The following is a 143316-nucleotide window of genomic DNA, read 5'->3' on the forward strand; positions in this document are numbered from 1 at the left end:
TTCTTTCTGACCTCTGTCTGTTTGTGGTGTGCAGGTCGTTATAGCTCGGATCCTATTTGGTGATTTATCACTTGGCGCCGTCTGTGGGAATCCGTTTTGTATTCCCCTGTTCTACTCTGGTTCTCTTGACGTTGCTGATCAGAACTTGACAAGAAACAATGGCTGATGATCCTGTTTTGGACAGGGTAGATCCTCTGGGAACTACGGTTACCGATACTAACTTGGTTGGTGGAGTCTCTGCTAGTGGTCGGACCTCTGTGATCACTGGCTTAACTCCTCCGGCGAATGCTCAGGTGGGAGGATCCAGGGCCTCCGGCAGTGGAGCTGGATTTGTGCCTTTATATGGGTTGGAAAACTATCCAAGGGCGAACCCTTTTGCTTCAGATGCAAGTCACACCCACTTATCAACCCCAGGAACCACCGTGCCTCAGAGTTTCCTCCACAATACCTTGTCTCCCACTCAACTCAACTTCCCGGTAGACGCTACGCTGGTGGCTACGGGAACAGGAACAACTTCTGGGCAAGATATACCTCCGGCGGTCTTACAAGCTCAAGAATATTTAGAATACATGGCTCGCCAGCTGCACCAGGCCCAGCAGATGCACTTTGCAGTCATGTCCCAGTATTACCCAAGTTACAATCCCTCGGCCACCCCCGTGGCCCCCCCACCCCAAGCTGCTGAGTTTCAGGATGGTCGTCCTCCGAGAGAGGAAGGTCGGAGCGATCACCCACGACCCAGACCTAGAGGTCCCACAGAGCATCAAGCACCCAGAGGCGAAGATCATCGTGACACTAATTTGCCGAGAGACGAAGGTCGGCATGATCGCCCTCTGCCGAGAGACGAAGGTCGGCATGATCGCCCTTTTCCGAGAGACGAAGGTCGGAATGATCCTCCTCCTCCTCGAAGGGAGGGGGTGCAAGACGAGAATCTACCACCGGGGACACAGCGCGGTGACGCTGGTTTGGGGAGGGGAGACCCAGACCCGGAGGCAGATCCTCTGCGGACCGCGAGGGCAGGAGTCCCACCGGTCAGGAGAAACGGGGCAGAGAGTGTTCACAGCTCGGGTGCAGCATCTCAGCATCAGAAAACTTTGCATGACGAGGTTACTCGTCTGGTCCAGGCCGAGCTGGATAGGCACAAAGGGCACAAGGCAGAGTCTCGACCTTTTACTACCTGTGGCATTGCTAGCCCTTTGTCAAAGGCTATATGGGATGACCCATTTCCAGATAAGTTTAAATATCCGCCCATTGACAGATATAACGGTAAATCCGACCCGATGACTCATTTAAGTTGCTTTCAGGTTGCCATGGGAGTTCAAAGTGTCTCGGACGCCACAGTGTGCAAAGTGTTCCCCTCGACGTTGAGTGATGCGGCGCAAAAGTGGTACCAGAACCTCAAGGAGGGCTCTATAACTAGTTTCAGGGAGCTTGCTATGGCTTTCAAAACTCATTTTGCCCCGAGCATCGAACGAAAGAAAAGATCCAGTGATTTGAAGAAGTGCTTTCAAAAACCGGGAGAAAGTTTAAAAGCTTACATTGCTCGGTTCAATGCCGAGGCGATCATGATAGAAGATTTGAATGATGATACCGCCATCGATGCTATGAAAGATAACACCAGCATGCAAGTCTTCCGAGACAGCCTGATCACCAACCCGGTTGATACTTACACCGAGTTGATGGACAGGGCTTGGAATTATATCAATCTTGACGAGGAAAGGCAGAGGAAGTCTTATGGGACGGCTAGCCCGGTTCCCAGTAAAACACAGAACACTCAGGGATCTAACCGTAACCAAGATCGGTACCGACCTCTGAACGAGACTTCGGGGTACAGAGGTAACAAGCCATTCAATGCTCAGACCAGTCCGCCAAGCACGGGGCCTGGACCTAAGCCAAGTTTCAGTATTGGAGGAGGAACGGAAGGATATGTGGATCGAGCAGGAGTACCAAGACAATACGTGCCACTTAACACGCCAAGGGAGCAGATTCTATCCTGGATCAAGCACAACAACGAAGAGATTCGTTATCCACCAAGGCTAGTGAAAGATGGAGACCGATCCAAGTTCTGTGATTTTCATGATGGTTATGGCCACGAAACGGAGGAATGTGGACGTTTGCGAAGCGAGATAGACAAATTAGTCTGCCAGGGGCGATTACAACATTTTGTTGTGGCCAAGGAGGGCCAAGACCGAGGAAATACGAGGGTCAACTCGGTCAGGTCGGAGCCCGGGGGGAGTAGGGAAGCCCAATCCCCATCAAAGAAAACACAAGTCACGGGAGTAATCAACACTATCTCAGGAGGAACCTCAGAATCCGAGTATGGTCGCAAACGCAGAAAGAAAAAGCAAAAGATGGTCATGTCGGTATCTACCGGGTCGCCATGGCCTAACATTGTTTTCGGGCCAGAGGATGCGAAAGGAGTAGATTTTCCTCATGAAGACGCTTTGATTGTATCGGCCATCATTGGTTCAAAATGGGTAAAACGATTGCTGGTGGACGATGGAAGCTCGGTTAACTTGTTGACTCTATCAGTCTTTTTGACAATGGGAGGATCCAAGACTGACCTCAAGCCTGTGAACATTCCTCTCCTGGGGCTGGGGGGAGCTCCGGTCACCCCAGAGGGCATGGTCGAGCTAGACTTAGAGCTCGGCATCGAAATACCTCAGGAGGACGGAACAGAGGGAATCCTGGCGGAACCAACACGGAAGGTACGTTCACTGTTCATGATAGTTGACATGCCTCTTGCTTATAATGGTATTCTTGGTAGACCCATGTTGTATAGCACAGGTGCAGTGACTAGTATTCGTTACTTGATGATGAAAATCCCAGTAAAAAACGAGGTCATAACTATCAGGGGAAACCAAACCCTATCTAGGCAATGTTACATGGCCACTATGGGCAGCACGGTGGAAACGATGAACATCGATACACCCGAGCTGCTCATCAGAGAGAAAAAAGCTCAGAAACCCCGAGAAAACTTAGAAACGATTGAACTTACAGAGGGATCCGAGATGTATGTAAAGCTGGGCGTAGACTGGCCAGACGAGCACCGGGAAGCTATCATAGCTCGGATAAAACAGTATGTGGAAGAGTTTACCAACAAGCCAGAGGATATTGGGGGGGTAGACCCTAAGATCATCTCGCACAAGTTAAACGTGGATGCAAAATGCAAGCCTGTCAAGCAAAAGAAAAGAACTTTCTCTCTAGAGAAACAGATTGCTATCCGAGACGAAGTGGAGAAGCTCTTGAAAGCCGGGTTCATCAGGAAAGTAGACTACCCTGAATGGCTGGCCAATGTAGTCTTGATCAAAAAGTCCAACGGTAGATGGAGGCTTTGTATAGATTTCACTGATCTAAACAATGCCTGCCCAAAGGACAGTTTTCCTCTGCCAAACATTGACCAACTGGTGGACGCGACGTGCGGATTTGCGGTCTATGCCTTCTTAGATGCTTCGCAGGGATATCACCAGATCCCGATGAGTAAAGATGACGAAGAAAAAACAGCTTTCACAACGGATCTGGGGACCTATTGCTACAAGAAGATGCCTTTTGGTTTGAAAAATGCTGGAGCAACCTATCAAAGACTCATGAATCATGTTTTTAAAGATCAACTGGGCAAAAATGTCGAGGTTTATGTGGATGACATAGTAGTAAAATCTAAGGGGATCGAGGATCACGCACAGGATTTGGCAGAAACTTTTGAAAAGCTGAAGGGTTTTAACCTCAAGCTGAATCCAGAAAAGTGTGTTTTCGCAGTCCGCTCGGGGAAATTTCTAGGGCACCTCATCTCGGAGAAAGGCATTGAGGCCAACCCGGAGAAAATCGAGGCAGTGATGAGCATGAAAGCACCCAGCTCGGTGAAGGAGGTACAAAAGTTGAACGGGAGAGTAACGGCGTTGGGCAGATTCATGAGTTGCTCGGCCAAACGATGTTTGCCATTTTTCAAAATCCTGAAGAATACAAAGAATTTCAAGTGGACAGAGGAGTGTAACGCAGCTTTTGAAGAGCTGAAGGTTTACCTCAGCACACCCCCGGTGCTAGGTAGACCTGAGCCCGGAGAAATCTTATACTTATATCTCTCGGTGAATGACGAGACAGCAGCAGCAGTCCTTGTGAAGGAGGATAAGGGTCTGCAAACCCCAGTCTACTATCTCAGTAGAGTCTTGAAAGGCCCGGAGGTCAGATACCCAAAAATTGAGAAATTTGCTTTGGCATTGAAGGTGGCGGCGGAAAAACTAAGGAGATATTTCGAGGCTCACATCATAGTAGTACGTACGAACCAACCTTTGAGAAAGGCGCTGCAGAGGCCAGAGATGTCGGGACGGCTGGTCAGCTGGTCGGTCCAGCTGGGAGGATATGACATCCGGTATGAACCAAGACCGGCTCTGAAAGCACAAGTATTGGCAGATTTTATAGCTGAGACCACAGCAAGCGACCAACCTGAGGAACCCGACGAACAACTTCTACGGTGGGTATTAGAAGTCGACGGGGCATCAAATCTGGATGGATCTGGAGCGGGCGTAGTCTTGAAAGGCCCTCACGGAGTCACACTCCGAAGCTCGGTAAAATTCGATTTCCCGGCATCCAACAATGCCGCGGAGTATGAGGCTCTGTTGATCGGATTGAGAATGGTAAACGTGGTCAAGGCCGAGCACGTAACGATAAGGAGTGATTCTCAGTTAGTCGTTTGCCAAATCTTGGGTACTTTTGAAGCTCGGGATTCGGAAATGAGGAGATACGTGGACAGAGTCAAGTTCTTCTTGAACAAGATTCAGGAGCTCGGAGGAAAATGGGTGATAGAGCAAGTTCCTCGCTTGGAAAACCAAGAGGCCGATGTATTAGCCAAAGCAGCAACAGTGAACGAAAAAATACCGGGGGCTCATTTCTCTGTTCAAAAGCATTCCAGTATCGACAACCATGAAACCATTTTTCTAACTCAGCCGTTGGAAAATTGGATGCAAGGTATAGCCCACTACCTGATGGATGGAACTCTGCCAGAAAATAGAGATAAAGCCTACAAAATCTTGCGACAAGCTCCGTACTACGCGTTCCTCGACGGAGTCTTGTACAGAAAGTCATTCACCCACCCGTGGTCGAGATGCTTGACGGCAGAAGAAGGGGAGTATGTGTTGAGAGAAATACATGAAGGTATTTGTGGGGCACACATAGCTCCTCGCATGTTAGCAAAGAAAGCAGTGTTGCAGGGCTACTACTGGCCCTTGATGGTCAGACAGGCAGAGGAGATAGTAAAGAAGTGTGAAAACTGTCAGAGGCACCAGAACATCCGACACGCTCCTACTACAGAGCAGTGCCCTATTACTAGTCCTTGGCCATTTGCAACGTGGGGAATTGACATCCTGGGGCCTTTCACGCCAACCACGGGGCAGAAAAAGTTCTTGATAGTGGCAGTAGATCACTTTACTAAGTGGCTCGAGGTAGAGGCAGTGAGCACCATCACAGAAGCTCGGATCCGGGATTTCTTCTGGAGGCAAATCGTGTGTCGTTTCGGTATACCCAGAGCGTTGGTAACTGATAACGGAAAGCAGTTCAACTGCCGAGCCTTCAAGGAATTTTGCAACGACTTGCACATTGACCTGCGCTTCACGTCAGTAGTTCACCCGCAGAGCAATGGGATGACTGAAGTAACCAACCGGACGATCCTAAAAGGGCTCAAGGCCAGGCTAGGGGAGTTCGACAGACAGTGGCTGGAAGAGCTACCGAAGGTCATTTGGGCTTACAGAACCACGCCAAGGGCAGGCACAGGAGACACCCCGTTTTCTCTAACATATGGGTGCGAGGCAATGATACCGGTGGAAATCGGGATGCCAACTCTAAGGGTCCAATTCTTCGATGAGGCTAAGAACGAGGAAGAACAGAAATTATGCTTAGACCTGCTGGAAGAGCGAAGAGAACAGGCAGCGCTAAGAATCGAAGCATACAAGCAAAGAATGGCTAAGTATCATAACAAGAGAGTTAAACCCTTGAGTTTCCAAGTCGGCGATCTGGTCCTACGACGGGCAGACATTGCTAAGGGAAATGCTGGAGTGGGAAAGCTCGAACCTAACTGGGAAGGCCCCTATCGAGTCACTGAGGTCGGACGAGCAGGAGCTTATAAAATAGCACACATGTCGGGCAGGGAGCTCCCGAGAACTTGGAACTCCCAGGTTCTTCGGAAATACTATCAGTAGTTACTTGTTTTCATTTTCGAGGTACCTAGGGGTTTTTTCACTTATGTTTGAGTTAGGCTTTTGTAAAACTCAAACATAAGTTTTTCCCCTCAATGAATAAAAAAGATTAAAAAGAATTCATGTCTTTCCCAAAACCCGAGCACTCTACTCGGTAAAAATTCACGGGCTATGTGCCATCTACGGGCTATGTGCCATCCACGGGCTATGTGCCACCAGCGGGCTATGTGCCACCAGCGGGCTATGTGCCATCCACGGGCTATGTGCCATCCACGGGCTATGTGCCACCAGCGGGCTATGTGCCATCCACGGGCTATGTGCCATCCACGGGCTATGTGCCACCAGCGGGCTATGTGCCATCCACGGGCTATGTGCCACCAGCGGGCTATGTGCCATCCACGGGCTATGTGCCATCCACGGGCTATGTGCCACCAGCGGGCTATGTGCCACCAGCGGGCTATGTGCCATCCACGGGCTATGTGCCATCCACGGGCTATGTGCCATCTACGGGCTATGTGCCATCCGCGGGCTATGTGCCATCCGCGGGCTATGTGCCATCCGCGGGCTATGTGCCATCCACGGGCTATGTGCCATCCACGGGCTTTGTGCCATCTACGGGCTATGTGCCATCCACGCCGAGCAACTTGCTTGAACTTGGTCTATGAACAACTAAGAACCTATCCTAGTATTTTAATCCCACGCCTAAGTCAAGAACCAACATATGAAAACAAGGGGCTAGAAAAGAGTCCACACTACTGGAGCAAGCTCGGAAACTAGTCTGAGTTAAGTATGCAAACGTGTTGTCACATACTTAACCAAAATTTTCAAAGATAGAAAACAAAAACATCATTCAAAGAAATAACACGAGTATAACAAAGAGAACGTAGGCACTCAGACAAGCAAAGGTCATGGTATATATACAAAAGAAAAGTTCATCCAAGAAAAACAAGTGTATACGAAAGACAAATATTCAAACTTACAAAAAAGAGCTCGAGGCTCAATATTCCAAAAATACAAAAAGAAAATATTGTTTAAAATTTACAAGATAGAACTATCCAAGATAAAACTATCTAGGGGGGTCGGAGCTCGGACCCTGGTCTTGATCATCAGCAAGATAATCTTCGATATCTGCTGGCATGTCGTAATCTTCAGGCAGCTCCTTGGCACGGCGGTGCAACTCAAGCACGTCCAGCTTGAAATCTGAGACGTCGACATTAGCCCCGAACCGACCTCTCACGAACTCGCCCACCTGGACCTCGCCAACATACAGCATCTTCCGGAAGTCCTCATATAAGTTCTCTTCTCGGACCGTGCCTTCCGCGGCTTGGGCCTCAGCTTTCTCGGCTCGCTTCTCGGCCTCAGCCAGTTTCTGCTTCAGGTCCTTCACCGATTCCCGGAGTCCCTTGGAGGCCAGCTCATTCCGACGAGTGACATCAGCGAGCTGCTTGGAGAAATCTTCTTTCACAGCAGCCTTCTCAGTCTCTAGACGACTGATGTCACCCCTCAGCTTCTCCAGCATCTCCAGGTCTTCCGACCGTCGATCCTCGGAGTTCTTCAGCTTGCCCTCCAACTGAGCTACCAGCGAAGCCCCATCCGAAGCCTTTTGTCCGGCCTCCAAGGCCCTTTGCTCGGCTTCGCTAGCCCTCTTCTCTGCATCCCGGGCTTTGGCCGCCTCCGATAACATTAGCTTCTTGGCCAGGAGCAGGTCATCCTCGTTCTGACTAGCACGCCGGTCAGCCCGGTAAGACATTTGAGCCGCCTAAAGAACAAACAGCAAGTTATTTAAAACAACAAGGGAAATAAAGCAAGTAAAACAAAATAAAAAGTCGAAGAGATTACCTGGATACAGAGAGCGGAGACCGTTGCCAGCAAGTTCTCGGGCTTGTAGGTCTTATAGTAGGCCTCGTCCTCGGGTAGCGTGGTTACCCGAGCAATATCCCCAGCGATGGGCAGCTCGTGAATCGACACTCGGACACCCGGGTTGTGCTGCCCAACCCACTCGGCAAACCTTGCCCGAGTTATCCCCTGAGGGCAGGAAGCGGTCGTGCTAGAATCCGAGGACACGTCTGGCAGATCCGGCATCCGAGATCCCTCAGCCCGGGCGCTAGGACCCCCAGCTTCTGGAGCAGCCCGTCGAGGAACATCCTCGGATTGTCGAGGTCCCACCACGGTCTCCGCCGAGCCCAGATCCACAAAGGGAATGTCCCTTCTCGGCTCGGCAGCAGGGGGAAACTCCGCCTCCCCAGGCCTTTGAACTCGGAGTGGAACGGCATCCAGCCCCGTCACTTGAACGCCTTCCGGAACCTCCGGAGACTTAGGATCAGCAGCAGCCTCATTCGCAGGGGAAGACCGGGGAACAGCCGAACCCACAGCAGGTCCAGTCTGTCGAACTGTAGGGGCCGCAGCCCGGACAGCGGGCCTTTTTCTTTTCTTCCCGATCAGTTTGGCGGGGTCCAAACTATTCACTGCAATCACATCAAAACATAAACAAAGTTAAAATATAACACAAACAGTAGCAACCACTTCACACAATAGATAAAAACAAAAAGAGAAAAGAAAACAACAAACAGACCAGCGCTAGCCGCAGCTGTGCCCTTCCAGTAATCAAACAGGAGTTTAGGGCACAGGTCGTCGGCCCGTGCTTTCTCCCCAGCAGGAGCAGCATCCCGGAGCTTGTACATAGCATCTCGCTCCAACGGGCCAGGGGTATGAAACCACTTGTCCGGCTTATAACACTTAGCGACCCAGGTGGTCACCATTCCCTGGAAGGCAGTAGGGTGAGACACTTGAAAAAAATCCTCCTTGAAGTCCCTCAAGGAGTCAGTTATCCCAGACACCAGCCCTCCGGCCAAATCTTTCCTCTCACCCCGGAATCGCAGATAGGCGAAATGACTCTGATCCTTCAGCGACATCAGGTACACGCAGCAGAAGAGCCGCATACTGTCGGTCACCCCAGTCTGTCGGCACAGCTCCAAGAAACAAGAGTAGTGCCGAACTCCATTAGGATGAACCTGGGATAACGGCACCTCAAAGTAGTTGCTCAGCCTCTTGAACTGCTCGGATATAGGAAACCGGATGCCGGACTGGAGATGCTCCAGGGTGAGCATAATCGTGTTCTCGGGAGGAGCGTCATTCAATCTCTTCCCCTCGGGAATCAGTGACAGCTCGTACTCCTGCGGGATGTCGAAAGCTTTTCGCACGGCCCTCAAAAAACCCAGGGTGCACCGCGACGCCTTGAGGTCCCGATCGTCAGGTTTATCACCAACAGTTTTCCTCTTTTCTTTCCCTTTCCGGGAAGGACCAGCAGGTACCGAGGTCCCCACCTCTCCCACCTCGGCAGATTCATCAGGTCGAGGACGAACCACATAAAACTCAGCAGACGGCTCGTCCGTACCCACATTATCATCATCATAACCCACCCCTTCCTCGCGATCTGATGGGTCACCCGACATACCTAAGGACAGGGAAACAAGCTCGGATGAGACGAGTTCCACTAGACAAACAGGACAAATTTACTAAAACTTGAAATTACAAATCAAAACAGATTTCCTAGGGGTGAAACCATCAGAACACGAAGAACACCGTAAAGAATTTCCAGATTTCTGGAAATTCTTTTCCCAAACGAAGAACACAAACAACAAAACAAAATCATGGAATTCAATTAAACAGTTCATAACATATACATTGAAAATAAACAACGATCAAACATTTTTTGAAACAAAACTCTCCGAAGCAACGTTGCACAAAAACAGAAGCCAAGCATATCAAACACACATGAAAAGCTTGAAAAATAAAACAAAATCATTGAAAACAGAAGACACTTACTTGTAGAGAAATGCAGAAAGATTCCTGGAAAGATGTAGAAGAAGACTTGACACACGCAGCGAACACAGTAACCAAACTCTGAGACACAGAAACCTCAGGGAAACGAAGAAATCTGGAGAAGACGAAGAACAGAGAGCTTTTCCTTTTCTGGTGAAGACGAAGAACAGAGAGCTTTTCCTTTCCTTTTCTTTTCTTACAATTCAGAGAGAAATGAAAAGAGAGAAAGCAAACGAAGAGTTTTGTAAGGTTTGAAAAATGAAACTTACAACTGAAAAGAGAGGGAAAATGAAAAGCCACGCTTTTAATTTTCTCTCTCATCCCACTCAAAACGTCCCCTGGGAAAGCGCTCACGCTTTAACTGCTAGACACGTGGACATAGAGTAGACAACAAGCAACCGCCACATAAGACAACGGCTACAATAGCTGTCAGACAGGACATCTCGACAGTCACGTCCTTTCACATACCATTTTAGCCCACCATCCCTCCTGACAAACGGCTCGGTGTCAGAGACCACCCAAAAACAAGACAAACACACCAAGGCTCACGCGATAGATTACTTCGGCGAACCCCACCACCTCGGACATAAATATCCGATAAACTAGGGGGGGACTAGTGATAACGTAGCACAACTAGTAGGGGCGAAGCAACCTCGCCAGGAACGAACATCGCTAAGTCAAGCATTTCACCGACCTGGTAACAATGTCCGACCTTCTTGAAACCATAGAACGCATGACTTGGGGGGTCACCGGATCGATGGGAATTCAAACATCATCCGAGACAATCATGCCTGATAAGGTCGGACCAAGAATCTAACCTGAGCTCTGAAGTATGTCCAATTCAGACCTAAGCCGAGCTCCGAGCTCCTGAGCCCGACAGACTGGAACATCTGGTCGGAGCTCTGAGCTGCTCTCAGATACAGGAATCATGATAACTTGACTCCCAAGTTATCCGGGCTCCGAAGTCCTGCCCGAGAGCGCTCACTCGTGTACCAGATCCTGGGACCACAGAAGATCTTCTGACAGGTACGTGAGGAATGTTCCCTCTGACACACCTAACAACCCGTGCCACCCGCAAGGATATTCTACCACGTCAGCATAACTGATTCTTGGGACCACTGGGCTCACAGCCTGCCAGCAAGGCAGGTTTGTCCTTAAACCCTAACTATAAATAGAGGGTTTAAGGACAAACCCTAGGTAATTTCTTTTTCTCTACTCTAAGCACTCTCTTTTCTCTTCTTCTTCTTCCTTTACCTCAAATCTTACTTGAGCGTCGGAGTGAACGTCCGGTGACCCCCACCGGAGTTCTTTCTGACCTCTGTCTGTTTGTGGTGTGCAGGTCGTTATAGCTCGGATCCTATTTGGTGATTTATCACATACTATTACTACAAATAAAGCTACAAATCTACAAAACTACAAACAAAGCTATATATATACATACTACCCGTTTTACAAATATGTGCAAATTCGCCATTCACGCCATCCACATCGTTTACGTTGAATGCATCACCGAGCTCGCCAATATGACGGAATGATGCCGCAGCCGCTGCTTCTGACGCTTCTGACGTGTGAGCCTTCTCTGAATGTCTTCTCCATAAATCTTCATCTTTTTCTTCCTTTTTGTCAACAAGGGGGTTCGAACCCAAGACCCTTGGGACGTATGCCTCACTCCTTAGCCATCTGAGCTAGAGATCATTGGCTTGGAGGAATGTATATTGCACATGTAATTGGTATTCTATAACATAGATATTTCTCATTTAATTTTTAAACCAAAGCAAAAAATACAAAATCCGTATGGAATATATATTTTAGTTCTAGTGTATTTCATTCAAATCAAATTTATGAACCAAACATGATCTAAATAGTAGAATAAGATTTATCCGTAAATTCATTGAGAAGAGAAATATACACGACTTAAGTAGCAATTTATCTTCCAACTTGTAAACAATAGCAATTACCACACAAATTAACAAAGTGGGCAAATCTGTCATGAATTTAATGATTATGATCACTTAGTCCCATTTTAGCAAAGTAGCTTACAATTTAAAAGGGCAAATTGCCAATTAAGAGGCCAGTTAGCTTAAAAGTTGAGGGAGTAATTTGCAAAATTGGGATTAAATTACCATAATCACTAAATCCATGATTGATTTGCCTGCGAAATTAATATATGCATTAATTGTCCATTACTTACAATTTGAGGGGACAAATTACTATATAAGTCACTATTATACTATACCAACTCTATAAACAATTATTCAGAAATAATTTAACTCTTATAAAGAGTTAATTTAAAAGGTTACGAGCAACTATGATACTCATGATATATTAACCTTTTTTCGAACTCTAGAGCATAATAAAAATTTATTTTATTTTCTTAATCTATTGTTATAATAAATTAATTTATAATTGGAGAAAAGCTGACAAAAGATTTAGAAGTTATCAAATCTAATTTTATTAAAACAGTTGTGTTTCAATTTTTTTGTTATTATCGATTATCTTTTAAAGAATCTCTAAATACAAACTAATTTGTCATTTATATAATTTAAGATATTGAATTATATATTTTTATATCAATGAAATTCTTCACTTTTGTTTTTTTTTTTAATATAATTGACTTAAAAATAAAAAAATTGGACCTTATCAATCTTTTTAGGTAATGAACCTATCCACTCAAAATTTAATATTTTTGCTAAATATAGCACATTTTAAAATTTTGTCAGTTTGATCCATTATTTTTTCGATCTTTGTCAAATATACAGATAACTCGATTTGACTGATGTGGTGCAATGTTGTTCTTCTATATGTAAAAAATTAATCATACATAGTATATACAACCTCAAGTCATATCAGTTTCAAATGCGGCGTGTGTATTTGATAAGGATTAAAAAGATGATGGATCAAAGTAGAAAGATATAAAAATCATAATATATTTAACAAGAACGATAAACTTGTGGGTTGGTAAATTCATTTTGCTATGTTTTTATTTAGACTATATTTAACAATTGTATCATACTCGTTGATATAATAATTCATTCACCAATAAAAACAACTCCAAAGTTGACATAATGAAAGAAAAAGTTACCAGTTTAGCTTGATTCTTCATTTTGTTATAGAAAAAACTTACACTTGTTGTTCGGTTACCTCAAATTACTATAAAATGAAAATCAAAATTAAAAAAAAAATCTTGCTATGGATTGCCTTACACTTATTGCTTACTGGTCTTCTCTAACTTTAAACTTAAAGCTCATTGTCTTAACCTCATGAGGATTCTATTGCTTTATAAAAGGGGCTGTGTTTGGACATGAAATTAAGTAAAGATGAGGAGAGGTAGGGCAGCCATGGATTTGAACAAGTCAATTGAGTTCAACCCTACATCTCCACAAGTCCACAATTTCATGTCAATTCCTTCTTCTTTCATGATTCCTTCCCATCACCCATACAAAAAGGTTTAGTGTCATTTATTCTATATGGATCTGTCCGGATTGGTGGGTTTGAAACCCGTAGCTCCTTCCTTGACAGGACGGTGCTCAGAGCGATTGAACTATAATTCTAGAATTTAACGTTCACTTTAAGATGATTTAGTTTTTTTTTTTATTATTATTTGAACTATTTAATCTCAATGTCCTTTAATTAAGAGAGACACAAATGAAATACTATATTAGAGGGAGATATATTTTTGATTTTATATTTAATTTTATAATCAATCCTTTGTTTCAAATATAAATTATGTGTTTATGCTCTCAATATCCTGTGTAGGTCTGTCAGGAAGCGTGTGATCAATCTCTTTTTTTGCAACTACAGAGGCAGAATTTGGATGCTTTTTGGAATCAACAATTGATTGATATTCAAAACATTTTAGGTGAGATTCTTTAATTTTGGCTAAATGGACTTGAAGATTGTCATTATTTGATTGCAAAATACAAACATTAGCTGAAAAATCTAATTCTTTTGTATCTATTTACTAACTCCTTATCATGATTTTATGTAAAAGCTTTTAAGAGTCAGCATCAATTGCCCCTTGCAAGGATCAAAAAGATCATGAAGTCTAAAGGAGAAGTTAAGGTTTGATTTGACTTTTTTCTTTTAGTAACAATGTTTTTCTACTAGTTTTGGAAGAAAGTTAATACAGCTAAATTATGCGGATTATACAGTTTTATTTTGTATAACACAATAAACACTCAAGAATCAACTCAATCTATAATTTAGCGATTGCAAATCCTTCTTGTTTAAATAGAATTAAAGTTTAGTTATCAGAATGAATTAAATCAAAGTTCAATGTCCAAAATAAAACTCGAAAGCTTAGTAATCACAAGATCAATTATCATCATTTTCCAATTATTAATCCAAAGAATAAGATTAAGTATGAAAATATTGCTATAAGTTGAACATCCATTTCCCATCAAACAGAATAAAATCAAGTTTAGGTTGTTCTTATTATATTTGGTGATTTTGCTAATTGCAATCAAATACGATATGATCAGATGATAAGCGCAGACACACCAATATTATTCTCAAAGGCATGCGAACTCTTTATACTGGAGCTGACTCTACGCTCATGGCTTCAAACCGACCAATGTAAGCGTCGAATATTGCAGCGCTGCGACATTGCTCGAGCCATAAGGCATGATCACACTCTTGATTTCTTGCTTCATGCTGTTCCTTATGATGACTACCAGGTTTTTTTCTTATAATGCCAATAGTTTTTGCATGCTTTTTCCATAACCAATTAATTTGAATTATGTTACTTACAGATTAATTATTTTCTGAAAATAATAAACCAAAAAACGAAAATTTAAGCACTTAATAAATCAAAAAATAAAAATTTAGAGATCCGAAGAAGTCAAATAAAAATTGAGGGATCTGATGAACCAAAAAACAAAAGTTTAAGAACCGAAAAAAGCCAAATAAAAGTTGAAGGAACTGATGAACCAAAACCATATAGTTTGAGGATCCCAAAATAGGTTCAGCCTTTTTTTTGTTTTTGTATAATGTTAGTGTTGAGTTTGAATCGGGCCAGTCAGGTTGAAATCTAAAAATCTTAGGCCCGAGGCCCAATGTAAAAATCTTAGGCCTAATCATATGCACGTGCATCGTAATTGGGAATTAATATTTGAAACTGGCACGAATGTAAAATCAGGTCGAGGAGACGGAGAATTGTGGTCAATATCTTCCTCATAATCAAGTGCCGTTTCTCATAGACATTAATGAGGTAACTTCGATTTAGTGGTCAATATCTTAAATTACTGACATTGACATTATTTTAAGGGTATTCAAAGTTATGTTGCATAAAAATTTATCGAGTCCTATATAATTTCAAATTTTGTTCACTTCTAATTTTTTTTCTAAATTCTTTAAATTTTACATTTATAATAAAATTTTATAAATTTATTTTTCGGTATTTTTATTTCCATACACATAGATTCAAAGTTAGATTTTATAAGTGATTTATTTGTCTGTGTCAGGATTTTATAATGACTGATGATGAAATTTCTCAACAATACATGATCAGGCCATAAATGCCTTCTACAGAAATCAATTATGAATCTAATTTTAAGGTAAGACCTGAGAGGCGTCCCATGATTTCTTAGTTTAAATTATGGCATAATTAATATAAGCTTGATATTTGTTGACAATTTTGCAGTGAACTTGTAGAAACTGATGATGGAAGAGAATATATTGGTGGATGCATGAGAACAAGCTGGTCGCAACCATCTAATCTTTTAATTGATTAAATAAAGAGCTTCGTGTCTTTGATTATGAATGTTATTTAAGTATCATTTTTATTTTTCAAGTAAGAATTTTTCATAAGCTTGCTAACTATGTTGAGAATAAAAATATATGATGGGAGTTGTTTCAGAAAAATAGTTACAGTGGACCATCTAATAATTAATACTCAATAAATTAATTATTCAATAATTAATAAAATTTTAGGAACCAATTTGAATATTACGTTTTATAAAATATTCAATAAATTAATAATTCTAATAATAATAAATTTTTAGTCCATCATATATATTAATTATCAGAGGGTTGATAAAATTATTTTTCGTGGGTCAATCTCATTCACAATTAAATCTATGCATGGACTGGGCTCAGGCCTCTATTGGGTTTTTATATTTTATGCAAGCCCAATTTCGATGAGAGCCTGGTTCTGACTTTATGTTTGCTATTCAAATCAGGCCCTTACACTTTATATATGTAGGTTTAGGCTAGATTTGTTTAGAATTACATGAGAAAATGCATAAAAAAACAGAAGTTCGAATTCGCCCATTAAATAGCTGGCTTTGTTCGGGCTTGAACTCAAACCGGGCTTGAAACATATAATCAATATGCAAATATATCCCATACTGATGGATTTGGACGGATCAGGCATATATCTACATCTATGAATGTGTCTATCCACAATTAGGAGTGTAAATGAACCGAGCCGAGCCGAAATTTGGAGTGTTCATGTTCGGCTCGTTTAGTGAACAATGTGTTCATTTTCGGTTTATATTCATTCGAGCTTTAAACGAGGTGTTCAGTTCGTTTAGATTTTATAGTGTTCATGTTCAGCTCGCGTTCAGCTTGTATTTGTTCATTTAGCCGCTAAACGAACAAACTCACGAACTAGCTCGCGAACGAGTTCGGTAAGTACTAAACGAACTTGCTCACGAATAAACTCGCGAACGAGCTCAATAAGATCTAAACGAGCCCGTTCGTTTAGAGACTAAACGAACGAACACGCGCTCGGCTCGTATAGCCATTAAACAAACAGAAATATGAGCTAAATAAATTATAAAAAATAATACCTAATATTGATTTTTTTCAAACACATTATCAAAGTACAATCGATAAATCCAACAAAAGATTATCCAAACATAAATAACAAAAGTATAAGCAACATGAAATTCTAAAGACAAATAAAATAACTAATTTTCCAAAGATATTAGATTACAAGTTTCTCATTTCAAAACTACGTAACTTTGATACATTATATCAAAACTGCACAGTTTTGTTAAACCACATAATTTTAAAATTATAAAAGATATTTATGTAAATTAATTTAAATATGATTTACTTTGCGAACACCTAATCGAGTTACTAAACGAGTTTGTTCATGAACTCTTATTCGAGCTTGTTCAAGTACTTGTTCACAAAATCTTATTCGAGCTCGTTCACGAGCCTGTTCACGAACTCTTATTCGAGCTCGTTCACGAGCCTGTTCACAAACAATTAATCGAGTTGTTCGTTAAAGTAAACGAGTCAAACAACACTATCTTTATATTCGGCTCGTTTAGAATAACGAACATATAATCAAGCTCGAACTCGATTCGTTGGGAATATGAATACGAGCCGAGCTTTTATCGAGCCGAACACCGAGATGCTCGGTTCGTTTACACCCCTATCCACAGTAGAACGTTTTGATGGTTCCTTAACTTCCTTTCACTTGTAATTAGAGCATATTTTATAAGTAAAATATATTCCAACTCTAGATCTACCAATCAAATATTACATCTGATAAAAACATATAAACATTAATGTTCTTTTGCCTAGGATTCTCATATATGGACTCTTTTCTATGTTGAACTAGGATTTTCCGATCTAGATCATTCTCCTTCGATTTGTATTTTGAAATTACATTTTTTTATGTTTATTGTAGTAAAAATAGTAACGTATCTTCTAAATTTTGCAAACTGTTGACCTCCCATATCATAATTAGTGAAGCTCCCCTAATGTTGATAGTGTAGTATATGGAGGATGAGGTAGAGTGATATGGAGTGAAGCTCCCTCCACCCAGATAGCTATATCTCAATTTATGTTTGATATCAATAGCATGCATCAAGAAATTAAATAAGTCAAAAGAAAAAGGATCAACTTATAAAAACGTCTATAAATTTTTGTTTTTTGATCTCTTTTTAAAGTTTGCCATTGTATAAATTTTTGTATCATGTGTTTTCTATTTAATTGATCTTTTTATGAACGGAAATTATAAATAGTTCAGTCGCATTAAATAATTAATAATTTTTATTCATCATAAATGACGCAAAACCCCTATGCTTTTATTTTTATTTTGTTTTTATGATCGCTTCTTCAAGTTTTTTCAATATACTCATATATTTATAAAATTTTATTTATCTGACCCTCTTAAGTTTGATGATATATCTTATGTTGCTAGCATGTCAAATTAAATAGACATTTTTTTTGGTAAGTCCAAACGGTTTCCAAGACATCGCCCTGACTAATCCGGATCTGACCCGCGTCGCGCACCTCGTATGGTGGGTGAGTCTACCAGTGGGAATTTTCTGCATTCACAAGGACTCGAACCTGAGACCTTGTTTAAGCGATACCAAGCCGCTTGCCACTTGGACTAACCCCCATTGATAAATTAAATAGACATTTGAATTCTGTTTCATGTGCTTTTCATAATGGGGGCAATGCAAGTTTTTTTCGGTCCGAAAAAGACTTAAAAACAAAATAAAGACAAATAAAAAAACAAATAACTAGTTTTAAAAATATAGGAGCCTAGATAGATTTGGCCAAAGAAATAAGAGAATATGATCATGTTCTTTTATGGCTACGCCATGAAAAGAAGTGGAATAAAGTGATCAATTCAAAGTCCCAAAAGAATAAACTCCTAACAGATCTTGAGAGATTATAAATAGTGTAAAAACTTATATTTTGTGATAACTTAAGAATATATAAAATAAAACCGTGATGCATGCATATTGCACATGTTTTAGTTATTAGTTCAACTTTATTTATGTGTTTGCAATTGATATTTTAAATTTCTAAGTAAAGTGTGCTTATTTCTTGATATCCTCTCTTAAATGTAAGTAACTAGATTATTCCATAATAATAAAAAAACATTAGATTATGATACATTTCTATATCCATAAAAAAATCAGCACCCCTTTGTATAAAGGAATAACCCATTTTCCGGTCCCTTAACTATATCTATCTGATCCTTAAACTATTTTTTGTCCTTATCTGGTCTTTCAACTAAGCGAAAACGTAATTTTAAGTCCCTGAATGATATAAACGACGTTGTTTTGTTATTTTTGAAAATGCAAACTGATACACTAAATGACGTCATTTTTGGCAGTTAGGGACTGGAAAGTGGTTTTTCGCTAAGTTGAACGACCAGATAAAAAGAAAATATAATTTAAGGACCAGATAAATAAAACAGTTACTATAATTTAAGGACCTGTAAATAAATTTCTCCTTGTATAAATAAGTGATTCACGTAGCTAACATGCTTTCCTAATTACACTCTGCCTAAAAATAAGTCATCACAATAAGTTAATTTTGTAGGATACGTACATTTCTTATTGAATAGGTAGCTCCAATTAAAGTTAATAATATATAGAATTCTGTAATTTATAACTCCACATAACTTGATCTATTCGGATGAGAATTTACTATATCTGTGGTATATATAAACAAATAAATTACTTTTCAAAATAAAAATTTATTATGTAATTCAAGAACCATTGAATTTGTAATAATTTACAAAATAGACCCTATATTCTGATGATCTAATAGTCACATAAAAAAAATCTTCTCTAATTTTTATTTTTTTTGAAAATCTATCCAAATTAAAAGATGGTAATTTTCTGAAATACATGTTTTGATAATTTATTTGCACTTTTACCTGTCAAGTTTTGACTTTTCTTTTCTAATTTTTTTTATTTACGAAAAATATCTTTTTTTTAATTTCACAAATACCTTTTTCGGTTTCCTATTTCCTATTTCGTTTTTGGTTTTTTCAGTTTGAACTGACCGAACCGACCGATTGCACAACCTTATTTTTTAGTTTTTAATATTTTTTTTATAGATTTTTTTCCTGAAATATTTATTTTTATTTTTTTATAGTGTAACAATAATGTATATATAGTGTTTTTATGGTGTTTTTATAGTGTAAAATTAATGTATATATAGTGTATATATAATGTATTTATAGTGTTTTATGGCATTTTGTAGTGTTTTTATGGTCTATACCATGAAAACACTGCAAATACACCGTAAACACTGCAAATGCACCATAAACACTATAAATGCACCATAGATATATTAAAAAACGGCAGAAATACACCAAAAAAACATAAATATACCAAAAAACACCAGAAATACACTATAAATACACTATAAATACACTAAAACGTGAATATACTATAAAATTACTACAAATGCACCATAAATCAATTTGTTATTTACAAAATCAGCAGCAATAAACAAATCTATGAATAAGAGAAAGACAAAATAAATAATTACATGAATAATGGAACAATTTTATAAATAAAAAATTATGGATCTATAATAATTTATTTATAAAATATTTAAATATTACAAAAAACCTAAAAAATTATACAAAATTAAAAACGAGTCGAGATATCCATAGCGCGAACGGAAGAGACGAACAGACTAGCGTGAATGGAAAAGACGAATGGAAAAACGACCGGAAACGACGAGAAATCTATCAGAAGTAGACGAACGGAAGTGCGAACTGAAAAAGCGAACGGAAAAAACGAACAGAAAAGTAATCGTAGGAGACAAATTGAAAATCAAACGAAAAAGAAGAAGAAAAGAAGAGAGAATTTTAAGAGAAAAAAAGTGGCTACATAAAAATTTAACCTAAAATGAGATGAGACTTCTATATATAGTGGTACTTTTGTAAATAAGTTAGAAAAATAGGTAGCATAGGAAATAAGGGAAAGATGGGTCAAAATGCTATAAATACTTTGTCAAAAACAGGTTTAGGAAAATAATCCCAATTAAAAAGTGTAAATATATTTTTATTTGAAAAGATATTAAATAAATTTACAAAATAGACCTTATATTCTGATGATCTAATGGTCCCAAAAAAAAACAAATCTTTTTTTTTTTTTAAATCTATCCAAATTAAAAGGTATAAATATATTTCAATTTGACCAAATCTTTTTAAATTGATTTAATCGTGCTTACGTGACAATTGAACGTGTAAATTCTTAAAAAAATAGAAAGAAGAAAAAATATCGATTAGCTTAGATAAATTAATTTTGAGAAATATTAAAAAAAATTAGATAGAGTTTTAATAAATTAATCAAATTGAAATAGGTTTAGGACGTATTCATTTTTTAAGTTTAGCTAAGAGATGATATTGTTAGACATTCCTACCCAAATAGGAAAAGCATAAAAAATTGAGTGCTAGGAAAAGAAAGGTTCCCCAAAGGGGCAAGTCTAGAATCGGCTCATGCAATCTTGAAGTTGAATGTGTGGGCAGAGGAGGGACAGAGAGTTTGATACTCTCTAGATCATCCCATTTGACGGGACAAAATGGAATTTAGCATATCTTTATTCTTTAGTGATCACCATTCTATTCTTTTAGGATTTTTTTGAAATTTAATATAGTTGATGAATTGTAAATTTATGAATGTAAAAGTTCTATTGTTTGAATTGGAGATAAATAAATATTTTTGAAATAATTAAGGATTTATAATAATACATTATGTAAAATAAAATGACAGATTTCAATATTCTCACCATCAAACTTGATCAACTATTCATGAATAATTCAAATATAAGTGAATTTAGTCACGGGGATTCAAAATTACAACTTCAAGGACCATAATGCGTCCGCAGCCTTTTATTCTTTTTTTTCTTGGATATATTATTTTGACATAAATATTTTTAGCTCTTGCGGGATAAATTATAAATATTAGAAGATGGTAGATTTTTAAAACTTATGAGTTTTTATTAATTTTTGTCATAACACACGATTTGTTCATGTATATGGATTTTATAACTTTATGGATTTTGTTCATTTAAATTATCCGATTCAAACAGAGTTTTGAGATAAATTAATTTAGCCGACTCATATTATATTTCAAATCTTTGTTTCATGGAGGATGTTGCAAATCTTTATCATAGAATAAAGATAAAAGGTGTAAAAAAAATCATCTTTATCTCTTTTTTTAATTATATTCTGACTTTATACAATCGTCAATTTTGTTTAAATATACAACTTTCATTTTCAGTTGTATCTAAAAATACTAAATTGACCTTTTTTATTTAGACAAAGTATAAATAAGTCATACATTATCAATTTTTCGAATGAAAAAGAGTTCAAATAAGTTATTCATAAGAGTAATTTTTTGATTTTCTCTTAAGTGAAAAAATGTCCAATTTATAAAATTGGGTACAATTGAAAATGAAAGGTGAAAATTTGGATAAAATTGACGATTTTACAAAACCAAGATATAATTGAAAAAAAAAGACTAAAATGTGGGTCTTTTATATATAAGACATTTCGCCAAAAATAAAATTATTGTTTTTTTTTGTTTTTTTGAGGAATGTGTTTTATTTTAAATGAATGATATTTATGTTATTGAATTGTCACAAATGTTGGCGGGAATCTGTTCTTGCCTAGTTCCGAGAATCCGAGGATCTATCAAATAACTTGGACGATGAGTGACCCATATCATATGCATATATGCATATGTATAGTTTAGTCCAAAATATATATTTTACCCTGAAACTTCAGGCCTTTGGTCGCTATCACAATTATACTTAGGTGATAATCAATTTAATACTTAAATTTGATATACATTTTTTGTATCCATGCATGTACTTTCAGTAAGGGTGAGACCTTCACTTCTCTGGATAAAATGTTGATTAAACCCATAAAATTAAAAAAATTAATAAAAGTGAGCCAGTTGTTTTGATAAATTAATTCGATTATTTTATATTATTAACTTTTTGAAAAATATAAATTTATTATTTGTTAATCTTAACCACATCCCATATTTAATTTTTATAACAAATTAACTATTTTGTGCTGTATTTACAAATTAATAAATTCATTTTTTATTTTAGAGATAAAATTAAAATTTATTAATAATATAAAATTAAAAGTAGCTTTGAAACTAATAATTATTTATGTTAACTAATTATAAGTTACATAGTATTTACTAATAAAGTATAAAAAATAGAATATTAGATTTGACAAAGACAAAATTCCATAAGTTGAGTATTATAGTTTTTAAAATAAGAGTATTATTGTTGAAAAATGTATTTATTATTTAATTAACAAGTCTTAGTTGTCGTATCTTTATAGTTTAAATTTTTTAAATACATCCAAATATAATTTAACAATATAATTTTTTAATTTACGTAATATATAAAAAAGCTATGCGTGATGCGTGTTTTGACGTTTTTATTTTTTATAACATAAAAAAATTACTAAGTTCAGGTATTATTAATTTATCAACATGTATAATTAAAAAAAAGTATTTGTGAGAAAAATTGAACCTACCCTATAACTGTTGCTTAATGTTTATATTTTTTTTAAAATTATCAATGATTTTTATTAGAGCGGTGATGATTTTGATTTTGGGAGGGAGGTATGGGGCAAGGACATATTAATTGGCTGGAAAATGAGACTAATTCTAGCGCATATTAATTGGCCCCGTCATATCATTCATATAATAATAAAATAATAAAATGTGTCCAAATTCATTTTTTTCATATTCAGATTTTGTATATTTTATTACTTTATTTATAAAATAATGTGGAACAACAAATATATATAAAAGAATTATTGAAATAAAAAAGAGATTTTCCAACTTTATCTTTTCATCTCCTTTGGCAAGTTGCATGCCTGCCTAATCCCTGACGCCACCAAGATATTCACCCATCACTTGCTCTAATTAATAGATGCCAATCTATATTGTAAATATTAGCATCTCTACACTCTAATTCTTTTGGTTACAACTTTACAGCATAATCAAGGATATTAATTCATTTCATTAAAAAAAAGGATATTAATTTTTTTTTATGAGAGATAGACCTATTTTTTAGGGTTAGTTGTTAGTGGAGGTTAGCAGGAGTTAGTATGTCTTTTTTATTTACTAGTACTAATATTTCAGATTTATTCATTTCTGAATCCTATGAGGCTATGATTGAAATTACTGTTGTCGCATGAGTAAAACTAGATTAAAACAGGATATAATCAATCATGAGTTCAATAGCCGCATTTTATAACTAAATTGGATAAATTTATAAAAGTGAAAAAACTCTTTTAACTTTATTTTTTAACTTTATAAAAAAGAAATTTTAAAATTTTACTTTTAGAGAAACCAATTCATCCACTTTGATTAAAAAAGTAATATAAATATGTATGTCTTGATTTATAACCGAATCAATCTTGCTCGCAAGATACTCGAAATTCGGCTCGATTAAATTGACTCAAGATTGATTTTTTTAAAAATTATATAAAAAAAAAGATTGATTTTTTAAGCTAATTTAGTAAATGGGTTCGTCACAATTTTAGCGATACACGACTTGAAAGCTCGCGAATAACCTCGATCATATATTTCTATGTTAATTTGATATATTATTATTTTAATTTTAAACTTTAAATATTTAATTGATATATTTTTTCTAAAAAAAGAATATATATTATAGGTAATTAATATTTATTTATATATTTATAAATTAAAGTATTTAAATTTTCATTAATTTGTTGAATAACTTACTTTTGATTTAAATTTATTAATTAAAAACGAGATTCGATTAAACTTGTTGAGCTCGTGAGCTTTTGATGGACTCAAGAAATACTCGATATAAAAATTCAAAACTCAACTCGAAAATAAACAAGATTATCTCAATTTTCTCTCAACTTCACTCGACTCATTTAAACCCCTAAGTTCCTAACTATAATTGACTTAAACAGCTAAGTGCAAGTCTACAAAAAGAAAATTGTGTAAACAACTAAGTGCAAGTCTACAAAAAGAAAAATGTGGATTTTCAAAGAAAGATAGGGTGGCACACAAAAAGAAAAAACTGTTGCTGCTGATAAGGTGGGTTGAGAGATAAATGACTTCAGGTTCTGAATAATGCTAGCTTTCGACAATATATTTAAAATAAGGTGAAATGTACAATTTAGTCCATTTATTTGACAGTAGCTAAGATTTTTATACAAACCTTATTTTTCCCACTTTTACTAAATATACTCACAACTCGTTTGGAGTAGGCGTGGCGTGGCGTGGCGCGGTGCTATTTAATTTTTAACTTTTGTTTTTGTTGATTACACTCTTCATTCTGTTATTTACTTGTTGAATAGTACATGTAATTATCCGAATTTGTAAACTTATTTTTTAAAAACATTTTTGTCAGTTTTGCCTTCTATAAATAAGCAATGTGTAGTAACAAATCTAATACGGACTTGTAACGCTATATATATTCATTTAAGAATATCATATAAAAAGTGAGAACAAGTGGTGAAACTAAAATGATGTAGAAATTTCTACTTTTTGTTGGCTATAAATAGAGGTGAAGAAGACACAATATTTTCACAGCAAACCTGAAACAACATATATACATCTCCTCCCTCTAAATTTCCTCACACCATAGATTAGTAGCCAAATCAAAAGATCTTTGTCTCTGTCTGTGTGTGGATGATATCTATTAAGATGGAAGCTTAAAAATGGGTTTAATGAGTAGTATATGATATATGTGAGGAGGCAGTACTGGTGATGTTGTTGACAGAAGATAGAGAGCACAGATGATGAAATGCATGGACTCTGCTGCATCTCACTCCTTTGTGCTCTCTATTCTTCTGTCATCACCTTCAGCCCCTCTAATTCCATTTTTAATTTCTTTTTCTTTCTGTTGCACTTTTTATTTGTGTATTTTCCAACTTTTTATGTGCAGTGTCATCAACCTGCTCAACTACAGCCTAATATAATATCTATGTTACACGGAAATAAAACGGCGAAACGAGAAGCAGTAAAACGATATTCATGCAAAACTAGGTTATAAACTGTAGGGTACGGACATAACACTCCTGTATAATATAGCATAAAAGTTTATCAGGTGGATTTTGATTTTTTGATAAAATAATTTTATATATTTATAATTTTGGCCGTTTTTAAAGATAAAATTAAAAAGAATGAACACTCGTTCGCACATCAAAATTATGGATATTTAAAATAATTTTGCTTCATTTTTTTTATCTTTTCTGATCCACAAAATTTGTTTTTGTTTTTACAAGTTGATTATCACATCTGTTCATAACTAAACCTAGGGGGATTCTGATTACACCCATCATGTCCCTCTCGATCACCAAAACAATTTTCTCAAAAAACCCTAATTCGCAAACCATTAAATGCATAAATATACAAGTTTATTGTTACAAAATACCTAAATCAATTGATGATCAGCTGTTCTAGTTTAACCCGAGATTTCAAGTTTGAGTACATACACAGATGCGAAAAAATTTGATTGGGAGAGTTTTGGCGACCATATATAGGAGTACTGCCTGACCCGAATCCAGGTTAAAACTGAACTAATTACAAAAAAAATGTATGGAATTGATGTATATAGCAAGATGAGTGAAGAATTCCTGAGATAATAATCCACAGGATATCCTTCTTCGTCATTCTTCAGAATCTAATACTGCACTCTATGACTTTAATTTCCATTCAGCTGCTTATTCTGCAACTGATCGCCAGAATTTTCAGGTAAAGTACTACATTAAGAATATTTTAGCACTTTTAAGTATTTAAATAATTTTTGGGTTACTTAATTTGGGTTAGTTTTTAAAACTCTAACTATAAATAATTACCATATTTTATTAATTTAGTTTAATTATTTGAGCTTATTTAAAAGCAAAAGATAAATAAGTTGTAGTTCAATAATTTACTACTATAATCTATTTTAAAGTTTTTTGAAAGAAAAAAAAAACTCTTCTATCTAATAAAATTGTTCAGTTTATCATTTACAAAGACTTTAAGAAAATACTATTAATGTTTTAAATTTTTTACAAAACTATTTTTATTTTTTCTTTGATACCCTTATTTGATATGATAACTAATTCATTTTTTTTTTTGGAATAATGACAATATATCGTGTACTTCAAATAAGGGCAACTTAAAATGAATTTTAAAGATAGTGATTACTGAAAAGGGATAAATATTTGAAAATTTCTTTTAGAACACCATCTTTTTTTTTTCTGTCAAATATAGAAATCGGCTTTTTGCACACCCTATCGGATTTTTGTACATTTTTTTCTCTTATCTTTTGTATTTATCAAAATGACCTTGTATAGTTTTTTAATTTTAAAAATATCCTTTTGACTTTTTATTTTTAATGTGTTTCTTTTATTCAATTTTTTAATATTTTTGGTGGTGTTTTTATAGCATTTTTATGGTGTTTTTCTATGATGTTATTATAGTGTATTTATGATATATTTTATATAAATGCACCATATAAAAAAATCATAAAAACGTAAATCAATTTGTTGCGTACGTCGAAATCAGTAGAAAAAACACCATGAAAACTCAAAAATACACTATCAAATACAAGTTATAATGATAATAAACACAAATCACGATAAATATTTCATTTTTCTCCTATCACTACAATAATTTTCTTATTTGGCAATAATAATTTTTACATCTAAATTTTTTTTTGCTAGTAAAAGATATTTTGCAGTAATAATTTTATAATTTTTTTATAAAATCATGTATTCTAAATTTTAATTTTGGAAATTTAGTACTTATTTCACGTCACTGTGGTTTTGGAAAATCAATTCAATTTAAAACTTGATCTGCGGAATGCATTCTACTCTCAAAAGAAAAAGTAACACACTAAAGTAAACCCAAGATTTATGTTTGTAGTATATTTTTAAATGGGTTAAGTTTTAAATTATTTACGAGTTTAAATCTTAATTACTTTTTTGTCCATAAATATTAAAAGAAAAATAATTTTATCCTCACGTTTTAATCCTTCAACTAAAATCCTTTTATAAAAATATTTTAATTATTTAAAATATAAAAATTAAGCAGATAATAGTAGTTTTTGTCAAATTGAGAGGAAAAATATTAATTCGGAGTTAATTTATCAAGGTAATTAGTAATTAACTCCTTTTAAATATTATACATCTTTTTCTCACCAGACATTCTTTTAGAACACGTTCATCTATAAAGATTATTCTCACATAAATAAAATTAATTACTTTAATATCAATTTGAAAATAATAATTTTTTTATTATTATTGGCTGATCAATTGGTTATATATATAAAAAGTATAAAAAAAAAATTAACAGTTTAATTAAAAACAATAATATTTTTATTTGGATTTTTTTAGTAGATCATTTGTTACGAACCACACTCGTATAATTTATTTATAATTCAAATTTATTGAATTATATGAATATAGTCTTTGAAATTTCCGCCTTAAAAATAATTTTATTTATTGTAAGAAAGGTTCAAAACTTATTCTAGAAAATAAAATCCCCATCAGAATATGGAAAATCTAATTTCATGCATTTGAATAATAAATTTGGTCACATTTTTATTTTTCTTTTTTATAATTGGAATGGAGGAAATGTATGTGGAAAGAATTTAATTAACGATCCTAACATTTTATGTCTAACACTTATACTATTTGAGATACAGCTCGTTGGTGTCACGATTTATTTTGGCAGGGTTGTTAGTTGTCTTAACTTTTATTATCTACCAGTCTAATTTACAACTACTTGTCTAAAAACGTTTCTACAACATTCTATCAGTATTTACTATTTCCTTTTTACAAAGATGATCAACTTCTTCGCACTATAAATACAAATCACGTCAATGAATACAATACAAATTTTCAAGAGAATGAAACATCACAAGGATCCTCATCCGCCTCCACCATGGCGGCCTCCAGTGCCGCCGCCGCCACCTTTTGCACAGCCACCACCACTTGACCCTCGTGCTCCACCACCATCAAGTTCACGTCCCCCACCTCCTCCTGTAGTTGTTCATCCTCCTCCTCCGCAACCACATCCACCAACTGATCATTGTCCAGTACCATCCCCTCCTGAAGTACTTGTTTATCCACCACTACCTCCTCCAGACCAGTGTTATTAAAAGCGCTCGCCTGAGCGCGAGGCGCCACAGACTGATGGCGCCTCCAGACATTCCAGTCGAGGCGCCTTCAGTAAGGCGAGCGCTTTATTTGCTTAAGCGCTCGCCTTGGCTCGCCTTGGAAGATGGAAAAAGCACGCTTTATTGAATTTTTGTTTTTTTACGTTTTTTAGGTGACTTTTACTCTAATCTAGACATTCCTATTTGATAGCCTTAATTAATGCCTTAATTAATGCTTTAAATGGATTTAACTTAGGAAATTTAAAAGTCTTTTAGGAAGTCTAAAAGTCTATTCAAGTCTCTATTTAAGTGTTTAGGTTTAAGTAAAACACAATAACTTCAAATTAAAATATACATTCAGTAGAAAAAAAAGAGCAGAGCCTTTTATTCTTTTTTCTCACGCCATGGATAGCCAACCTCAACCATGCACTGATGGTTCAACACCCACTGAAAAGAAGAAGGATCCAGGATGGAAATACAACTACTTGCAAATGATGGAAATCCATATGATCCAGGATGGAAATCCATATGATCAACAATGAAATTGATTCAGATGTGGATGAAATTGAAGGATATGAGAGTGGTGGTGGAGCTGAATTTGATGAAAATGTTGATGGATATTTTAGTGATTGACTTTAATTCCTTATTCTGATTAGTTGTAAGATCGTCTTTTGTTGAAAGTTGAAACTCGTTTTGATTTTGGTATTGGATGATAAGTATTTAGGGTTAGGACTACTATTATAGATCTATTAGCTTTATGATTATGGTTTAAATTTAGAAATTTAAGAGTTTTATATTTATGATTTATGATTTTTAATTAAATATATATATAAATATATATATTTAATATTTTTAGGTATTGGCGCCTTACTTCGATAAGGCGATCGCTTTTTTAGCGCTTCTCGCCTCGGGCGATATATGGCTATCTCGCCTTGAGAGCGCCTTGCGCCTTAAACAACACTGCTCCAGACCACCACCAGGTCCACCACCATCCCTGATGCCTTATCACCATCACACAAGCTTATGAGCTTAAAGGAACAAGTATAATATTGTTCCGGCTATATATTTGCTACTTAATTTGGCAATCTACTTAATTGTCATATTTTAAGTGTTGTAAAATATTGCTTCCTTTATTTAGTAACTATGTACTTCTCTTTTATGAAGTGAATAATACCAGGTTGATTAGTGTAATTGCTTCTAACCTGTTTTGTTTGAGCAAATTATTATTGAAGAGTAGCCCTCCATTAATTCAAAAAATTATAAATTTTCAAAATAGAATTAGATGATTAAATTTTGAAATAGAAAAATATATTCATATAGACTCTAGGATAGCAAAATTTAAAAATACTATTAATTGTTAGTAATTATGTGCTTTTTGTAATATAAAAATCAATTATACACATCCTCCAAGTGTTTTAATATTTTTATACTAATTTAATAAAATTAGTGAATTAATAAGTAACATCTAAAACATAAAAAAAAAAATTAAAAAAGTGAAATTGGAGTATTAAACTACTACTGACATTACTAAAGATACATGTTATATTCGTCAAAGAAAAGATACATGTTATTATTGCGTAGTTGTATTTTTTTATTACATTTTGATTAATAATGTTATATATTTTTTTCAGTGCAGTTTTTCGACTTGAATTATTCCATGTCACAACCATATTTCATGTGGCAACCCTTTTTTTCATCAAACTCAATCCGTCATATCAGTTCGTAGAAATTATTCAAAAATATAATATCTCCCTTTTTTTTTCTTCATTTCTCAACTTCTATCATTCTATTCAAAAAAATGAATTTTCGTCATCATTCCTGTTCATTTGAACCATTATCAATATTTAAAAAATTAATATAATTGATAATCGGTGTTAATTTTAATAATATTGAATGAATTTTTTAAAAAATGGACTAAATGATATATTATTGGACTTAAAAGTTAAAACAATGAAAATAGAAAGTTGTCGTTTGGCTTAAAAAGTTAGAAAAATTAACCAAACAAGAAGTTATTAGACAAGCAAAGTTTACATCTGAGTAAAATCTCTCTAGTCCACCATTATATACACACGCACACAGTATTGCATAAATACAGATCAGATAAATGATTATGGTCTGAATTCTATACAAATTCTAGTCATGGACATTTGCTTAGTTAACATCTCCATTTCTTTCATAGACTTCATATGAAATAAATCAGAAGCTCTTTTTATGAATTGTTAAGAACCTATGGCACTTCAATTGAGCTAAAATATCCTTCTTTAAAGTTCTATCTCACTATCCACTATTTGCTGAGATGGCCCCTTGAATATTCTTTCCTTTGCCATATGTGCCTGAAATTTTACAAAAACATCAAAATCTGTTATCTAAAACTTGCTTAAACATCTTCATTCATCACGTCAAGAATTAAACCTGTTTTTGCCAATTTGTTGAAGCAGTTATGGCTGCAAGCAATACTACTTGTACAATTGAGCCTGTAAGCACTCCAGCCCAAAGCCCTTTGCCTTTAAGATGAAAAACAAAGCATAATACAACAGATATTGTAAGTCCAACTATGTAATATGAGCCTAAGTTCACAATTGCTCCTATCTTCTGCCACCCACATCCTCTAGCAATCCCTGCCATCAAATACCATCCAACCAATAATCTTTAACGGACCAAAAGACTACCGACAGATTTTCCGACGGAACTTTTCGTGTCGGTATGCACATCACGCATTAAAGATAATAGCAATATATTGAATGTTTATATAGATACCTGAAAGAACTGCTTGTAAGCTATCCATTATAATAGAGAGACAAAGCAGAGGAGCTATTTTAGTTACATAGCTTACAACTTCCTTGTCATTGCTGAAGGCATATCCGAAAATCCTGCGACATCCTAAGAGTACTGTGCTTACTGTAACTGCTTCTGTAATCGAAACTGCTAGCACCACGCGGACAACTGATCGAGCAGCCTGCGGATTTCCTGATCCTAGCTCGTTCGAAACTCGAGTACTATGCCATGAAATGGAAGCATTAAATCAAAATGGATGTAACCCAATGTTTAGCAAAGAAAATGTATGAACTTTACCTAGCTGCAGCGCCAAGACCATATTGTACAAAGTAGTGTAGTGATGTAGTTGTTATGCTGATTATAATGAGCAAATATCAGAAATTAAATTCATGTTCGTGTTCTTGAACAAAAAAGAAGAGAGAAAAAGGCCTACCAAATAGATAGAACTGATGTTTCAAGCTTTGAATCTGGTAGACGCCCAGCAAGCAATGTAATTATCTCAAAAGTCCACCATTCAAGACTACAAAACATCGGCGGAAACAGAAAGAAATATCTATTAAGAAATCGCTTATACGGAAGTTCAAATTACTATGTTGCACGAAAACTTATCAGACTTCTACGTTTTAGTGTTGCATTTCCACTTCTGTAACTCCAAAACTCGTAAAAAAATGAGATTTCTTTTTTTCTTTATTGTTTCATGTGTATGTCAAATTACATATTGCACGAAAATTTATCAGACTCCTAATTATAGTGTTGCATTTCAACTCATGAAACTCCGGAACTCATAAAAATGACATTTCTTGATTTTTATTGTTTCCAGTTTTTATATCCGTGCAGCATATATAAAATCAAAAATGATAAAATAAGTACATAAAATTTACCAAACCATTACGGCAGAAGGCAGGGCGAATCGCCATAACTCACTAATACTCGAGAAAACACATTTCCATGAGAGAGTTCTCGTCTTCTCACAAGAAGAAGAATATCTCATATAAGCAGCAAGAAACATGACATTTAACCAATGACATGCACCAATGGACACTGCTCCTCCAATTTCTCCGAATTTCCATCTATAAATCAAAGCCCAACAAAGCGGAATATGGACAGAAAGAGCTGCTAAAGAGCCGATGAGGATCGGAAGAAGCAAGCATTGGGATTGGAAGTACCGGATTAGAGATTGAAGAATAGCATAGGCAAATAAAGCTGGTATAAGTACAATTGAGTATTTGCAAGCTACTTTTGAGATTTCAGGGTTTAAACCTATTGATATTAGTATTTTGTCCATGAAAATCCATAGGATAGATACAGGAAAACAGATTAAAATCAGTAATATTATTGCACAGTAGATGTAGCTTCCGAATTTTTTGTATTGGCCTGCTCCATATGCTTGCCCGCATAGAGTTTCTAGCGCTCCGGATAATCCTAACTGCTTGCCATAGTAATTAAATTGTTAGTAAACGGTCATTCCGTTCCTTAAATTTTTCATAAGTTAAATTCGGCATGTTTTGATAATTTAATCCATAATCCTCCAAATAGAATAAAAATGTTAAAGAGTATTTTTGCTAGATTGTTTTGCTTATTAGAAAATAGATGTAAGTAGACCTTAGAACATAAGTTACACAAACATGATCTAATGCTTTGACTTAGGTTAACTGTGTCACCAGTTCAATTTCTTTCTTTACTTCGATAAACATTAATTTTTGCCATCTGCATATAGAAATAAAGTGAACAAATTTAATCAAATGTCCGGCTCAAATTCGGATTAATTGCCTCCCAATTTAGACAATAAATAAAGTGACATCGAATATGGGGCAGTTATACAAACAAAGTGGGCAAAATTGATACTCCTCCATTCTGAAATAGTTGTCGCTTTAGCTATTTTCACACAAATTAAGGAATCAATAAATATGTCTAAAATTATAAGTATTTTTATTAAATTAGCGATTTTTGAAATTTGTTAACATTAATTAGTATGACTCTTTATTTGTATTTTTGTATTCTTTCAATAAATTAATGAGGGATATATGTGGAAAAATAGTAATAAATGCTTTCTTGGTATTCTAAAGTGAGAAATATTATGGAACAAAAAAATATCCCTAAAGCGACAATTATTTCAGAATGGAGGGAGTACCAGCTTGGGTGGCAAAGTCAATTTTAGTACTGTGTGGTTCAATTCTAGTGAATTCAATTCTTTGAGTGATACTACCTAGACATTGTTTCGATCGATGGAATTTGAGTGATCAATTCTATACAATCCATAAATTTAAACAAAATTCATCGGTTGACAAGAGTAAAATCAAATGTTGTGACAATCTATGGATTTTTAGATTTCATTGTCTTTCAAAATTCATCATTTGAATTCCCACCTCCTAAGTGGAAAAGTTGAAATCCATCATTTTCAAAGAATGATGGATTGTTTTAAAATTTTATTAATTCAAAAACATCCCTACAAATTCATGAAATTTATATTCATTCGAAACAATAAAATTTATAAAAGTATAGATTTTACATTCCATAAATTTAAAATTCATAGATTTAGAAAATTGCATTAATTTCAAAATCTTTCAATCTATACAGTATGAATTTCATTTGAAATTCATATTGTTGCATTTAGTATCACGAAAATTAATTATGCAAGCAATATTTAAAAAATTAATTGAATTTTATGCTTGGTGTAATATTAAATTTAATTAGATTTTCACGTAACTTTTTAAAAAATATTATCACTTAAACTTTTAATTGTTTCACATAATGTTAAATTTATAAATTTTCACGTAAATATTTTTTTTTCAAAAAAGTTCCCTCATTAAAATTTTCACTCTGAATTTTCTTCTAAAGTATTTGATTTTTTTCGAGATATCGTTTTTAAAACACCGCTATAAAGTTCATTGATGTGTCTTTCTAAGATTTATGAATTTTTCTCTTTGCTAATTTTTTTTAAAAAAAAATTATGTATCTAAAATTTATGAATTTTTTCTGTTTAAAATTTATAGTTGCTTTTTTAAAAAAATAAAATTATCCCACTAAAATTGAATTTCTCTCTTTAAAAATTTTTCTCTATTAAATTTTTGTTTAAATTTTATCTCTATTAAATTTTTGTTTAAATTTTATCTCTCTAAAATTTATGAATCTTCCCTCTTTAAAATTTATGCATTTCGATCCTCTCTAAGATTTTTTGGATTTACGAGAGAATATATAAATCTAAACTATACTTAAATTTGATAGTATGTTTTAAAATTGTTTAAGATATTTTCATTTATCGTAATAAAATAGTATGTTTTACCTCAAGAAATTCATTCATAAATTCTTGATTTAGTCAGTATACGAAATAAGGATAACCTATAATTTTATGAAATTAGGATATAGAATTCCAAAGGTTTAGTAACAAACCAAACACATATCGTGTGTGGAATTTCAAAATGAATTATTTAAAAGGTATATGTATGTAGGGCTGGCAATTTCCTACACGACCGTTAACACGACACGACATAAAATTAAATGGGTTCGGGTTGAGCTTACATGGGTTTGGTCATAAACGGGTCAACCCGTTTATGACACCGTTAAATAGCGGGTTAAACAGGTTAAACCCGCCTAACCCGTCTAAAACACGTTGAAACACATTTAAATCTATTTATTAATTATAATAATTAACTAAGTTATTATATGTGACCAAATATACTCATATAATGCATATTATTTATTAATTATTATTTTTTGTATTGAGATTTATGGTTATTTTGGAGTTTTGTTGTTTAATTATATTCATTTAATTAAAAAATATGTTAAACTAGTCATTAATAAATGTGTTAAACAGGATAAACATGTGATCTGTTATGACCTGTTTTGATAAACGGGTTAAACAGTTCAACACGTGTTAACCCGTTTAATAAACGGATCTGGTTCGGGTTTGATATTTTGACAGGATTAGTTAAACGGGTCGGGTTCGATTGAGACAAAACTGTCCATTTTTAAATGAGTACACGACACAATTATGACACGATAACACGAATTGCCAGCCCTATACATATGGCTTATTTGTTCAACTATTATTTCCAACTACTTTCAAACTCACTACTAAAAAGTTACAATCTCTTCGCTTTGTGTCATGTTTTGGAACTATAGACCAGGCTCCTTTTGCCTCTCGAAAGCGAGAAAATCATTTGAATCTAACAGCCCCTCAATTTTAAAAGTAGAAGCATTGAATTCAGAGAAATTTTTAGGTAGACTCGATCCACCACGTAATCTGTAGACTAAATCTATTACTTTGGATACAATATTTTTACTCCTTTTTAGGCGAGATTTAACATTTTCACAAAGTTTCATGCGAAAGTAATCTTTACATATTATGTGTTAATAAATAAAAAAATAAGTTTTAAGTTTATATCAACGTAATTGTTTTTTTGTTTCACTCTAAGTGAAAAACATTATTTTTTATTAAATTTTTATTTTATCTGATAATGTTTATATGTTATATTTTTAATCTAATTTTTTTATTCTTTTAATTAATATGTTTTGAAAATTAATTAATATCTTTCGAGAAAAGTTGATTAAATATGAAATAATAAAAAATATAAATACTTTATTTTATTTTATTTATTAAACTATTTTAAGTGTTGTATAAAGAAATTTTTGTCAACTTATTTGAAATAGCATTAAAAAAATTGTCAAATCGTGTATGTAACCGTTTAAAATTTGGTGGTCAGAGTTTTGCCTTCTGTAAGGGACCTACCCGGCTCAAATGGGATTTAGTTTGAATGTAAAAAAATTAATTGTGTCGTTTCATAGTTAGAACCCGTTCAGGACATCTCACGGTCAAACAAAAAAAATATTTGAAGATCTGAGTTTTGATATTATACTAACGAAATGTAACCGATATGTATAAATAAGGTGGTGGTAGACAGTGCGAAACGAAAGGCTTACAAGGACATCGAAGCCAGTAGCATTGGTGAAGCAAGTGGCGATCGACACACCAGAAAGCGCCGGTAAGTTTCCAAGATGACCGGCCATCATCAGTGAAACGGCCGGCAATAAGTACTGCGACACTGATACGACCACCATTGGAGCCGCCATCAAGCTCACCTTCTTTAGCTCTTGTATTCCACATGCCTTATTCACTTCAGTTTCCATATCTCTGTTAATTTTGGAGTGTCATGTAAATTGTAAATGTTTGCCATTTATATTTGTATGCACTAAAAGAGAATGACGTACATCTGTCTTCTTTCTCATTCTAAACGTGGGTTGGGGATAAATTAGTTTTTTTATATAAAAGGGATGAAGCCAAAAATAATTTAAAGATGAAAAATCTAATAATTTAATATAAAATAATAAATAATAAATAATAAAAAACGGTCAATTTATATTAAAATGAATTTTATGTACTATACAAGCTAATTACTATACTAAATTAATATAATTTTTTTGATTGACCACCTTCATTTATTTCTCGTTGTTGATTATTTAATGAGAAAAGATCAATTCACCTGCTCAACTTTCGTATAAAAGATTAAAAATGTTATTTTCAAAACGAACGGATCAAAACAATTTAGAAATAAGCAAAATTGGATCAAAAAGCCATTCTCATGGTCTCATCTCCGCGTGAAACACACGATCCATTAGGAAATGGAAAAGAGTTTAAAAAAACCTTTAATATTTAGTTCATTTCTTAGATGGATACTTAATAATTTTTAAATTGCAACTATATTACTAACGAGCTATGATTCAAACGGCAATCATTTATCTTTAAATGGAAACTGCATGCCACTAGAGATAAAAATGGCGACGCTGCTAAAGACAAATGATGTGGAGAATGAGGCGGCGACAAACTGCTCGAATGGAGGTGGGCTAGATTTAGGCTTAATTAGGTTCAATTAGGTTAGTTAGGTTTAATTGGATATAATTAGGTTTAATTAGATTTAATTAGAATTTTAATTTTAATTTTTTTATAGTTATAATTAACAGTGTTTTACTGGACCGGCTAGTCGAATCGGTTAAACTGAAAACCGACCATTGATCTAGTCTAAAAACTGCTAAAAAACAAATTTGCACTTGGACCTGATCAAACCGAAAGAACTATATTGAATTAGCTATTAAATAGGTGAACCGGTCGTTGAACCGGAAACTAGAATAAGCGACATAAAAATTTATCGCTAAAGATGTAAAATACCATTGTTAATCCCATATTTTTTATTTTTAGATTTTGTTATCAAACCGATTGAACTGCTTGTTGAACCGGTGGCTTCACCAGTTTGGCCACCTGTTTAATTTTTAACACACTGATGAGCCATTTCTTTGTTAATTATGGGTTTTTTTGGCTACCGAATTTAGAGTTCTAGATCGATAATAGGATTTCAATGTATTTTTACTTTTTTATAATTTTGATTTACGATGTACTTTGACAGTTAGATTGTATTTTGGGTTTAATTTCTTAATATCATAATCTGTTGTTAAAAAAAATTAGATCTCATTTTTATATTCCTTACTAAACAATCATTTGATGGTTGTGTTATTTAATATAATTTTTTTAATATGATATATGTACTTAATTTTAGATCAATTTTCGTTTTCATTTCCTGCTTACTGTGTTGCAATTGAATATATGAAAATGAAAATAAAATTGTTATAATAGTTTAATTATATATTTTCATTCTTTAATTTGTATTTATAAATTAAATTATTTTAATAAATCATTAATTGTATAATAAATTGATGCGAGGGATAATTTTTTTTTAAACCAAAAATATATTATTTTATTAGTTGACTTAAAAATATTAAATAATATATGGTTTAGCCTAAATAAATTATAAAAAAAGGCGGATGAATAGATAGTTTGACCCCTGAACTTATACCCTTTTACCCATCTAACCTACAAATTAATGTCTCACCTATCGAACCCCTGAACTTGTTAAATAATCCGATTTAACCCCCGAACTTGATAAATACGTAAACATTGAACCCCTCCGTACACAATTTTTTCTTGAATGTTTCAAGTGACAGGTGGACCTGAAGGGTTCAATATTTATATGTTTATTAAGTTTAGGGGTCAAATCGGATTATTTAACAAATTTAGAGGTTCGATAGGTGAGATGTTAAGTTTAGGGATTAGATAAATAAAAGGGTACAAATTCAGGGATCAAATTATGTATTAAACCAAAAAAAAAGGCTAACAACATATCATCTTATAAAAGATAATACCCCCTTGAATTAGGGGTGTGCATTCGGTCGGTTCGGTCGGTCGGTTCGGTCACCGAACCGACCGAAACCGAATTAACCGAACCCGAAATATTAGAAATTTTCAAAACCGAACGGAACTATATTAAAATCGAACCGAAACCAAACCAAAATAATATTTTGGTTCGGTCGGTTATTTCGGTTAACCGAAATAACCAAATTTTATTAAAATTAATTAATAAAAAATAAAATAAAAAACAATAATTTTAATACTAATTTATAATTTAAGTACAATTTTAGGGGTTTTAGTAACTAAATTCTAAAAAAATTATAAAATTACCTTAACTATTTTTAAAAAATTACAAAAATAACACAATTAATATATATAATTCGGTTATTTCGGTCGGTTCGGTTAATTCGAAAATTCCATAGCCAAAACCAAACCGAACCAAATTAACCAAACTTTTTGAAAATGAAAACCGAAACCGAACTGAATTAACCAAAAACTGAACCAAATTAAAATTTCGGTTTGATTCGGTCGGTTAATTCGGTTTTAACAGAATACTGTACACCCCTACCTTGAATATAATTTTCGATTGCGCCACTATTGGGGACTGATGAGTCTGAATTGGATGACACAAGGCAAAATATTGAAAGACTCATTACTTCAACGTAGGACTATTTAGAGGGAGGAATTTCTCACTGAACTAAAAAATAATGAAGAAAAGATCAATGCGCTTCCTAAACTTGTGATACGGGATCGTTTAACTCAATTTTTACTTTTTTCAGCAATTAATTCCAAAACTCTTCATTTTTGGGGCAAATAATCTAATAATTTATATTTTTATTATAAAAAAGTGAATTTAGGATAATTATATCATAATAATTAGAGAAGTATCTAATTAATTTTTTACATTATTCACCTCCGATTTTTATTTTACACGTTTTAAAAATACAATTATGGGGTTATTTGATCCAAAAATGAAGAATTTTGGGATTAATTGTTCAAAAAAAGTATAAATTGGGTTAGATGACTCCGTGTCACAAGTTTAAATAGCGCGTTGAACCTTTGTTCAAAAAATAATACTCCCTCCGTCCCAAATTAATAGGCAGTTTATGAAAAATATAAATATTAAAAAATTTAACAAATTTATATAGCGGACTGTCGTTAAACTAAAATAAACTGTAATTATTAAACTATAATAATAAAAATTCTAAATAATTCCACGAAATAAAATATGGCGTCATATATCTCTCTCATTTTTTCTTCATTTCTCAACTTCTATTATCTTATTCAAATAAAATGAATTCCGCTCATTCCAACCATCATCTATGTTGAAAAAGTTGATATAATTGATAATTGTATTTAGCCTAAAAAACCGAAAAAGGTCAAACCTTTTTTACAAAAATCCAAACCTTTCAATTTTATCCAGTTTGTCCTAAAAAGCATGATTTTATTTCAATTTTTTCCAACTATACAATTTTACTTATGTGACACTGATGTGTGGCATGCCACATCACACCACATAGCCGCCACATGAAGAAAATTACATAATTGGACAAGTTGAAACGAAATCATGTGTTTCAGAACAAATTGGATGAAATTGAAAAATTTAGACTTTTACAGAACTTTTATGAAAGATTTGCCCTTTTTTTGTCATTTAGCCTTATTTTTAATTTTACTAGAATTGAATGACTTCCAAAAAAAATTTGGACCAAATGAAATAATATTTGGCCTAAAACATTTAAAATCTCCTAATAAAATCCTGTATTCCACCATTATATACACACAATTGCATAAAACTAGAGCTCTAGGTAATACATAACTAATAAAGGATTATGGTTTGAATTCTATACAAAACCTAGTCATGGACATTTGCTTAACTAACATCCCCATTTCTTTCATACGTTTTGCATTGAAAAAAATGCATAATCTTGAAGCTCCTTTTATGAATTGTTAAGAACCTATGGCACTTCAATTGAGCTAGAATATCCTTCTTTAAAGTTCTATCTCACTATCCACTATTTGCTGAGATGGCCCCTTGAATATTCTTTCCTTTGCCATATTTGCCTGAAATTTTACAAAAACATCAAAATCTGTTATCTAAAACTTGCTTAAACATCTTCATTCATCACAGCAAAAAGTAAACCTGTTTTTGCCAATTTGTTGAAGCAGTTATGGTTGCAAGCAATAGTACTTGTACAATTGAGCCTGTAAGCACTCCAGCCCAAAGCCCTTTGCCTTTAAGATGAAAAACAAAGCATAATACAACAGATATTGTAAGTCCAACTATGTAATATGAGCTTAAGTTCACAATTGCTCCTATCTTCTGCCACCCGCATCCTCTAGCAATCCCTGCCATCCAAAATCATCCATCCAATAATCTTTAACGGACCAAAAGACTACCGTCAGATTTCCCGACGGATCTGTTCGTGTCGGTATGCATCACGCATTAAAGATAATAGCAATATATTGAATATTTATATAGATACCTGAAAGAACTGCTTGTAAGCTATCCATTATAATAGAGAGACAAAGCAGAGGAGCTATTTTAGTTACATAGCTTACAACTTCCTTGTCATTGCTGAAGGCATATCCAAAAATCCTGCGACATCCGAAGAGTACTGTGCTTACTGTAACTGCTTCTGTAATCGAAACTGCTAGCACCACGCGGACAACTGATTGAGCTGCCTGCGGATTTCCTGATCCTAGTTCGTTCGAAACTCGAGTACTATGCCATAGAATGGAAGCATTAAATCAAATGGATGTAGCCGAAGGTTTATCAGATTCTTAATGATAGAAAATGTGTGAAGTTTACCTGGCAGCAGCGCCAAGACCATATTGTACAAAGTAGTGTAGTGATGTAGTTGTTATGCTGATTATAATGAGCAAATATATCAGAAACTTAATTCATGTTCAAGTTATTGAACTGAAAATAGCAGAGAAAAACGCGTACCAAATAGAAAGAACTGATGTTTCAAGCTTTGCATCTGGTAGACGCCCAGCAAGCAATGTAATTAGCTCGAATGTCCACCATTCAAGACTACAGAAGATCAGCCGAAACAGAAAGAAATAGCTATTAAGCAATCGCATATACAGAAATTCAAATTACTATGTTGCACGAAAACTTATCATTGCATTTCCACTTCTGCAACTCCAAGTAAAACATGACATTTCTTTATTTTTTATTGTTACATGTTTATATGTCAACTTAATTACACATTGCACGGAAACTTATCAGACGTCTACGTTTTAGTGCTGCATTTCTACTTTATGAAACTCCAAAACTCGTAAAAAGTGGCATTTCTTGCTTTTTATTGTTTCATATCTCTATTTTTGTGCAACATAAACTCAAAAAAGATCAAATAAATATATAAAAATTACCAAACCATTACGGCAGAAGGCAGGGCGAAGCGCCAAAACTCACTAATACTCGAGAAAACACAATTCCACGAGAAAATTCTGGTCTTCTCACAATAAGAAGAATATCTCATATAAGCAGCAAGAAACATGACATTTAGGCAATGACACACACCAATAGACACTGCTCCTCCAATCTCTCCGAATTCCCATCTGTAAATCAAAGCCCAACAAAGCGGAATATGGACAGAAAGAGCTGCGAAAGAGCCGATGAGGATCGGAAGAAGCAAGCATTGAGACTGGAAATAACGAATTAGAGATTGAAGAATAGCATAGGCAAATAAAGCTGGTATGAGTGCAATTGAATATTTGCAAGCTACTTTTGAGATTTCAGGGCTTAAACCTATCGATATTAAAATTTTGTCCATGAAAATCCATAAGATAGATACAGGAAAACAGATTGGAATTAGAGATATTATTGCACAGTAGATATAGCTTCCGAACTTTTTGTATTGGCCTGCTCCGTATGCTTGCCCGCATAGAGTTTCCAGTGCTCCAGATAGTCCTAACTGCTTTGCCATAATAATTAAAATATTTAGATAACATTAACTATCCAATCATATTCCTTGTAAACTAATATTTATTCTTATGTAAATTAAATTCGCCACATAAACAAAATAAAATTGGAAATACCTTTATGAATGTAACAAAATAGCTAATGCATTGATTTAGGTTAATTGTGTCACTACAATTAACTCAGTTTAATTTCTTTCTCTACTTAGATGAACAACATTAATATTTGCCATCTGCACATAGAACTAAAGACAATTTAATTTTGAAAGCAGAAGCATAGGATTTAATATTTCTAGTCTATTTTAGGTGGGATTAACATTTTTACAAAGTTTCATGTAAAGATAATAATTTTACATTTGATGTTTTAGTAAGGCTTAACCATTTGAAAGTACACTACCTTTTAGTAAGGCTTAACCATTTGAAAGTACACTACCTTTGCGACTCTTTTCGCCCAAACTTTTAAAAAAAATTGATTTTAATCAATTTTTAAATTTTCAGATTTAATTGTATTATAGAAGCGAAAAAATATTTAAAGAAACTCTCTATTTTACTTTATGTTTGGAAACTTGATGGTAAAGAAAAATTGAAAAGTAGTATGAAACAGTATAAAGATATATTTAAACTATTCTCCATTTTAATTTAAAGGCCAAACTCATCATCAGGTCCCTCTACTCTTTACTTTTTTTTCAATAGGTCCTTCTACTTTAATTTTCCGTTTACGTGTCCTTTTACTTTCAATTTCCTAGTCATTTTGCCCCTCGATGGATGAAATGCGGAGAGTGTGCCACACTCTCCGTTAACTAATAAAATTTTCGTTAAATAATAAAATTTCCATTAACCAATGACATGTTACCATTATTTTTAAAAATAAAAGACAATTTAAGGGACCCAAAATGTTATTTAACCACATAATAAATCCACATGTATAATCCACGTCGTATCATCTTCTCCAAATAAACCCTATCCCAAATTCTTCAAATTTAATTGTGGCTCTTCACTTATTTGGTTTATCAATTTTGTTTTTAATTTTACATGCTCATGTTATAGAGTAAACAAGATCACTTACAGTTCTTACTAATGGTAACAGATGCATCCAATAATGCTTTTGGGCATCAAATGATAAGGAATTTGGAGGTTTGAATTTTTTCTTCATTATTTTACCAGTTGAATCAATTCTTTTTAGTTAATTTATCGGTTTTTCCTTTCGATTGAGAACTTGGGTCATGTTTACATTGCTGCGAAGGAGAAGAAGTCTTGATGTCCGAAAAATTAAAATGGGTGGCAGTGGTTGTGATTTTTTAGGTATAAAGTTAGGTCTTATGGTTTTCATTTTTTTATTGAAATGATGTTTGATTAGGAAAGTTAGAAAGTAATTCTTATTAATTTGTTGTGTAATTCTGGTTTTGAACTGCAAATCTGTTAAAAAAAATAAGGCCATGTATGGTTGGAAAGTTAAACAATAGAAAGAGGAAGAAGATGGTGGCAAATTTATTGTTTTGCCATCAATGTTATTTAAAATTACAATTTATCTTTTAAGTTAAGATTTTAAATGATATAAGTCCTTAATTTATGCCACCTAGACTTTATTTAATGTCATCATTTTTTTCACTCTCAATAATGGAGAGTGAGAACCACTCTCTCCATTCCATCCATCCGGACATGCTGACTAGAAATATCTAAGTAAAAGGACACGTAAACGACAAATTAAAGTAGAAGAGTATTGAAAAAAAAGTAAAGAGTAGAGGGACCTGATAATAGATTTGGCCTAATTTAAACAAATGAATAAAAGTGAAACTAGAACCCAAAATCGACTAAAACGATATTAAAAATATGAGTAAAAATTTGAATTATTTATTGGAATTGATAATCTTTATATATTATATTTTTGAGTTTAATTATTTTTTAAGTAATTTATATCTTTATAAAAACTAATAAATATCTTTCAGGGAAGTTTACTTGAATATGAAATATCTAATAAAAAATGAAAAATAAATTTTTTATTTTATTTAAATTATTTGAATAATATATAAAGAAACTGTTGTCAACTTATTTTGAATAATTTTAAAAAATTGTCAAATATCTGATGACGTATTACGATTTGAAAAACCGAGTTCTGATTTTATACTAACGAAATGTAACCATATGCTAAAAATAAGGTGGTGGTAGAGAGTAAATAAGTGAGAAACGAAAGGCTTACGAGGACAGCGAAGCCAGTAGCATTGGTGAAGCAAGTAGCGATGGCCACACCAGAAAGCGCCGGTAAGCTACGAAGATGACCGGCCATCATCAGTGAAATAGCCGGCAGTAAACACTGCGACACTGATACGACCACCATTGGAGCTGCCATCAAGCTCACCTTCTTGAGCTCTTCTACCATTTCCATATATATTTTTATAAATTGTGGTGTGTCATGTAAATGTTTGCCATTTTATATCTGTATGCCCTAAAAGCGAGTGACATACATGTGTCTACGTTCTTATTATAAGAAACGTGGCTCGGGAATAAATTACTATCTTGTGTAGGGTTTTACACGTATATATAGTCTTGGAATAGAATTACTTGTTGAATATTTAATGCTCTAATTTTATTGAATTAGAATGTCAAAACTTGAAGCACACTCTCCAACTAGTGGTATCATACGTCAACAAAGATCAACAAGCAAATAACGAACCTAAAAATTTGGGTTTAGATATTTTTGATAAAATATAAATATTTTTGAAAATGTATAATCTTTAAAATATTTTTGAATTGTTAGTAATTACATCATTTGGTTGTTAGTACTACTATTTTTAAAATGTATAATCTTTAAAATATTTTTGAATTTAAAAAAGATAAAATGAGAAAAGAAAACAAGACGAAAATATTTATAAATTGTTGCAGAAAGGAAATGGAATAAGACATCTGTTAAATATGTGTCGATCTAACCTAACGACCAAATGATGTGAGGACTGAGGTGGTTGCTTATTATCGAGGTTGTTGAAAGAATTAAAACTCAGATATTATCTTTCTTTTTTTCTTTTTTCAAGTAATACAACTAGTGATGGGTAGGAGTTTAGTCGTCTCAAATACAAATATATACCATATATATGTGCTAATTTACTATGTTGCTTAGATTGACATTAAATCGAATCTATATATTCTTTTCATCCGAGTAATTAAAAATTTATAGAAAGTTATTGAACTTATATTTGTATTTTCAGTTTTGATTTTTTTTAGGTCTAATTGTACAATAAAACCGAAACTTTACGATTTGTTGCAATTTCAACTAAACCTTTTAATTTTTTCAATAATAGTCAATTTGTATTTTTTTTGTTATAATAATAGCCAAATTGGTGGTCTAACTTGTTGTTTTCAATTAAAATATTAGACTATTATTATGTTTTGATGTATAATAATATATTAAAAGTCATAAAAAGTGGTAAAAAAAATTCAAAAAAATTCACATAAAAAGTACAATTTGGCTATTGTTGCAATAAAAAAATGCAATTTGACTATTATTGCTAAAATTAAAAAGTTTAGATTAAATTGCAACAAGTCGTAAAAGGTTTGAATTTTTTTTTCATTAAACCTTTTTTTATTGATAACCATGAACCATCACAAGTGATTGAAATTAAAAAAAAATTAATTTTATTTTAAAGTGAATTTTAAATTTTAAATGAGGTGGGATTTGATTGTTATATTGGAAATATTCTTATAATATTAATTAATAAATTAATGCTTATAGTCATATTTTGTTTTTCGGATATGTTTGATTGATGCTTTAAGGCATCCAATTCGATCTCTACTAGGAATTCATGAAGATGCATGAAAACATGATGGAAAAAGAGGTAAGAAGTGTTTTAAGTCCTATACGCATATGATACTAAACAAAAGAAATTTCAGCTAAAGTTCTCTTTCTATGGTTTTTTCTTAGATTTAGAACTATTTTTAAAAGTAAACCAGAGCCCTCTAATAGGTCAATAAATAAACTAAATTATTTGTGAGTTATTTAAAACTCAGATTTAAAAAAAACATTCGAATTCATTTAATAAAATAAAAACCAGTCTTAATTTTAATTTAAAGTTCATTTATAAACGGACTAAATTAATTTTTATAATATTTAATTTGATTAAATTTGCATATTGTTTTTTCAATTGAAAGTGAAATAACGAAAATAAATTTTACGATTTTATTCTCGCTACGGTTTAATTTTTAATATATATATTTTTTAACGTTAGTTGCTTTATTTAAAGCAAGTGATGTTAATAATGGGGATATCAAGGTAATACATTATTGATTGTATTTTATTATTAAGTTTGGATTTTGTAGTTTTTAATTATACGTAAAATATATATATTGTATAATTATTTCACTAGCAATTGTAAAATTATTGACCCAAACTTGAAATCTTTTCGACTGTTTTCTATTTATAGACTAAAAAATTAAAAATCTTCAATTTTAGTTAATTTTTTAATTTTCAATTTTAATTGTAGATATTAGCTTAAATTGAAGTGGAAAAAAATTCAATATATTCTTCATATTATTTTATATTTGGAAATCTTGATGGTAAAAAGAGAAATTAAAATAATATGATGTATATAAAAGATTTTTTTAAATATTTTTCCACTTTAATCTGAACAAATCGCTATAATTAAAATTATAAATTTAAAAATAAGTTAAAATTGACTATTTTAAAAGTTTAGACTTTAAATAAAAAAAGCCAACAAAATAAGATTTTAAATGACTGCACTTGTAAAAAAATTGGAATCTCCTCGCTTCCAAAAACTAGAAAAACTGGTTGTTAGATATATATAAAGATCTTCTTATGGCTTAAAAGAACAAACTGCGAGGGCAAATTTATTACTCTTATTGACTAAAAGTGCTATGGATCCGTCAAGAATTTCGCTCCGTCCATTCAGGCTGTCCGATGTCGACGATTTCTTCAAATGGTTCACCGATGTTAAGGTGGCGAAGAATTTAAGATGGAATCCAATTACCTCAACGGAAGAAGCATTATCACATCTTGAAAACATAGCCATACCCAATCCAACTCATTATTCCATATGTTTGCATGATCGTTCAATCGGATTCATCGCCTTCTGGCCAGGAACACTTGCCGACGACAAACACAAAGCAAGCATCGGATATGCGGTGAGTGCAGATTACTGGGGACAAGGAATAGCAACAATCGCATTGAAGATTGGTCTGTGTAGAGTTTTTGAAGACTTGGCTAACTTGGTGAGGGTGGAAGCTTATACGTTGGCAGATAATGGAAGATCTCATAGGTTGCTTGAGAAAGTTGGATTTGTAAAAGAAGGTTTGCTCAGGAAATGGTATAATTATCGAGGTGAAGTTAGAGATTCCATTCTCTACAGTTTCCTCTCAACCGACAAAATTTTGTAATTCATATGCCTTGTTTAGTTGCTCTAATCAGTTTTCGGTTTTTTTTCCTCGGTCGGAATCGGATTGTTCCTCTTGCCCGCTTCTTGTGGTTTTTATAAAATCTCCTATTCAAGATACTATGACGTCTTATAATTTTTTATAAGGTGGATAAAATTATAGTATAATAGGAAAAAATGATAAAAAAATAACATAAATTTTATTCATTTATTTTCTATATAAGTCATTACAACACTAAAAAAAACAACATTTTGGAATCAAGATTGCAATGCTAGTCTTCCGCATTAACAACCAGCAGGAACTGCTCCGGTAATTATAGGCTTGACATTTGAACATTGAGATTTTGTGGTACCACCGCCGAGCAATTGAAGATCAATGTTACCAAGTTTCACATTTTCACAAGGAATGCCTTTACTACAAATTAATTGAACTGCAACAGGTGTTGTAGAAGTTCCTCTTATATTTTTAAAGCTCACGTCACTGATCTTAACCTTTGATTGACCCTGCAAATATAACACAAATGAAAGTATACTATTATTCACTAGAAAAAAATGGTTTTAAAATATTTTACTTCAAATAATCATATAAAAGATTTCAATATTAAACGAGATAGATTCATAATGAAATTATAATTCCAGATTTTATAGTTTTAAAACGATTCCGCTAGGAATTGAGTTTGTTAGATCCAGGTATTAATTTAATTAGTAATATTTAAAACTTACATTTTTATCGCACCGGTTCCATGGGCAGTACATTTGATCAATGAGAATAGGATTGGAGACATTACTCATGATAATATCTTCAAACCGCAAATTAGAAGCCAAACCATTATGCAAAGCTGGCCAAGATTTGATCCTAAGACCATTATCAGTATTAGAAAGGGTGCAGTTTGAAATAAAAACAGCCGACACAGGTCCTTCATTTGGATATTTTCCTAGACTTCCGATGCTGATGCCATGTCCAGGTCCACATGTCACTCCTTTCACTGTTATTTGTTGGCTAGCATCGCCGATGGAGATACAATCGTCACCGGTACCTATGTTGCTGTCAAGAATCTTGACTCCGTTACAACGTCCGATATGAATTCCGTCTGTATTTAGACTATGCCCCGGTGCAACGACTGAAAATCGTTGGAAGGTAATGTTTTTACAACCCATGACATTGACGTGAAAATTCTTGCTATCCAAAGAAGTTATGTCTTCCACTATAGCATTATCGATGAAATTGAACCTCAAACTCTGAAACATGAAAAACCACGTTGGATTAAAAAATCTAAATAGTACCAAATTAACATCTTGTGTTTTAATTTGATAACATAACTTACCTAAGTTTTAATGTTTTAAAATCAAAATAAGCTAATATAGCAGTTAATTCAACATATTTATATTTTAGCCGATAGATAAGACTTCACGTTAGATGTAGCCTCCTCATATAACATAACATTTTAAAAGGGAAGTTTCATCCGGCCGTCATATCATATCAAAAAGTAACACAATATTATCGTTTGGAATAAAAACAAAAATTTTGGTACCATTTTACAAGAATTGAATTTTTTCTGTGTACAAGTATACTTACAATAGGAAGGGCCTTGCAACCTTTTTTCTCCATACAATTATACTTCTTCCATGTCATTTCTCCTTGTCCGTCAAAAGTGCCACCGCCGGTGACCGTAAAATGATCAATGTGACTAAAAGCAATCCAAAAATCTCCATTGAGTTCATTAGGATCGACCGGCGCCTCTACTGTTCCTTCGACACGAAGCACCATTGAGCCCTTACAAGGACCGGAGATATCCACCTGCCGTAATGCATATTTGCCTTTTGGGATCAAAACTGTGCTTACACCCACAGAATTACATGCAGCTTCCCAGGCACATAATAAAGCCTTGCTTATATCTTCTTCCCCATTAGCTTTGGCTCCATATTTTGTAACATCAAACGTACCAGTTGCTTGCAAAATTTGAAGGGTGGAAACTAAAAAAAGCAGAACTGATATTTTAATTAAGGCAATCTTTGTTTTATTGATAGCCATGATATTTCTATAATCAAATTAAGTTTATTTCTCTTAATTTCTTTTTCTTCTTTTGTTTTGGCTAATTAAACTTCTCACTTGCTAATATTCATATGGTGAGTTCTTCATTCTCTTTGCTGAGTTCTTTATAGAGCACTCAACTAACTAATTTTAGATAACTAATTGATCATTTTTTTACATCCAATTTAAATTTTATTTTTCTAAATTTAGAATCTCGTTTAATTGATTCATAGAGCTTTTGCAATACTGTATCATATTGTCATTCATTTATCAAGCAACATATAGCTGGAACTTAATAAAATGAAAATTGTATCACTTGGTGAGCTTAATTTTTGAAAAGGCGTTATAAAAAAGTTAAACAAATTGCTCTGATGAATCATTATGTAATTTTTTTGTTTCATAAAATTGTAGAAAAGACGGTGAAGGTATTGGACAACCTTTCTATTTGTTATTCACAGCTAGAGTAACTTCTTTTATAGGACTAAGTACATGTTTATGCCCCTGAATTTTAATATAATTAATCATTAAGACACCCGACTTTAACAATAATATTTACACACTGAAAGTTAACTTTTTATTACATTTAAACACATTCCTAAAGATTAAGGTCATGTTTAGTTCATGAAATAGCTGCGCAATGGAATAACTATTCTTGTGAATGCAAGGTCTCGGGTTCGAGTCCTTGTGAATGCAAAAAATTCCCACTGGCAGACTCACCCACCATGCCAGGTGCGCGACGCGGGTCGGATCCGGATTAGTCAGGGCGAAACCTTGGAAACCGGATGGGCTTACCAAAAAAAAAATTAAGGTCATGTTTAGTTCATGAAATAGCTGCGCAATAGAATAACTATTCTCTATGAAATGACAATTCTTTATTTTGGTTTATAGTTACGGAATGGATTAGCTATTCTCTATAAAATGACAATTCTTTGCTTTGATTCGTGGAATAGCTATTCTATTTCATATTATTTCATTCCATAAATTAATTATGGTCTGAAAGTAACTCTCTAAATAAAAAGCTACCAAAAGTTCAAATGGAGGATTAAATTGACAAATCTTAAAAAAATGATAAATTAAGTTGAACATTTCAATTTTTTATTTTTATTTTTATTTTTTATTTTTCCAAGATGTACACAATTGTACCATACAATTAGTAATTTATTTGTCTTCATTGTCTATAGATATGTGAAATATCCTCTCCCTTGCCTTGCTTACCTGCAGTTAATACACAGTCACTGTAAAATTCAATATGAAATTGGTAAAAACTAAGATATAGTAGAACAGAGAGAAGGCAAAAAAACCTGTTTTTTCCAATTAGTGGAGGCTGTAATAAGAGAAAGCAGAGTGGATTGGATCAATGAGCCAACTATTATTCCAATCCAAAACCCTTTTCCTCCTAAATTGACTACAAAACCAAGCACCACACTTATTGGTAGCCCAACTACGTAAAATGCACCAATATTTACATACGCTCCTATACGCTGCCATCCACACCCTCTAGCAACACCTGATCATCACCACAAATAAAATATCCTCAATCCCCAATCTTCAAATAGTTGATTCAAATTAATTTAGTAATTAGACTTTAAGTTTTATATACTAGTTTTTTTAATCATATACACATCCGTCCGATGTAATATATCAGAATTAGATAAAGTTATATGTTTTTGTTAATCATTTAGTATACGATCATTCTATTAAATCTCGACTAATTTGAATATGAATCGAGTAAAATTACATAAGTGGTAAAAAAATCGCTATCATAATAGAAAATGAACTAACCAGAAAGAACTGCTTGTAAACTGTCCATGATAATCGAAAGACAAATCAGAGGAGCCATGCTTCCGACATAACTCACGACTTGCTTCTCATTGCTATAAGCATACCCCAAAATGTGCCGACTAAAGAAGATTGCGATGCTTACAATGATCGCCTCTGCTCCGGCAAGGCACATTGCTACCACAACAGCCAATCTAGCCGATTGTGGATTACCAGCGCCCAGTTCATTCGATACTCGAGTACTGTTGCCATCATTTTTATTAGATATCATACCAGTCAAAATATGCAGCTGTTAGTTTTTTTTTTTAATTAAAATGCAATTTATATTAATCAGTGTTTCAAATTCCCAACAGAGAATTATATTTTTCTTTTGCATAAAATGTTTACAGCCAGAACAGAAATTTGTACCTTGCTGCAGCTCCAAATCCATATGGTACGGTGAAGTGCAAAGTTGAGATTGTAAGGCTAAATAATAATGCACAAAGATATAAGAAATTAAATTGTTCAAAATGTTAAATGTAGGCTTGCAAAAATACATATAACTAAAAAGCATACCATATAGAGAGCACAGAAGTCTCCAATTTTGGATTTGGTAATAGGCCAGAAAGCAAAATTAGCAACTCCATCGACCACCATTTAAGACTACAATCACGTCATAAATCACAAAAAACAAATTCTAATTAGGGACAAAGGAAATGTTTATTATCATTTGTTAGTGTGGCTTATGATCAGCAGTAGCGTAGTCAGGAATTCAAATTAAACGGGACAAAATGTAATATTTTTCTATGTAACATATAAAAATTAGAATTCATTGAAATTAAAGAGGTCGGCTTATAATATTTTCATATGTAACGAGTATAAATTAGAGCTCATTATAATTTTCAGTTAGGGAAAAAAATTAAATTAAAAAGAGCAGAGCCAAAATTAGAAATTAGGGGGGGGGGGGGGGGGGGGGGGGGGGGGCAATTATACAAAACTTTTAAATTTAGTCACCATATTTTTCAAAAAAAAAAAGTTAGAGCTGATTTTAAGAAAAATAAAAATTGAAGGGAGCTAGTAATACAGAAATTTTTGTTTAAGGACCATATTTTGAATAAAAACAAGCTAATATTTGTAAAAGTAAAAAGTTGAGGGGAAGGGCCCCCTTGGCAATGCCCTGACTCCGCCTCTGCATGTGGCTCTACCGCTCAGCAATCGACAGTTTGGTTCAGTTTGAAATTATTTAAAAAATAATATTTTTTAGTTCGATTCGGTTTTAAAAGTAAAAAACTTTACCAAACCATTACAACGGATGGAACGGCAAGGCGGAAAAATTTAAATTTAGTCACCGTATTTTTCACAAAAAGAAAAGTTGGAGGGGATTTTTAAGAAAAAAAAAATAAAGGGAGTTAATTATACATATTTTTAAGTTTAAGGACCTTATTTTAAATAGAAATAAGTAGTTTTTGTAAAAATAAAAGAATGGGGCCCTGCCCAAGGGGGCAATGCCATGGCTCTCCCCCTGCATGTGGCTCCGCCGCTCAGTAATCGACATAATCAGTTTGGTTCAGTTTGAAATGATTTTAAAAACATAATTTTTAGTTTGATTCGGTTCTAAAAGTAGAAAACTTTACCAAACCATTACGGCGGATGGAACAGCAAGGCGGAAAAATTCACCGATACCATAAAATGCATCCTTCGACAATGGCGACCGAGTTTTTTCGCAGACTGAAGAGTACTTCACATAAACGCCAAGTAGAGCTACATTCAACCAAATTGATAAACTGAAGGCTAAAGCCGGACCCTTAAACCCGAATTCTAACTTATAAACAAAGCTCCAACAAGTAATAGTATGGAAAATCAGAACCAAAAAAGAGCTCAAAAGCATCGGAAAGATAACACTTTGTGTCTGAAGAAAACGAGTTAAAGGCTTCAGAATTGCACTGCCGAACAATGCAGGAATTAGGCAGATTGAATATTGACAAGCCTGATGTGAGATTGCAGGGTCTTGACCAATGAGAGAGAGCCATTTGTCCATGAAAATCCAGAGAAGGCATATTGGAGGGCAAACCATGAGTAGAGAGATGATGGCAGAGTATGTATAAATTCCAAGCTTTTGATACTGTTGAGCTCCATAAGCTTGACCACATAGAGTTTCTACTCCACCTGCCATTCCAGACTGCATGGAAAGGGAACACATGGTTAAATATTTTTACAGTTAGTAAACTGTACATTTTTTTTAAAACGGTTATCAAAGTGTCGTTCATTTGAGTAGATTTTAATTATCAAACTTTTAAGTTTTTCCAATAAAAAGAGACTATCCAAGAAATTCTGGCCAATAATTTTTTAAATGATAGATGGATCAGTACCAACATGGCAAAATTGGATATCCGTCAATTTGGCCACATAGGCATTGTTGGCCGGAATTGATACAAATATAAAGTTATATAACCATAAAGTATAAAAGTTTCAGAAATATTTTTAGAAAACAGAAACGGAACTCCAAAATATAGGATTTTGTGTCTAACTAGAAAAAAATAATAATATTTGTTTATAGAAGTGGCTAGTTACGTTCGAAATGAGTGTAACGATATTTTTTATACGTTAATATATGAATATAGAGTTCAATAAATATTTTTAAAAATTAAAATAAAACACTGAAACGTAAGACTCGACAATCCCATGAAAAAAAAAACGAAGAGATATCACAAAAAGAAATATAGTAATACTCACAAGAAGACTAAATCCTAGAACATTAGTAAGAGAAGTGGCGATGGCAACACTAGAAAGTTGAAGCTGGCCAAGATGACCAACCATTACCACTGATGCAACTTGAAGCAAATACTGCAACACTGAAACTGCCACCATTGGAGCTGCTATCAAGCTTTCTTTTTTTACCTCTTCCACAAAACCAGTACCCCATTTTTTCTCTACACCTTCTTCCCCACTATCCATACCACTAATAACTACACAAAACAAAACCAAAACTATATGTATATATGATGAAGATACAGAATGGGAAATATTTATGATGAAGATTTTTCTTGATATGATAAGGTGATGGATTTATATATAGCCAAGGATGGGACCAGTATTTTGATATATAGAGCTACATAAGCTTAATATTTCATTTGTTTAAATGTATATCTTGTTTAATTAATTGAAGACAAAATAGATATCAATTGATTTGGTTAGTACTGTAACATAAAGCCAGCTCATGGATCTTCATTTCAATTGCTGCACCATTGTTTAATGTTTTGTACATATTAGTTTAATGTTGTTTTGTCAGTAGTATCAAAGAGTATCAATTTAGATTCAGAGAGTGCAGAAGTATCAAAATAGTCTGAATTTTGAAAAAAATTAGAAACTGTTTTTTTATTTCAGAAATTTCAAGACACGTTTTAAATATCTTTTAGGCACCGTTTGGATTGAGGGTTTTTAAAATCCATGGATTTTAAAAAAATCGATGGATTTTAAATCAATGGAATTTAAATCCATTGATTTTAAAATTCCATCGTTTGGATTGAATATAAAATCAATGGATTTTTAATATTATTTATGAAAAATAATAAATAGTATAACAATTCATCATCTATAAAAAATGGTGGATTTGGATTTTCCCACCTAGTAGGTGGAAAATCAAAACCCTCAAAAATGATGGATTGTAGAAAATGAGGGAATTTATAAATCCATAAATTCTATTAATTCTTTTCTAGGCAAACGATAGATTTTGTCCAAATCCATGGATTATTTAGAATTTATCGTTTAGAATTTATGAAACACGGAAACTTCGACGAAATTGCGTGTCCCATTTCTGAAACGTTTTAGAAACCGGAAACTCTCAAAAACTCTCGAAAACTTATAAGTAAACTTTTCGGACCGTTTCCGTAAATTAAAAAGTTATGAAAAAAAACCTAAAACATTCTCAACAAATAATGTTTTTGATTCAATTATCTACAATTTTTATTGTTCACGTTATTTACAATAAAACTTATCTTCTTATTTTTGTTTGATTTAATTATGTTTAATTTATTTTATTAATAGGGATAAATATATAAATAAAATTTAATATATATAGCATTTTTAATTTTTAATTTTATAAATATATCTCTATATTTTTATTATTTACACGTTTCCTCTACAGTTTGTGTCCTTTATTTAAAAAAAATACCGTTTCCACGTGTCCGTTTCGTATCGTTTCCGTTTCTCGTTTCCGTTTCCATGCTATCTAATTTAGAATCCATCAATCCAAACGGTGCCTTAAATATATGTGTTAATGCTTAGAGTGTTTTAAAAACCGAATAACCGGCCACCGGTTCGTTATTCAACCGATCCAACCAGTTGACCGCCGGTCAACCGGTTAAGTTATATAACACAGCCACAAATCCTTCCACAACCCACGTCTAATGTATAAAATTAAGAATTTCAAACTTTCAATAGTCCAAATTTTGAAATACAAAACCCAATAAAAATGACTCACCACCTTTAATCTCCCACCTCCACTTTCACGTGTTCTACTTTTCATCTTTTACTAGCAAATAGTCAAGCGTTGTTTTGACCTTTTATCATTTATCAAATAATTATTATTAAATTAACATATTATTTTAAATAATAAAAAAATTATAAATAATTCAATTTATTTTATTTGACAACAATAATTTTAAGAATTGTGTCATTTTATTATAAAATATAATTATATATTTATTTGAATAAGGGTTTTGTACTTGCATTAAAAGGAGTAAAAAAATAAAAAAAAATATAATGTTGAAGTATAAATAATAAAATAAATTAAGAATAATTAAATCAATTTAATATTATTGTGTTTAAGATTATTAACTAATACTAAATATAATTTTTATGATAAAAATAATAGTAGATGAAATATGTAAGTTAACAATTATTAAATTTATAGAACATTAATTCATAAAATTAGTAAGTTTATTAGATATTAATAATTGGTTGTATTTTTTTGGTACAAAATGTGTATTTTTTAAAAATAAATTAAATAATATTTATATAATTAATGTTGATGATATTATTGTAATAGTTTTGTACTTAATTATTTTATTTCTTTTATTTGATTACTAAACGAAAAAGATGCTTACATTTTAATTGCAACATATAAATTATTTTATTTTTTCATATGTCTAAATTTGATTCTCTATTTTTTAGAGTCATATAATTGAACTATTTTGGAAATAATCATATCTTAGTTTTAATTAAATATCTATCTTAATTAGGTCTAATATTATAAAAATATCAATTAACCTCATCTAATTTGTTTCATACTTTTAAAATGTTAAATCTAAAATAGAAGTGATTGTATAGAAAAAATTATTTAAAATTATTACTCTATAAAGCTATAGTAACAAAACACATATATTTTGCCAGTAAATTAATAAGTAATAAAAATATCTCAAGCAAATTCAAAAACAAATAATCATTAAAAATAACATTTAAGGACCAATACATAACTTTCAAAATATATATAGAGTAAACTTGTTATTTTTACAACTTATTTGGCTTATTAGGTGGTAGTGTGGAAGTTGTAAACTCAAGAGTTGTTCATAAGCAATAACAAATGCTTAAATTACTTTGCCGTTTAACATTTAATGTCGTTTGTTTCTTAGCTTTAATGTATAGTATAATGCTCACACATTGATCATAGTAACCTAATATTTCAAGTTTCTTTCTTGAGTAATTAATTTTGAAGATTATTAGAATTTTTAAAAAAATTTATTTCAGTTACTAAATTTTTTTTAATTACTGAGCTTTCAATTATTATTATTTTTAGTATTTTCTTATCAAAAATATTTAGATGGCAGTCGGAATTAATTTTTTTTTACCTGAAAACTTACCCTATGTGCATAATTGACCTAAAAAGTTATTTTCAAAATGAATTATGTATATGTGATAAAATTCTCAAAATAAAACTAGCAAAATTTGGGTGTCACATGTCAATTTATTTAGCTTCCACTTAAATATTTTTAGCCGGAAATACTAAAATAAAAAAAAAGTTCGATGATCAAAAAAAATATAATTTAATGACTAAAATGAAAAAACTGAAAAATTCAGTGATGGTCATGATCAACAATTATCTTCCTTTCTTTCTACCTCTGCATTTAGTAAATGACTAAGACAGAATTAATGATGCAAAGGAAAAGAAAACGGCATAAATTCATGAGCAAATAGCCACATCGATGATTTACAAGATTTTAGGGAGATTAAAAATCGCATTTGCATACTACTTTTTATATCTTTTTTTAATTACATCTTTTTCATATTTTTTTCTAATTTCATTCAACTATTTTCGTCCATCTCTTTTTTTCTCTCTGTTTTTCTTCTTTTGTTTTTGTTTTTAGTTGATTTTATCAATTTTTGATCGGATCTGACTGTGAAGAGGATGAAAAATTATTCTAGATTTCTTGTGTATTTTTTGTTTACTAGTACATTAGATCTGATATTTTTTGTTTATTTTTTTTGTAATTTTAGGATTTTTTATTTATGGGTATATGTTAATTTTATTCGATTCCTGTGAAAATTTTGAATTTTATGTTTATCTTGTAATTTTGGCATTAAGTAAGTGACTAATAAGTTAAAGAAAAGATGGGAAATTTCAAGAAATTAGGCAACAATGATTCAATCGGACGGCTCCATTCGGTTTACTGGTTATGTTCGGTTTTCCTGATTCCAAACAGTTCAATCCGGTTTGACTGTTTTTTAGTTTGTAAGGGTTAATTGGACCGGATAGATGGTTAGTTTTTGGTTTAACCGGTTCAATCGGCCGGTCCGATCTGGTTCTTAAAACAATAAAATTAATGAAAATGTTCTTAAAAAATTGTCCTTTTAGCAATAAAAACATTATTTTTATAAATAAAATATTTTTTTACTTTTTTCTTTACACTATTTTGTTTACAAAGGAATCCTTTTCTTATATTCCTTTTTTATTTTTTATTATTTGTACTATTTAACTAATAAACATACTCCCTTGTCTGGAATTAATAGGCTGCTGATTTTCTATTAGAAGTTAATTAACTTAGGGAGTATATTATAGGCTTTAATTTGATGCATATTTAATGATTTTATTTAAGAATATGAACATAATTTATTATTATCATTATTTTCCAAGCATTTCTTTTATATATATTTTTAATTTATTTTTATAAATGAAGTGTTAGTGATATAGTTTTGTCAAAAAAAAGTCTTAGTGATATAATTTTGTCAAAAAAAAGTCTTTGTGATATAATTAAATTGGTTAACCCATGAACTAGTCTTTTTCTTGAATGCTATTGGCGTATTCCTGGTCTCGCAAGTAATTTTTGGGTCCTGCCCAAATCAAAGGTCATCCTTTGTTGATGTGCCCACTAATATAAGTCTACTAGCGTGGAATTATTATAATTTTTAAATTTATATAAATTTTAGTTTAAAATTAATAATTTTAAATATATAGATTAAGTACTTATTATTAATAATTATAATTTAGATTTACGTATTATTAGATGTATTAATCTAATAAAAAATAAATATTTTATGTATTAAAAACTAACAAAACTTAATAATTCACAAAATTTAAACACATTTTTACGTACATTAAATGATAATTTGTATCTAAAAGAATATTAAGTAAATTGTCTATATAAATTAAAAACTAATGGAAAATTATCTATTAATAATAGCTTTTAAGAGTTAAATAATTTTTTTTATTTAAATTGAAAACTTAATGAGAATTATTTATTTATAATAACTTTTTAGAAATTAATAATTGTTTTATTTGCAACTCATCAACATGCCCAATTTGGTATAAATATTTTATTGAAATTGGAAAACTAATAATAATTACCAATTAATAACAATTTTTAGAAATTTATTAAGTGTTTTTCTACATTGGAAACTCATGAGAATATTTCTTTCTTCAAAACTAAAAAACAGCGTTTTAACAACGAATTTTAGCGACAGAAACTGCGTTTTAGCGACCGATTTTAGCAACGGATTGAAAATATGTCGCTAAATTATTTTTTACCGACGGATTTAGCGACCAATTTTGAATTCGTCGCTAAATTTCTCAAAAAATTATAAAAAGATATTGAATATTTATACAATTTATCTACAATTTAATAATATTTCATTTAAATAAAAAATTGTATACACCATTGCTAATGATTTTTATAATAAAAATAAATAATTAGTTTATAATAATAGGAAAATCGTGATAATATAATTTCATAAAATTAAACAAGTTTAAAACTAATTTTTTACAATAAAATATTGAATTACGATGGAATTTACTATATAATGGAAGTTGATTTTATGATTAGTTGTTTTTATAATTGTACTGAAAGTTGATTTTAGGATGATGGAACTGGAAATTGATTTTAGGATGTCTTGTTTATATCATGAAGTTAATTTAATTTAGGATTTTATGATAACTTTTTAGAAAAAATGGAAATTAAAGTGGAGTTTGTATTAGAAACTGATTTTAGAATGACTTGGTTTATATCAAAAATTGATTGGACACAACTTTTATAAAAATTATAGAGATTAAAACAGTGTTTTAAAAACCGGACAGGATAGTCCAGCTCAACCGGTTAAATCGCGTACCTACCTGTTGTCCTGTCGAATTAACTAGTAAATACCGAAAATCCGGTTCTATCAGATTGAACCGTATGAACCGGAGAAAGCGGACAAAACCAGTGAAACAAAGAACCGGTAACCGGCCGGTTCAACTAAAGACACATATATATATACTGCAAAAGGCAAGTTTTATTAATAAAACCCAAAATGTATTTCAGAAAGTAAAAAAATTTAAATAGAATCTAAAAATTGGAGATGAATGGTACGAAAGTTTGCTCTGTAACTTTCGATGCACTAAGAGTTTCACACATATTCTTTGAGTGCAATATAATTTTTCAATATAATATTTCAGTATAGTTTTTCCAATACAGTTTCTTTGACCCGATGATATCTTCTTGTTCAAACAAACATAAAATGAAATTGCAATGATGGGACGCAATCTTTTGATTATAGGAAAAAAATAAAATTATAGAAGCTTAATTATTTAAAAACCATTCACCTTGAATTTTTTTCATTTATACCCTGATTTAGGAAAAAATTCATTTATACCCTGACGTATGTGTTTATATTTCACCACTACCCCGAGACACTAAATTAACCTCTTTTCATTTAAAAAAAAGTTTAGAATAGTCCTTTATTTAGAGAAAAATTCATTTATAACTAAACTCTAATTAGTTTAGGTTAAAAATGAAGAACTATTTTAAACTTTTTTCTTAATAAAAAGAGGTTAATTTAGTGTCTCGGGGTAAAGGTGAAACATAAATACAGACGTCAGGGTATAAATGAATTTTTTCGTAGGACGGAATATAAACGAAAAAAAAAAATCAAATTGAATGATTTTTAAGTAATTAAGCCAATTACAAACTACACAACAAATCTCATAGATTCCACAAAAACACCAATTGATGTTGATTTTGCTTTTTGAAACTTTTCTCATTTTCTATTACTATTATTCCAATAATAACAATTTATTTTTAATAAATAAATGACTATTTCAAATTTATATTTAATTAATAGATGATTAATTAATGGATTTTTATTTAAATATTATATTTAATATATACAACGGACCACATAAATAATCGCTAGCGGGTCATAAATTCTTCATTATTATTATAGGTAATTATATTTTGAGAAAATAACAAAATACCATAAAAGACTTTTTATTTTCACAGTTTACCACATGTCTAAATATTATTACACGAGTATCATTTTCTTTACACAAATATCATCTCGCACACATCAGCATGCATCACTATGACTCACACTGATGTTAACGTGCGTCACTATAACACGCACTGATGTCAGCGTGCGTTACCTGGTGTACAAGCACTCTGCTAGTGCACCAAACTTACAGACCCACGCATGACGCGCGGGTCATTAAGTAGTCTATTTATTTATTTTTGTCTTTTTATAAAAAAAATCCAATTTATATAGGTTTCTGTGATTTCTTTACTTGATTGCTTTCTTTTTAAGATACCATATCTTTTAAGGACTAACCCAATTCAAAACATCATTATGACAAAATTTATCTATACAATTTATCTTTTTATATATAAATTTTAAAAATAAGAATAGTAATACTAATTTTAATTTTAAAATATAAAAAATAAATATATTAAATTTTAAAAATACTAAAATACATGATACACAGATGATATAATTCTAAAAATGTAATTTTATAAACTACTTACTGGATACATTATTAACACTCCCTTTGTCACAATAGAGTTGTCCACTTTACCTTTATCACACAATTTAAAAAAAACAATCATTATTATGAATTTTGTAAATTTTTCCCTACTTTCTTCACATCACCCTTATTTAATATACGCTCCACTTGCAATTTACTTTCAATTTACTCGTTAGTGGAGTTTAATTAGAGATAATATAGAAAAATTAAGTATAAAAATTATTACTTTTTGAAAGTGAAGAAGAGTTTTCTGAGAGAAACAATTTTCAAAATGGACAACTCTATTGGGACGGAGGGAGTACATACTAAATACGGGTTTGATGTAGAATAATATATCTACCATGTATAAATTATGTATCAGATATGTATCATTAAATACATTTAGAAGATGTAGCTATCGTGCGTAAATTATTTGCTGAAAATGTCTCTATCATATATAAATTATATATTAGCGATGTATTTATTAAGTCCATCTAAATTATATATTTGTCATGTATAAAATGTGTATTAATGATATATTTATTCAATATATTTATAAAATATACTATTATATATGTATAAATTATAAATTGAAGATGTATCAAATATATATTAGAAATTTATCAAATATGTATAAAAATATATGTAATAAAACTACAAAAAAAAGACGTATAAAAAAACAAATGATACTCTCAGATATGATTTGACCCCATGTATTATCATTTAAACATCTATATATCGTCTTAAAATCAAATAATATGAATTTTTTTTTTGAATTTTCTTATATATCTAAATATAAAATTAGAAAGTCAATATGATATGATACAAAAATATACTATGGCTAAACATGAGTATGCTTTAATTATTATTGAAATTATTAATATTTTTTAGGTCGAATAGTAAAATAAATTCAAATCTTTACAAGTTGTTTCAATTTTATCCAAATTTTATTGTAATAATAGCCTAATTTTGATATTTCATAATAATTTTAGCTAATTTTTTCAATCAATTTAATTGTTTTAATTTTTATTTGAACTATAAATAAATCCGTTATTAGCAAAACTCACTTATCAGAATTTTAGAAATCAACTTTTAATATTAAAAATATAAAAAATAACGTTAAAATCTAATTATAAATTCTCTAGCGGTTTCGATGATTGAAGTAAAAGTAAATAATAAGCTGAAAATGATCGGAAAGGACAAATGAAGCTAATAGGTACAATATTGAGGTGAAAATTTGAGAAAATTAAATTTATTAAAAAATTGCTAAAAATTACAACAAAATGTTGAAATTAGGCCATTATTACAAAAAGTAAAAGTCTTGAATAAAATTTCAATAACCCGCGAAAATTTATATTTAAGTTATCATTTGGCCTATCTTTTACAGAATAATTAATATAAGGATTTCATAATCTGAAAAATTGTTATAAAAGAAGAAATAAACATGCGACATTTCCTTATGCGATTATCAATTATAATAAAAAAAACTAACATTAGTTTTATTAATAGATGCAAAACAGTCAAATCATACATGCAGATTTAATGAATATCATAATGGACTGTAAAATTATGTTACTTCTATCCACATTTTATTATAAGAAGTAACCACTGACAAGTTCCGAGGAAATAGAATAAAGTCATTGGAGAGATAAATATAAAAAACCGACATAATAAACTTATGAAAATATAAAATATAAAAAGCGTATTGATACTTTAAAATAATTAGTTATTTGTATAGGTTTCTTATTAGTTCATAAATTATGAAATATTAAATTGTAGACATTATTTACATGAATTTCTTATAAAAATAATTAAATACCGCATAAATGCGCGGGTTTACGACTAATATAGTAATAATTTTTACATGCAATGCATGCATATCCGTGTTTTGAGCAAGCAGTGCTTAGTTCTTGAAATTCTTACATTATTACAAAGACTTAAGTAGCACTTTGCCCCTTCAACTTGTAATTAATGGGCAATTAACACATAAATTAACTTTATTGGCAAATCAATACACGAATTTGGTAATTATGGGCAACTAACCCATTTTGGCAAATTAACTTACAAGTTTAGGGGGCAAAATGCCAATTTAAGATACAATTAACTTATAAATTAAAGGGGCAAATTGCCAAAATGGGGCAAATTGCCCATAATCACCAAGTTCATGTACTAATTTGCCCACCAAGTTAATTTATGAGTTAATTGCCCATTCCTTACAAGTTTAGGGGGCATATTACCACTTAAGTCTTATTACAAAAGGCAAGTGAGACCAGATTGGCAGCTGCAAACCGGTATATAAACAAGACGTGCACGTGAACTTCACGTGTCATCGTTGAACTCGTTGCTCAATCCCAACAAGGCTGCTAATTCTAATTTGTATCAAATGCAGTAAAAAAAAGATAATCAGAAACAACAAAATCATCCAACATTTCGTGTTTTGTTTTGATGACCACTTGAGTTTTCTATATATTTAGCCAACATTTAATAAGCTAATAAGTATTCTAGCACGCTCGAGCAATATACATACTGAAACAAAAATTAAGTATTTTTGTTGATACAAACTAAAATTTATGCTGCTGACATTGAGGAACAAGTTGAGTGACTGTATACCTGAAATTACCCCACTTCAGTTTTTGTGTTGTAGCCTTCCACTTTCTGAACCGGCGTATGGATCAATAATAACATTTATTACAGCGGGTTTTCGTGCAGAAAATGATTCAGAAAGGGCAGACTTGAGTTCATCGGGTGTCGCAACTAGATAGCCTTTGCCACCAAATGCTTCAATTAGAACGTGATAAGCAGCCCCAGGTACAAAAGATGTTGGCGCTGGATCATCTTTAAAAGGACCGGCTAGTTCTTCAGGACTTCTCCGATCGCCACCATATACACCACCATTATTGAAAACGATGACAACCACAGGCAACTGATACCGAACCAATGTCTACAAAATATTTAAATTTTAGTTAGAAAACATCATCTAGTTTAAAAATCAGATGGTTATGCTAGCAAAATAAGGAAAACATTGGAAAATTATGACATCCAAGTGATAAAGTTCATCATCAAAAGAATCTTCAAACAATTAAAATTAACAAGAAAAAGAAAAACTAGAAATTGCTGAAGACTACTGAAGAGACCTAATGCACAAATTCAGAACAGACAAGAAAACTGCTGCGCACTTTCTCCTCTTTAAATCTCTAATAGAGACTTTTGCACATATTTAAAAGATCAAACTGATTGATTAATTCCAGAAACTTCTCCTCTTTCTTTAATTTTATTACTTCTACAGTTGCTTTCTCTTTAGAAAAGAAGTTTGGTAAATCTATGAGCAGAAAAGTTTCTTCTCATAAAAAAAACAGAAAAATATTTCTTCAAGTATGGAGTCAAGAAATCACTAATTTATCACATTTTTCCTCCGCCATGCAACAACTATAAAACAAAAAATAGGCTTTAAATAGATTTGCAAAAGTTTTACATGATTGATCATATTTATTTGTAGTCCCAAACACTTTGACACTACCATGTAGCCGAATAATGAAAATAAAATAAATCACCATTGTCAAATGAAAGCTTAACGGAAGTCCAGAAACAGCCAGAGAGAAGAATCCTCTGTCCAAATAGAGGAATTACTAATTTTTACAATTTACATATATTTTGAGAATTGACTATCTATCAATGTTCAAAAACTAACCATCTATAGATCAGTTTCATAATTCAACCAAGCATATCTCACTAAAAACACAAGGATAGATGAGTAGAAGAACACCCTTAACCTGCCAAAATAACTACCAGAACTAACCAAAAACGTTTCATGGAAAAAGAATGAGAGAATTGTAACATCAGACAAATCCATGGAAGAGATAGCACTATAGCAAACAAAAATACTCTTGGGCTCACCTGTACTCATAATCTACAACTAGTATCAACCAGTTCAGTTCAACTCTCTTCTTAAACTGTATTTGAACTTACAGTAATGAAGTGTAATGTTGATACAGCATATTTGAAAGCTCAAGTATGTATTAGGGGAAAAGTCACATGGTGATGAAAAGCGAAATAGATGATCACAGAAATTTGTTAATATATCATCATCAAGCCAGAGACTAATAACATGGTCAAAATAGATATTCTAACAAAGCTATTCTCACCACAGAAGCATATCTATCTAAGAAATTACACACGCAAAACAATTCATATGGATACAACACTGGCTTAGCAAGGTTTTGAGATAACTAGAAATCGAACAACATAACTATGTTTGTTATTAATAATAAATCAAGCTAAACTCAACCCAAGTATAGCCACAAATCATGCACTGTTTATAGAGACTAGGAAAAATTACTAAAGAGTAATGACTAATGACCCATGCTTCTAGGTACCTTTTTTCATTTAACAAATCTTTCAGTTTGAAAAATGAAAGGGCCATCATCAGTATTGAATGAGACGAGTGTAATCATCTCTAGTATTGCATTAGTAAAAACTATAAAATTGTTTGACTGGGAGCTAGTCCAACCTCATCACAATCCCCTTCAATAAATTCCATATAAACATAAGCCACGACCCCAATTAAAAGTGAAATATTTTGTCAAAACTAAAAGAACATAATTATATCACTTTCAATTACAATTGAGAAGGGGTCCTCTTAAAAAAATTCTGCGACAAAGTGTAAAAGCACTTAAACCCATGTGAACTTTTAGTACTTTGGCATACTGACTGATTCCCTAATGTTTAATCAGATTTTCTAATCAACAATTGCTACGATTTCAACAAAACCTCCAAAGAGATGAGTTTATTTTCCTCTAGAAGCAGCATATATTGCACTTAACACCTTGAAAAAGAACACATTCAACTCATTGGAAAGAACAAAAGCAAAGTAAATAACAACAGGAATATCAAATGATAATAGTGAGGAATGAAGTAGCACCAAGAACTGACAAAGCAGAGTTATAAATCCAAGCCAGAGTAAAAGGCACCATACCTCAACTTCCATGGCACTGAACCCAAATCCAGAGTCACCTTCAACTGCAACCACAAGCCTAGTAGGCTCAGCTACAGCAGCAGCAATACAATAACCCAACCCAACCCCCATAGTTCCCCAAGTCCCAGCATCCAACCTAGTCCTAGGCTCAGTCTGAACCAAGACAGATCTACCAACATCCATAGTATTAGCACCCTCCGAAACAACTACAGGAGCAGGACTTCCCACTCCAGCAATTGCATCCCTTATAATCCTCATAGGGGTCAAGAAATTGAATGGAACAACATCCTTAGACAATTGAGCTTCTGCCTTTAACACATTCTCCCTTACTTTCTTCGAAATTGCCTCAACCCAAGGATGATTCTTCGCCAGACAAAATGGGTCGTCTTTAATCTCCTTATTTAAAAGTTCCAATATCTTCTTAGCATCTCCAACTAAACCAAGATGCGGTTTCCTTAACTCAATCTCATCCTTACTAATATCAACTAATATAAACTTAACATCCTTAGACCACTTAGGAGGCTCACCAAAATGAAGCAACCAATTAAGCCTAGCACCAACAACAATAGCAACATCACATTTACCAATAGCAAGTGACCTAGCTGCACTAGCTGCAAGTTCATGATTATCAGGCAATAACCCTTTTCCCATAGGAGTAGGTAAAAAGGGAATACCTGTTAATTCCACAAGCTTCTTCAACTCGTTCTCCGCTCGCGCATAAGCAGCGCCTTTCCCGAACACAACTAACGGCCTTTCTGCCCTTCTAAGCAACTCGGCCGCCTTTTCAAGTTCCGAACTTGTGAACTCACTTCCATTCAGAGTCGATTTCGACTCGATTAACTTATCAGCATCACTCAACAAGCTCTCAGCTTCTGATTCTGTAACCGTTTGGTGCAGAACATCAGAAGGAATATCTAAATAACACCCACCAGGCCGCCCCGAAACGGCCCGATCAAGAACTTGGAAGACGCAATTAGGTAAATCTTTAACATTTTTAGCTTTTACAGACAACTTTGAGAAGGGTTTCACTGCCTCTATCTGATCAAGCTCCTGAAAGTCTCCCCGGCCGACGTCGTTCTGATCACAAGAACCTGAAATCATAACCATCGGCCACGTATTCACCATAGCATTTGATAATCCAGCAAGCCCATGAACACTACCCGGACCCGACACAGTAAGAAGCAATCCGGGTTTACCGGTAAGGTAACCGTATGCGGAGGCGGCATAGCCGGCGGATTGCTCGTTATGAAAAGCTATGAAACGGATGCCCATGGATACGGCGCGGTTTGCGAGGGATGTGACGGGAATCCCCACCACTCCGAACATGTGGGTAACACCGTAACGTGCGAGAGATTTGGCGGCGAGAAGGTTGCCGTTGACTTGAGTTTCCGGTGCATTTTGGGAATTTGATTCCGACATGATTTACGGTTAATTGTTAAATTATGGTAAATGAATTCCGTGCAGATTTTAAGTGTATAGGAAAGGAAAGTAAACGCACATTCAGCAGAGGGGTGACTGTTTTATTTAAATTTTTAAATTTTTACGATTAAAGTTTGATAAAATTAGATTACACAGTCAGATAAGTAAATATTTAAGTACATCTACAATAAAAACTCCTTTATTTAGTTTTTTGTTAATTTCAGTCAAATTCGTTTTCTCTAAATATAGGAAATTCTAATTTATTGAAATTCCTATATCTTTATCTTTTCAATGTGTATAGCATATTTTAAGGGTATGATGTATACAGTGCACCTAAACATTCTTGGAGAAATTCTTAGATAGACTCAGTCTAGCACATCATCCGTGGACTAAGCCTATCACATAATGACACGTCATTAAAATGATGGCAATCTTATAATATTATTATTCAAAAGTGTAAATAAATAATAAACGAATTTACAAGATTGTCATCATTTTAATGACGTTTCATTATATAATAGGCTTAATCCACAGATGACATGGTAGACTGAGTCTATCTAAAAATCTCTCCATGTGTGTGTGTGTCTTGCCTAGGGGTGTGCAAAAACCGACCGAAACCGAAAAACCGAACCGAACCGAACCGATTTTAGAATTTCGGTTCGGTTTTTCGGTTCGGTTCGGTTTTGTTAAATAAAATTTTCGGATTATTCGGTTCGGTTCGGTTTGGATGAAAAACCGACCGATTTAACCGAATAACCGGAAAATTAAAACACAGTCGTTTTATCCCTTGAGGATCGTTCATTTAATCCACTCACTTCACTCACACACAGCCTAATACAGAAAGCCCTAATTTCATTTTTTTCACTTTCTCTCAATGTTACCCTAATCCACCACAACTCATCTAGCCGCCTAACTCTTACAATAAAACCTTAAAATCCTTCTCACTCACTTCGGCCGCCGTAACTTTCTTCCATCTCACACTCACTCCGGCCACCTTAACCTGCTTCCATCTTAATTCTTTCCATCTCTCGCTCTCGGCTCGCCTGGATCTCACAAGTCACGCTGACCGCCTTAACACACAGTGCTTGACGGATCCAACACAGTACGAGAACGAAAGCAATTTTAAAGTACTCATTTTCAGATTTTCGCATCAACATTTAAAAACGTTTTCTAATTTTTCATTTAAGCATAGCATCAATTTTTATTTTTGAGTTTTATGATTTTCCTTTACTTTAATTTCTGAGTTTTACTTTTGTAAATATTGAATTGTAAAGTTTTGAGGTGTATATCTCTGTTTATGATTTTTTGCATTTATGTTTCTTGAATTGCAGGTGATGGGTTTGGCTCTTGTTTATGGATTTGCTGTATTGACAAAAATGTGGAGCTAAAATTTCAAATTTTGATTTGTACTTTTGCAGTTGAATTGAAGATACTTAATTTTCATTTTCTGCATTTAAAATATATGAACTGTGTTTATACATTTGAACTTTAAAAACTTTCTGAATTTGTATCTTTGATTTATACATTTGTCTCTCAGAATGTGAATATCATTATTAATAGGTCTAAATAAATATTTCATGAATAAAAAGTCTTGAACCTGTGAATAATAGAAGGGTAAAACCGAATTTTTTAAACCGAACCGAACCGAATATTTCGGTTCGGTTCGGTTCGGTTTTTTAATACATTCGGTTCGGTTCGGTTTTTTTAAAAATAAATTCGGTTTTGTTCGGTTTTGACATATTTCAAACCGAACCGAACCGAACCGACCGATGCACACCCCTAGTCTTGCCATATAGATTAAGTTTTATACTTAAACTTAAATTAAATATAATTAAAATTAATTAATTCATCAAAAAAATTACAATAAATTAAAAATACAATTATATAAATTTGAAAAGATTATAATTGGCCCTCTATATAAGGAGCAAATTTTTAAGATAAGTAAGTAAAGGTATTAAAGCTATCTTTAAGAAAAAAATAACACATACTATGCTCATTGCACTTCTAAAAAATTATAAAACTGACCTTAGATTAGATTAAGGGTATGTTTGGTTCAAATGAATTTCACAATTTTTATGGAATTCAATTAAAATTTTACAAAATATATGTTTGGTTCAAATGAATTTTCACAATTTAAATTTATATTTACACTCGAAATATAATATTCAATCTATTTCACTTAATTTAATATCATTTTCATATTTAAAATTCAGAAAATCAAATAATAAAACTTATTTTTCAGATGATTTTCATGTAAAATTCATTTAAAAATGAAATGAATTCTACACTAGAATTGATCCAAACAGGCCCTAAGGCAATTAGATTTTGAACCCTAGAATTCCATTCCTCCAATTGTTTCCCTTTACCAACCTCAATTTCTCTAAATTTGTACCATAAACAAGAGAGGATCCTAATCCTAGATATATATATATCGAAAACCAGCTTATAATGTTAAATTGAAATGTATATTTTATTCTGATATTAGAACTTATTTACATCTATAATACGTGTGAAAATAGTTAAAATATGAATTTGGTTACAGGTGGAGCTGGAAGGCAATGCGCTATACATTGGACCGAATGATTCGGCCCAGGCCTAGCCCACGAGCAGTTCTAGCATCCACAGAACCCGAACTCCACTGCATCACTATTGTCTCTGAAAAAAAAAAAAATTAAGAGACTTTAAACCCAAAACCCTTCTCTTTCACATACTCTCTTGTACCAGCCGTCTCTACTTTCGCAGATTAATTCATGTAAGCTTTTACTCACTCTCTCATTACTTTTGGGTAGCTTTGATTTTGTGCTGTTGTTGTTGATATTCTTGAGTTTGTTTGTTTGTTTTTTTGAATTGTTGAAGTGTAGATTGGAAGAGTAATATGATAAAGAGAAGGTTTTTTAGGGAAGAACATGGGGATAAAGATGAACCCTCTTCCGGTTCATCTTCCTCTTCTGATGACGACGAAGATAATGTTAATGATAATGATTCTGAAGCTGAACCTGAACCTGAAGCAGAGGAGTCAGATGACAGTGCTCAAGTTGCTGAGGTTAAAGCAAATTATGTATCCTCCTCCTCTTCATCATCTGGTTTGTTTGTTTCACTCTTCTCTTTATTACTCAATGTGTCTAGTTGTTGGTTCTTTTTGGTTATTTATCTGATTTATCTCACATTTCTAGTATTTATTTTATGGAAAGTTGGTTGTTTGCAAGCTAATTAACTTGTAGTAGATCGCATTGGTGTACATATTTACAATGACACTTAACTCCTAATGTATATCAGGATATGACAGTGAGGATCGCTCCGCTGAGGAAATTGATGTTGACTCCTCAGGTACGATTTTTCCATTCATAGGCTGTATGTTGGGATGTGCCTTTTTGATGATTTTTTTGCTTCTGTATTTTTTGCGTGGTCATGATTCATGAATTAGACTTATATTAGGATTGTGTTTATGGTTGTACCTTCTTTTTATCAATCTGGCTGACTATCATGTAATCCTTTGAAATTTAGTTAACATCAATGGTTGGATATCAGCTAATCTATTTGACTTAACATTTTTTTGTGAATTTTTCAAACTGAAAAATGATACTAATTTAAGTGCTGAAGTTACTTGACAGCTTGTTGCGATGAGCTTTGGTTATTTTGTTGTCTGTGACTCGTTATCCAAATCGACTTTGTATCTTGAGGATTTCTCAGCATTTCATGGATGATTCTGCTTAAGCATTAAGTTACATGATATGCTATTTGAAGTTATTGCCAATAAAATGATGATTACGCGGGATATTTACTGCATCACTTACATGTTTCCAGTATTTTTCCTATTTTTCCTTATTATGACTGTCTAGAGTTTGTAGACTCTACTTTTGATATAAAGATCATCCAGAAAAGTTGAAGTGGATATTACTGTTGACCAACTCTCTCAACATTTCATTTTAGAGCCCCACCTCTATGGGATTACTTCTTGTTGGGGATAATGTTTTGTTCTGTAGATGATAAAATATGAAGTCTGATATATGTGCTTTATTTCAAATATTATTTTGCATTCAAGTAAAAGCAATTTAAGTTTGTCTCTGCTATTTCTTACTTGTTGTGCAAGCCTTGAGATGTTCAGTAGTTACAGTCTACAGAAGGATGCAACACCAACATATCTTGTTTGATTTGTCAAACTTCAGTATTAATATATTAATTTGAGCTCAGAAATCAGAACGCATCCTTTGGTTCATTCTAATAAAACTAAAATCTTTGCTAGTGGGATGTCTTATATCCTAATATTCTTGGAATAGGTTTTACAAATGAAGATGATGGAACCGGAAGTGATAAAGAAATCCGTGTTGGTTCTGGGTTATCTGGCAAACATAATGCTCACTTGCTTAAAAAAAAGTTCAATATCATGGCTGAAAAGGAATCAGACCCAGCTGAAATGGAAGATTTTGTATTGAAATTTAAGTCAGTATTTAAGTGTCGGATTTGTCCTCGCATTCTCTGTTTGACCGAGGAGTCTATGAAGACTCACATAAATTCTAAGGTAAGACATTTTGTACACTTCTGTTTCCTAAAATTAAATTTGACATTCAAGTTTAATCCTTGGAATTCTATTTGGTTGGCTATTAGCTAATGCTTCTTTCTAATTTTCTCTATATGAAAACAATTTTGGGTTTAATGTTTGGTAATGAGGCTTTAAAGAATGAAGTTTGACTGTAGCTTCATTCAAGCAATCATTTTGCACACAATATCATAGGCATTTTCAGTATTTAAAAACTACTTTTAGTAACTTGAGATGATATTAAAGCTTTTGAGTATATACTTTTAGTTGCCTGATATAGTAATCTGGAAATTTTTGTAGAGACATAGTCGATCTGAGAAGTTACTGAAGGAAAATAGGCTTAAGGCCATGCTGAACAGTGATGGAGAAATTGAGAATCAGGAGACTCCTGCGGAAATGCATGCCCGTATTATGGCTATTGCACAGGTTTGTTCATCTTATATGGAAATTGCCCAACTGAATAGTGGATACCAGGTTAGATCATGTAGCTAACATAACTAAACATTCCATACAGAGTAAACCAAAAAAGCCAAATAAAGGGCGGCAACGGCAAAACAAGAGATCACGAAAGAGGGTACAGACATCTATTTCTTGATAATCATTGTTTTGTTGCTTTAATGATGATTTGTCATTTGTTCTGATCCCATAATGTAAAATGCAGAAAGAGAAAGATGTTTCAAATACAGAGAAAGCGAAGGAACCGACAAAAACAAAAGCCAAGAAAAAGCGCAAAGCCGATGACTGAAGAATGCTAGCTGATTATTGTAGTGAAACTTGAGGAAGAAGGTGGTGAAATATAGTTTTGGCCATGTGCTCTCTTTTAAAGCTGCCAAGGGCATGTTCTTTTGTAGATTCTGGTTCCTACAAGGGTCAATTCTGCTTTCTTCACCAAATATGTTTTTGTTTAGCCAATTTTTAGTTGTATAATATACTTTTTTTCAGAACAAATAGAAAATTTACAGTTTGCATTGAGTTGGCTGTTCTTGTTTTACCTGCAGCAAATCCAGTGTTTGAACAGTAAATCCATCCAGTCAAAGACTTCTTTCCTTCTTGATGTTGAACCTCAAAAATACTGAAATAGTGAGGCAAGTCATTGAATTTCACTAGTATGAGAAGAAAATGAAATTAAACTAGAGTTTTTTTTTTTTTTTACCAAAACACCAGATTGATTCTGTAAAATAAATAAATATTTAAAATTTAACTGAATCAAACCAATCAAATCAATTTGCATAAGAGTAAATTAAAAAATTTGATTTTAAAACCAAAATAGATTATAATTTCATATCAAATTTATCAATTAATTCCAATTATTAGGTTTCTTTGATTTTTTTGGCATAAACATGCATATAGCAAGGCTTTTAACAAAGATTATCTTAGACAATCTTATTAAAAATTTGAAAAACAAATACTGATATTAGAAAATTTGGCACTAGTACAATAACAAGTTAATATAATAACAAACTTTATCAATCCTGAGAGAAGGGTGTCAATATAGCAATACAGAGGTTTATAATGAAAAAAAGAAATACATAGCAAAAGTATTTTCAGGAGAATAAAAAAAAGCCAGTTGAACCCAAGGCATCCACCATTATATCCTGAAAACATAAAAGTGACAACAGCAGCTCCCCAAACCGGCCATAACATTACCCAATGATTTCACATTAACTTCAATGCAAAATTTGGGAGGAGACCAGTTGATTCTACGGTAAGATTACTTTAAGATCCCTCTTTATCAGTAGAATGTTCGGGAGAAGGAGGTAATTGGTCTATGTTTTCATCAGTTTCAGGTTGTTGTTCTTGTGGAGGAGGTTCCACAGCAACTTCAGCATTCTCGGGATAAAAGTTTATGGGGAACTTTCTTACTCTTGGTTTTTCAGACAAAATATTCCTTTGAACCTTGTCGATTATCACTTTAGGTGGTGGCTCCTCTCTCATCTGCTCATCTTCATAATCATTGTTCAAATAGTAGCCAACTCTAACAAACTCTTCACCCAGATAAGAGCAGGTCAACAAAAGAACTGTAACACCAGTTATATCTTCTTCACGGATTTTTGAAGGATCCGGTGGATCTGCCTGGAAGACAAACAATCAAAAGCATTAATACAAACACTCCGATTAATTTAATGCAGAAAGAAATTTGTCCAACATAAAAATTTATACAGGTTTATAGTAAGTTACCTGCAAGACAAAACGATAATTTCCAACATTGACTGGCCCAACAAGTACACTCTCCAAAAGTTGATCGTATGTCTCGTCCTCGGCAGAGCCTACATAGATTAGTTTCCATTCCAGGTCTGCAATGGTGTGACAGTAAAAATCATTAGCAACTAACAGATATCTGCAGAACACAAATGATTAACCTGAATGTCTAGAGAAAGATAAAGATTAATTTTGCACAAAACAATGCAACTCAAATCAGCAAAGGCTTAAATTAATCAAGTCATGGAAGACAGTTTTCAGAGTATTTCATTACAAAAATGTGCAATGATCACTTGCAATCAAATGACACAAAGAATATAATGAATATACAATGTCATTACGGTTAAGTATGGCAGCCATAACGGAACGAGTGTACAGTCAATCAAGTAACAAGCAAAGAAACTTTGCAAACTTTGTTTTTGGTAAGATACTGATAAGTGGTAAGAACTAAGTTGGAGACATAACCTAAACCAACCACTTGAGTACAACAGAGGCATTTAGTCTATATATCAATAAACTTCCCGTTGGATACAACCAATAAACGTCAACAGAAAACAGAAAGTTAAAGAACTCGGGAAACATAAAACATAGTCAAAGGCACAAAGTGAACAAGCTTCTTTCTCGCCCGACAAGGCTCAAAGTGAGACAATAAGACATTTCAGAAAACAATGATACAAATTTCTCTTCAAAATCTTAATCTCAGGACTAAACAAAATCATTACATAGATTTCTTATCTTTATCATTCACCAATATCGTGAGCTAATTACCCTAGTTTAGCAACATGGATACAAAACCCTTAAAACATAATAAACACGTTCAAATTCAAAGTTTATGCATCTAAATTAATAGAGTGAGAAAAAATGAAGCATAAGAAAGAAAGATAAATATTCATACCATCTTTAAGCGGAGTCAAACATTCATATGAGATCTCGAACTGAAAAGGGGACAAAAACGGCGCCGGATTATCCAACACAGTCACGTTTGTTATATTAACAGCACTCATTTTCTAAACTCCCAAAAAAAACGAAACCGTAAAACCACCACTACCGCCCTTCCACCTTCATCAAAAACGAAAACCCTAAAAAGAAAATAGCACAAAATCAACCAAACAGAAGTTCGGAAACCTTAAATTGAAGAAGAATTGAATCTGGGTAGTAACTAATTGAAGGTAAAATCTGAATAGAGAGGACGAGATGAGAGAGTTTTTAACTTTTGAAGAAGGAATTGAAGATTGAGAAATGGGGAAATTAATTAGTGAAATTCAATTTAAAAAGGGAATCGATATTTTTGGGAAATGGCGGGAGAATGGGAGAAGCGGGAATTGAAATGAGTTTAGTCACTCTGTAGAATTTTGTTGCCTCGGAGCTAAAGTTAGGGCTTAGATGGGATTTGGCTTTATTATTTTTTAAGTGTAAAGAGAGAGAGAATTTGTTTAATTGCAAAAAAAGACATGTAAGATTTTGGTTTCGAGTCTTATTAGAGCTCGCGGCTGCTTACGGTCAATTTAAACTCTAAAAATCTAACTATTAGCAACGAACTACTAACGTAATTAGATTATATTTTAAAAAAAATAAAAAAAAATGATCTAGGATTTTTACATTTAGATAGTATATTTAATTATTGTAATAATATTATTTATAATAACAATATATTTTTATTGAACAAAGGGTCAACGCGCCCCCTAAATTTGTGTTACGGGGTCATCTAACCCAATTTATACTTTTTTGAGCAAATAACCCCAAAACTCTTCATTTTCGGGTCAAGTAACCCCATAATTGTATTTTTAAAACGCGTAAAATACAAATCGAAGGTGAGGGATGCAAAAAAGTAATTAGATACTTCCCTAATTACTGCGATAAAATTATCCTAAATCTGTTTTTAAAATAAAAATATAAATTATGGGGTTATTTGACCCAAAAATGAAGAGTTTTGGGGTTAGTTGCTCAAAAAAGTAAAAATTGGGCTAGATGACCCTGTAACACAAGTTCAGGGGGCGCGTTGACCCTTTGTTCTATTTTTATTTAATACATAAGTTATGTATTTTGAATTTAGGTCCAAATTTTGTTAGCATGAGGAAGAAGAAGATGAGACATTTGAGTAAAATTGCAAAGTTTCTTTGTACAATATGGATATATTTCAAGTTGGTCCTCCATCGTCATGTTACTCTTGCCAAAAAAATAACCAATATATTTGCTATATTCAACACAATTTTAATCATTCTCTAAAAAATTGAATTTAAACAAATTACTAAAGAATCCATAGTAGATTTCATGTACTTAAATTCACAATTTCGAAAATATATCTTAAAAGTTAAAATGAATTTGTAATCTAAGAATATTAAAAAATAGTTGCAAAATTATGGACAGATGGGAGCTGTGATGACATATTTGAAACTTTAAAGTAGAAGATTTTTAAAAATTAAGCTTGCAGGATTGGACTTCAATGTTTAGATAGAAAAGTACAAGGAGCAATTTGCAAAATAAGGGTCTTAATTTAGAGCTTAGCACTTAGCAGGCTTCCAACTGAATGCCAAATGATTGGGGACAACTTTTCTCAATCATATTTGTCAAATTAAAGAGATAAATATTACGACAAAATTATAATTTTTTCAAATTCCAATATGTTAACTGAGTAGTTGTCAGCAGTTAAATTTTAGAGATAATTGCAAAACAAATTATCAAAATATTTTGTAATTTAAACGCAACCTTTTAACAGTATTAATTTAAAATATGAAGTATTAATTTGTTTACAATTCAAAACAGATGATTTTTCAACAACACTGAAAAAATTTATGATAAATACATTTCGACATCTACATCAATATTTTATTAGTCCAAATTGAAAAAAATAATTGATAATTTATATATTACAATGCCAAAATTGAAAGTTCCATATTAAATTGCAAAACGCGCTCAGATTTAAAATTTATTTTGCAACTAGTCCTAAATTTTATCTAATAATTTAATATTTCATAATGCTAAAACTGAACCAAATAAGCCCTAAAACTGTTTGATTACCTCTGCATTTTCTTCACACATATCCTATACAAAAAGACCTGCATACTACAAAAAATGGCATTTGTACACAATCATAAAGAGTAAATTCAATTTGCAGTTGTTACGTCCATCTTCCTTGTTTGAGAATTAAACATTTCTGCAATGTCTTCAGCTGTGCTACATTCTTCTGCATTTCTATCTGAAACAGAGCCAATAAATCTTGGAAATCTCATTGATATTCCACGGGATGGATGAACTAAACCTACAGCCGCCTGGTGAACCGGTGAAACTGTAAATTCTGCGCCACGTATTTCCCAAACAAGTTCTGCAGAAAACCACTTATCAGGGACCTCACCAGTTCGGTAGTACGGCGGCTTTTTCAGCAACACTCTATCTCCAGAAAAGTAGTCTTTCATCTGCAACTCAATTATGACAGCTTACGATTATCAAAAATATGAAATTAACAGGAGCTAGTTTTGAATAGGATTTATAGTTTCAAAGTCACCAAGCCGAACTACTAGTCTTAGCAGTTTCTCTGCTTTTGCTAGCTGTCCACATACTTGCAGGCTATGTTGCACAGAAATGGAAACGCTAAACGAGAAAAGTTGAAATGAAAAATAGCAAAACAATACTTTTACAAGATTAGATTACAAAAATAAAATTTGGAGTTTTAGAATTGTTTTCTGAAACCAAATGGTGAAATGTATCGATAAGTCTCCATTCAACATAGTTGCAAGTCAGACTGACCAGATTTGACACATGATTGCACTTATTATGTCGACGGCCACAGGTTGCCTCCAAGAAAAGTAGGACGCGGGTATCGATATCATGGAATTATAAATCTTGAAACGAGAGAATCAAGCTATATAGATAAAACAAGCTGTAGATGGGAGAAAGACAATGAACTAGAGGAGCACCATCCTCTAATTAACTATGGTATAATTAAAAAAAAAAACAATTTTTACCAAACTTTTGGATTTTCAAATTGAACCGAGTCTTTAAGATCTCGACAAACCATGATAGTTAACTAAACGTTATCTCCATAATGCTGAAAACCACTTATCTTCTTTAAGTCAATAAAATATACAAGAACAATTGTAAACTAATCATCTTTCTAAGTACCATGAGAACAATAAAACCTAATTACCTCAGTGTAAAATGCATCCGAGAACCCAGACATGACACGGCATACACTTTGGAATTCCTCAGTCTCAGGGTTGTAACATGCCATGAGGAATGGACTATACCTGCAACATAGTAAATGTCAATTATGTATGACACTTATTTCACATACCACAGGTTCACATAAAAAGGCAATTATGAAATATACAAAATCAGAAGGCTCGTGTATTTGTCAGCTTCAATCATAAATTGGTGGATTTTCAAATACTGACATAATTTCCTTAAGAAAGGCTGTTACTTGCTAGACCTCAATTTTTACGATCTGTCTCATTTGTCAACAATTTTCACAGTTTTGGAATGACGGTTACAACTGCCCACTGACTAACCGAGAAGTATAATTTTGTGTTGTAACAACTGAAAGCAAAAAACAAAGACAAATGTACAAAGCCACAGGAAACGATTAGCTGTAAAACGCAGAAAGCATAAAAGGGAGGAATATAGTGTCATTACCATCCCGCCTTTCTACCATTTCCATGCCAAGCACCAATAGGAACTAAATCAAGAGAATCATTCAATTCTTCAACATAATCTCGCTTGACCTGCAAAGAAGACTAAATTTTAATCCATGTGTAATTATGCATCTTTACTTTCTTCTTCCCGTTGTTAGATAACAGAATAAAATTGTGTCAGATTAAAACCTTTAGCCATGTGTCAGTGCGTTTTGAAGGGGAATATTCAGCTTTAAAATCTAGAGTTTTCACCATAATTCCTTCACATGAGGAGTGTAATGCATCTTCCAGAAAAGCTTTCATCTTGGCCTCTGTTACTTCATTCGTCAAAGAAGCATCATGTGCTTCAACCTACAAAAGTAAAACTAATTAACAATTTAGTAGAAGATAGAACAGTTAGTTAACTGATAAATGTGGAGCAGTTACCGTCATTTCCTTAGCATATTCAAAATAACCCTTTCTCTCATCGCAAAACAAGCTCTTAAGATCTGAAATACATAAGAAGCAAAACAATAAAACTTCAAACCCATCATAGTCATAAAAAGGAGTTATTTTTGATGATAAAATGTTCATCATCACGGGTAAGAAAATAGTACAGGTCCTTCTTCGGCGGAGAGGTAACTGCAAGAGGCTGCAAATCGACATGTAAGCTACATTATCTGTCCTGTTTATACATGAAGCATAGGACTTAAAATCATTGCATCAAAAGGTTCAAGGTACTCACTGTTCTCCATTAGCAAACATGATATCAAAGATAAACACACAAATCTGGACCTGCACATAGTGGCAACCATAAAAACCAGAATAGCTACTATTGTAGAGAAGAATTTGACATCATATCACATTCATAGATCACAGACACAGCAGACACATCAAATCATATTAAGTAACAGATAGCTGCACAGCTTTAACACCTATATTTTCCACTAGTATGCTTCACTCTAGCTAGCGCATTTCATCAGGCAAACAAAGCTAAGTATATTAAATAGGCTCTGCATAAATATTTTTTTTTCCATTCTTCTTATGTTAACAAATCCTACTATGAAGTCACACGAAAAGTTAACCCTCAGAAAATTCACATGCTATGATCATTAAATCTAACTTGGAAGGTTCTTCATGTTTTGAGGCCAGATGAGTACACTTGTGAACGCGCTTAATTAATCATCCGAATTAGAAACACACTTTTTTTTATATAGAGGTTATATTATATTCTTGTCCTCTCCTTGATTTCCACAATTTATAATCCTGTTAAGCTACTAATGGATCTAGAACTGAAGGTTTGAGAAGAACAGCTGCCCGCCAATAGACAATTAGCTGATTGGCAGATGGAGCTCTATTGAAGATATATAAATATGCTTTGCATAAACTGTCTTTAAATTTACCTAGTTCAGTTGTTATTTAGAAGGGGATAATTTCCGAGTGAAGGAAAGGAATAACATATGAGTTGATTAAAACAAGGAACAAAGTCAGTGTTCTACTAGAAATCACCATGTGTATGTATTTCAGTAAAAAAAGGTTCATTGCATCAAAAATATAAACTTATATAGACCGATATAATCTTCCAGAAAAGAGAAACTTGTATGATATTTCTTTTTACAGCTTTGAGGGGGTCATGAGGGTCCATCCACGAATATATGCACCTTATGGAAAAAAAAATTTGTTTTAGAAAGTCCCAAAGTCAATTTAATAATATGCTCTCTGAAATTTAAAATTACTGTTCCTTAAAATTTCCAAATCCAAGTTTAAACAACTCATACTAGTCTTGTTCTACTTAAAAGTAATTTCATACTCAATCTCAGATTTGAGGAGGCTAATTATCTAAAACAAGAGCATATACTAACTCCTTTTCCAACATCATAAATTACTAGTTTAAAAAAAACATGTATGTAACTTTATCTAATTCACTTTTGTGAGGGAAGAAAGGCAATTGAGATGTTTCATAGGCTGCAAGATAGTTAACTCACAAAGAACAGCCAGTAAGCAATCTTCTCACGACAGTTAGATAAAATACAAACTCGTGTAAATATACATATCAATCCACATATGGCCAGTTGACTGGAGAAAAATGTTATACAAGCATGCTGCAGTTCTCACACACAGTATGCCAAGGCTCTGGAATGCTTTCACTACTTATTTTTGCACATGTGCAGAAACAATATGCATTTACCAGCATTTCTAATTTGTGCTTAGACTTGCACATTGAAACTACAGCTAGTGAAGACTAAAAAGGAACATCAAATTTGTTCTCAAGACTCAATTCACATTGAATGTCAAGGGTTACAACGAATCAGTAAATTTATATACTGGACTTACAATGGACGCACCTTTATCTTATTCACTGTGATTAATGAATCTTTGCCCCCTCTCTCCCTTGAAGATAATTCTTGGAAGGACATCAGCTTGTAGCCATTTTTTCTATCAATTGCAACTACCTGAAACCAAAGGTTTGACAAAATAAAATAACAAAATCTTGCCCCATTCAGAGATTAATAAAAACAGCAAAGCCTAATATCCTGAAAATTCAATCTCTTGGAAAAGGTAGAGCTTCAGACAACTAAATCTAACCTCTGCATCTACTATGAAAGTCATCGCAGCAGCTTTACAAGATTCCTCAATTATAGTAATCAAATCCGGAAATCGTGAAGTTGTTTCATCCCCATTTCTTGAAAAGACACGTATACTTCCATCTGGTAATTTGTGAATTTGGGCCCTTTGACCATCATATCTGAAATTACAAAAGAAATCATATCAAATGAGGAATCAAGAAGATGAAAAAGTTTTTCAATCCAATCGATGAAAAAGAAAAACTATCTGCCAAATATGTTATGAAATATGTCAACCTAACTCAACAGCAATCAAAAGCAAGAGGAGTCTTTGGTAGGATATACTAAAATAAAATAAGTATACATGAAATTATAATACCATTCCTATGTTTGGCCACAAAAGTAGCATTAACATAATTAAAAATATATTTCTTATATCTGGCATATTTATGGTAAGGATGAAAATATATTGGTGTGTGTGGTTATAAATGTAGTGTTGCAAGCAAGCGATGGTGGTGAGTTGGTGACAGCAGCACCAGTGGCTACTGCTGGCAGGTCATGTCCTTGTGGCAATTGAGCATAAGTGCTGTAAAGAAAACAATGATTAAAAAAAAAAAAAGTGAAACGCAGCATGATTATTGGATATATTTTCTCACGTAACACAAGCTTACTTAAAGATATTAATAAATACATGATAGAATGACCATTTTACTACTCAGGTTTCTCTTATGCGTAAATAACAAGACATGTGCTTCGAAAAGTCCAATCAATCACAGTTTGTGGTGGTCTTTGATAATATAATCAAGCCATCTCTCATTTCTAATTTTCAGAAGTTTTAATATTTTATTCAAAAATATCTATCTAATTTTCAGAAGTTTTAAGATCCTATTCAATAATATCTATCTAATTTTCAAAAGTTTTAATATCTAATTCAAAAATGAAGCATGTCTTGACAATGTATCAGCTAAAAATGTTTGACTGGGCAACACAATGATCAGTCTGTCAGACATTTCATCATGAAATTTGTATTATGTATATCGCATCCTCTCATGGACAAAACTTTTCGTAATGAACTGAACTGGAGAATGAAAAAGACTTAAGTAGCAATTTGCCCCCTCAACTTGTAAGCAATGGGCAATTAACACATAAATTAACTTTGTGAACAAATCAGTCATGAACTTAGTAATTATGGTCAATTAGCCACATTTTGGCCAATTAGCTTACAAGTTGAGGGGGCAAATTGCTAATTGGGGGGACAATTAGCTTACAAGTTAAAGAGGCAAATTGCCAAAATGGGGTTAATTGACCATAATCACCAAGTTCGTGATTGATTTGCCCACAAAGTTAATTTGCGTGTTAATTGCTCATTGCTTACAAGTTGAGGGGGCAAATTGCTACCTGAGTCGAATGACAAAGAACAGAATTATGTAATTTTAACCAGTTCTACAATAAAAATTTAGAAAGTATTTGTACGTTGAATTATTCAAGTGCTAGAATATCCATTGAGACTTCAAAACAAGACAGAGAAAGCGCTTTAGAAACAGAATCGATTTAATGAAAGAGAAGCATACTTGTATTCGCATGTGAAAGCTTTATCCTGAAAAACTTTTAGCACTTGAGGAACTCCATTTGTAATTCTACCACAGGAAGACACATGGAATTAGCCAAGGCTTCAGTAGATTACTTTTGTAATATGCTTGATAGCAAGTAACAATTGACTGGAGTGTGTACTTTGCAAGCATAGGTTTAATAGGTACTCCTGGAACCATTGACAAGGTTGCCGTCGAAAAGTCAATGCCTTTACTTATGAGGGACGGAACAACCAAATCCTGTTAGCACACGGCATAACAAAGATGAAACTCTGCAAGCTTTTTGTTAGATTCCATCTTAAAACCAATTGGTGTTAAGTGGAGGTGCCCAACCAATATATAAACACATGTCCACTCACACACACAACCAATGTGGGATTTCCCACTTTAACACTCCCCCTCACGCGTAGCGTGTACGGGCCGAGCAACAAAGTCCCCCCTCACGTAAATCTCACGTGGGCCGGGCCAAACTCAAATTGTGTGAATGGACAAGGCTCTGATACCATGTTAGATTCCATCTTAAAACCAATTGGTGTTAAGTGGAGGTGCCCAACCAATAAATAAACACATGTCCACTCACACACACAACCAATGTGGGATTTCCCACTTTAACACTTTTAGAGTAATAGGAAAAAAATTACTTAAGAGGCAAATACATGCAAGATGCAACTCACCAAACTTGGAAGTATGTTATAAGCTTCTACAGCAGCAGCAGAAAGGTACTACAGAGTAACAGAAAGACATGATTAGCATCATCTATAGACACAAACGCTCTGGAGGAAGAGGTAACTAACATCAATACAGGCAAGATCCAATGTTGATATAAACCAAAAGTTAATTCTATCACAATAAAAATTACTTAACTTTCTTCCTTTAAAACACACGCAAATGATACCAAGTTATTTTACACTAAACATCCTCAATCGGCAGGCATGAAAAAGACAGAATTAAGAATAACATCGTGGTTTGATATGAATAACCTGAAGTTTCTCCTTCAAACTTTCAGCTTTCTGTTCATCAGAAGATGAGACCAAGGAATTCATAGCGACAGCTTGAGCCAGTGCAGGTAAAACAGTTCTCATCATTGCTCCAATCCGTAAATTCCTAACCTATTCACGAATAAATTTAAATAGATAATATAAAAAATCAATATAACTTTGACTACTCACAACTGTCATGGAAAGGATTAAGCTACATAAAAGATTGAACGACTAAAGTTTTCTAGCACACATTTGGTATAAATATAACCCTAGATTAAACTTAGAAAAATATCTCTAAAATATTTTATTCTTCAGTTTACTTTCCTTTTTTCCATCAGAAGATTTTGGGCAGAAAAAATACACAAGAAAACTAATTGCATTGCTTCGATCGCATTAGGAAAAAAAGTGTACCCAAGGTGAACAAGGAAATTAACTTGGGATTCCTTCAAACATATAAGATATCCATGGTGGACAATGGACACCTAAGCTATCTATATCTATGACAGAGATAGTTACAAACACATATGATCAGGTGACCATGCATGTGGAAACTTATCATCTAGATCAAACCCTTCATTTCTTCGTAAACTTTCTAAAAACATATCAAAATCTAACCAGTTAAACAATTAATGGATTAAATAAGATCCCGATATACTTCTCTTAGTTTACCTGATAAAAGCAAAAGAAGAGGCTGTTTCTGATAACTCCTAATGCTTATTATAAAATTGCATACAGTAACATAGCTTAAATTTTGCAGAAACTTTTACCAGAGTTCTAACAATAAATTTTATCTCTTTTTCCCTACAGGAACGCATAAGATTCACAATGAGGCTTTTCTTTCGAACAGTGCTTCCAGCACCTGTCTGCAAACTGATAAATGGAGCAACAACATGAGAATGACATCAACAAATGCATGACATATTTGCTTGCAAATGCCTAGGTTAAACAAAAATAGCAAACAATGGCCAATAAACTAAAAATACAAAAATATTTAAAAAAACATACAACAAAAAATTGTAAATAATTAATTTCTAAAGTTACTAATCCGGCCACTTATTAGTTTAGGCTTTTAGCCAAAGAAGACAAACAATTAGTTGAGTGCTTCCCGGCATAATTGAGAAAAAGGCATCAATCAGGAGGCAACATTTGACTAGCCCGCAAGAGTAAACAGTGAAGTTCTGCATTTGAGTTGTTAAGCTGTAAAGTTGATGGCAACTGCCTAGGCGGTTGGCATCAATTTCTAGCAAATTCAACTTTACACAGTTGTCACAGTTACTGTGATAACTGCTAATCAAATCATTGTAGCTTCAGAGTAGCAAAACATCAGAAAAAAAGAAAAAAGGAAAAAATGGGAAAAGATGCTTAACTACATGCAAGTGCAATCTCCAAATACATTTGAAAATCCACCTCAACATCCAAGATCAAACAAAAAAGAAATATTTTCTCAACAATGTTATGAAACTTCTGGGAAGTCCAACCTCGTTACTCAAAGCCTATACTCCAATAGAAAACTCCTTGTATACATCATTACATTAAAAAGCCTTCAGCCTTTGTATACATTTAATACTGTGTCATAGCAATACAACAAATCAAATCGGCAGTTCCACCGATTAATAAAAAAATTAAAAATTGGATGATCCATACCTTATCCTTCGGAGGGCAGAAAATACATCTTTGATAAGAAGGGGAGGAGCAGGAGCAAGTAATGTCTGTGTTTGTCGGAATACTTGAGCAACGTCACCTATTAACCATTTAAATTTACTTAGCAAGTTTCCTATAAATATAATTAGTAAAAAAATCATATAAACAAATATTTAGATGAAAATAACCCATCAATTCCTACCAAGGTCCCCCAAACTATTGTACATATCCCTTATTTTAGACCTGTTTGTCCCACATGCCTCTTCTAGCGCTGATGTGACTAAGCTGCCACCAATATTTAGCTCCTGCATTAGTATGGCAGCATTAGTACATTTTGTTTTCTTGTTTCCCCCAAAATATAGCAACCTTCAACTGTGAAGATATGAAGCATGTCAATATTGGGCCAGAAGTATGCCAGCACCAGCAGGCAAACTAAATTGAATATCATCATTATTGAGTTTAATTCTCTCAATGCTAAACCAGCAGTATGCAATGACCATCCAGTGTCGAAATTAATAAGCCTCAAAAGTTAGTTAGGAATAGTTTATGATGCAATTTGGACGACAAGAAGATTTATAAATGATGTCCTAACAGAGCAACACAACAAATAAAACAAACATCCAGTATCTGAAAAGAAATGCATTAACTATATTTTCATGGTCAGCAGCGATCTTGTTTGTGCACAAGTACACAGCAGGTAGCACATCCTCTGGAGACAACGCTAGCAAACTGCAGGATTCAAAGCATTGCAAGCAGTATGTTGGAATCAAAATTAAGAATATACCAAAGTCATTATCAAGTAAGAAAAGTAACTTGGAAAGAGATTATAAATAAATAAATAAAAGAGCACCCTCAGCAGAAAACCTTCTAAACATATTGCACATCATAGAAGTAGCTCTAATCTTTCCCTTCTCAGCCTCAACCAGGTCAAATGTTCGTGCAAGATGGAGATAGGGTGCAGGTTCTCCAACCCTCCAGCATGCTGCATATGCATCTCACTGTTTAACTTCAGAGCCTGACACTATATACTGAAAAAGTAAGAATAGCAACAAGCTAATCAGATTCACAAATGTGGAAACAGACCATGTTGTACAGGATTGTACTTTTCTGCTGGTAATGCAACATTAGATGGGGCCATAGCTTCTGTCAATGATCTCTGCAGAGACAGATCAACACGGTGTTCTTCCTCCTTTAACACAATTCCATCGTGAGAAGAAGAGCACTCATCAGTACGACATTGGGGCTCCCCCAAATCACCTGATGCTACCAATTTCTCTATGCTCTCCCCATGATTACCCTCTGATTTACCATAGTGCATATCTAGTGCTTGATTTATATCTCCTTTGGTCCTCTCCAGGATTGTGGTAGCATAGCCTCTTGATGCTTCACTGCCACCAATTATCCGAATGAACTGTTCTATCTCGTCTTCGTATACTGGTCTGTCCTCATTCGGCAATGTGTCTTTATCTACTGGAGATAGCTTAGGACACAACCTCGCCACACTACCTTGAGAAACACTAGACGCGGTTTTGGTAAAAAAGCTTGTAATCGTGGATTGCTTCTGCCCACTAGTTTCAGGTTTTGATTTAGTTTTGACTTTCTTGCTACGCTTATTTTCCACAACCCTCTTCTTTTTTCCAGGGGACATACTGCTCTTGATTGAAAGATTTGAGCAAGATCTTAATGATATGAAGTTTTGACTTGAAGGAGTACTTATAATCTGTTCACTATTCCTAATAGAAAGTGGTTCTGAAGATAATTCAGATTCATTGATTGAGCCTGTTTGAGATGAAGGGACAGCTGTAGTACTATCAAAAACTTGTTGATGAAATTCAGTTTCGCGCTCATGAAAAATAGAAACTGCATCGACCAAATTCCCTCCTGATATGCCAATCAAATCTAACATTTGGTCTCGAGTAACCCATAAGGGCAAAAACTCATGAAGTTCTAGTATGATATTCTCAGCTTCCTCATCATTCATTGTGGTTAAAGTTTGCGAACCAGATTCTTCCAGGACTGATGAGTTCAAAACAACACCTGAATCCTTATCTTCAATGGCTTTTTCTTCATTTAATTTCACCTCTTTCTCTTGATTCAATCCCTCACTTAAGTCATGAACATCTTCCATATCGAACTTCTCAGCATTCTCAGAGAATTGACGATGAAAACCCTTCAGAAACTGTTTCTTATTAGCAATTTCATCTACCAAACCGGCAAAATGTTTCTGCATTTTAACAACATGTTTACTATCAAGATTTTCAGTATCCATACCAACTGTAGGAATAACACGCTTAGGTCTCAAGAATTTCACATACTCTCTAAGTTCATCATAATTTGAGTGTTCACTATATGGAACAAGATGAATCTCAAATGAATCTTTTGACCTAACCGAAAACTTATTACGCTTCACTTCATAAGTCCATCCAGTTGGCACAAAACCCACAACCCTGGAGTACCCTCTTTCCACCATAACCTCCTTAATGTTAACAAAATTAGGCCGAAAATAAGGCCAAGTCTCTCCCAACACATTCCACCCAACAACATGAACATCAGTTTCAGTCGCATCCTCCGTAAACACCCCACAATCCCCATATCCCAAAACACTCAAAACCTTCATTTTCCTCCCATCAATAAACACCTTCCTTCTACATCTCTTCGCAATCTCAATCAAAATCCTCTCTTTTCCAACCACATAAGTCGCAACAAGAAACAACACACTCTTACTACTCTTTTCTCGAAACTCCCCTCCCCCAATTCTTTCAATAACACCAACAATATAATCAATAGACTCGTCTTGCTTAGGAAAAACAAATTTAGGATTACAATAAGTCGTGTCCAAGAAAACCGCATCACAACCCACAAATTCCCTCAAAACCCTAGCCTCCTTCATATCACTACAATATCTAAAATCACCAGTATGAACATACATTTCAATCCCACCAAAACTCTTAACTCTAAACAAGAATTGAACTGCGCCGGGGCAGTGATTAGCGTCAATTAAAGTAACTTCAGAGCCATCAATAATCACAGTCTCGTTCAAATTCAGAGGGTAAACAAACTGAGAGGGTACATTAAGGATATGAATTAAGAGATTAGCAGTTATATGGGAGCAAAAGATTATACCTCGAGACCAATTAGAGGTGATACCGGAGTAGTGATCGGAATGGAAATGAGTGAGAAAGTACGCGGTGGTTGCGGCGGTGGCGGATGAGCGGAAGGCGTCGATTAAGAAGTGGGTCTTAGGGATGTGTTTGGATGGAGGGAATGATGAGAGTTGGTTTGGAGGGATTTGATTCGGAATTGAAAGGGAAGAGAGTGAAGATTGATAAAGGGTAAGAGAATTTAGGGTTTTGAGTGATTGAGAGGTTGATGTTAATGATTCTATTTCCATTCTTTTTGTAGTTTTCGATCGTTTACTGTTAGAGCGAGGAGAATGGAAGATTAAGGGTTTAAATATAGGGATTGGTACATTGGGCGCCAAAATGGAGCACTGAACTGGGAATTCTGCAACAGTTATAGATTTTGCAAGTTTTTTTTTCTTTTTCATTTTCAAGGGAAAAGTTTTAAATAATACCCTTCATATTTACTTCATAGTCCATGCAAATCCCTCATTAGTCATTTATATAAAAGAATACTAAAGGATGGCTCAAATAAATTCTTTCTTCTAACAACATTATAAAAAATAGTACTCCTTCCATTTTTTTCTAATTATTCATTTAAAAAAATATATTTATCTTTAATTATTTGTCTATTTAAAATTTTAATATGACTTTATCTATTATTTTCAAGATTTATCCTTTTTTAATAAAATGATTCTATATAAGTTAATTAATTTACAATGCATTTATTAAATAGGATTATAAATAAGTTAGTATTTATTTATATAATTTAAGACAAAACATTCGCTGTTTTAATATGTGCAATTTTAGCTAAATAATTAAATAAAAAGAGGGAGAGAGTAATAATATTGACGTCACAAAAATATTGTGGGAGAAAATAAGGAAAAGTGTTTTGATTAAATAACCAATAAACCCGCTGAATGGACGAACGATGCGCGTAGTGGTGGTTCAATAAGTGTGTGTCTTTGTTTTTTGTTAGCCCGTACGATTTTCAGTGTTTCGTCCTGAGTAATCCGATTCGACCCGTGTCGCGCATCTGGCATGGTGAGTGAGCCTATTAGTGAAGATTTTATGCATTCACAAGACTCGAAACCGAAACCATACTTAAATGATATCAAGCCGCTTATCACTTTAACCAATTTCTATTGGTAGTGTGTGCCTCTTTTTGGAGTTCAAGCTTTGACAACCAAACCAACAGCAATAGCGAAAGCGAGAAAGCGACAGAAATCAATTCCCACGATACAGATATGCACATAAGACATTTTTATTTTCCTTAAATTCATTATAAAACCATCATAATTTATCAATAATTGGTTGAACCGGTTAGAACCGATAACCACACTTTTTTTGTCATAGATCCGGTTAATACACTATTTAGATTGACGGAATTGTTGATGCGATAATCAATACAGATGTTAAGATCAAGAGTGATGCTATATAATCCACTACCAATTTTTATATATACTTTTAAAAAAATTGAACAAATGAAATACCGTCACATAAAAGAAATCAAGTGGGATAAAATGGTGAATTATAAAATATTTTTCATTACAAAATGAAGTTGACTAAGTTAGTACTGTACAAGTTCCACTCGAAGTTGGCCAAGTTAGTACAAGTTCCACTCGAAGTTTAAGGCCATTTTACTTTAAGATAAGTAGATTTTTATGACATTATAAGATTCATGCATGTCATAGTAAACAACAAAAGAATTAAGGTGTCCTTTTCAGTTTTGCAATTAATTTCTTGGCCAAATCCGTTTCTGCATTAATCAGCAAAAGACCAAATATTGGAGAAGAAACATTCATTAGCTTTCTTCTGCTTCTGGGCATTGGGCAGGGTCAACCAAAATAAATTGAAGTTTTCATAACCAATTTGCTGGTAATGTGATTTTTTAATACTACTAGTTTGAATTGAACTTTGAATTATTCATTGATATATGCTAGTAGTATATATATTTAAGGGTTAATGTCTTAAAAAATTCTGACTTTTTATTCTCTTTTCAATCCTACTCTGACGTTACAAATCTGTCAATTTTATCTTATTTTGTATTTTTTTCATTTCAATTGTACCCTAACGCATAAAATTGATCTTTTTTTATTTGACAAAAATTCTCTAAATTGACCCTTTTTGCATTAGATTAACTTTTTATATTAAATTGACCATTTTTAAAAAAAAATTATTGAACTTTTGTCAAATAAATAAAGGTCAATTTTATGCTTTAGGGTATAATTGAAATGAAAAATTGCAAACTGGAATAAAATTGATAATTTTTCAACGTCAGAATAGGATTGGAAAGGGAATGAAAATTCAGGGTTTTTTAAGGCATTAAGCTTATATTTAATTACTAAATGATTTAGCAAGTAATTATATTTTATTAACAATTTTTATATTAATCACCTTGTAATTTATTTCTCGGCCAAATCCGTTTCTTCATTAAACAGTTGACAAATGGAAGAAGAAACAGTCATTAAAAATTTAAAATTATCCAATTTGCCAGTAATTTGAATTAGTCAGACATGCTAATAACATTTCGATCACCGTCTGAAAAAAAATCAATTAATCATGAAAAGTACTAATTAAAAACTCATAATTTGTGAGATTCAATATAAAAATATATGAAGGAAAAATGTTACTTATTTCCTAAATAAAAATTATTGTTCGATTGCTCCATATAATCTCAGACTACTATTTTTTTGATAAAACAGTTTTTATGTAAATTATGTCAACTACTTGTGATCAGTCAAAGAATTTAATTGGTAAAAATAGAATATAATTTAGTTTCTTATTTATTTTTAAAATAAATTAATACATAAATGAAAAATATCAAAAGAATTAAAAAAATCAACACAATATCTTTAAAAATATATTTTTATAATTTATTTATAATTTATCCATTAGTAACTGAAATTATTTTATGATTTATTAAAATTATTAAATTATGAATTATGAATTAATGTATTATAAAATTAAATAAAATAAATAAAATTATTTTTTGTTTTTGATAATAAATAAAATTACTTATATTATGTTTTTATTAGTTGAATATTTTGATTGACAAGTAAATATATTTTGACATGATTTAAAGACAAAATGTTAGTACAGGATATATATAATAAATGGCCTATATTTTTATTAGAAAAATGTATTTTCTCCAAAAAGAAAAGGAGGAACCACTTAGCTATAAACTATTTTTTTTTTTGCCAAAAGCTATAAACTAATTGAGTTCTACATTTTCCGAAACAAATAATCTACTCTTTAAACTAATTTTATATTTCTAAAAAGAAAATTTAAAATTCAATATTGAAGTGTATATTATACACCGACTTAGATAATAATTCCTCTAACAAAAAAAAACCCTAAAAAAAATACACGGATCACCTTGAAAAAATGGACTCTTCTTCTATAGTCTCCAACACTGGTTTCTTTGACCTAGACATTGATATCCTATGCCTAAACTCAGGAGTTGATACTTCCTCAATATCCTCCAAACTCAACCTCGGCAATGCAAATTCCTCACAGCTTTCTCCGGCAGACTCCGACTCCGGCAAGACCTTAACACTGTTATTCCCTACAGAAGCACGTCTCAAGACCTTATTGGCAGTCATAAAAAGAGCAGCCATGTCACCGGCAGTGACGACAGAGTTCTTCCGATGCATCGGAAACATAATATACACATTACCGTTTTCAAGATCATCATCTGCGTTTAAGGGACAAAATCTTTTGCCCATTTTGAGTGTTTTTGTGTCGGTGATGAAAAAGTTCGGTACGTCCATCATTAGCTCCGCCGCCTTCGTGGTGGTGGGTTGATTCTTGATTTGCCGGATTTCGCCATTAGGAAGGATCACTTTTGTCAATTTTCTTGAGTTCTTCTGTATGGGATGTGATAATTTTCTTGAAACGTAGTTTCCCATACAATGAGAATCTTGAACGAATTTCAAATGAAATAACTGGTAATTATATATAATTAAATGGAAATCAAAGATTAGGGTTTTTTAAGAGAGATTTGAACAAGTATAAAGTGTGAGGAAGATGAGTGATAATTAAACTGTGAGAAAATTTATAGGGAAATGAATTTAACTTAAAGAAGGTAATTAGAAGGTTCTTGGATAGACAGTTGTGATATGTTATAATGTGTGTTTTTTTTTTCAATTATTTTATTGTAGGTTTGACGTTGTATAGTTGGTAACGCGTTAAACCAAAAATAATAAAAAATAAAAAATAAACTGTATTCTAAGAAAATTAATAAAGATTAATCATTAATAATAATTATTATGTTTATTTGGTTGGTTTATATGTTTAAGCCTGGACAGGATAGTTGGACCCAATATGTGTTATAGCCGGACAGATTAATTTATGATCTTTAAGGTAAGAAATCAGATTAAGAGATGAAAAACTAGGAAAAAATCAAGAAAATGTAGCAAATTAAGGGAATAATTTGTGTTAAGCTTAAAACTTTATTTCTAATGTTAATTTTCTCAAAGTTAAATTAGAAATTTAGGAGAGAAATAAGGATTAAATTGAGGAATTTTGTTCTCAAGGAATGTATGTCAATGGGAAATAATTTGCCCTGAGTTGTTAACAGCTACCAAGTTCATGCTACACTTGTTATTTTTTTCTTTTTAATATTATTTTCTTATATATTCATATGAATCATATCCAATCCGATGGACTGAAAACAATATAATTACTAGTCATTTCTATACTTCTTACCATTAGTTAAAAAATTTACCCAATTCGAATTGGGTTAATTAATTTTTTTAATAAAGAAAAGTAGAATAAACTTTTTTTAGAAGAAAGTAGAATAAACTTATGTATCGCAAACTATTACTTATACTGGCTGTCTTTTTGATAGAGTCAAACAAAAGAAAAATTACGAAACAATTATATTATTCGTGTAATAAATTAATAATAAAACATTTGCTATATATGTTGAAATTTTTAATAATAAATAATAAAAATAAGTAAAATGTATCTATCATAAATATTTATTAGTTTGTTGTTAGTAGGATATTAGTAGAATCTTAAAACTCCAACATAGTAATGCTCGTGAGTTTTCTTTTATAGTTTGATTTTTTTAAATAAGGAGACATTGTCTAATGCTATCAAACTGCTCACTAACCAATGGGAGTTGGTCCAAGTGGTAAGCGGCTTGATATCGCTTAAGCAAGGTCTCGGGTTCGAGTCCTTGTGAATGCAAAAAATTCCCACTGGAAGACTCCCCCACCATGCCAGGTGCGCGACACGGGTCGGATCCGGATTAGTCAGGGCGAAGCCTTGGAAACCGGATGGGCTTACCAAAAAAAAAAAACTGCTCACTAATTAAATCTATTAATTAATTACGGTTGTTAGTCATTCCCGTACGTATTGGGAGTGGCTCCCCTCAAATTTAAAAATCCTTCCATTTTTCTCAAGTCCATTTAGATGAATGACACATAAGCAAATTGATAAAAAAAATTATCACATTAAATCAAAATATACTTATGTGTCATTCATCTAAATGGACTTCAGGGAAATAGAGGAGATTTTGAATTTGAGGGGAGCCATTCCCGTATTAGACTTGAACATTATAAATTGTACTCTGATAATTAGCTATGGTAAGGAAACCTTAAAAAAATTGCGTGTTTCAATTTCACAAATTTATTTTCAATTTTTTTAAAAACTCTTAAAAAATATTTCGGCACCGTTTCTATAAATAATAAAAATTAGATATTCGTTTTAAAGCAAAAATTTGTTTCCCAAAAAAAATCCTACATAATGTTGTGATATATCAATACCTTTTATTAATTTTTTTGTTTTGTTGAATCATATTGTATTTTTATTATGAATATAAAATTTAAAAAATTTATTTCAGTTTTAGTTGTACAATTTATAGACAAGTAATGCTCAAAGTTTGATTGTATCCAAATGAATTATATTATTAACTGTCATAGTATTTTATTTGTATGAAAATAAATTATTTTTAAAATAATATTCAATATATGTAAAATTTTATAGCTTTTTAATATTTATAAATATATTCTTATATTTTTATTATTAATATATATTCCCATGTTTTTGTTTACTATGGAGAAGGCTATTTTACGCTGTCTGTTTTTGTTTATGTGCAACACATGTAATTAGTCATCATGGTAAATTCTCATAGTCGAGATGTACATTAATTTCTAACCAAGCTGAACAAATCAATTTTATAGAAAAATGAATATTTTAAATTCAAACTAGTTAGTATGATTATTTGGTTATTGCTTGGTTCATCTTTTTAATATCAATTTCTAATATAAGTGAACTAAAATCATTAGGATTATGCATATAATTCTAACTGTATCTATTCAAGTTTATGTTATGATGAATGTGATTGAAGATTGGGAAAATTCAGCACAGAAAGCACCATGGCTAGCCAAAAATCAATCACATTCATCATAACATAAACTTGAATAGATACAGTGCTGTAGTGCAGACTGTGGTAAAACAAAAATCAAGTTCCCAAAAAACAGTGCACGTTTAGAAGCCACCACAACCATGGCCAAATGATTATAATTTTTTAGTTAGAGGAATTTTCTTTTTTAGTAAGAGGAATAATAAAATTCCTCTAACTAAAAGATTATAATTATAAACTCTAAATACTAAACTAATAATACTTAAAATTTAATTAATCCATAAAATTAAACTAAAAAACCCCTAAATCCTAATTAAAACACTAAATAATAAAATTTAATTAACTAAAGAATTATATCCTAAAACCTGAACTAATACTACTAAAAGTTAATTTAACCAGCTAAATTAAATAAATTTTAATTAATTAAAGAATTATATCTTAAAATCTATAGGTAATTACGTTAAACTAATTATTTTATTTAATTAATAATTTTTTGAAAAACAATTATGCATGTTAAAACGTTACCTTCATACGGGAAAGGTAATGTTCTGGGCCAGAGCCCTGGATGGGCGGTTTCCCTGGAAAAAAAAATTAAAATAAGAATAAAAATGAAAAAAACATAAAAATAGAAAAATCGATCGCTTACCGGAGGTTATTATCCTCTATCACGGCTAGATTCCGACATTTTAATTGTAAATCCGTTCGGGTTTTAGTCGGGTTTGGGTTGAGTTGAGAGGATTTTTTTAGTTTTGAATATGAAATTGGATTAGATGTATTTAGATAATGATAGGGACGGTGGGTAGTAATTTAAGGGCGGCGAATAGTAATCCACTTAAACAAATCCAAAAAGATAAAGAAAATTCACATTAGTGACAATGCTTTCAATAATTAGATGAATTAGTACCCTTGAATAATTATAGACCTTAACACTTAACAGCACATGGTCAGCATAGTCGTTAAGATTAAAAATATTTTATCATGAAATTGTTTAGATTATTGAACTATCTTTAATTTGTTCACATTGATTAACCGAATAAATGTAGTTATATTAGACAAAAATTCTCACACAATTGATTTTTCTTTTGGGACGATAAATTTGTAACATTGGGTCTAGGAGATTTTAAGTAAAAGTGACTATGTACCCACATAACTTGTTAGGTGTTTTGCCTTATATAAGACAACCTTTAATTTGATACAACTAACTATATCTTTTTTAATTCTGATGTAACAAAGAAATTCAAATCTATAACTCTTACATTTGAATAATGTATCCCCAATACCACTAATTGTAATTGATATTAATAAATCGCTGAGGATCACCTACAGTCTTGTTTCAATCTAGCTAGCTAGTAGTTTAAAACATACGAATAAAAAGATCAAGAAAACAGGAAAAACAAAACAGAAAAAAAAAAGATTTTAGTTGTTGTTTCAACATTTAAATCAACATAATAAAAGAGAAAAATAAGAGTATCAAAAAATTTATCATTAAAAGATATATAGAAAAAGTCACGTGATCTTTTCAGTATGATGATCTGGAGTATCGCGCAGTGATGGAACCAGAGGTTTTGAGCAGATAAAAACGGAAAAGTGGGACGACCGACGCTTATTTAGAGATGGAGCTCCTATGTGGTAAACATATGGTCCTTAAGACATTTCGACAGTCAACTGGGGCAACCGTCGCAATTTGCCCCAGTGTTGATTCGCCCCTGGTGACGTTGGTGGTGTAGTGTAAAGCTGGTAGCCTGAGACTAAAGATCAAGAGAACATCAAAATAAAATTTCAGTCAAGTCTACTTAATGTTTTATTTTCATAAAGAAGTATATTAGAAAGTCATGTGACCTGTAAGATTTTTCTCACCAATCTTTGTACTAATGTTGAGTTATACAACTGGGTTATACTTTTAATTAGAAGAATTTCGGTGTATGTGGTGTATATGAATATTTTTTTATCTTAGATAATTTAGCGCTCTCTGTCAATCTTCTTATTCAGTTATGTTCCGAGCTATAATTTGCTCTAGAGTCGGTATGGTTAGTCTTGAAGTATTATTTTCCTGTGTTGAGTCTTTCCCAGCTCTAGTAGTTATACTATTCTATCTTATAGAGATTGTTAAATCTTGATCGTTTATTTTTATACTTGACTGTTGTAAGTTTTTTTTTTTTGTGTTGATCGGGTTTGACTTGCTCGATTTAGTGATACTAGTTTCGCATTACGTGCTATGCACGTGACTCGTAACGTAACTCGTCAATGAACATATTAGTAAATTTACTATAATTATATCAATTTTTTATTTATAATTAATATTAAATTAGTTAAAAAAATTTGTAAAAGTAAATATAATAAATTCGGTTATAAATTTTTTTTCATATTGAATTTCTTTCGATTTTATAATAATCATAATTAAATAATTAACTTAATTTTATTAATTTATATCTTTAAAAATAATAAAATAGAAATTTAAATAATAATATATTGACAAAATATAGTATTTTAATTTTGTATTTCAATCAAACTAAAAGATAGGTATTCCTACTAATTTGGAGACAATTTAGTTATTTTTTAGATACTAAATACTAAATTGGAGATAATTTAGCTACCTATTCTAATTAGGACTTTAATTACAATAGTGATTAATTAAATAACTAATTAGTTAATGACTATAAAACCTTTATTTAGTTTAAACTGAAAAGGATTATTCGGTAAACTTGCCTGTCCCCCCCCCCATCCGTGCTTTTATATATAGTACTAGTTTTTCCCCACGTGCTACGCACGTGAGCGATACCTATATGACCCGTTATATATATTTATTAAACAAATTAAACTTTATAATATGATACGTTATATATTATAAGACCCGTTATATAATTAATGTAAATAATTCTAATAGGCCACGTATTATAATAATGTTTGGATTCTAGTAAGCGATACCTATATGACCCGTTATCATAATTTTTTTAAAAGGTGATACTTAAAAATAATAATTTATATTTGATTTATAGATGTTAAAAATATTTTTTTATTAATTATTATTGAGATTTTTTACTGTAACAGCATGATGTTTATTTAATTTATAATATTTTCACATCAATAAAAAATTATTTTGTTTTAAAAAAAACTATATAAGATTTATTTTATAATACTTTATAATATGATAATAATTTCTGTAATTATCTATTGTAATCAAAAGTATACTAAATTATTATTTTCACTAAGCTAAAAACAAGCTTTTAAAAAATTATGAAGTTCTTCACAAAAAGAGATTAATGGTAATAAAAAAATAAAATCCAATAAACAAATTTTTTTAATTAAAGAAAAAAACTCATAATCCAGCTCAACATCTTGATGTTATCAATTTATTTATTTATTTGGTTCCGAATTAGCAAGTAAATAACTTGATCATAACTAAAACAATAACACTATAACTATACCATGTATGAAATAAATATTTTTTAATCAAAATTTTATATATGATATAATATTAACTTCAATGAAAAAATCACATACCTTTTGCACCAATATCCGCATTAACACATCCTAAAAATCAGAAAAATAAATAAAAAAATTGAAAAAAGAATCAGTATCTACAAAAAAAAAATCATTGAATCTCAAGTCTCAACATAAAATTTTCATAGATTAATTAAAAGCACACACAAATTTCCATATACATAAAGAATTAGTATTTACAAAAAAAAAATCATTGAATCTCAACATAGAATCTTCATAAATTAATTAAACTAACACACAAATTTCTATATACATATAGAACAATTTGACCTGGCAATTTTAGATACGACACGATTAAATGATACGACACGACACGAAATTAAACGGGTTTGGGTTTGATGTAAATGGCTTTGGGTCATAAACGGGTCAACCTGTTTATGACACGGTTAATTTCGTGTCTAAATGGGTTATACACGCCTAACCCGTTTAAACACGTTTAAACACGGTTAACTTATTTTAATTAAATATTATTTATTTTTATAATTTAAATGTTATTAAATTCTTAATTTTAATTAAATTATTTATATTATATATAATTAAAATAGTATTTATCTCAAAATTTAGTAATAATTCTTTTAGTATTATATTAAATAAATTAAAAAAGTAGTTAAATAATTAAACGGGTTCAAAACGTGTCACTTTAAACAGGTTGATTCATTGACACGTTTAGATAAACGTGTTTATACGTGTCGTGTCGTGTAACCCGTGTAATATCCGTATCGTGTTTGGGTTTTGTATATCGAACCCGATTAATAATCGGGTCGTGTTCGTATTTAGGTTAATCGTGTTCGTGTCTAAACGGGTTTGACCCGTTTATGACCCGCAGACACGAATTGCCAGGTCTAAGAACAATACGTACATTACCATATTCATTATCTTTTGTTGGTTACAATTGAGGAAAAACTCCTAATTAGAAATAACACATCCCAATTAGAAATAACTCTTAACTTTCTTAGGAAGTAATTCATGCCTATGCCTATGACAACGACAACTAAAGGGAAGAAGGAGGTCAAAGTTAGCCAATAAATCAGCACTGTTACCCTCACTGAAGACATGGACGATTTTTATTTTCCAATTTCTCTACATTTATATTAGCAGGTTGTTTCGAGTATTAGTATCCTATTGCAACTAAATTTTCCAGTCTTTAATAGTGTTTTAAATATGTTAATTTCTTTTAATTCATTTTTTCTACTATAATAACAATTCATTAGTTTACGTTTACTGTGAGTGTGAGTATGAGTTGGCTTTTTGCACTCAACCTTTTCTCATCTCTGATAATGATAAGTCAATCCTCATTTTTTTCTTTTTTGATATGTATGAATTAGTTACAATTGATTTAAATTATACAGATTAATAATTTTTTAATATTTTCTTACTTGCCGTTTTTTTAACTGAATTCCTTATAGAAGTTAAACTCTCAGTTAATACCTTCATTGTTAGAGTTATATTTATACTTAATTTCTTTATTAAAATTATATTTATTTTTAACTTCGTAAATATTTTAATTATTAAAGGCTAATGTGGTAATTTTGCCTGTCCCCCCCCCCCCCTTCGCTCTTATAATATAGTTATAGATAGATAGATAGATAGATAGATAGATATAGATTATCGGATATAATTTTTAAGATAGTTAGTTAGCTCGTTCATTAAGATTGATATCATCATCATAGTTGCATACGAAGTCTCGAACACAATCATAAATTTATTTGCAAAGTTAAAGGAGTACGCTTAAGTTTCTATGAATTTTTAAAAAAAAAATCCAGGGGTTTGAACCTTTTCTTTTTAAAATAAAATATTTGCAGGTAAAATGGTTCATAAGATTCATTTAGTAATTCAAAACTTAATAAAATAAATCTTATCATTTGAGAACTTAGAAGAGCTTAACAAATTCCTCATTGACTTCGAGTGATGTTCGGGGATGGAGTGATTCACATGGCTTCTTTCAATAGTGGATTTTTAATAAAATTTATGTGTATTTTCAAGATCTAAATCCAACAAATTAGACTTCCATGTTTGTGAAATTTTGTAAATCTAATAAAATAAATTTAATGTGAAATCTATGTATTTAGAAATTTCATAGTTTGAATTGAACATAAAATCCATAAATTTATTAGGATATATTTAAAATATTAAAATTGTAACACACTTCATAGTTTATTAAAAAATAAAGAAATTTAATTTTTTCACCTAATAGGTGAAAAATAGATGATGAATTTTGGAGGACGGAAAATTTTCACAATCCACGGATTCTCATAATAATTTTACCACCAAATAATAAATTTTTATAAAATTTATGGGTTTTATTCTTTTAAAATCCCTCAATTTAAAAAGTGTCTGAAAATTAAGTGTTTGAGTAAAAAGTTTAAAGTTTATAAGATAGTATTTTAGAACTATCAAATTGATCAATTTCATTTTAAATTTTAGACGGTTATGCAATTTATTTTTAATTTTATTAGGCAATTTTCAAATAATGTTGCACATTTTTTATTCAGACATCTCATTTTACATCAGATCGGCAAATAATTACAACATTTGTAATTGTTTTTGATATGATTTAATTGAAAATTTTTATATTAAAAATAAAATAAATAATCACATCTAATTTGGTGATGATTTTTAATGATCTCACCTCTCATTATCTCATTTATGATATTTATCTTATCAATTTAATTAAGATTACAACTATTTACCTTATAATCATATTTTAATATTTTTTACCATTCTAATCAAAAGGGTGTTATGGAAATTTAATTCCTATATCTTGGTAATTTGTTTAACTTGCCATATTTACAAAAAATTAAAACAAGAAAGCAAAAAAAGGCAAGTAATTAGAACTTTTCTTCTTCATATTAAAAGAACATATACACAATTTTGATTATAATATTTTTCCTGGCTTTTAATTTTTTTCCAAGAAAATATTTTTTGTTTTTCCAGCTTTGACTCTAAATGCAAAAGCTGATATTCTAACCAAAAAAAAAACAGAATTAAAAAGAAAAAAAATACATAACAACAATTAATGGCTTAATATCATATAACCCATTGTCTTGGCCGATGGTTCTTCATCTATAGTTTCCAGCAACGGCTTTCTCGATCTCGACATAGACATTCTATGCATAATCTCCGGCACAGAAGTTTCTTCTAATCCTTCAAAGCTCAGCCTTGGCACCACCGCCACAACATCATCAACCGCCGCCGAATTATCATCATCAGGCTGAACTCTAACTTTGCCACCAGAACCCCTTCTAACAGTAGAATTAGCTACCATAAATAAAGAACCAAGATCATCTGCTGTGACTACAGAATTTTTTTTATGCATAGGAATCATGGCATAAATATTTCCCTTCTGAAGATCGTCGTCTGCATTTAGTGGACAAAATCTTTTACCAATACTCATAGTTTTTGAGTCTGTGATGAAATAGTTTGGTGTCTCCATCATCAGTTCGGCTGCTTTTGTGGGTTGATCGATTTTCTTGATTTCTCCGGTTGGAAATATGACTTTTGTTGTTGATGATGATTTTGAGTATTTGTTGTGGATTTGGGCTGCAGGCTTGCATGAGGTATAATTTCCCATGATGAAATCAAGAAATTCGAGTATCAAAGAATCAAGAATGTATGAGAAGAAAACAATAAATTCAAGAATCAAGAATGTTATAGGTAGATGTCAAACACAAGAAATTTAAGTTATAACTTATAAGATGAGGAGAAAAGAGAATTATGAAATGATAGGTTAGTGGAGTGGAAGGTGGTGGTGAGATATAAATATATATGTAATATAATATAGGCTGATCCATCAAAACACCCCTTGTACTTTAAATTTTTTATTTACCCGGTCCTTTTTGAAAGATTATTATTCAGTAGGTCTATATACTATTTATTTTTAGCAAAATGAGTTTATCTATCCATAATTTTAATGTTTTTGTCAAATATATTACTATTTTTCAATCTTGTCAGTTTAATCCATTATTTTTTCGATCTCTAATATACTCATATCTCGTTTTGAGCCGTTGTCACGCAATGTTGTGTTTCTATATGTACAAAATTTATTTTACGTGGCGTATACAACTTCGCGCCATGTCAGCTCTAAATGTCTCGTAGATATATTTGATAAAGGTTTAAAAGATGATAGATCAAACTGACAAAATTTAAAAATTATGATATATTTGACACATAAACATTAAAATTATGGATAGATATATAATATCATTTCACCTTTATTTTTTGTTGAATGGGTAGTTTGATGGACGAAAGTTGTGAGCGTGTGACTCATCCGTTAAGTGATTGACAATTTCCACGTCGGAAATGACAAAAGACTTCTATACTTTCGAATTTGTATTTATACAATCTTTTAAAAAAAATTGATAGACCCTTGTATTTATAAATTTTTATTTACTAATCACTCTTAAATTTTGATGATGTTGTACATTGTGCCAACGTGTCAAGCTCGTTAGATATTTAAATTTGGTCTCACAATGAGTGTAATGCACACTCTTTTCGTCCAAAAAAAGGACCTAGAAATTTAGAATAAATCAAGTATAGAGACCGAAGAAAGATAAAAAAAATAAAAATGATGAAATAAATCAAATAATAAAAATACAGGGATCTGAAATGAATTTGGCCTAAGAAACCAAATATGCTGGATGGAAATCTTTTAGGCCAGATAACGACGCGTTAATGAACAAAAAAAATATAATAAAGACTGGGTTTAAATTAATTTTTAGTGTTCAAAATGGGTCGAGGGTCATTTTGTTTTGGTTGGTGATGATAACTTATGTTTCAATCTAATAAAAATTGTTTAACTGACATTTATATTTTATAATCATGATTGTGACAGGTTGTTATAGGTTATCCTAAAATACAAAATTCATTTTTGAATGAATTCATATTCTTTCCTTTTCAACGTTATGGCAGTTATATATATTTCAACTAGAAAAAGGTTATGGAAAGTTTTATATGGCTTGGCAACTTATTTTTCTAATGCAGAGAACTAGATATTATAAAAAGTATATATGAAGAAATCATATTTATTGTATTAGAAAATATGGCAATATTTGATTACAGGTATATTGATTAAAAGGAAAATGAATCTTAAGATCTTAATCATACGGCTGAGCGTACTAATTAACGAGAAAACCAAAAAATATTTATATTCAATCATATATTTTTAAAACTAATTATTCTGTCATCCTTCTTTTTTCTTTTTTTTGTTACCCATCCGATTTTCAGGGCTTCGCCGTGACTAATCCGAATCCGACCCGCATCGCGCACCTGGCATGATGAGTTAGTCTGCCAGCGGGAATTTTCTGCATTTACAAGGCTCAAACCCGAGTTAAGCGATATCAAGCCACTTACACCTAAACCAACCTCCGTTGGTTATTCAGTTATCCTTAACATTTATTATAATCCATATTTTTATCTTTTCTGTTCAAAAATCAAATGATGTTGTCTTCTATTTTTATTTCCATTAATATTTCAGTTATTTTGTCGATTTTTTCATATTTGTCAACTAACTTAATTTACAGAATTATATATAAATTTTTCTCCTTAAACCTATTTTTAATGTGTGTATACATACATATACATTTTAGATTTTTTTATTTTTTTTAAATTCCGTCGATGTTTTTAATATTTTTTTTTAAATTCCGTCGATGTTTTAAAAATAAGAAAAATAAACATTATATTCATTAATCCATTAGATCTTATAAAAATGTATTAGATTTTTTTAACTAAGCCCTTCGATTTACTAACACCAAAAATATAGAAGCACTAATACGTTAATAAAATAAAAAGAAATAATTATATTATATCGTTTAATTTTTAAATTATAAAGATGAAACTTTAAATTTCTTTATATGTGAGCAGTGTAAAAGCAATTTGTTTAATTTAAAAAAAAAAAACATATTTGTATGTTAACTACCTAATTTACTTATTTCCATATAGAGGCCTGGCTCCTCTATATATGACTAATTTGACTTGGTAAGAATTTTGTTAAGTATATGTAATCGGTTACTATTCCAAATATTAGGTAATCAACTGATTTAAAAATATACATATACTAAAAGTCAAAAACCATCATGCATTTACATGTAATTAATTTGTAATTGAGTAGTAGGGAACTCCAATTTTAAAAAAAACTTGATGATGTTGGTACAAAAAGTCAGAGTTATTATTGAGTATAGAATGTATAAAGGTATATAAATAAACGTCGGTGACGGTGTTAGTTAGTTAATGAATGAGTACTCAATTCTTTGTTAAATGTAGAGTTCACTTTTCGACGCTCAAACGCAACCTCATCATCAATACGCTTTCCTGTTGCTGAAGCTGGTCACCGCTGCTGGGTCACCACTCACAGTCACGGGATCATAATCATTTTTCCTTTCTAATATATATCTCTGAAAATTCCAATTTAAGACTCCCAATTAAACAATTATGTCTCAGTCGGGTTATTACAAACTACGCAAATACTAGTATGTGCTTAGAGTATCGGGAAATTTTTGACTAGACCCGATCTATACAAAGTTCATGAACTTATTCAATAAAATATTAGAGAAATGAGAAAAAAAAAATGTAAAGAGAGAGAAAATTGTATTAGATTTTCTAACACTTCATTCATGGAATTCTTTCTTATTTAATTAAAAAAAATTACAAACCCTTTTTTTATATATATAGATATGCATAATTGGCTATTATTAAAATTTATTTATCAAAATTAGACTAAAGTGATAGTCTTAAAAGACTATACTATAAAAAAATGAATATTTTTTAATAATTATGCCTTATAAATTTAGTTGATTTAAAATTATCAACGAATGAAAAAAAAGAGTATTTTTATAAATGTTGTATTCTCCCTTATTTATTCTTTATTTTTCTGCTTATTTATCTTTTCTTATACTTAATATCTACTCAAATTGGATTTTATTATTATTAAAAAAAGATATTGATCCTTATATTTATGAGAATACTTAGAATCCTAAATGACTTATTGTAATTGTTTAGATTATGACATACATTTGGAGAATGGTCAAACTTTGTATTGTAAAATCTATGCATGTAACATCGTGATTGAAAGAATAACAATTTATATAAAAAAATTACAAAATATAGTTTGAATAAGAATATAATCGACATAAAAAAGATAAGAAATCAATCACATACCAAAATACAAAAATTTAAAAAGGTTCGCCAATTATTTTCGAAAGAGCGATTAAGAGTTTTTACTTAAATCAAAAATAAAATAAGCCAAAATTTAATATGTATTAAGACTAATCTATAAGCAATCACATGTTTCCACATGCTACTGTATAATATATAATTTTATTATAATATTAATACCGCTTGTTGAATTTTTTATACTAATTGTAACATTAATACCGCTTGCAATTATATTTTTTCCAATCTAATTAAAATATCTTTACCCTTCATTGACACAATCTAAAATTCTCGATTTGAATTCTATAATTTCCCTGGACGCATTTTTTTTATAAAAAAAAAAAGTTTTCTATTACAACTAGAAAAAAAAACAAATTAATGTAAATTACTCTAAAAATACATTTTTTTAAATAAAGCATTGTAGAATATATAATGTATGAATTTATAAGTAATGGAACCAATAATTATTATTGTACTGAAAGTTCTATGTAAATTATAAAATTCAAACTGACAATTGGAAAGGGGCCGCGCGAACGCAGGCCCCCACTATCACAAATTACGACATAGGCTCTCCCAACTTGGGGAGACCTTAGGCCAACACTCCTCCTAAGTGCAATGGAGGCCGTAGACCTAGGCCATGACCCTTACTGATCAGCCATTGACCCTGTCCAGGTAAGTATGTTTCAACGTTGCTTTAGACCTTCAATTTATTATCTAAATCTTCGTCTCTCTATCCGTTTCAGTCGATGTGGGATAAAGTTCAACTTCGAAGTAGCAAAAACTTTGACACATTTTAATAGCCTATCATTCTTAAATTAAACAGGTTTTTAGATTATTATTAACTTAAATAAATTTCGCAAGACAAAATATTTATCCAATTTCATATTAATTACGTAAATAATTAATCATGAATACGATATGATACATCTGTTCAAGCGTACGAATTATTGTTATTAAAACATATTGATATAATCAACAAACAGGGCATCCAACTCTGCTTACACTGATTAAAACCTCCTCTAAAATTTCTATAACTGCAGTAAATGAGGGCCTTGCGGTGCTATCTTTACTCATGCAACGCTCTATCAGCCTGCAATTAAACATTTAATTTACATTAATAATATCCTAATCTAATTCAGGGAGGAACTGAAAATTATTGAAGGTCTTACCATTTCCTTGGAGTGCAAGAAAGAGGTATTACTAGTAACAAGGGGATTATGAGAGAATAAAATTGGGATTCACTTACTGTCGAATTCTATTCGGACAGCGGCTTATCGGAAACTTGGGTTCACAATCAACAGACTTGAGATAATTCATCTGTTTCTTTCCTTCTAGCATCTGTAATACAATTACATCTTATGTTTTAATAACTTGCATACACAATAGTTCTGGCTTTAAGGAGTATTGAGCTGAATGAAGTTGAAATGTCAAATTCGAACTCAACTCAACTCTAAAATTATATTTCTGAAACTTGCATTAAACTCGATCCGTTTTATTTTAGGAGCTTGAACTCAAGCTCGCTAGTAATTGAGAATCAAATGCGATTTGATTATTTGTATAAAGATAAGGGCAGTGTTATATATAAATGTAATGATAGTATTACAAATATGTATAACTATAAATGATAAAAGGAATAAATTGATCAAAGTTTGATTAAACTCGCGAGCCTAACAAACTGAATATCTTAATATTCGAACTTGAGTCCGCAGTTGAGTCGAATAGCTCTAACCCGGCATTGTTATTTAATGGCTTATTACTAACTAATCAAAACATTCATACCTGATAAAATATGAACCCAAATCTGCAAATATCCTGCTTGGTGTCCTCTAACGGGTTGCTAGTGCCAGTAGGATCATCCTTTCTTTGGCCTTGAAAAATTAAAATACATTATACATTATAATTAAGATGGATAAAATTGAAATAGAAATAGAAGAAAAGGAAATGGAATTGAGAGTAACATACACATATGTTGATTAGGATGAATCTGTTTGTAGAGCATCTGAACCCAATACTCGCCGATCTTCAAGTGGTCACCTTCATCCTGCAACAAGTTTTTGGGATCCAAATGATTGTGCACTATGGGAAAAGGCTTGTGCTCGTGAAGATAGTTCATTCCTCTGCAAATCATTTCGAAGAAAAATCTAAGGAATCTGACAACAGGAATATGTTTCCGTCAATTTATTATGTCAGCTTAATTTGATCGGAAAATATTGACGTATTTTCATCCAAATAAAATTGAAGATCATGCATTCTTAAGAAGTAAAAATTAAGATATAGGTACCGATTTGAAATATGTGATGAAATTTAGGTACCATTTAAATATTTTATAACGCAAAATGAGTTCCTACATTTGTCAAGCAGCCGGAATAGCATGAGAAAAGTGCAAGAATATTCACCTAGCAATATCGAGTGCATAGCGCAGAGCAGTAGGTAGGTCGAGCTGACCTTTTGTGGATAGGATATCATCTAAATTCCCCTACATTCATGTAAAAGAAAAAAAATCAACAAAATTACGAGAAAAGTAAGTCCATATGAACTCGAGTGGTTTAACCGAGTTGAGCCCAATCACAAGGTCTCCAAATTAACTGAAAAATACTCGAAATAGACTCGATAATATTAATTGAGTTGAGGCTGAACTACTAAATGTATGTTCGGCTTGACATGCTCACAATTATAGTCAAGTTTTGGCTAATTTATATGCTACTAATCTAGTATAATTTCGACTAGATTCGATTGCACCACTAAAATTCTAAAGGTAACGAAAAGATAAACTGAAAAAAAGTTAAAGAAATAAATACTTTTGATAGATACTCTGTGATGAGAATCATTTCCTCGCCATGGACAATGGAACCAAGAAACTGAAGAATGTTAGGATGTCGAAGTTCCCGCAAGAGTGTGTTGTCCTTGGCAGACAATACCCTGCAGTACTCCCAAGGAATTAAATCTCTTATACCCTAAATTTCTCCAAATTGGTTCTATCCTCAAGTATGAACAATTTATAATATGAACGCAAGTAAAAAAGAAAGTAAATTAAGTTAGGCATACATTTTTACGGGATGGAAAATCTGACTCTTAATCATTGTCTTAACAACCCATGTGCCACGCCATTTGACCTTCACAGAATCACCAAATGCACCCTGCCAAGCGTAGCCAGAACATTATTGATTATACTACTGGAACCAGGGATGTGCAAAAACCAAACTGAACCGGTAAATTTAATTTGTCGGTTTATAGAAAAATATTTTCACTTTTGTTTGATACAAACAGAACAGAAAAAAGATCACTCAAGAGGAATTATGAATGGACAGAAAAGTAGAATGTAATCAATTCAGGTTATGTAAATAATCGAAGGACCGGTGAGGTTAACGGAATTAACAAATCTTATGTAACATATACCTGTTCAACTGCTTTTGTCTGCTCTGATTTCAATTCTGAGATATCAAAATTCAGTTCATTGGAGTCTTGTTCATTTCGAACTGTCTGCACGAAATTAACTCACTTTGTTAAACTGAGGCTCATGTATTTTTTTAAAATAATATTAATCCGAACCTCTAGCTAAACATGAGGAGTTTATTTGAGCTCTTCCATAAAAAAATGATTTACTTTCAGCGTAAAAGGAAGATTACCATAGGTTGATCATTGATAAAATCTTTGGCTCCATTCACTTCCAGGATTCTACATATATCTCGATGTCCGTACAGTCTTGCATCTGTCAAGGGCTTTTGATATATAACAAAAGGGCATTGTAAGTTGTAGTTGTAACATGTCGACCAAATATGTCAACAAGACTAAACTTTTGGGTGTTAGTGTCAATTTGACTAATCCTTGTAAATTATTAATATACTAGATTAGCTTTGTAGTGATGATACACTAAGTATAAGTTTGGCACAACATTAAATAAAACGTAAAGTTGAAATGAATAAAAAAGAAGAAGGAAAATCACAGGGAAAGAACAAACATACAGTTCTTCGCCAGCGATCCTTGAGATTAAGATTAGCATGATAGTGAAGAAGAAGCTCAACAATGGGAGCATGGCCTTCACTAGCAGCAAGATGCAAAGCAGTTCGCTTGTCATAGTCTTGAACGTTCGGACAAGTCCCACCTCTCAGCATCTGGTTCAGTCCAACCCTGTCCCCTCTCGACGCAAAGCTCAAGAAATTCCCGATTACTTGCATGTCAAAATCAACTGAACACTTTTCATGATCCTCCTCCATATATTAATATTTTTCGACGTGTCCGTGTCTAAGTGTTCCGTTTCGCTGTATCCGTGCTACCTAGTTTTACAGCTCTCCACAAAGCCTGCATCCATAAACGAAGAAATGGGTTAAATATGCAGAAGAAAAGATGCACGGGATCAAAAGATTGATCATTAGTTTTGGGTCGAATTGGATACCCAGGTTCAAGATTTTTACGAGGGAGACAGAGCTGACGGAGAAGTGCATATCTGTGCTATATAGAGACGTTTTTGTTGGTGGGTAAATGGACGGTACTCTCTATGTGCATAGTGTTGGGTCTCAAACCTGCAACTTTCACTTTTAATTTAACTAGTCCTTATTTAAATTTTATAACTTGTTTAGTCTTTTATTTAACCAAAAGGCTCGTTTTTCAACGAATTGTAAACCTCGATTTTTTGAACAAGCTAATTTGAACATACCCAGAAATCATGACACTCTAAGAACCAGAATTTCTCTAAGGCATTTTATCGAACAGTTCTGTTGCAATCAAAATTTGACTAGATTTCACTATTCTTTAATCATAGCAGTCATCGCTTCTCAATTATTAGAACACATATCAAATAACTCTTCTCTTTCCTTTGGGTTGTTTCTTCTTCAGGGAAATTTACAAGAAATTCCCTTTTGATTGTTCTATAAAATCATATACAATCCGATATTTTGCGTTTTCAAAGGTCGCTGGATGGTCTTTTCTTTGGAAGTCTATTGGAACAAGTGTGTCATTAAAATTTGAATTTTCTTGTGCTACGGTTTATAAGATTAGTTTATAATTTTTCCAGCTTGAATTATACTCATTTTGTAATTTTTAGATTTGTACTAGATTTATTTACGAACAAAGGGTCAGCACTCCCCTTAAACTTGTAATACGGTATTATTTAAATCAATTTAAACTTCTTTGAGCAACTAACTCCAAGAGTCTTCATTTTAGGGTCAAATTACCTCATAATTTATATTTTTATTGCAAAAAATAAGTTCGCGGTAATTTTATCGCAATAATTATTGAACTTTCTATTTTTTTTCGCATTTCTCACTTTCAATTTGTATTTTACGCGTTTTAAAAATACAATTATGGGACAATTTAACCCAAAAATGAAAATTTTTGGGATTATGGCATGTTTGGTTCAGCTGTTTCTTATAGCTAATAGCTGATAGACCATACATGTTTGGGGAGATTTGATTAGCTGTTGCTGTTTATATATAAAATGACCGTAAATGGTATAATTTTTATTTTTATTTGTTAATTTATAAATATTATACTATATAATATTCAATAAAAATATTTAAAATTATTTTTTTTATAAGAAGGAATGTTTAGTTTAAACTTATTTAGATATTTATTTTTGATAAATTTATGATTTATTTAAAAAAATAATTAAATTACAATTTTTTTAATATAAATAAATAATATTAGATAATTTAAAAATAATTTAAATAACTATATATATATATATATATATATTAAAAAACAATATATCATAATAAGGGTAGTTTTGTCTAAATAATTAAAAATATTGAAAAACTATCAGTTGTTGGCAAAAAGCTCCAAAAATGGAGTTTTTCAAAAAGCAGCTGTTGGAAGTTCAAAATGCTCCAAAATTTTTTTAGAAAATTCTCACCAAACACTTTAGTGGAACTTTTTAAAAAATAAAAGTTAAAAGCTCCACCAAAAAGTTGAACCAAACACCCACTTAGTTGCTTAAACAAGTTTAAATTGAATTAAATGATCTCGTATTACAAGTTCAAAAAGGTGCGTTGACTCTTTGTTCATTTATTTTAGATCTAAATTTATAATTTTTTTTTGAGAATAAATTTATGATATTTTTATTGACTAACACAATAACTTGTAAAATAGGCTGATTTATTGTAATTTCATAGCCCGATTTTATGCTAAATCTGAGACTCTCATAATTGATTATCTATGGATTAAATTATTTTCTAAAAAAAAAAACACATCTACAAACGATAAATAAATGAACCAACCCACTTTATATAAGACTAGAGATAGGCAAAATAATTGTCCAGCCGAATTAACCGACCAAACCGATGGATTTTGGTCGATTCGGTTTTGCGAAAATGGTTTATTCAGTTGATTCAATTTTTGTATAAAAAAATTCGGCTATCGGTTCAGTTTGAATTTTAAATTATCCAAATTAAGCGAACTGGCCGAAGTTTTAAACTTTTTTAATTTTATTATATATTTGGCCAAATGATCAAAAAAGGCCAATCTTTCATGAAAGTTTCAAAAAAAGTCTAAACCTTTCAGTTTTATCCAATTTGTCCAGAAAATGCATGATTTCGTTTCAATTATGTCCAACTACATAATTTTTCTTATGTAGCGCTGATGTATGGCTTGCCACATCAGCGCCGTGTAGGCGTCACATGAGCAAAATTACATAGTTGGATATTATTGTAACAAAATCATGCATTTCAGGACAAATTGGATAAAATTGAAAGGTTTAAACTTTTTTGAAACTTTCATAAAAGGTTTTACCTTTTTTGGTCATTTGGTCTATATATTTCCTCATAATTTGTCGGTTTTAACTGAACCGACTGAATTAACCTATCTATTCGGTCGTTTTGGTTTTAACATATTTCTATACCTTATTTTAGTTGGTTCAGTTAAGGCTATTTTAAGGGGGTGTTGGTTAATTCGGTTAAAGGAGTGGAAACATCTAAAATAATTAATTCGGCTAAGAGAGTGTCAATTTGGTTTTGACCGAACCGACCGAATGCTCAACTTTATGTAAAACCATGAACTTTCCAACCCAATTTAATAATTGTTGAGCAAGGTAAACCAAATAAAAATAATTAAAATAATCAAAAACATTAAAGAGAAGGTGTATGGTGTCAAAAAATCAATTTTTTTAAGTTTTAAAAATATATCCAAACTTCTTAGAAACTATAAATTTATTCAAATTTAATAATTTTTTTGTAAATTTAAAAAAAATGAAATTTATTATCAGTTCGGATACCAAACGGTTTGTATACAATTTTTAAAAATATCAAATCAATTTTAATAAACTGAATAAATTTCCAACGAATTAATTAAATTACGATAGATTTATAAAAGATCAGCACAAGTTTAAAAAAATCATTAAAATTATCAGGTCTATAAAGGAAAGAGAACTTATAACTTTTTTTTTTATTGAAAAACAAAAACTAGCAAAATAAACCAAAACAGAAACTAAATAAAGATCCTCTCAAAAACAAAAAACTAAATAAAGAAATTATAGGAAAGAAGTTACCAAAAATCATTTTCTTTTTTACCATTGGCAAATTAATCAGCCATTGACCCTGTCCAGGTATCTGAATTAATAGGTTAGAAGTTACCAAAAAAGCATTTTCTTTTTTACCATTGGCAAATTAATTATTTTTAATATCTACATTTTTTATCTTTTTATCAAATATGTTTTTTAAATATAATTTGGATATTTTAGTCAGTCAATCTTCATTTTTTTTAATTGGGGAGGGAAACGATTGTGGGAGGATTTGAACCCACAATCTTGACAGTTTGCTGTCCAGCGTTTATACAATTTGAACTATAACTCGATGGTATCTTCAAATTATACCTATTTTAAATTTTATTTTTTAAAATTTTAATTTATAAATGATTATTTTTTACATTTAATTTTTAATTTCAATTTGGAAATGGATTATTTAGGGTTAAAACTAAAATTATATGTCTGGAAATATGTTTAAATTGAAAATTGATCATATTTGTGTAATTTTAAATTTGACTGACTAAAGTGTCCAACTTATATTATAAAGATAAAATGATAAAATGATCAAAATTGTGAATATAAGAAAGCATTTTGCCTATACTAATCAACAACCTGCTTTGCTCATATTATTCAAAACAAATTAATTGATATATTTAAATAGACTTAAATTTAATATGGTTTTACGTTTAAAAGTTTATCACTCTAAGCTCCTCTTTACTTAAATATATTTTCAAACTATTCACTAACTTTAAGTAGTTAACTTAATTACTGGACCATATTTATCTAATTGTTAATCAAATAGTAGGTTACTTCTCAAATCATTTTTTTGCCCGCCAGTTTTGACTAATTAATATACTTTACTGCTTTTAATGCTAATTAATTTGTGTTTTATAATCCTGGTTTGTGATTTTTTTTTTGTTGCTGATAACATTTCTTCTGATAGAAATTGATAAAACCTAAAAACCAAATTTAAAAGATTATAAAACAATCATGCAATCACTAAAATTATGCCATAATATCCCAAGTGCTTCTTGTGATCCATTAAAGCTGAATATGTTCTTCATGACAATTCAAGAAATAATGTTGAACTCATAGGAAACTGGCACTTCTAAATGAAATAAGAAAATTGTTAAAAATAAAAGAAAAATATATTTTTAATGAATTTGAATCAATGAATGCTTGTAGACTTGTAGTTGCCTTCCTTCTATCAACTAGGAAATTAAGAGATTTGAATGACAATAATTGATTACTACCTCCGTCCCAATAGAGCTGTACACTTTACCTTTATCACACAGTTTAAGAAAAGTAATTACTATTACTTATGAGTTTTGTAAAATTTTCCTTACTTTTTTTATCATACCCCTATTTAATATAGGGTCCACTTGCAATTTATTTTTAAAAGACTCATTAGTAGATTTTAAATAGGGATAATATAAGATTTTGAGTGTAACAGTTAGTTACTTTTTGAAACTAGAGAAGAGTTTTGGGACAATTTTTTTTTTCAAAGTGGACAACTCTATTGAGACGGAAGGGATATTTAATATAATATGAAGATTCTGTCCTCTCAATTGAATTTTTTAGTTAAATTTCAATTGTGCATACATGCATAATATGACTACAAAATAGAAGATTGTTGAAATCAAGACAAAATTTCAACATTTTTCAGATTCTTAGCAAATCCTCTAGGGTATTCACTATATAAACAAAAAGTAACATACATTGTATCTAATAATTTTAATTCCTTCACTGTATTACTTCCATTATTTGGTTCATCAAAGAAATTGCAAGATATATATGGAGAGATTGGGATAGGAAATTTTGTTACCTTGAGAAACCCTAGCTATAGCTTTGTGGTGGATATATATATATATATATTATTCTTCAAGAAAAAACCCATCTACATGGAGAAACAAACATAAAAGGGATATTGATTCTTGATTCTTGAACTACCAATTTTTTTATCTTACAAAAATAACACTTAATCTTACCAATTATGGACAAAAACTACCGAAGAGTTTAGCAAGGAAAATCACAGTAAAGAGGAATTAAATTAACCAAAATGGCATTCATCTGCATTTACTCATGCACCTAGTTTGCTTGTTTCAATCTTTTCTTGAATTAATTAAGATCAAGAAAATATTTGATTCTTGAATTTCAAAGAAAAGAAAAGAAAACTAAATAAAGGTGCAGGTGCAAATGCAGATAAAGGCAATACATTGGCATTGCGGTTTTTTGAAAAAAGTTATTTGATTCTGAATGCAGGTTCGTTTTGAACCTCAAGAATGAAATTTTCCAAAGATTTGCGCTAATATTTATAGGAGGAGAGGAAGAAATAAATAAAAAACTTAAAACTTAAAAGAGAGAGGAACAATCAACAAGTTGCACAGAGAGAGTAGTGGAGAGGGCAGAACAAAAAATGCAAAACATTATTTTGGATAAGGATTTGATAAGCACCGTCACATTGTCCACATTGCAAAATGAGACCTTAGCTTACACATTATAAAAAACTATGACTAAATCAGGATTTTAAATATGCATCTACTTGCTGTTTTAAAAATTGGGTGTATGTTGTTGTTATCGAAATATAAGGTCTTTTATATTTTGTAACCGATGTTTTATTTGTTATATATTTTCATAATTCAACTTTTATATTCGTTATAGTAAGAGCTTACTCATTCATTTCATGTGAAGTTTTGCTTATATAGTAAAAAAATTCAATAGTATTATCCTTCGTGTGTCCTTTTTTTTCCAACAGTAATGATCCGTATGTCATTTTTCTTATGTGGTGTTGTTACGTGGTGAAGTCAGTAAATAAGTTTACATAGTCGTGTAAGTAATATTTACCTTGAAAGGAACGAGCAACATCCTCTGTAAAGAAAATAAAAGTCAGATTACCAAAATATAATAACTAAGTTATTGAAATATAATAGACCTATTTGTCAAAAAAAGTATAAAAGTTCATAATTTAGCATCTGTAAAATATTTTAACAATAATCAACACTCAAATAAATGCTTAAGTTGAGGTCAAAATTAAAACTAAAACATATGATAAATAAATAAGCAGTGAAAAAAAGGATTAAATTATTCTAAAGCCGCCACATGTGTCATAATTTACAGTTTAATACTCTTTATTTAAAAATCAAACGATTTCGTACTCAGTCTTAATTCCGTCAACAATAAAACCTTTATGTTAGTTTTTCAGTTTAAATTGACAGTTAAACAAAATTAGTCAAAACCCTAAACGAAAAATTTACCCAAATATACCCTTGAATAATTTTAAATTTTCAACAAAATTTAGGAACCAAGTGACACTTTTACTATTTTATTCTTTTACCTTAGTTATGCCGACAACCACTACCGCCTCCGTCACTAACCGCCATCTTTCTACCAGAACTACATGTGCCATGCTTGAGACGAACCCAAATACCCAGGCACATCTAGGTTCATCTCAGGTGAACCAGACGCACCAGCTGCATTTGGCGAACCCACCGATCGTAATCTAGGTTCCTTTCAGGCAAACCCAGACGATGGGTCTCCTGCAATCTCCATCCGTCAGAGACTTTTTTGGCATTTTCGTTTCATGAAACGACATAGTTTTAGATAGTATTATTTTGTTTTTTATTAGTATTTAACAGCAAAAATATAATCAATTAACAAAATGGTCTAATAGTTTATAAAATTAAAACTGAGATATCAAATCGTTTAATTCTTAAAAAAATGGTATAAAAATGTGAATTATAACATATCCGAGAGGTCTTAGAGTAAGTTGCTTTTAAAAAAAAAACTCATGTGTTCTACGACTGAATTTAATTTGTATTAAAATAAAAAGTACAACTATACACTTACACATATATTTTTATTGTTTTAATTTGAAATGGGTTAAGATTTAAAATAATATTAAAGTATTAAAAAATCACAAGGGAAAAGAAAAGCATAGTAATCGTTATTCATCACTTTTTTATTTCTTATCAAAGGTGGAAATTGACTCTTTAGAGTTTCATGTTAGTTGTTAGTTATCGAGGCGTGGTTCGAACCCACAACCTCTCGATGTACTTAGAAACGCCTTAACCATTTAGGCTAGGCCCACATTCACTACTCGTCACTGTTCAGTATGGTGTTTGTTGGCCAAAATTTGAGTTAGAAAGGCAGAAAAAGGCCACGTGATGGAAAGACCCCCAGAGCACGTGGGAGTAGAGGATTCGAGAAATAAAAAAGAATGCTACGTGTTAAAAAACATCTGACACACCAATTTATCTTTTGTTGCAGACGATAGCGAAGGGACTTATTCAGGATTGTGTGGCCGCAGAGCTCAAGGGGTCTTTTTTTGTTCTGTCTCCAACTGTTTAAATGTATGAACTAAGTACCCATTTCTACTATAATAAGTTAAACTTTTTTTTTGATTAAATAGTTTTAAATTTAACATTCCTCTTTGATCTATATGATTCTATAATTTATATATAGTATGTTGTAAAAAAGATATATATATATATATATATATATATATATATATACAGGGTTGAGCACAGTTTAAATTGATTGTCAACGATAGTTTTTAGTTTTGTGTACTTTCTATTTTGTTTTCATGCTTGTATTTGGTAATTCCTTCTAAAATCTATATATAATCGGCATGTTTAATTCAAATTTGAAACAATTTATGATTACAATAATATAAAGGTTTATTCACTAAAAAATGCCAAATTTTTACGTCTCGAATCAGATTTAGCCAAACTTTTTAAAACCACCAAATTTAGCCAAACATTATATCTTATGTGTCAATTGTAGCCATTTTTGAATCGAACCGAAATTATTTCCCACATATCATTCATATCACCTACAACTCAGCAAAATTTGCTGACATGGCACATTCACTAACCCAACTTAATCAAACCAAATAATAAAACAAAAAAATATCAAATCCAAATAAATCAAATTAATTATTAATTAATTACTAAAATTCATATTTCAATTATCTCAACATTATAATATTAAAAAAAAATTCACCGTCATTTAATTAATTTTATTCAATCAAAAATCCGCCGCCACCGAGATACATACAAAAAACCGACCGCCGGAATAATTTTTCAACATAATTACTGAAAAAATTAAATATTTTTTTTTAATTTTTTTTATTAAAAATTCAGACCCGCCACCGGCGGGTCTGTTCAGAACAGACCCACCGGTAATGGTCATGGTTAAAAGGGTTTAAACCCTCAACGTCTGAAAAGTTCAAATATACCTCTAACGTCTTAAAAATATGAACAAAGACCCCCCCCCCCCTCCCCCCCACCCAATTTTGACAATTAATCCTCCAATGTCTTAATTATAAGTCATAATCGGGGTCTGTTTGTTCATTTTTTAAGATATTAAGGACATATTGGAACCTTTTTGAATGTTAAAGACTCATTTGATCCTACAAACAGACTTTAGAGGCATAAATAATTCTTTTTCCATTTAATATCGTATAATTGTTAAGCTTTTATAGACACTAACCATTTATTTTCAAGTTTGTGTTGTTTTCAATACGTAGACCGGTTAACTAACCGGTATTAAAATGGGTGATTAACCTTTTAACGATGAAGTAAATTCATTTTTTAATCCATTATTTTAGACCACTTTTTATTTCTCTCCGGAAAAATTTTATTTGTCTAATTTTTTTTCTTTAAAAATATATATTCCAAAAATAAAATTTAATCCCTCTACTCTTTGGTCAGGTGGTATAAAAAATTGAGTTAAAAAAATAAATTATATAGCATCACTCACTAAAAATATAGGTGTGGCAGTTTCTAAGATTGCCATGTAAAATATTTTTGGAACTTCCTACTTAAGGAAGCATTAAAATTTGATTCTTATATATATTATTACTATTTTCATATATATTATTATTTATCTAATATAAATTATTACAATTTAATAGATACGCTATTATATATTATTATTTTAATTAATATTAGTTTTTTTTATTAAAGGCTGAATTTTATTTAATTTAATGTAAGAAATATATAAATGAATGACTTTTCAACACATTTAAATAAGTCATTCCATAACAGAATGATGAGTACTATAACGCAGTCATCGATAATAACTTTTTTCGTATATATTATAATCTATCTAAAATAAATTATTACAATCTAATAGATAAGCTATTGTATATCATTATCTTAATTAATATTAGTTACTTGGTAAATAAATTATTATTATTATTATTAATGTTATTGTTATTTTAATATAATTTATAGTACTTAAATAATAATAATTTATTTTATTAGTAGAATAATTTAATAATTTAAATAAGATAATAACAAATATTGTTTCATACTTTTACTATTAGCACAGCTTAGCTATTTATTGTCTATTTCATTTGTTTGTTTGATTCATGTAGCATGCCAAGTTTTTTTGATTTTACTATATTTTAATTTATCTTCATTGACTGTCATATTTTGCAAAAAAACAAAATTTATTACAAAATAGTAAAAAGAAATGCTACAGTTAATTATAATGATAATTATTAGATTTTTTTATTAGTTTTTCTACTAATTATCAACTATATATGTTTTAGTGAAATATAAATAATAGTTTTTCCTTTTTCGACATAACAATGTGCACTTAAGAGAATTTATGGACTATATACAAATGAATTATTATATTGTCGGATGGTCTATTATTAAAAAATTAATCAACCGTGATTGCAAGTTAAGGAAAACATAAAATTACAGATAATGAAGTTAAAAAGCAATGTGTTAAAATAATAAATGCAGAAAAATTAATAATAGTAAAATTATAATAAATGATAAATGATAAAATGTAATATATGTTATAGGTTGAGTCAAATTTGACTTACTAAATTTAGCACTTGCTATAATATTGAATTGGAATTATAAATAAGTGTATCATAGCATCAAATGTTATTTTGTATCGAAAATGTTCTAACTTGTATATCTCTTCCTAATAATTATACCGTAAATTTATTAAGCCTAAAAAACTTATACAAAAAATAAAAATGGAATAAAGCGAGTGGATGCATGAGAATTGAATATGAATGCAAAAGAAAAAACAAACAGAAAAAGCAAATTGGTACGCAGAAAATAACAAATGCAGAAAAGTTGATTTGGGAAGATGGTTGAGGTCGGCCGAATAAAATATCTAATATGTTCATTTCAAAAAACAAATATATCTCATATATATATATATATATATATATATATATATATATATATATATATATATATGACAAAGACATGGCTAACCCATATAATTTCTGTCTAGATTAGCATATTTCCACTTAGGGTCCCCTACACCAAAAAAAATGCAACCTTATATAATTTCTCAATTATTCCTTCTAACTTTTCTATTTTGGAATTCGGGTGGAAATGAGGGGAAAAAAAATCATTATGCGACATATTTGGTACTTCTAACATATATAAAATATAGGTAGACCGAGTCTATCAAATCATCCGTAAACTTAGCAACTCATATTATAACAATCGTTGAAATGATAGAAAAATTGTATTTTTAGTGATAATTATAATTTTGCTATAATTTTAACAAGTGCTTAAAAAATTTCTCCATAAGAGAAGGTTAAAAAGCCTCATTTGCCTTTGGTTGATAGCTACCTCTAGTGTAAATCGGATATTAACAAAAATATTTGATATAATTAAAATATTTTTTTATATATTTCTACTGAAAACTAAAATGATGTTATTTTTGTAAAAAAAATTAATTAAATCGATTTTTTCTATTTGATTTAGTGCACTCCTCTATGGATAGCAACTAATTAAGTAGATAAAATCTACTATATATTATTTGCTAATCTAATTAAGAAAGTGAACACTGCTGAAAAAATAGAGAAAGACAATTAAAGAAAAGAAAAAGGTAATACAATTATAAAAGGAATATAAAAGAACCAAAAATAATAAGTGAATGATGTTCAAAAAAAGTCCCCACCAGCTTGTCTCATTTGATTCTGTCCTATACTCCTATTACATATTTTCACATTTATTATTCATATTCCATTAAATCGTAACTCAATTTTGATGATTAATATAAAAAAAACAAGAAAACAACTGTTTTTTATTTATCAAAGAAATTGAGTTACAATTTAATGGTGCCAAATGATAAAGCACAAAATAATATGGTTCGTAAATACTGAAAAGCCCCAAGAACAACAAAAAAAAGTCACGTCAAAAATTTTCAGACAATTGTTCAAACGATCAAATAAGTATTTGGTAGAGAGAAAGTGAAGAGTGTAAAAAAGAGCATTAGTTAGAATTTTATTTTTAAGGTGTTTACCGATTAGTTAGAGGGGTGCTAGCATGTATAATCTGATATTCCTCGATGAAAGAATGTGTTAGACCCGTGGGTTGCGGGGAAAAGAGGTTCACTGGTGTTAGAGCCATCCTTCTGTTAATAGATCTTTGTAATCCTCTCTTATCGAGTTAGGTTTATGTCGGCAAGATGAGTTTTTATGTTTTGTATCATTGTATGGCTGGAGTGTTGTATCGCGGTTTTTAACTAGGTTTTGCGAGTGGTCAAGAATGGAGTACCTTGATCATTGCATATCTCAAATTTTTTTAAGACCATTTGGATGCCCGGCATTTCTCTATCTCAGCTTTTTGTGTGTTTTGTTAAAGTTGTACTTGTTTTATTGAGTTTTCCTTGTGTTTGTTGTTGCTCCTATTGAGCTTTGCAATCAAATACACTCCAAAATTAATGTTAATCAAGTGTGCGATTTGCAAATCTTTGTGAGTTGATAAAAAACAATTTCTAAAAATTTAATGATATCCACCGTAAAATCTGCCTAACAGTCTTTCATTTTTGAGATTTTACATATTTTTTGAAAAAATAAATATTAACGAAACATATGTGAATAAGAAAAAGTTAGGAAAAAAATATTTTTAACTTTTCTCATTTTATTCTCATTCTTCTTATACAAACAATTGTATTTATTTTCTAACTATAAAAGCTAGTATATATTTTCAAAGAAACAATTAGACTTTCTTTATAATATCTCTCCTCTTAGTCTGTATCTTCCATTATCACATACTCCCTCCATTTTTTTAATTGTCCATTTAGTCAAAATTGCACATATTAAAATAGTGAGATTTTTGTCTTAAATAATAGGAATAAATACTAATATAACCCTACTATATAATAAATGTTTTATAAATTAAGTTATAGAGTCATTTATTAGGGAGGGTTAAATTTGGAAGATAATAGCTAATGTTATCTTGAAATTCTAAATAGACAACTAAATGTAAACAAATTCATTTGACTAAATGGACAACTAAAAAAGAACGGAGGGAGTACTTGCAAATATTTCTCTCACAAAAAATCATCTTTCAGCTCACAATTTAACAGAAACCATGTAAAATTTGTTCCGATTAAATATATTAGAATTTTAGCTCGTTTAATTTGATTATTATTGTTTATTTCAACTCCAAATTTATAGAAATTTTTGCAAATCTTAATTTTTGCACAAAATATGAAAGAAATATCAAATTGAATCGATATATGATGTTTGTTTCTGTTCGCAATTAATCATAAACGATTATTATAGAAATAGAAATAAATTGTTTAAACCATTAATTAATCTACATTATAAAATATAAATAAATTTTAAATAGTTTAGAAAAGGAAAAAGGGTCATTCATGCCCTTAGACTACAGGATCAAGTAAGCCCTCAACGTCCGGAAAGGTTCAAATAATGCCTTTAACGTTTTAAAAAGTGAACAACCAGGTCCCGATTTAGACGAATAAATGAGACGTTAGGGGACTGGTTGATAAAATCGGAGGATCTGATTGTTCACTTTTTAAAACGTTTAGGGCATATTTGAACTAGTTTTTAAAAACCGACCCGGATTGGCCGGTCGAATCGGGATTTAGCCGATGGTCAGGTCTAAAATAGCAAAAAACCGGATCTTTTGATTGAATCGGGTCGAATCGTTGAAAAACTAGTGTTGAACCGGTGAACCGGTAAAAACCGATGAACCCAATTTTTTTTATTTTTTTAAAATTTGTTGAACAGGTTGAACCGAAAAAATTATTGCTAATAATGATCAGAAAAGTCAAATAAAACTAATAAGTATTATATTAAGTTGAAAGATTGAAAAAAATAAATTGATCGAAAATAATGATTAAAAGTGCAAAAAAATGTGTAAAGTAGGATACTATTATAAAAATTAAAAGTTTTAAAATTTAAACAATCCGTAAAATTTTAAATTTATTTTACTTTGAGGTCTTTCTTTATATGTTAATATAGAATATTCAGACTGAACATATCGGACATGATAAGAGGTTTCAAATTTTCAATACAGTTAAAGTTCAATTCAAATTTAAAATATTTGTCTGGTTCCTTATTTAAATCATATTCATTTGCCAGAATTATATGAACTTAGCTATAATTTTTTTGAAATCAAAAATTTAAATCAGCCATCAAAAGATTCAAATTTAATTATAAGATCCAAATGGTAATAAGTACGTCCTCAATGAGAGACTTAAAGCTTTAAAGTCAATGACGAGATCCAAATTAAGACCCTATTTGGTTCAACTGTTTTCTATGTAGCACGGAAACGGAAACGGGAAACGGAAACGATACGAAACGGAAACGGGGAAACGATAATTTTCAAAAATAAAGGACACGAAACGTGGGGGAAACTTGTAAATATTAAAAATATAGGGGTATTTTTATAAATTTTAAATTTTTATATATACATATAAATAAATTTTATATAAGGCATTTTTTAATAAAATTATACAAAAACTACTATATATTTTAAAAAAAAATTCATATAAATAATCAAATCTAACAGTACTAATATAAAAAAAAATTGTTCCCGAAATAATAAATAAATTTAATACTAAATTAAAAAAAAAACCTAAATCACAATTCTTCAACGTTGTTGTTGTTATTCTCCTTCTCCATGTTATTGAAATTTGCATCAATGCATCATCATTAATCACCATTGCTTCTAACTCCGGTTCATCTAAAGATAGATTCGCAAATTGAAGGACACCCACATCATCCATACCTCCAAATTCATCTCCACCAATATCCCACATCTTTGTCTTTTCATCACTATACTCTGAAGAATTTCTTGATAAAAGACGAAGATTGTTGTGAATAAAAACTAGATCTTCAGCACGTTTTGGATTTAACTTATTTCTTCTAACTGAATGGATAAAAGAATAAGTACTCCAATTTCTTTCACTGCAAGAGGAAGAAGTAGGTTGTCCGAGAACTTTAAAAGCTAACCTTTGAAGAAGTGGAGCATGTGAACCATAACTTGCCCACCATTTTAAAGGTTCCATGTTAGATCTGCTCCCAATAGAATCCGGATCTCCAAAAGGCCCACTCTTAAGTGAAAAATTAGCAAATTCATCAATTGTTTTGATACGATCTTCGTCACTTGAAAATAGTCTCTTAAAGCCTTTGACCCTTTCAACAGAGACTTCTACATCCATATGAGGGGGCGTCCTATTTTGTCCTTCTTTAAGCCATTTGTCGCTATAGTATCTTTTAAAAAAATCAACATTAGTAAAGAATTAAAATAATAATCAAAATTAAAATAAAGTAAAAGAATTAGAAAACTAACTTTGGATTTAAAGAATGAGCTAAACAATGAAGAGGAGTGCTACTCTTTGTCCAACGATCAACAAGAATTCTATGAACGACAAAGTAGAAAGATGAAAAATCTGTCGATTGAATATTTTCATGCTCATGAATCAACATTTTCACCTTTTGGATCATCAAATCCCACATTTCATAAACCAAATGAAGACATGGTTTATTGGTGTCACATACTCGAATCATCTCATAAATTGGTCCAGTAAAAGAAATAATATAATTAAGCTTCGCCCACCAATTTTCATCTAAAATTAGATCTCGAACAAATCTCGCTTTACCTTGATCATCAGCCCGATATAGCATCCATTGCTCACTCAAAACCATTAATTCAAGAGCACGTCTTATAAGTTTAATTCTTTTAAGCATCACAACAATAGAAGCAAATCGGGTATCAGCAACTGAAAGCAACTTCAAAGAACTAAATCGATTGAATATAGCTAGTCTCATCGAATGAGTCATGATAAAGTTCTTGATTTGTAAAGCATCTCCATGAATTATAGTTATCCAATGACATTCATCATAGACTTCTATATTATTTTCAACATTCTTGGCTGCACATATATTTTTCAAAGCAAGATTGAGAGTATGTACTACACATGGAGTCCAGTAAATATGTGGATACATACCTTCAATGATTTCTCCAGCAGCTTTACAATTTCTTGCATTGTCAGTAATAATTTGAACCACAGATTGATGGCCAATCTCATCAATAACTTCCTTAAGCAAATCAGCAATAAAATGTTTATCCTTCACTTCACCAGAGCAATCCACAGCTTTAATAAACATAGGACCAGAGTCACTAACCACCATCACATTAATTAAAGGCCTTCTTTGTGGATCACTCCATCCATCACTCACAATACTAACACCTTTTTCTCCCCAGGTGCTTTTAATAGGTTCCAATAACCTTTCCACGTGTGTTTTCTCTTGTAGCAATAAAGTAGTCCTCAATTTATTATATCCAGGTGGCACATATCCTCCTAATGAATGATTAGCAGCAAATGCAAAAGAGCTAACATAATAAGGATTTCTAGCAAAATTGAAAGGTAAACCCCCAGTATAAAACATTCTTGCTATTTTAGCATCTAATTGATCTCTATGTTGCATGTCAAAAGCTTTAACAAGGTCAGATTCCTGAATTCTTCTTCTTTTTGAAGCTTCTAAACTACTAGATTGGTTTATGGGAGATGGACTCGTTATTGTACTAATAACCGGTAAAGGGACTTGTTTAGGTTGAGAATTTAAACTTCTTGTTGCGGCTTCTTCATCTGCTTTTCTCATTTCAGAAAGATCATCAATTTTCACTTTTTTACAGGTACCAATTCCTTTTCCACTAATTTTTAATAAATGACCTTTTACTCTAGTATAAGTCCCTTGCTTTTGTTGACCACAAAAATTGCATATCCACTTCCAATTTCCCCCTCCTTCCCCTGTTTTTCCAATTTTTGTTACATATCTCCACAATGGCGTATTATCTTCTTCATTACTAGTTTGTGTGGATGACACGCCTTGACTAGAGCTAGAAGTTTGATTTTGAGAAGAATCCATGCTAAATTAACAATTCAACACAAACCTGCAATAAAAAAAATTGTTAGGGTGTAATTTAATTTATAAATTTATATTATTTAAAAACACTTGCTTGACAATAATATATACATGTGTACTTGTATTTAATAGAAAATTAAATATTTATATGATAGAATTAGGGTCTAAATCATAATTTAAAATTTTATTTGTGTAGTTTATTATGTATGTCATAATTATTTCAGTTAATATTTTATTATAAGATTAATCTATAAAATTAAATGTTAGTTTCTATTTATTTTTAATTATTTACCAATAAATCTAATATATTCTAAAAATTATAAATCAATAACGTATATTATTTTCTTAAAGTTAACCTACAACTATTTTTTAATACTAATGAAACTTTACATTATAATCAATTTATTTCATTAACCCGCTAATAATTTGATATAATCTATAGTTTACTAACTTGATAACTTACAGAACAAACTAAACTTAAGTAATAATGAAGCCCAGCCCATGATTATATTTATTAACCCTGGCAAAGTTTTCTTCTCTACTTATATTATAAATATAAGTACAGTTAAACGGACATGCAACACCGGCGACGAGATAAAGAAAAAAAGAAAGCAGAGATTTTAAATCTATTTTTCTTAATTTCTAGATGCAAACATTCAACTTTCTATTAATTTTTTAAATACCCAATTCAATCTTCGATTAATTTCAAAATAAAGGCATATAATTTTTAAAATTCTTACCTTTACGAGTCGACGGAGCGGTGCCGGATTCCGTTCAGCTATGCAAATTGAGATGAGCAGGGGACGTGAGAAGATTTAGAAGAATGATAAGAAGAATTATGAGAAGAATTGCTGAAACTAGTAGAGTATTTATAGAATTTGTTTTTTCAGAATCACAATTTGCATAGGAAACGGATTCTATACTTTTTGTAATTGCAGAAACTTGCCCGATACGTGCAGGATACGTTTTGTGCCGGTGTCCTTCACGTATCCGTTTCTGAAACGGATTGAAACTGGGAAACGTATGCTGAGTGGCGTTTCCATGCATCATAGGCTGTTTTTTATAGCTTGTATGCTAGTTGATAGACAATAATTGTTTGGTGAAATTTAATCAGTTGTTGCTGTTGATATGTCAAATGACTTTGAAGGGCAATAATAATTTTTGCCATTTTGTTAAATTATAAATAGATTAAATTAATAAAATTATTAAATTATTTTTTACAAGAAAAATATTTAATTTAAGATTATTTTATATATCAGATTTGATAAATTTATTATAAATTTAATAAATTATTTAATTATAGCTTCTATAATATAATTAAACTAATTTTATATAATTTTATATAATTAGATAATTTATAAATGATTTAAATGATTTATATACTATAGAATAATATATTTTAGTGGAAATATTTTTATCTAAATAATTTACAATATTAAAACAACTATCAGTTGTTGACAAAAAAAATACAAATTGGAATTTTTCCAACATCACTTGTTGGAAGTTTAAAAAGCTATTAACAATTTTTAATTTTTTTTCAGTAAATGTTTTAGTGGAATTTTTTTAAAAAACAAAAGCTAAAAGTCCAACAAAAAACTGAATCAAACTCCACTTTAAATTAGGTGGCTAGATAAAATGCACTGAAAAAATTAAGGAAAAATGGTCTCAACTTGCAAATTACTAATCTAATTTAAATATGCTTCACACTTAAACCAAATTTTTTTGGAAGAACAAATTAAACCAAATTGACTATGGCTTGTATCCTTTTGCAGAAAGTTTGAACCTCGCTTTCGTCAATTTGGAGATGATTACAAATAAGAACAAAAAATTACTCATCTATCACGTCATTCGTGAATTACGACAATCACATTATAACACAACATTAAAATGATGGAATTGTTGTAATATCATTATTAAAAAGTATAAAAAAATAATAATGAAATAACAATAATGTCATCATTTTAATAACGTGTTATAATATGATTGGTTTAACACACGAATGACGTGATAGACTAAATTTATATAATAATATTTCATAAAAAATGAATAGAGATATTAAATTATTGATGGAAATAAAAATATAGAATTAAATCGTTTGATTTTTTAACACAATGAACGAAGATTGTGAATTTCAATATACATGAAGAAAGACCCTATAATTTTCTCAAATAAAAATTTATACACTTTTGATCCCTTTTTTATCCTTTGAAGACTATAAGTTCCGGTCCAATTTGAATGTAAAAAAATTAATTTGAGTTAAAATAGACTACTACTAAAAACACTTACATTATTATCTCTCTGTTGGAAACTTTAGGCATCTGTCTCTTTTTATAAACCTCCCAAGTTTTAGTAAAATTTTTCTTCTTATGGCCAAAAACCACCTCACCAACCTCTCAAATTCAATTATTTTAGTTTATTTATAGTTTTCTCTTTAATTTTGATAAATTTTTCCATTGGACAATTTTTGTCTAAATCTACAAATATTCTTTTACTCTAATATTTTTATTGGATAAGATCTGATTTAATTGAATTTAAAATTAGTTTAATTATCATATTTGAAGATGAAAATATCGATTGTTGCGGTGTAAACGACTTGAATATCTGAAACAATTAAAACCACCATCTTACGACGAATTTCATCAAATATAGATATGTTTTGCGTGATGATGTCTTCGATATAAAGAGGAGTAATATATATTAAAAGGTGTGATCATGGACTTTAACTATGAAGTCATATAGCTGCTAGTTATAACAATCATACAATTAAAGTTAATATTACCATAACAAGCAGAATTAATTTAATTTCTTTTATTTTAAGAGTTAATGTCATAAATATTCACCAATTTTACATGTTTTTTCATTTTAATCACGTCGTTTAAAAATCGTCATTTTCATATATGAATTACCAGTTTTCTCAAATTCATATTTCGTTCAAAAATCCGGTGAAAATTGTTGAGTTGGCAGCCGGATAGTGACATATCATAACAAATCAGATAGTGACACGTCAACAGTTTGTACCGGATTTTTGAACGGTGTAGGAATTAGAGAAAATTTGATAGTTGGTATATGAAAATAACGATTATTAAACAGCGTGATTAAAATGATAAAAAGTATGAAGTTGGTAATTATTTTTTACGTTATCCCTTATTTTAAAGGTCATAATGAATACTTTCAACAACTTTTTATTTTGTAATATTACCAATTTAATAGCACATGTTTAATAAAAATGTACAAATATTTTTTTTAATTATCATAAAAGATCTCATTTAGTGGCATATAATTATTTTAATTTATCTAATTGGATTGGGTGTGTTCCTTCTATTATTAAATTCTATATACTGACAGATCAATCAACTTTTAAAATAGAACTTTTTCTTTAAAAAAGAAAAATTATATTAATCACTTTCAACAGCCAATAACAAATCCCATTTAAATTATATAAATGCAAAATCTATAAACCCATCTCTATAAATTACCTTCAACAATCCAATGTATCAAGTCAGTGAAAAAATGGCTTCTTATTCCGTACCATTCCTCTTTATTTGCTGCTGCTCCTTCTTATTAGTGTCTGCCTCCCGATCTTATTCTTTAACCGATGGTGTTGCTGTAAGTGAGCCAGTTTCGCCTTCTTTAGTACAGTTTAAAGCTCAGAAAGTTGTTCTGTCTTTGTACTATGAAGCACTGTGTCCTTATTGTCGGAACTTCATCATCAAACCTTTAGCAGAAATGTTCCAGACTGATCTGATCTCCATTGTTGATCTGCAACTCATTCCTTGGGGGAATGCTAATTTAAACCCTAACAACACTATAACTTGCCAGGTATTATTATTATTATTTCTTTTCTGTATTCATTTGTTAATTTGACCTAAACTCAAGGAGTTAATAGTAATTATCCCTTAAGTTAATGATGTTTTTGGTGTTGGAAATTTTACAGCATGGAGAAGATGAATGCTACTTGAATACTATTCATGCTTGTGCCATCAATATCTGGCCTGATGTGGTAAGACCAAAATACCCTTTAGAAAACTAATCCAAACAAAATTGAAAAAATAATAATTGAGCTAATTTTAATCCATAACGTGTGGGATTATTACACATACACAGATGAAGCATTTTAGTTTAATAAAGTGCATGGAAGAGCTACAACATTCAGAAATTACTACTCATGGCGTAGCACCAAAATTATCATGGCAGCTATGTGCTGATAAATTGAACTTGTCGCGGCGGTTCATTGAGCAATGTTATGACAGTGGTCGCGGAAGACAGGTTAGTACTTAGTATCAAACCAAAAATGATTGATTCGGCTCATTCATTTTGAGATTTCATTTTTTTTTAATTTAGTTCGATTTTAAAATTTAAAAGATCGATAACTTTTTTCCTTTTCAATCCTAAATCAATATTAATAACGGCTGCACAACCCTATGGCTGACAACTCTTTTCTTATGTTATGACATATGATGTGAAAATAATATGCAGCTCCTATTACAATTCGGCAATAAAACGGATCACCTGAAACCTGGACACCAGTATGTGCCATGGGTGGTGGTGAACGGAACACCTCTTCTCAATGTGAGCAATTAAATAAAAATTTAAGAAACGATTTGTCTCCTCAATTTGTAAATATTGAGTAATAACATATAAATTAATTTTATGGGTAAGTCAGTCACAAATTTAGCAATTTGGTCAATTAACTATGTTTTAGCAAATTAGTCAATTAACTATATTTTAGCAAATTAACTTATAAGTTGAGGAGTAAATTGCCACAATGCGATTATTGATTATAATCACCAAATTCATCACAAATTTATTCATAAAATCAATTTATATGTTAATTATACATTACTTATAAATTGAGGGGGAAATTGCTACTTAAATTTAAATAAATATTAAACTTATGATAGTTTTAATTTATATTTCGCTATCAAAAATCTAATTGCTATTATTATATTCTGCTACTGCAGGACTATGATAACTTTGTACATCATGTCTGCAAAGCATACAAAGGAGGACCTTTACCAAGGGCCTGTAGTAGTCCACGTGACTTAGTCTCAACTTCCATCAAAAAGTCAACCGAACCAGGTGGTTCTAAATGTCCAGCCATAAATAGTTAACCAGAGCGTCGTAGATTATTATTGTATTTTTTTAATATAGTGCAATAATAAAGTGTATTTATAAATGGAATCGAACCATTATGTTTCAATGTTTTAATTAGTTAAAAGGTAAAAAAAATTGTAATTTTATACAAATACAAATCAGCTTTTTTATTTTTTTTTGATATAATTAAACCCTCTTTATTTTCAAATAGAATAAATAACCCCTTTCGTCCAACACTATTAGAAACACTCGTTAATGACTGACATGTCTCTCATAACCATATAAAAAAAGTTCAAAAATAATTTTAATGCTTAAAATATTTACCGAAAATTTGAGGAGGTAAGTGTCCCAAAAGTAAACTAAAAGTGTTTATTTTCTCAATTTTAAAACAACGAGAGTTTAATTGTTCAATGTTAAAAATACGAGGACTTAATTGTGCCCCAAAAGGGCTGATTTGTATTTTTAAGAAAAAAATCGAGGATTTTTTATTTTTTATTTGTCTTTTAACTAAGCCTGACTATTTTTATAATTCAAACTTTTTGGGTTTTTTTATTAATTACAATCTAATCTTTTAATTTTTACATTTATATATAATTGGGTTAATCTCACCAAATAGCACCACCTTTAGCGTTTTTTCGATTTAACCTCAACTTTTAAAATGTCGCCTCCATTAGCCCAACCTTTCCAAACGTTCCATTCTATAGCGCGGTATGCATTTTATGCTCTGTTTTTTGTTAAAATGACATCGTTTTTGGTTGTACACACGACCAAAACGACGCCGTCTTAGGCATTTATGCTAATATATGACACATAATGAAAGGTTGTGATATTAGGTGAGACGTTTTAAAGTTTGGGCTTAAATCGAAAAAAACGCTAAAAGTTGTGCTATATGGTAACATTAACGGCTTAATACATAATTTGACCTCTGAACTTGTACTCTTTTACCCATCTAACCTTTAAATTTAACGTCTCACCTATCGAACCTCTGAACTTGTTAAATAATCCGATTTAACCCCTGAACTTGATAAATATGTAAATATTGAACCCTTCGTGTCCACCTGTCACTTGAAACATTCTAGAAGAAATTGTGTACGGAAGGGTTCAATGTTTACGTATTTATCAAGTTCGGGGGTCAAATCGGATTATTTAACAAGTTCAGGGGTTCGATAGGTGAGACATTAAGTTTGGGGGTTAGATGGGTAAAAGGGTACAAGTTCAGGGGTCAAACTATGTATTAAGCCTAACATTAACTCTATATAATTTAAAACTTTTTTTTTACAATTACGACTAAAAATTTTAGTTTTATTTTTTAAATCCAAGCCTTTTAATTATTTTAGGGATAAGGTACAAAAATGACCCTAATGTTTACTCTATGGCTCAAATGGCCCTCTAATGTTTTTTTTATTCTAAAAATGACCCTTATCAAAGTGGAACAGATATATCCTCCACTGTTAGACGTAGGGTATATTTGTTCCATTTTAATATATTAGGGTTATATTTGTTCCACTTTGGTAACGTCAGGGTCAGTTATGAGACTCGAAAAACATTAGGGCAACAGTTAATTGTATGCCACATCATCCGAGTTAACGTTCAAACACGTTACCGTTAGATGGAGAGTAAATATTAGGGTCATTTTTTAAACTCGAAAGATATTTGGGAGCATTTGATTCATAGAGTAAATATTAGGGTCATTTTCGTACCTTAACCCATTAGGCCTTTAAAAAATAAAATTTAAAGTTTTGATTACAATTTCAAGTAAAAAATATAAAAAAATATAATTGTAAAAATTAAAAATTTATTGTAATTGATAAAAAATATAAAAATTTGAATTTAAAAAATAATAGGCCTTTTCAATATACAAGAGCCGTCCATCGTCATATACGCAAGCTGCATCAATTATAATGAAAATTTGTTTGGTGAACAAATGAATACCATTTTTTTATGTAGAATAAAAATCGCTAACACTATTTAGAACAAAAACCACTAACAGAAAAAGTATGATTCAAAAGGTTTTGGTGCAATCTAATTATTTTATATCGATAATTATTTTATATCGTTAATTAATCATGAATCGAATGAATTCAATCTTATATAACTGAAGAATCTTCATTATACGAAGACAAAGTTCTATGTTTGACTGCAAATAAAAACTTATTTTTTAACATAAACTAAAAATGCGTCAAATCACGAAGCTGATTTCTTTGGATTGTACTTTTCAGTTTACAATGTATGAGAAGAAAAATAATATGTCAAATACGCGAAGAGGCAAGAATCTATCTTGTTTCTTGAAATGTGTTTGGTTAAGATTAAGAAGAAACAAAGAAAGATTGCGTAAGGTCAATGGCTGACCTGACCATATTATTTTTTCCTACTCCTATCTTACTATTACCTCTCTCATCCACGTACATGCACCTTTATTAAAATATCGAAAAAGAATAAAACATTAAAGAATGAAGCATTTTTATCGAATCAAGCGATTTTTTTTACTCCATTGACTTCCTTCTCCGACTCTCCCTCGCGACCTTTCACTGCTTTTAAGTACCCATATAAGTAATCTTTTTAAGTTTTATTTTCAATTTGATTCTTGATTTTTCTTTGGCTGTTGGAAAAATTAAAATTAGGGTTATGATTATCTTTTATTTTACTGCCTCCAGGTACCCATAGCATGTGTTTGTGTAGCTGCCACATTTCAAGACCCTGCCTTCGATGCACTTTTGCTGGTTAGTTATTTTGATGTCAGATTCTTTACTTTTCATCACAATTAATGTTCGTACTTGCTTCTCTATTTTCAGAGATATTGGAACCACCATATAAGGGAGTTAGATGTGGATATTGCTACTGATCTGATTTACAATGTATGTAGCCTAGCCAATCGGGTCAATGCGTTATTATTCGCTCCGAAATTTATCTCTTTAATTGGAGACACAAGATCAACCTTAAATCTGCTGCTCTACTTTCTTGAACAAAGATATCGTAACTAGTGCGAGAGGTACAGTGAGGCGAGCTACCCTAAACCCTACTTACCGGAGAATGTCATTGGAGGACTAATTCTCCCCTCCACAGTCGTCCCAATAGTTATTGTAGTCAATTGCCATTAGAAGGCAAAGGGAAAAGTTGCAAATCAAACAACGAAGACGGTTAGGTTATTTTTGTTTTTACTCTTTATAACCAAAACAACATCGTTTATTTTTGTTTTCCACCAATTGATCTCTCAAATCCTTAGTGTGTTTATTGTTTTTTGTATGGTGTTTATTTGTTTTTATAAACTCGATATATACAATTTTTATTAGTCTAAATTTTTATGTAAACTGTGTAATTTTTTTACTGATTATTTTGACCTCACTTGACTAAATGTTCTAGCTTCGTCCCTATCAGAACCATAACATAAACGAGTTAGATGTGGATATCGTGACCAATCATATTTACAAAATAAGTAGTACAACTAATCGAGTCAATGCATTACTATTCACTCCTAAATTTCTCTCCTTAATTAAAGAGACAATATCAAGCCTTAGATCAACTATTGTTGATTTGAATATTTAATCACAAGAAGGTATATTGTCTCTGAACAGTTTGATTTCTTAGGGCTAAAAGCCGCAACAGCAAGGGGAATTAATATTATTAATTAATGCAGACATTTGCCTCACTCAATTCAAACCATCAAAGATCGCCGCTACTGCAATTCTTAAGGGTATGAAAGTGAATTCTAGCAAATGTTTTTACAATGAATGCTTAGTAATGTTTACAGAAACGTATGTTGAATTGGTAAATGGAGTACTTAACTAATTATTTCTTCAGTTTAAGTTTCTGTTTTTTTTATTATGTATTATTACAATATCATGTTTAGGAGAAGGCAAGACTTGAAAGTTGCTAAAAATAATGAATTACTTTTAAAAATCTAACCTGGTTGAGTTTCTCCGGAGTAAGACGATAATAGAAAGTCGAGAATCAAGCTCTAGAGCAGAGGTTCCGGTCTAGAGACCGAATCTAATAAGGAAGTAGATGGGATGATGAACTAGCTGATACCAGCTTTTCAAGCTGAAGTAGAAGGCCCTAAATCTTATAAGGAGCTTTGTTTTTTTGTTGACGAGGGAGCCCCCGACGGAGTCGCCGACCACCTCTTAAAGACGGAGCCCGACCGCTTGGATAAACAATCAGGGAGACTATAATAGAAAGTATGATTTACTTGATCAGATCAATGGGGCGACGATGTTTACCAAGCTTGATTCGAAGAGCGAATACCATTAGATTCGTGTCAGAGTTGGGGACGAGAGGAAAACAACTTTCAAAACCCGTGAGGGGCTGTATGAGTGGTTGGTGATGCCGTTTGGGTTATCAAACGCACCGAGTATGTTTATGCGTGTGATGAACCAAGCTTTGAGACCTTTTATCGGTAAATTTATTGTTGTGTATTTTGATAATATTTTGATATACAGTGCTAATCCTGAGATGCATCTTCAGTACTTGCGAGTGGTTTTGTGTGTGCTTCGCAGGGACAGCCTATTTGCTGCCCTAAAGAACTGCGCTTTTTTGACTCAAAAAGTGTTATTTCTGGATATATTGTGTCTAAGGAGGGATTATAGGTGGATGATTCAAAAATTGAGGTGGTGAAACATTGGCCTCAGCAGAGTATCATTACTGAAGTTTGGAGTTTTCATGGACTAGAATCTTTCTATAGGCAGTTCATACCTCATTTCAGCAGTATTATGGCTCTTGTAACCTACTATATGAAAGGTGTAATACCCCAAAATATTTAATTATCTAATTGGACCACGTGTCCAGTTTTGAGTCGCCAGAGTGGCGATTTCGGAAAGCCTTCCGATAAAAGTAAGATAAATAAGTTTTAGTAGATCGGTATTAAAAGAGATTATAGCAAAGAATTTAACGTTATATTTCAATTCTAGAGTTGGAATTGGAATTAGAAAGGAAGTATGTTAAGAAAGTTGCAAAATAAAGTACAGGGACTAAAATGGTAATTTAGCCACTATGACTCAAAATGGAAATTATTTCGCCAAGGTCCGCGAAACGTTTTATAGTATATATGGTAAAAGTTTCGGGTCAATCGGAGACCTTTTAAAATTTGGACGCGGATACGTTTTGGACTAAATTGTAACTTTTGAAAAGTTCAAGGGCCAAAATGTAAATTAGCCAAGTAAGTCTCGAGAATAGCAATTCAAAGAGTATTGACGGAAAATAATAATTTCGGGCCAAGTATTATTTAAGTGGATATAAATAATACGTATAAAAGAATAATTTAACCGTTTAGTTAAATTAGAAAGTTTAAAAGGGAATTGGTTTATGTTAAAGAAATGGAGGATCAAAATGGCACATTAGCCAAGATATATATATGTTTCTTAAGAAGGAAAGAAAGAAGGATCAGATGATCCAGAGAAAGAGAGAAGGAAGATGACGATGGATTCGATCCGCCGCGGTTTCGCCGTTTCTCGTCCAAATCGAGTGATTCTCGCGCCGATGGATTAAGAATTCAATTCTCTATCATCTTTAAGCTTCAAATCAAGGTAAGCTTGACGTTTTGATTTAGGGTTTTGAGCGGTTTTACCGTTTTAATGATTTTGAGTTTGAATTCGACGTTTTAAGCTTGAATCTTGAGTTTTTGATGTTATTAAGCGTTACGGATCGATTTAGCATGTCGTAGCACGTCGGAAATGGCCCGGGGAATGAACCCCGGGGCTGCACATCGTGCAGCCAAAGGCTGCACGAACGTGTAGCAGACTGCACGTTCGTGCAGACTGCTGCACGAACGTGTAGCAAGTGCTACACGATCGTGCAGCACAGTAACTGCACGATCGTGCAGCGTACTGCACGAACGTGCAGTACCCTGCTGCACGAACGTGCAGTCCCTCGTTAGCGGAAATCGACGATTTTGGCTTCCAGAGCCCTGACGCAACGCGGAAACTTGATTTCAAACAATTTTAAGTCGCGTAATCAATCGTGATTCGATTGAATATCAAAACGTAAAATAGGACGTTTAAAAGAAAAGTGTGATTAAGAGATTATCAAAGCTAAGAGTCGTATTTGAAATACGATTATGTTAACCTAAGTTTATAACTTACGAGTTTGAATACTAAGCCCACGTTTATGGATTAAACGTATAGGTAACTCGATTAAGTAACTGATGTACCGACAAGCTACCAAGTCATTTAGCTGAAGTGGGCATGTGATTGGACAACGCATGGAGCTTACGCTTGCGGGATTATAATAATGCAGTTTTGGATAGCGGTCACTGTGAGTGGCAAATTTACTTTCGCGTATTATTAGTATAAAAGTTATTTTCTTATATTACGAGTATTGTTATCAAATATCTCGTATCTATATGATTTGCTCATATAAGCTGTTTTGTTTGATAGATTTGATTATATGAATTTCTTGTATTCATTGTTTGAAGATGAATGTCTAATGTGCGGTCCAAAGAGACCAACTACCTATTGGGTGTCAATAGGCTGTGTGATCATTAGTGAGTCAGTCTAGAGTGTCTGACTTTGTAATTAAGAAGTAAGGTAATATATGTTTATGCATAATATGTTATGAGTTAGATACGCAGAGTGAACTCGGCTACGGTGTAGTCTGGAAGTCCCCGTATCTAGTGGGCTGGGCCCACCAGTGGCTGGGCCACCAGTGAGTTGGACTCACATTTTATGATTTCGATACGAGTGAGAACTCGGCTACGGTGTAGTCTGGAAGTCCCCGTATCTAGTGAGTTGGACTCACACTTTGAAAATTAATAATGTTTGTTTAAATCATAAATTTATATATGTATTCAGCGTGTAATGCTATATTTTAATAATACTATAAGTAACTTGCAAACTCACTCAGTATTTTCCCAAATACTGACCCCTCACTCTGATGTTTGCAGGTAAGCAGAGTCGGATCAGACAAACCATCTCCATTGTGCCAGAAGTCATTGGACTTGCACAAGCATGAGTTCCTAGAGCTGCAGTAGTCAGTAGATGTCAGTATTAGATAGACATCTGGATTTCAAATAGTTAGTTTTGAATGTAAACTGTAATATGATATTTTAATATCTACAATTATATTATGTAAAAGAGTTTTCTAAAAAGGTTTATACATGATATTATAATTTTAAATGCGAAAAATTAATAGTGGTTTTAGGCTTGCTACGGGTTTCGGAGCTACCACTCCCATTCCCTAGCGCCGGTCTCGGCTCAATAATTTGGGTCGTGACAAAAGGTGTAAAGTTTGAATGGACAGAGGAGGCCGACGCAGTATTTCAACAGATCAAGATGCGATTGACGACTGTTCATTTTCTAATGCTGCCTGATTTTTCACAACCATTTAAGCTGCATAGTGATGCTTCGAAGTTGGGAATTGGGGCTGTTTTGAGTCAAAACAGTCGACCAGTGGCATATTTCAGTGAGAAACTGAATGGAGCGAAGCTGAATTACAGTACATATGATGTGGAATTTTATGCGGTGGTGCAAGCAGTCAAGCATTGGCGGCATTACTTGTACCACAAGGAGTTTGTTTTGTACACTGACCACGAGGCGTTGAAGCATTTACGTCGCCAGGATAAAGTGTCACCACGTCATGCTACTTGGGTGGCTTATCTGCAGCGATTTACTTTTGTGGTCAAGCATAAGGCCGGGGTTACAAACCGGGTGGCAGATGCATTGAGTCGTCGCAACAACTTCTTGGTTTCTTCACGTGTTGAGGTACCCAATTTAGACCCGTTTACTGATTTGCTTGAGATTGATCCTTATTTTTCTATGGTTATGAGGAAAGTGCGAGCAGGAGAGCAAACATAGTTTTTGTTGCATGATGGATTTCTATTTAAAAGGAACCAACTGTGCATTCTAGAGAGCAGTTTGCGAATGCATTTTATTTGAGAGCTGCATGGAGAGGGACATGTTGGGCATGACATAACCTTGCATCTAGTTCAGTCATCTTACTTTTGGCCTACCATTCAAAAAAAGGTGGAGAAGTACGTGCAGAGATGCCGTGTTTGCCAAGTTTCGAAAGGGTGGCAACTAATGCGGGTTTGTACATGCCGCTTCCAATGCCACCGCAGCCATGTGCGGATGTTAGCATCGATTTTGTGTTGGGATTGCCGCGTACTCAGTAAGGGTATGATTCTATCTATGTTAATGTTGATCGTTTTTCTAAAATGGTCCACTTTATTCCTTGCAAGAAAACGACATATGTTGTTTCAGTGGCATAATTATTCTTTCGAGAGGTGTACCGTCTTCATGGGCTGCCCACGTTTATTATGTCGGATAGAGATACTCGGTTCCTCAGTCAATTTTGGCGCAGCTTGTCGAAGATGGTGAGCACGCAGCTGAATTTCAGTAGTACCTACCACCCCTACACTGATGGTCAAACTGAAGTTGTGAACATTGGGCAATTTGTTGCGGTGTTTGGTTAGCACGCATGTGAAGAGTTGTGCCAGGCAGAGTTTGTTCATAACCATGCGGTCATCTGATTACCGAGTTCAGTCCTTTTCAGGTGGTGTACTCGATCACCCCCAAGGGTCCGTTAGGTTTGATGCCATTGCCGAGAAATGTCAAGGTGCAGTCGAAGGTGGAGGATTTTATGAATGGCTTGCAGGAAGTTCATCGAGCGGTTCATAATAACTTACTACAGGCTAACTCACAATACAAGCAAGCTGCGGATGGAAAGTGACGTTTTGTTGATATGATGTTGGAGATTATGAGTGGGCTGGTCTGACCAGGGAGCAGTTTTTGGTTAGAGACTACAACAAATTGTCTCTCAAGAAGATTGGACCATTGGAGATCATCGAGAAAATCAACCCCAATGCTTACCATAAGAAACTGGCTAGCCATATCCGAACGGCTGATGTGTTCAATGTCAAGCATTTGAATTCTTTTCATGGTGATTCTTCTGATGATGAAGCTGTTGCAAATTCGAGGTCGAATTTTTTCTACCCTGGCGGGAATGATGCGGTTGCGGAGACAGATTTTGAGTTCATGGAGAAAAGGGAGTGCAAAGTGGTGTAATGGCAGTTTTGTAACTCTGCCAAAGTTGAAAAGTGTGCGATTTGGGCGGTTCCGGAGTCTAACTTTATTAAAAACGGGACAACGATCGATATCCATCAGCTTCGCTCATGGCTTACGTCGCTTTTGGATTGATTTCCATCACTTAGGCCCTCAAAATGGCGTTTTGTGATATCGACAATTTTTTAGGCTTTTTAGTTAATTTCGTTTTACATCCAATTTACGGTTTTTATTTTATCTTAGTATTTAATCAACCTTATGAGTTGTTGAACGGCAATTTTTGATGTTTTGAGACAATTTGATTATTTCCAAATATCGGTATTCAATTTAATCAACGCCTTTTGATGCATATTGCCTAATATTCAATAGGTTTTAGAAGTTAATTGCTGGCATAATTTGATTATCAACAACTCTTAAATTTATCTTGTATTTATTTGTGACTTCCGCTACATCAGTGAGTATGTTTGAACTGCTGTTTGTTATCATTCTTGGTGCACACCAATATTTATTGAAGTTTATGAGTTTATCTTCATTAGTTAACAGAAAATTACCTAATTCGAGAACTTGATTATTGTTTGTTTGAGGTTTTCATTGAAAGAGGTTGTTGTTATTTGATTTTGTTTCAGTTAACTCGTCAAAATCAATCAGATTTTGAAAGCAATGGAAACCAAATCAAAATGGAGGGTAAAGTTTGCACCAAACAATATTTACAAGGAAGGGCATACTTTCAGATAAATTACATATGTTTGAATGAACAATTTTCCCTTCTTTTCTTTGCAGCTATACAAATGCAGTTGAGTGTGTTTTAAAATACCTGAGATAAGAAAACACTACTAGTTTCATTATCTTTTTTATTTTGGTTTCGCATCTCAATTTTCTTCTAGCCACATAAATGCATATATTTGTTTATTTTCAGGTTCTAATTTTTCTGATGGCTGAATCAAAAGTATGCTCTTCAGAAGTGAAGAAAATTGAAGTTTTAATGGGAAAATTCTAAATTGGTCTACGTATCAAAAAAAAAACAAAGAGGTCTATGAAGGAGAGGCAAGTTAAAATTTACAATGTTCCTTGTCAATAATCAAAATTATTACTTTTCATATTCAGAAAATGTTGGTTTGTCCTAGTTCGTGATGTTTTTTCATGTGATATAATGATTGATGAATATATGTATGTGAGAGATGTGAGAAATTCTTGTGTGAATCTAGTTCGCCACGTAAAATTGTGAACCATCCATTAAATGCATGATACATGGTGTTATTAAATATTGTATCCAATTAATAAATATCACATTAATTAATATTTTAATTAAAATTAAATGCACTTTATTGATTGGATGCAACATTTAATAACGACACGCGTCATGCATTTAATGGATAATTCACAATCCTACGTGGCGAAGTTCACACAAATTTTTCTCCAGAGATGTGGATTTTTTGCTAACGGGTTTATTAGAAAATCTCTTTTCAATGTATATTGCAAATTTAAAAAAATAGAAGATGCTTCCAGATCAATACCTTATTGATGAAAATGATGGTCAAATATAGTTAAAGGTTTTTATATTTTTTGTATTTTATGCATTATTTATGAGGATTAAAAAGTCAATATATTCTAGACTCCCACTAAGAGCAAGTGAGATACACTTTCTTCATTCCGTTTAAATAAGGCATTAAAATTGTGGAAATGCTAGTAGAGGGATCGAAAAGATAATTTTTTCGAGGTAAGAGCCTATTGAACAAAAGTCGTATTGTACAGAGGCCTTATTATGAGTTTGGCCTATAAATTATAGTAGAAGAACCCAATTTA

At 31.8% G+C, this 143316-nt stretch overlaps 14 protein-coding genes and 1 non-coding gene across 22 annotated transcripts; 4 read left to right on the plus strand and 11 right to left on the minus strand.

Annotated features, from left to right (window-relative positions):
* Positions 1-13304: 13304 nt before the first annotated feature.
* On the plus strand, positions 13305-15843 carry LOC126679243 (nuclear transcription factor Y subunit C-4-like). Its single transcript, XM_050374233.1, has 7 exons — positions 13305-13450; positions 13761-13863; positions 13996-14066; positions 14486-14680; positions 15142-15213; positions 15467-15559; positions 15646-15843. Exons 1-6 carry the CDS (start codon positions 13322-13324, stop codon positions 15518-15520), a joined length of 624 nt encoding a protein of 207 aa, XP_050230190.1. The 5' UTR covers positions 13305-13321; the 3' UTR covers positions 15521-15559; positions 15646-15843.
* A 15018-nt stretch (positions 15844-30861) lies between these two features.
* On the minus strand, positions 30862-36895 carry LOC126676384 (protein DETOXIFICATION 9-like). The gene is made up of 7 exons (XM_050370575.2): positions 36573-36895; positions 32534-33078; positions 32086-32172; positions 31950-32006; positions 31635-31873; positions 31290-31495; positions 30862-31210 (listed from the first exon to the last, which is right to left on the minus strand). Exons 1-7 carry the CDS (start codon positions 36777-36779, stop codon positions 31139-31141), a joined length of 1413 nt encoding a protein of 470 aa, XP_050226532.1. The 5' UTR covers positions 36780-36895; the 3' UTR covers positions 30862-31138.
* Positions 36896-40534: 3639 nt separating this feature from the next.
* Positions 40535-45255, minus strand: LOC126676387 (protein DETOXIFICATION 9-like). The gene is made up of 7 exons (XM_050370577.2): positions 44951-45255; positions 42205-42749; positions 41777-41863; positions 41639-41695; positions 41313-41551; positions 40970-41175; positions 40535-40890 (listed from the first exon to the last, which is right to left on the minus strand). Exons 1-7 carry the CDS (start codon positions 45134-45136, stop codon positions 40819-40821), a joined length of 1392 nt encoding a protein of 463 aa, XP_050226534.1. The 5' UTR covers positions 45137-45255; the 3' UTR covers positions 40535-40818.
* A 2333-nt stretch (positions 45256-47588) lies between these two features.
* On the plus strand, positions 47589-48206 carry LOC126676388 (uncharacterized). Its single transcript, XM_050370578.2, has one exon. It carries the CDS (start codon positions 47617-47619, stop codon positions 48133-48135), a length of 519 nt encoding a protein of 172 aa, XP_050226535.1. The 5' UTR covers positions 47589-47616; the 3' UTR covers positions 48136-48206.
* A 210-nt stretch (positions 48207-48416) lies between these two features.
* LOC126678584 (polygalacturonase-like) lies at positions 48417-50163 on the minus strand. The gene is made up of 3 exons (XM_050373479.1): positions 49708-50163; positions 48855-49370; positions 48417-48635 (listed from the first exon to the last, which is right to left on the minus strand). Exons 1-3 carry the CDS (start codon positions 50161-50163, stop codon positions 48417-48419), a joined length of 1191 nt encoding a protein of 396 aa, XP_050229436.1.
* Positions 50164-51272: 1109 nt separating this feature from the next.
* Positions 51273-54972, minus strand: LOC126676385 (protein DETOXIFICATION 14-like). The gene is made up of 7 exons (XM_050370576.2): positions 54655-54972; positions 53556-54100; positions 52498-52584; positions 52351-52407; positions 51946-52184; positions 51465-51670; positions 51273-51378 (listed from the first exon to the last, which is right to left on the minus strand). The coding sequence occupies exons 1-7, from the start codon at positions 54874-54876 to the stop codon at positions 51322-51324; spliced, it is 1413 nt and encodes a 470-aa protein (XP_050226533.1). The 5' UTR covers positions 54877-54972; the 3' UTR covers positions 51273-51321.
* Positions 54973-64548: 9576 nt separating this feature from the next.
* Positions 64549-68667, minus strand: LOC126678086 (2-hydroxyacyl-CoA lyase). Its single transcript, XM_050372957.2, has 2 exons — positions 67137-68667; positions 64549-65105 (listed from the first exon to the last, which is right to left on the minus strand). Exons 1-2 carry the CDS (start codon positions 68553-68555, stop codon positions 64791-64793), a joined length of 1734 nt encoding a protein of 577 aa, XP_050228914.1. The 5' UTR covers positions 68556-68667; the 3' UTR covers positions 64549-64790.
* Positions 68668-71199: 2532 nt separating this feature from the next.
* On the plus strand, positions 71200-74064 carry LOC126676340 (uncharacterized). 2 transcript variants are annotated; one of them, XM_050370521.2, is made up of 7 exons: positions 71200-71307; positions 71417-71638; positions 71832-71882; positions 72833-73074; positions 73393-73518; positions 73607-73666; positions 73754-74064. In XM_050370521.2, the coding sequence occupies exons 2-7, from the start codon at positions 71431-71433 to the stop codon at positions 73835-73837; spliced, it is 771 nt and encodes a 256-aa protein (XP_050226478.1). In that variant the 5' UTR covers positions 71200-71307; positions 71417-71430; the 3' UTR covers positions 73838-74064. The 2 variants fall into 2 exon arrangements, with proteins under 2 accessions (XP_050226478.1, XP_050226479.1); XM_050370522.2 differs by having other exon boundaries at positions 71206-71307; positions 71412-71638.
* A 458-nt stretch (positions 74065-74522) lies between these two features.
* LOC126676177 (probable histone chaperone ASF1A) lies at positions 74523-76711 on the minus strand. The gene is made up of 3 exons (XM_050370329.2): positions 76187-76711; positions 75271-75386; positions 74523-75165 (listed from the first exon to the last, which is right to left on the minus strand). The coding sequence occupies exons 1-3, from the start codon at positions 76293-76295 to the stop codon at positions 74809-74811; spliced, it is 582 nt and encodes a 193-aa protein (XP_050226286.1). The 5' UTR covers positions 76296-76711; the 3' UTR covers positions 74523-74808.
* A 1475-nt stretch (positions 76712-78186) lies between these two features.
* On the minus strand, positions 78187-90169 carry LOC126677022 (DNA ligase 6). 4 transcript variants are annotated; one of them, XM_050371441.2, is made up of 19 exons: positions 87756-90165; positions 87537-87654; positions 87320-87401; positions 86875-86977; positions 86676-86772; positions 85799-85901; positions 85032-85160; positions 84726-84773; positions 84194-84291; positions 84034-84099; positions 82485-82644; positions 82244-82351; positions 80644-80693; positions 80516-80550; positions 80346-80407; positions 80109-80270; positions 79921-80009; positions 79436-79535; positions 78187-78704 (listed from the first exon to the last, which is right to left on the minus strand). In XM_050371441.2, the coding sequence occupies exons 1-19, from the start codon at positions 90061-90063 to the stop codon at positions 78396-78398; spliced, it is 4227 nt and encodes a 1408-aa protein (XP_050227398.1). In that variant the 5' UTR covers positions 90064-90165; the 3' UTR covers positions 78187-78395. The 4 variants fall into 4 exon arrangements, 3 of the variants coding, with proteins under 3 accessions (XP_050227398.1, XP_050227399.1, XP_050227401.1); XM_050371442.2 differs by lacking the exon at positions 80516-80550 and having other exon boundaries at positions 82233-82351; positions 87756-90166; XM_050371444.2 differs by lacking the exons at positions 78187-78704; positions 79436-79535; positions 79921-80009 and having other exon boundaries at positions 80151-80270; positions 82233-82351; positions 87756-90168.
* Positions 90170-93114: 2945 nt separating this feature from the next.
* Positions 93115-93834, minus strand: LOC126678859 (uncharacterized). The gene has a single exon (XM_050373774.2). The coding sequence runs from the start codon at positions 93700-93702 to the stop codon at positions 93166-93168; it is 537 nt and encodes a 178-aa protein (XP_050229731.1). The 5' UTR covers positions 93703-93834; the 3' UTR covers positions 93115-93165.
* Positions 93835-107329: 13495 nt separating this feature from the next.
* LOC126679628 (U1 spliceosomal RNA) lies at positions 107330-107491 on the minus strand. The gene has a single exon (XR_007640917.1). It is a non-coding gene; the product is annotated as a U1 spliceosomal RNA (small nuclear RNA).
* Positions 107492-107663: 172 nt separating this feature from the next.
* LOC126676634 (integrin-linked protein kinase 1-like) lies at positions 107664-116176 on the minus strand. Of its 3 annotated transcripts, none has more exons than XM_056105358.1 (11): positions 116090-116176; positions 110774-111110; positions 110438-110530; positions 110208-110291; positions 109857-109948; positions 109610-109730; positions 109208-109287; positions 108774-108961; positions 108591-108679; positions 108058-108149; positions 107664-107901 (listed from the first exon to the last, which is right to left on the minus strand). In XM_056105358.1, exons 2-11 carry the CDS (start codon positions 111023-111025, stop codon positions 107784-107786), a joined length of 1209 nt encoding a protein of 402 aa, XP_055961333.1. In that variant the 5' UTR covers positions 111026-111110; positions 116090-116176; the 3' UTR covers positions 107664-107783. The 3 variants fall into 3 exon arrangements, with proteins under 3 accessions (XP_055961333.1, XP_055961332.1, XP_050226826.1); XM_056105357.1 differs by lacking the exon at positions 116090-116176 and adding an exon at positions 111205-111706; XM_050370869.2 differs by lacking the exon at positions 116090-116176 and adding an exon at positions 111205-111702 and having other exon boundaries at positions 108774-108928.
* A 9663-nt stretch (positions 116177-125839) lies between these two features.
* LOC126678585 (uncharacterized) lies at positions 125840-127432 on the minus strand. Its single transcript, XM_056105536.1, has one exon. The coding sequence runs from the start codon at positions 127430-127432 to the stop codon at positions 125840-125842; it is 1593 nt and encodes a 530-aa protein (XP_055961511.1).
* A 3443-nt stretch (positions 127433-130875) lies between these two features.
* On the plus strand, positions 130876-132701 carry LOC130014556 (gamma-interferon-responsive lysosomal thiol protein-like). Of its 2 annotated transcripts, XM_050370727.2 has the most exons (5): positions 130881-131248; positions 131364-131429; positions 131534-131695; positions 131906-131998; positions 132391-132701. In XM_050370727.2, exons 1-5 carry the CDS (start codon positions 130919-130921, stop codon positions 132538-132540), a joined length of 801 nt encoding a protein of 266 aa, XP_050226684.1. In that variant the 5' UTR covers positions 130881-130918; the 3' UTR covers positions 132541-132701. The 2 variants fall into 2 exon arrangements, with proteins under 2 accessions (XP_050226686.1, XP_050226684.1); XM_050370729.2 differs by lacking the exon at positions 131906-131998 and having other exon boundaries at positions 130876-131248.
* The last annotated feature ends 10615 nt before the right edge of the window (positions 132702-143316 follow it).

Source organism: Mercurialis annua, linkage group LG4 (assembly GCF_937616625.2).
Source record: "Mercurialis annua linkage group LG4, ddMerAnnu1.2, whole genome shotgun sequence".
Lineage (NCBI taxonomy): Eukaryota > Viridiplantae > Streptophyta > Magnoliopsida > Malpighiales > Euphorbiaceae > Mercurialis > Mercurialis annua.

Excerpts from the sequence above, each read along its gene's own strand:
- LOC126679243 (XM_050374233.1), top strand. The coding sequence starts at position 13,322 with ATGAGGAGAGGTAGGGCAGCCATGGATTTGAACAAGTCAATTGAGTTC. Across the intron at positions 14,681-15,141 it reads TTCCTTATGATGACTACCAG|GTCGAGGAGACGGAGAATTG; the intron begins GTTTTTTTCTTA and ends ATGTAAAATCAG. Across the intron at positions 15,214-15,466 it reads TTCTCATAGACATTAATGAG|GATTTTATAATGACTGATGA; the intron begins GTAACTTCGATT and ends TGTCTGTGTCAG.
- LOC126676384 (XM_050370575.2), bottom strand. The coding sequence starts at position 36,779 with ATGGAAACTGAAGTGAATAAGGCATGTGGAATACAAGAGCTAAAGAAG. Across the intron at positions 32,173-32,533 it reads CCTTCTGCCGTAATGGTTTG|TCTTGAATGGTGGACTTTTG; the intron begins GTAAATTTTATG and ends GATGTTTTGTAG. Across the intron at positions 31,874-31,949 it reads GGTCTTGGCGCTGCAGCTAG|TACTCGAGTTTCGAACGAGC; the intron begins GTAAAGTTCATA and ends TTCATGGCATAG.
- LOC126676387 (XM_050370577.2), bottom strand. The coding sequence starts at position 45,136 with ATGGAAATGGTAGAAGAGCTCAAGAAGGTGAGCTTGATGGCAGCTCCA. Across the intron at positions 42,750-44,950 it reads CTACTGGCTTCGCTGTCCTC|TTAGGACTATCTGGAGCACT; the intron begins GTAAGCCTTTCG and ends ATGGCAAAGCAG. Across the intron at positions 40,891-40,969 it reads CAACAAATTGGCAAAAACAG|GCAAATATGGCAAAGGAAAG; the intron begins GTTTACTTTTTG and ends GTAAAATTTCAG.
- LOC126676388 (XM_050370578.2), top strand. The coding sequence starts at position 47,617 with ATGGATCCGTCAAGAATTTCGCTCCGTCCATTCAGGCTGTCCGATGTC.
- LOC126678584 (XM_050373479.1), bottom strand. The coding sequence starts at position 50,163 with ATGGCTATCAATAAAACAAAGATTGCCTTAATTAAAATATCAGTTCTG. Across the intron at positions 49,371-49,707 it reads GTTGCAAGGCCCTTCCTATT|AGTTTGAGGTTCAATTTCAT; the intron begins GTAAGTATACTT and ends TTCATGTTTCAG. Across the intron at positions 48,636-48,854 it reads GGAACCGGTGCGATAAAAAT|GGTCAATCAAAGGTTAAGAT; the intron begins GTAAGTTTTAAA and ends TTATATTTGCAG.
- LOC126676385 (XM_050370576.2), bottom strand. The coding sequence starts at position 54,876 with ATGGATAGTGGGGAAGAAGGTGTAGAGAAAAAATGGGGTACTGGTTTT. Across the intron at positions 52,585-53,555 it reads CCATCCGCCGTAATGGTTTG|TCTTAAATGGTGGTCGATGG; the intron begins GTAAAGTTTTCT and ends ACGTGATTGTAG. Across the intron at positions 52,408-52,497 it reads ACTTCTGTGCTCTCTATATG|CCTTACAATCTCAACTTTGC; the intron begins GTATGCTTTTTA and ends ATTATTATTTAG.
- LOC126678086 (XM_050372957.2), bottom strand. The coding sequence starts at position 68,555 with ATGTCGGAATCAAATTCCCAAAATGCACCGGAAACTCAAGTCAACGGC. Across the intron at positions 65,106-67,136 it reads TCAGTGCCATGGAAGTTGAG|ACATTGGTTCGGTATCAGTT; the intron begins GTATGGTGCCTT and ends AATATTTTGTAG.
- LOC126676340 (XM_050370521.2), top strand. The coding sequence starts at position 71,431 with ATGATAAAGAGAAGGTTTTTTAGGGAAGAACATGGGGATAAAGATGAA. Across the intron at positions 71,639-71,831 it reads CTCCTCCTCTTCATCATCTG|GATATGACAGTGAGGATCGC; the intron begins GTTTGTTTGTTT and ends AATGTATATCAG. Across the intron at positions 73,519-73,606 it reads GTATTATGGCTATTGCACAG|AGTAAACCAAAAAAGCCAAA; the intron begins GTTTGTTCATCT and ends CATTCCATACAG.
- LOC126676177 (XM_050370329.2), bottom strand. The coding sequence starts at position 76,295 with ATGAGTGCTGTTAATATAACAAACGTGACTGTGTTGGATAATCCGGCG. Across the intron at positions 75,387-76,186 it reads TTTGACTCCGCTTAAAGATG|ACCTGGAATGGAAACTAATC; the intron begins GTATGAATATTT and ends ACACCATTGCAG. Across the intron at positions 75,166-75,270 it reads ATTATCGTTTTGTCTTGCAG|GCAGATCCACCGGATCCTTC; the intron begins GTAACTTACTAT and ends TTTGTCTTCCAG.
- LOC126677022 (XM_050371441.2), bottom strand. The coding sequence starts at position 90,063 with ATGGAAATAGAATCATTAACATCAACCTCTCAATCACTCAAAACCCTA. Across the intron at positions 87,402-87,536 it reads ATGTGCAATATGTTTAGAAG|TTTGCTAGCGTTGTCTCCAG; the intron begins GTTTTCTGCTGA and ends TGAATCCTGCAG. Across the intron at positions 80,694-82,243 it reads TCACAGTGAATAAGATAAAG|GTCCAGATTTGTGTGTTTAT; the intron begins GTGCGTCCATTG and ends CACTATGTGCAG.
- LOC126678859 (XM_050373774.2), bottom strand. The coding sequence starts at position 93,702 with ATGGGAAACTACGTTTCAAGAAAATTATCACATCCCATACAGAAGAAC.
- LOC126676634 (XM_056105358.1), bottom strand. The coding sequence starts at position 111,025 with ATGGAGGAGGATCATGAAAAGTGTTCAGTTGATTTTGACATGCAAGTA. Across the intron at positions 108,680-108,773 it reads TCATCCTAATCAACATATGT|GCCAAAGAAAGGATGATCCT; the intron begins GTATGTTACTCT and ends TAATTTTTCAAG. Across the intron at positions 108,150-108,590 it reads TTGGGTTCATATTTTATCAG|ATGCTAGAAGGAAAGAAACA; the intron begins GTATGAATGTTT and ends ATTGTATTACAG.
- LOC126678585 (XM_056105536.1), bottom strand. The coding sequence starts at position 127,432 with ATGGATTCTTCTCAAAATCAAACTTCTAGCTCTAGTCAAGGCGTGTCA.
- LOC130014556 (XM_050370727.2), top strand. The coding sequence starts at position 130,919 with ATGTATCAAGTCAGTGAAAAAATGGCTTCTTATTCCGTACCATTCCTC. Across the intron at positions 131,249-131,363 it reads ACAACACTATAACTTGCCAG|CATGGAGAAGATGAATGCTA; the intron begins GTATTATTATTA and ends GAAATTTTACAG. Across the intron at positions 131,696-131,905 it reads ACAGTGGTCGCGGAAGACAG|CTCCTATTACAATTCGGCAA; the intron begins GTTAGTACTTAG and ends AATAATATGCAG.